A 135,338-nucleotide genomic window follows, 5' to 3' on the forward strand; every position below is an offset into this window, starting at 1 on the left:
CTCCATACCACTTAGGAGTTGGTCACTTTTCTTGGGCAGGGCAAAGAGGACACCAAGGGGAAGAGAAAGCTCTACCTTACCCTGTTGGCTCAGTCTGGCCTGACTAGTGCCATTTAAAGCAATTGCCTTATATTAGCCCAGGGGAAGTCCATTAAGGTCACCAGGAACTGGTGATTTCATGGTGTCATGGATTAGATCCACATTCATTAAGCTTCAGTGGTCTCCACTTTGTCCTCTCCAAGCAGTGTTTCCTCTCACCTTGCCCTGACCCCTTACAGACAAAAGGCAGTAGAAAGCCCCCTGTGGTTAACCATTTTTAAGATGATGTTACATTTCTCTCACTTCCTCTAGCAGCACAAAACATCTGGGAGGTTTTTGCACTAATATCACCATGGACAATGTGAATAAATTTTGTCAGCATCATAGGAACAAACTCTGACAAACAAACTCTGAACAAACTCTGCTTAATTTAAAGCCCATTAAAATATTTAAAATATTTTGCCCTTGGGTCTACAAACAGTTCTTCCCTGAGGACTTCGATATGCGTTATGTAGTATAGAGAATTAAATGTAAAAATACCTGTACTGGCACTACACAAGAATAGGCACTGATACTGTAAACAGCTGAGCAAGAAACAAACTCCCCTTGTAGAAGCAGACAGGGATGTGATTTTTCTTTCTATGTGATATCTGATTCTTTTTAGGATCCTATATATTCAATTCACTTGGAGCTGTTCCATTCCAGCAGTGGGTGTCGCACAACTCACCACACAGCTGCTGTCAATTAATAACAACAGAATATTATAAAAAAACCTAATATCCTATTAGTTCACATCCTGGCTTATTTTCACGCCTCGCTCTTGAGGAAGCCAACAGGCAGCTGCTCTATGACTTTAAACTGGTCCCTATTCATTTCCTGTGGGGTGAGCCTGGACCCCGAAATGTATTATGCATGCACACCAACACAAAGGAGCCTCGTTCTTGCTTCGAGCGTGTGAAAATAATACATTGGATCTGATGGTTATATAAATAGTAGTAATTATGCAGAAAACAACCCGTGTTCCCTTGGTAATGGCACTTCATTAATTTTGCTGAAACCTCCCTAAATTATAGCAATGAATTCTGCTGTCAGATTTTGGTTTGGGTTTTTTCGTTTGTTTGTTTTTCCCTTTCATGAGCAAATTGTGCCATAGAAGAGTAAGATGGGAACATTTCTGCTGGGTTGGAATAGACAAATTGCCCATCACATTAAAGAGCGATGGGAGAGAGGAAGAGCTGTGATGGATAGTACACACTAAAACTGTGCTTGCTAACAGCTGTAGAGAAAGCATTACTTTGACAAAAAATATTCAAGAAGTAGTTCCTGAAGTGGTGGAGACAGTTTCCAAAAGATTTACATCTTGTGGGTAGCTGAATTGCAATGAAGATTGCAGCATGAACTCACCATGTCAGTAGACATGAGAGAACCTTCTGAGGAGAAAGAAATAATATGGATTTTGAGAAAAACTGCAATTAACCAGGGTTGGGAGTTTTCTATTAGTAGTAAATGCCAGATAATCTCCTTAGGAGACAACCATTTATGGAGGAGATTGACCCTGTGCATTGTGCAGCTGAAAGTCACCCATGAAGCACAACTCACTGGAGGTCTTGAAGGCAGCCAGAGTATCCCTTTGGTCTCTGTATGGATCCTCTGGCAACTGGTACAATTTGAGCTCAGCGTGGAATAGCTTTCCCTCAGTAAGGAAATGAGTGGAAATGCAGTGTCTTTGAGGCCTTCAGCAGTCTGTCAAATCTAGTCAAAACTGAACCGCACATTTGAAAGTTATTGAGACGGGAGCTGACAATGGACATATCTATGCAGCACTGGAGAATGAGCTTAGTTTCTTCAGAAACCAGGCTAATAAACAGATATGTTTTCATTATTGTCACAGTTCTGGTTATCCGGGCTAGCTGATAATAGTGCTGCCAAGCTGATGGCCTCTACATAAAAGTCTACATGTATTCCTCTCAACCTCTCTGTCTTTGGAGGTCCCAGGCCTTTAATACTTGCATTTCTTTTCAATGGACAGACATTAGAGAAGTAGCGTTCTACTCTCTAAAATTAAGTATCACATAACTTCTCACATGGAAAACTGCTCCAACTCAATAGGTAAAAGGAGTGACCAAAATCAGGACAAGACACTGTTGGCAGGTACAATGTTAGTGATCGATTTGCTTGTCTGCTGAAATAGTCAATGAAAATGTAGTTCTGTATATGCAGCCAATGTTCACGGTGCAGCCTGGGAGCAGAAAGTCGCACAGACTCCTTTCTCCTCATGCATGGAGATGGAGCAAGCAGCTACTGCTCCAGCGATGTTGAACTCAAACAGCCTCAGCACTTTCCAAAACATAATTATTTCAAAACATAATTATTTCAGTCTTTATTCCCACTTTCAAAAGACTATGAAGAGGCTTCTTCGTAGACTCAAAGCTATTTTGATTCCATTTACAAAATATTGACTAGATAACTAACTGCTAATAAATAGTCCACAAATCCCAGGGGGGTGTGAAAAAAAAAGAAAAATTTGTCCCTTATTGCTCTTTGTGAAGTCCTAAAGACTTCCAAGTTTCCTTTAGTTTGCATTTGGAAGGAGGAGAATTGTTGTAGAGCCTCCTATACAAACTAACAGTTATTGTTAAGTAAAGTGTTTCTAATGCATTTCATTTTATTCTCTCTACTACTGGACGCAGTAATAGGAACAGCTAATTGGATTAACTCACCGTTGTTGCCCTGCTGCACATATAGAAGCATACATATTCAACTGCCGTTTCTCAAGTTTGCAACTTCAGGTAGTTATCAGTGTGTTTCTGATTATTTTTTTTTCCAATCCTTTCTTCATTTTACCTCATCTAACCTTGTAACTCCTGGTGAGGAAAGTTCCCAAAGAATCTCAAGATGCAGTCATTTCACGAGTTTCGCTCACTCCCGGCTATGTCACAGCTTTTACCCTGAATGGTTCTCATCACTGAAAGTGTTGATGAATGCTTTACCATTCATGTATGCTGTGCTTTTCCATCTCTTGTGGTCTGCAAGCTGCAGCTATACAATGTCACTGTTTTATTTCATTCTGGCTTATTCATTCCTTTCATAAATTGCTTGTCTGTGATTATATGTTTTCCCAAACACTTCTCAACAAATATGACTGTGCTAAAGAATCTTGGTACAGCAAATAGTTAATAAAAGTGTAAAAACAAGTATTAAAATACAATCTGAAAAAATGAAAACAAAATTTGTGTAGATGAAGTAATTGGTATGAGTGTGTGTTATTTCTAAAAAGGTCAGTGAGAAGGTTGGAGAACACTAGGGAAATCCCTGGGTCAGTTCTCCTTTCTATTGCACTGCTAAAAGTGTACTGTTTATTACAGCCAACGCACCTGTACAGCCAGGTCATCACTTTCACACTCAGTAGTCTGACATTTAGAAATATTGAGTATATACAGACTGTCGACTAGAGGTAGGATTTCTCAGTGACTGTAAAAAATACTGTTTTCTAAATTAAATCCCCAAGTGGGAAAAATACCAGTCAATGACTTTCCTACAAGCTGTTTCAAATTATTCTCCTATTTCATTGTATTGGGCTTACATGGCAAGGTTTTGGTAGCAAGTGTGCTGCAGGGGTGGCTCCTGTGAGAAGACACCAGAAGCTGGCCCCATGTTGCACAGAGGCAGTTCCAGATGGCTCCAAGACGGACCAACCACCAGCCAAAGCTGAGCCCATCAGCGATAATGGTGGTGCCTCTATGTTAACTTATTTAGGAAAGGGTAAAAAATGCTGTGCAGCAGCTGGGAGAGAGGAGTGGGAAAATGTGAGATAAACAGCCCTGCAGACACCAAGGTCAGTGAAGAAGGAGGGAGAGGAGGTGCTCCAGGCGCCGGAGCAGAGATTCCCCTGCAGCCCGTGGTGAAGACCACGGTGAGGCAGGCTGTCCTCCTGCAGCCCATGGAGGTCCACGGTGGAGCAGATATCCACCTGCAGCCCATGGACGACCCCACACCAGAGCAGCTGGATGTGCCCTGAAGGAAGCTGCAGCCTGTGGAGCCCATGCAGGAGCAGGTTTTCTGGCAGGATCTGTGAGCCTCTGGTGGCCATGGGTCACCCATGTTGGAGCAGTCCGTTCCTGAAGGACTGCACCCCACGGAAAGGATCCATGCTGGAGAAGTTCATGAAGGCCTGTATCCCATGGGAGGGACCCCACACTGGAGCCAGGGAAGAGCATCAGTTCATCACACATCATTGTCTCTGCTGCAACCCCCATTCCCAGTCCACCTGCACCACTCAGGAGGCAGAAGAGTGAGAAGTGAAGTTGATCCTGGGAAGAAGGTGGTGGGAGGTGAGAAGGTGGTTTTAGTTTTGGTTTATTTCTCACTATCCTAGTCTGTTACAATTAATTGGCAAGAAATTAAATTAATTTCCCCAAGTTGAGTCTGTTTTGCCCATGACGTCAATTGGCAAGTGATCTCCCCGTCCTTATCTCAACCCATGATTTTTCTTCATATCTTCACCCCCTGTCCTCTTGATGGAGGGGCTTGGTGGGCACCTGTTTACTCTTTTTCAAAAGTCTTTCTGTGTCTATTTACTCTGTTAGTCTCCCTATCTGATACACCTTACTTTCTCTCTCTTCTGTTGCAGTGTTTCTTATGTAAATACATAATCACCCATGTTTTTACTAAGCTTTAGTTACTAAAATTGCTTCATCTTTATTCACAAGTTGTGCTACTTAAAAATTTTATTTCATTTTGCTTGACCTTTCGAAGTCCATATTCAGTCTTTACTAGTGCAACACATTATTCATTCAGTTCCTGAGGTACGCATAGTACTTTTGACAAATGCAACAATAGTCTGTCCTCTAACAAGTTTACAGATGAAATAATAGATGACAGAAGAAGCCTGAGCTGGGGGCAATCAGGGAATGATACAATTTGCACAGTATACACTTGAGAATGAATTGACCACAGGATATATATAGATCATCACATCCCTGATGGCATGTAACCATGTAATCAAGGTCTGATAAAGGCTTCAAGACATCAAAGCAATGAGGTTTTAGAAGAACCTTCTTGTTAGAGTTGTGGGGTCAAAAAAATAAGTCATACTTTATCTGGAGCCTGGTGTGTTTCTGAAAAGGACTGCGTGATGCTGTTGCCTGCAGCAGTAGGAGACTGGATTTTTTTTTTTTTTTACTTTTTTTCACAGTATTTTCGTGTTTGCTTGTTGTGAACGAGGGAGGGAAAGGGTCTTGTTAGAGTGTAGGTTTGCAGAAGGTCAATGTCAAAGCTGCATGCACGAAGGACAGCAGTCAAGGAATAGCACCTCGTGAATGGATGCAGAGGTGTTAGAACAAGATCTAGTGAGAAAGCAGGCTCTTATTAAATGGCATTCCAGTGGCTTTCCCATCTGCTCCTGTGGTAGCTCCTGTCCATGCTCAAGAGGTGAAAGTATTGGGTTTATTACACAAGAGATGGACATTGTGCCTTAGGCAAAGCACTGCTGCGGACCAGCCGATTGTGGACTAACCCAACAACGGCTGCCAACATGCCATGCAGAGTTGTCGGCATGTGGTGCCAACCCTGCTAACTTGCTGAACCACGTTAAAATAAACCATAAACTACTTTCCAAATAAGCAGTTGCTCTAGCTTTTAGAGAGCTAATAAAGGCAGGAAGGAGAAGGAAGGTGGTCTGCTGGGTGAGGAAGAGAAGGGGGGCCATGGCCAGAAAACAATCTCACAATTGACTGTGCTGTTTTTCAAAAATAGTTTCTATTCCATCTGCAAACAGTATATTTCATAATAAATGGCACTGCTGGTAGAGTGGCTAGACGCTTTAAGAAAAAATTAAATGGTTTATTTGATTATACGGGGATAAAGCATTTGCACAGGCAAAGCATAATTAAATATCAAGGTCTCTACAGCCCTCAGAACATTGCTGCAAGGTTAAGGTACTGACTTTTTCTGTTGTGCACTGATTGCTTTTTGCTTACACACACACACACACACATATATTCCCCCAAATCTGTCAGCTTGCTGGATTTACAGTTTGTTTCCTGATTTGAAATAGTCTTTTCCTACTGGAGAAAATACTTTTATACCACTGCTGGTAGCTTCGCAAATACTGGTAGCATTCAGGAAGCAATGACAGGGAATGGCTTATTCAGCCTGTGTGTTTCTGTCGCCCATCATATGTAGTGACTGAATCCTGTTTAAAATGCAGCTTTATTTCCTAACTGACTGCTTGCCTAGAAAAACCATTCCTGCACAGCACCTGCTTGGCGGCTTCGGAGCCTCAGGTCCCAGGAACCACACTGGCATGCAGGCAGGCTGCTGACTTTCTCCCTGGTTTCTGCTGTGCCTTGATAGAAATTGGGCTGAGTCCACTGAATATTTCATTTTCTGTCTCTCCGCAGAAGCCAGGAAACACTGTTTTGCTGGAATTTTTCAGGCACCTCTAGGTGCTCTGGCACATAATTATTTCTACAGAAACCTTCTTCAGCTCCTTCATTCACTGCCTACTTCATGCTCCTCCACAAGTCCCCTTTTGCTGCGTGGCTGCTGAAACCTTGACACAGCAAAGGCACCTGTTTTTTCTGCAATTGCTCTCTACCACCCTGCCAGTACATCCGTGTTTACCCATGGAGGCTTGTCAGCTAATTATATTGTCCAGTGGGGGACAAGGGTGGGCTTTGGCCAGCACACAGCATGCTCAGATCCTGCTCTGTGCAAGCGCTCCTGAGCACAACAGCAACACAAAAATATCGACAAAATAGTACTTGAAATAGAAATGGGACTCTGCCACAAACGCTCTGAAGAGCTCCTTTCCCCTCTCTGTTGTTGTGAGACTAGGAGTCTGATCTCTCTCCGTGCACCGCCTTCACCAGATGTCTCTTGCAGCACACCCAGAGGGTCAGTGGGCCTGGGTTATTTCAAACCAAAGCAGCTGCCTTTAAGAGCATTCCTCTCTGAATGTGTATCTTGAATGCAGACACGAAAGTAACATCTCCCCCTTGATTTTCTAGAAGAGTTTTGTTATTGCATTTCGTACTGTTTTGACTTGCTGTCTGTTATTTATTCTTAGGTGTCTTTCTTGCAATAAAGATGTATTTTCCTCCATGAGAGAGCGGAGAGTGTTTATTCCTCAGCTCTATAGATCTGCTTCACCTTACTCCACCTCTTTCAGGATAAGCCATTGCTAACAGGGCTGGGGAAACATAGTGCATTGAACTTTCTGAAGGTAGGCAGGAGCAAAAAAATCTTGGGTGCAATGGTTCAAGAGCAGGGTGTCACATCATTTGTGCCATGGTCTTGGTGAGGGAAAGGAGAAGAATTCAGCAGTCCTCACTGCTGAGGCCTGCAGAGATACTTCTCCCTCAAATCCAGGGATGGCATCCACAACCTGTTCTCCTGAAAACCACTGATGGTTGCAGGCCTGGCGAACTATGGCATACGCCTCTTAATTCTTGAGGAAAAATACCCAAAAGCCCTTCTGTGGAGATATAACACATCAAACTCCCTGAAATGACGGAGAAATGGGGTAAAATGCAGGATGGGAGAGGAAGTGAGAGGACCGGATGGGACAGCCATCCTGCCAGCAAGAAGTATGGTCAGCAAAAGGATCTCCTGAACGTGAGGCTACGCCATTGCCCTGGACATCAGCCGTCACCTTGCTGTTGACTAGATTTTTTGGCAGTCAATTCTGTGGGGAGGTTTTGTCTGGAAAATATTTCTTCATTGCCCCACGTCTGGAACAAAAGCAGAGAGCCTGAAAGAAGTTTCAGGTTATCACATAATATCTTCAAAGGGCTTCCCAGAAAACATGATTGTAGGCCTCATTGAACAAAGTTCTTCTCGCCCAACCTGGAGATCCAGCTTCTCTCCTGACACTCCAGTAAATTTTATTTTTGTCACCTAAAACAGGCAATGCATTATTCCTTCATGTTTACATAGAGATAATGGCCCAGAAGGTGCAGGCACTGTAATAGCTTAGATTTGTTTCAAGCACAGCTTTGTTTCAAAAATAGGTGCAGTTTCAGATTAAGCCAAGCTTTGCTTTTGTCCTGAGTTGGGACTTCAGACCAACCGTGTTGGCTTATGTGTAGGTTATTCATACAGTCGCCTTTGAAATTTCCTATAAGAAAAAGGCCTGTTTGGGTACAGACGTGTCACTGTATCTACCTTGATATAAACAGAAATGAAACATATTTTATGCTTCCTGAATTTAAAAACAATGGAACAAACAAACGGTTTGTTGAGAGCTGCTGTTAGGCAAGAGGAGACCAAAACACATGCCACAACCGAGTTTCTTTAGCACTCTCCCAGTCTTTGAAGCTCTTTTCACTTAGTAAAAATTTGGGATATTAGGAAAAACTGATTCACACTGTTACTGTAGACAATTGAAGAAGTACTATCATGTTTTCACACTTGTAAAATTCCTGGCTTTCAGTTACTGAAGCATCTTAAACCACATGTCATTCACTGTAGTTCTAACAACATCTGTAGTTTCCTTGGGAATACTTCACTTGTCAAAAATTATAATTCATTATCGCTAATGAGATATTCTGATTTCAGATTATCATTTCCGATTCTAAATATAAAAGTAATTACCAGCACATACGACCCCCCTAACGGAACAATTTTATCATCATTCCCAGAAGTAACATCAATACTTTTGTTGTTTCTTGTAAATGAAAAGCCTTTACCATAACGACCCCCTGATAATCAGGTAGAAGCTATTACATAGATACAAAGGAATGAAATAATTGCATCAGCGATTTAGCAAAATTTTCTACTTACAAGAGCAAGAAATAAATACAAAAGGGCAGTTATTTAAGTTATTATGTATAGTTACGTAATGCAGCTTTTGGGGTTTTTTCCTAACCCATGGAAAAAATTACCCAAAATATGCAGTTGAGTCTCTGAAAACTGCAGCAACAGCAGGCAGCAAAGAGAAGTTTGCTACTTTTAAATCTCAATAAATAAAATGTCCTTTCCTTTTATTTCATCATGCCAATATCTCACTTTATAAACTATACAGCTATTCACAGGAGGTCTTTTAAAATACAAGCAGCAGATTCATGAACGAGCTGGATTTCAGGGATAATTTTGTCAAGTGCAAACCTGACATCTGTGTCCTGCAGCACCTCTCCTTTTTCAGCATGCCATTTCTAGTAGGCAAACGTTTCTGTTAGCATCACCATCCCTCTTACGATTTGGTCCTATCAACCCTGTATACTCCACATGGGATTTCCTCTGTTTGATATGGAGTATCACAAGATGTCTAAAAAGGGAGTCACACAAGTAAATAGACATTTATAGACCCTCCCTTTACCTAGCAATTAAGATTATCTAAATAATTGCTGCATTCGTATACAGCCTGTTCCTATTCTGTAATTGCATTGAATAACCCTGCACATGTCTATATATTATAACACATCGCTATACAGCCTCACCCATGCTTTTTTAGTAATATTGAACATATTAAGAACAGCGAATGATTATATAAGGATATAAAGAACATTTCTTCATTACTTACTACCTGTTACTGAGAAACTGTATTCTGTACACACTGTTCTGGTTTATTTTAATTGGAAAGTTCTTCAGAATAAAGCACCATACTGGATATCCAATGAGATCAATACTTAGACAGACAGTAACTATGTCCCCTTTTCCATTCCCATTTCACAGCCATTTGAAAGACATGAGAACTTGGTGGATTTTTACCCAAATTCTTCTCCCTCTCCTGAGGGAAAGGCCATGAGAGGAGATTGATGAAGAAAAGAAGACCAGAAAGATCTTCTTGGATCGTCAGATCTAGTCTTCTATCATCACTTTCAGCCATGCAATACACATTTTGTCATAAAGAGACAAGTACATAACATTTTTTTTTACTCCTATTGGAAATAGGCTACTGGTTAGGGGCATTGTGTTCACTTCCACTTTGAAATCATTCTTGTCCGTGTTTAGTTCCAGTCTTTCGTGTCTCAGCCTTTAGGTCAGTTAAATGCAGCAAGGTCCTTCAGTTAACTGCCAGAAAATGGGTTTTCCTTTCTTCTGATCCTCCTCTCCCTCTTGCACCCATTCTTACTCCTCTTCAGAAAGGATGGATTATCATAACTGTGTGCAGTGTTTTGGGTGGGAACATACCAGTGGTTCACACAGGGTAAATAAGACTTTTCTAGTCTCTGCTAGAAGTCCTCTCCCTGATCCAGCCCAAGGCCCCTTGTTGGCCTTCCCGCAGTTTCATCTCAATCTCTTCTCCCTGCAGCTGCTCAGTATAACAAGGTCTTTTTCCTTCTTCCTTTGTTTCCAGCTGATGTATTCCAGCTTACAGCAGGAATTTTTGCTACTTAGCAACCTTGCAATTTTGACTTTTACAATTTCATTATTCCTCTATTATGTCAAGGTTTAAGGTCATCCTGTTGTTCCTGTACTGTTCCTACCTCCCAGCTGTTACCATCAAGAGTTCATCAGCATGTTCCTACTTTTTCTGCCAAACCCTAAGACATTTCTAAGTCCCACATCCAATCCCCAAAGAATTCAGGTCTTCTCTTTCCTCCTATTGATTAGTGCCCCATCCGCAGCAAGCCTCTTGGCGTCTGCTTATTGGCCATTTCCTTAGCTATCATACATTAACTGACACAAAACTCCGGACCGATCAATCATTTCCAGTGAGGAAATGTTTTACTGAAGTCCAGACAGATTGGAGCTATTTCACTGCCCTTGTATCAAAAATTAATTGACTCATGAGAGATAAGTATTAGGTTAGGCTGGCACAATCTACTGTCAGGAGACTGTAAATCTATGTTCTGTTTTATCCCATTCCCCATCTAGTTCCTTGCTTTTAATTATTCTTTCAGACTTCTGGGATTAATATTACCTAACTTTTGACTACATTCAGCATTTTGAATTTGAATTTGGTTATGGGAGTCAGCATATTTTACCATCAAGCTCAGAATTACTGGGCTCAGCTGAAGATAAGGTAACAATTATTTGTAAGGCTATCTTTCAATTATATAATATGTCTATTTGGGCATCTATACTGCTGAAGAAACTTGTCTTATTTGTTTTAAAGTGCTTTACAAAGTCTAAATGAGTGCCATTTTTCTGCAGTTCTGACTTCAGTCATAGTTTTCTTGATTTCCAAATTGCCTTTTTTTTTGTTGATCTGCCCCTTCTTTTTTTGCTCATCAGTCTGACAAGTACCTGTCTCTCTATACAGATTCTGAAGAGACTCTCAGTGGCTCAAATGCAGCCTCCCCTGGCATTGCAGATGCCTGCAAGTCAGGAAAAATGAAAACCAGCCTGGGAGACTTTCAAAATAACTAATTCAGGACTTACGGACTTGACACATATAATATAAGGCTCTGAGGCCTGTGTCATGAAAATCACGTATAGGATGCTAATAGTCCCATTGGATTTTTTGTAGGTAATTAGTGAGGAAGCTTGTCACTGAACACATCCAGGAAAATTGTGCCCCACTGTTATTACCATGTTTCTTCATTCTACAGCTGAGAAGGTAGTTTCCTCATTCATATTGCAATTTTTAACATGTTTTTAATTTGAAGAAGTACGCAAATATTAATGTACTCAAATGCATTCACACAAGCAAGCACGGAGACAAACACTGAAAAAAAGTCAAAGATGTCTGTGAAATAATTCTGCAGCACACACTACAGTAGTACATTTGCTTTAGTAAAACTAGTAGTAAAAGCCCTTCTCATTGCCATTATTACTAACATCTCTATAGTCACCTGAAGCATTTAGCTTCACACTTATTTCTGGTGTAGTAAGAGAACAAGAGAATTTGACCTAGTTGCTATATTTAAGAGAAACAAAACAGACAAAGGAAGAAGCTGGAGGTTTTTAAGGCAGGATGTTGCCAGGGTTACAGGAATTTGCTCATGCAATGCTCTCCACCACACTCAAACCATCCCAGGGCTGTTTCCTGGGCCCACACACTGAAATAAGTGCATATGCACAGGTCTTGAGAATGTAATTTATAGACGATGGGAAATACAAGATGCTGTGTTCAACATTGTTTTCAGCTCATTTTGTTCCTTATTCCTTATCAAACCAAATACTCCATGTCAAAAAAGAAGAATGAGGTGACCTTGGTTTGAGGAAGTTAATTGGATTGTCAAGATGTTTCAGTACTATTCCCGGAATGGCATCATTTGAGTAGACTCTTAATATTTCATAATGGACTTCACGGTAGTGCTGAAGAGTTTCAGAAAAGCAAACCCACTTTTTAAGTCTGTATTGATGCATATTTCACCTTATCAGCATCTGACCAAAACCAAATGTTTGTTACAAAACAGTACACTGCAAAACCCCCTCAGAGAAAGCCAAATGTTAAGATTTGAAAGGTGTAAACCAGGAGCTTCCCTGGCCCCTGTCCCTGCCTGGGCTACACAGCAGGTCCCTGTCCCCTGGGGCATCCCTTACCAACGGGGCACCCTGGTCATCATTATGCCTTCAGTCCTGCTTGGCCCTGCTTCTTGCACGAACTGCAACCCCATGTTGCAGCAGTGTCTCCACTGCTGCCAGCTGGACTCCTGACCTGACTCGCTACCTTGCTTCGTCTAGGACTGTCGGTGGACCCTGCCGCTGTCACCAGCCTGGCCCTGACCAAACCCTGTGGGACAGTGCCCTGTCGAGGACGGCAAACTAAACCCAAGCTCCAAAGGCAATAGGGCTGACAAACTGGTGCAAAAAAAGTGCAAACCTTGTGGGAGCTGTGATGAGGATGAACCTTCCCGGCTTTTTGGTTCTTCTAGACTGCTCTGGCTTTCCAGGCTGAGAATCAGCCCAACCAGGCACAGCCTGGCTGAAGCCTGCCTATGCTTCTGCTACAGCTCTTCTTTTGGACTATCCTCTGTGCAAGAAGGATTATGCTAGGGTATGCGGTAGTTAGCTTTGCATGCCAGTGGAGAGTTTTCTTCTGCTGGGAAGTGCCTTCTCTTGCTGGATTACACCCACCATACCATAGCAGCTACCAACCGCACTTTCCAAGGTCTGCTGGGGATCCACGGGACCCAGGAGAAGCCACAACTGGATTTCATCTCAGAAATATCCAGGTAGCTCTCTCAATGCTGATTCTTACAGATTCTTGCCACACCACAAGGTGTTAGAAACTAATCTCGGTTTCCATGAGTGCTTTGTAAAGCACTCCTTTCCTTCTCAGATCGTGCCACTCATTCTAGTCCTTGCTTTGTTTTTCATGGCTAGTCACTAATTATCCCACTGATTGATGCAGAAAGCTGTGAGGACAGGTTGCTTTTGACATCAAACAACTTTTTAAAAAAAATCTTCATTAAGGGAAGTTGGAGATGTGGTTTGTCTGAGGCCCATACGGATAGAGCCAAAAGACCTGTTAGACCCATAAGTAAAGTTGAGACCAGAATGATCTCATGGGCTCTATTTTCATCAATAAAATGCACCTCAGCAAAGGGTTAATATTTCTTGAGCATGTCGTACCTAGGTTTTTGTGAGAACACTTAGTGCACTTCCCAGCACATCTTAGGCTTTGAAGTACTCTGCAGTCACACAGAATGGGGGCAGGAACAGGTTCAGCCTGCTAGTGGGCAGTCTGCCATCACAAGTGTATTAGGGTGTTACACAAACGTAATGCCAACAGTCCCAACGTTGTTCAGGCACGTATCCATAAATAAAATGCAGAGCGTTCAGAACAGATGCATTACGCCCTGCCTTACACCGCAGCACACAGCCCAGCCCAGCCCAGCTGCCTTTTGCGCAATCAGCCCTGACTCCGCAAGAAACTCCTAGTGCTTAGCAGCAGAGAAGAAGGGCAGAAGGTGAACTGTGCTTTCCCCACCTGCCCCTAAAGACAGCTCTCCTGGCTCCCAGCCTTGCCTTAGAGAGGAACAGCGTTCCTGTGGGGCGTAGAGGAGGGTCTCTGAATCCATGGAGGAGGAGGAGAGAACGGAAAAGATTATGCTGGATTGAGGAGCTAGGGCAGGAGAAGAGAATTCGTTGTATGACCTTGAATAGCCATATTTGCTGTGGAGACACATCCCAGGCTCGTCACCTCTCCTTTGTTCCTGTTCCAGCCGAGCACTCAATGTACCAATTCACTACTAATCAGCATCACCTTTTGTGAGCAACACAGGAAGTTTCGCATTTTCTAGATCCAGCAAAATAAGCCTTGACTGAATTTCCTCCCTGGAGAGAGGCAGAGGGAGAAAGACCTTTTTCCATCTCTGCCCCTACACTAAGAGCGCCTTAGTGCAGCATTATCTATAATGCTCAGAAACAAATTTAGATCGCTGCCTCTAGAACCGTAAAACAGGGCAATGAAGAATAGTATAAAATCTGTGCTGTCACTGCTTTAAAACACTCTTTGACCGACAGCTCTTAAACCCAGGATCAGAGCAGAGGCATCTCCAGGCAGTGAATGACTTAAGATGTGGTGTGACAAGGTTACAAAACCTAGACTCCTCCATTCCATTTGTTCTAAAGTTTATCTCCACAGTCTTTGACTGACTAAGTAACTGTAAACACCCACTGCAGCTAGTTTGTCTTTTTAAAGTGAGACCCTAGTACTGTGTGAGCCTCAGCGCTAGTAGTACCATGGCTAAAACACTGTAATTGGATAGGGGTAGTATACACCTGCAAGACAATAAATGTACCTTTGCAGGCAGTTCCTGTTGGGAGTATTGGAAATCATGCAACATGGTTATTTAAACATTTGGCTTAGTTACCACAGAGAGATAGCATTCAGATATAAAAAGACAATATCATTTTGTGGGAACTTTATTCCACGCTTTAATGGTCCTTGGGGCAGCATAAGTGAAGCTATGCACAAAAAAAGAAAACAGGCAAGTAGGCAGTGGTCCTGGCAAATGGCATAGTCATTTATTCTAATTAATTGAATTAAATTACAGGAGTCAGACAAACTGCCTTTCTACAACCAGCCAACAAAATCAATACCAAGGATTAGTCATAGCAAATTTAGTAGTATTGCCTGTTATGAAGGTGGCTGGACATTTCCTATTAGAAGACGCACTTTTGAGCTAATTATTCCTTGCAAAACTTCATCTGTCTGGACTGAAATTTTCTACATGCGATATCTAATTTTGACTGATCCTTCTGGAAAACTTTAGCAAGAAGAGTCCAACCATTTCCAAGAATGAAAATAGTGATTAGAATACTGCTTGGCCTTGTTACTTTCCAGGACTTTTCTTTCTACCTTCTTACCCTTTGCTCTGGAGGAGGGATTTGAAGTGCAGTGGAAAGTGGAAGCTAGCGTCAGGAACCTGACTTGTGCTTCCCCATAGGGTCTAGCCAAGCTCAGCTAAGCTTCACTGTCCTCAGACACTGCACAGATGCTCTGGAGAGTTCGATAGCTGCAATGCCCAGATGTCCAGCCCTCCCCGAGTGCACTGCGCCCAGCTCCCTCACTGACACAACCCAGAGGACCGCTGGAGATGCAGGAGTCGTGGGCAACTCCCCTAAACAGCTGCTCTGAGCCATTCCGGACCTACCTGGGATAAGCAAAGAATTTGTACTTAATTGTGCCTTTGGTGGCACCCAAGCAACCCGAGGGAGGGAGCAGTCCCACTTTGAATAAGGAAGGGATACCAATCAAAATAACAAGAATGGAAAAGACGGTCCAGGTACAGCAGATTCAGAGGACCTAGGCCTGGGACAGGAAGAAAAGGAGACTGTCACCAGAGGAGCAAGAGGACCACCTTAAGACAAGCACCCAGGCAATGGCCCAAGTCCATACTCTGTGGAGGCCCTGCATATATCAACATCCTCTCCGAGGTGGTTTCCGTGGGGAGAAAGCTCCCTGGGTGCAAGCCAGACAGAAACTTCACTGCAGTCCAAGAGGTGCTGACTCAGTGTGATAAGGAAAGCCAGGACAAGGGGAGGAAGGAGGACTTGAAGGAAGCAGAGAATATGGCACATCACCAGGCAGGAGAGAATACTGCTGTGAGTGACAGAAAAAAGATTAGTATTTCTTATAAAATCAAAGTTCTAATCAATAAGTACTAAAAAGACAGTAAGGAAAAATTAACACATTAATTGTTTTTAATCCTCTTGCTCTTCTAGCAGGAGTGCTGACTATTCCTGGCGCACAACACAAGAGGTAACCAAGCATTATCCAGCCATACAACGGAGCCATCAATAACTCCGTCGCCAGGATGCCTGAGGGAATTCTCTCCTAACATGTTTAAGTCCCCATGAGCTTGGGAGTAGCTGTCAGAGCAGACTTTGATGATCTGTTCTAATCATCTTTTCAGGCCACTGGGGAAGAAATAAAACTGAACATTTTATTACCTGACTTGTTGTGGGTTTGGGCTTGGGTTTTTTGTGTTTCTTATCTGAGAAATCCAACCTCCAAAAACTTCCTACTCACTTCCTTGGGTTGGGGCTTCAGAGGCTAATCTAACCATGGCCAGACGTGCTCTCCAGAAATTACTGTCGATCCATACATTATCACTTCCCTGCTGGAGGTGAAGGCTTCTCCATCTGAATCAGGAGTTAATCCGTCCTGCGCCAGCTGCTAGGTTGATTTAATATTCACTAGAAGGCAGTTTAACCTACCCTGGCTTACTTTGCCCTGAGGCGGACAAAGAGACCTCATGTTTCCTCCAGCTGGGGGAGCAATCACCTGTGAAATCATCACAGGTATTCCAGCAGGAATCATCTGTCTCCAACCTAAACTTAGATTGTGCAAATGCTTAGCGCGAAGTTTATGTCCCAGAGCATCTGTTTGCTGCCACAATTTAGCCCACACAACGCTGAAAAAAAGAAAAGTGAGGACGACACAGATGCTGCTGTATTTCAGCAGTTGACATATATTTGGGTTGGAGATGTTGGCAGGGTAGCATACAAACACCTGCAGATGAGCAAAGTATTGTCCACCCTTTATTCATATTAGGGTTTCCTATAGTGTCTATCTGTCATGGGAGAAGGCTGGCCTATTCCCTGTATCTCCCCTCCTGTGAATCTGAATTCTGAAAATGCACGAAGAAAAACAAAGGCAATTCAAATACGCATTAGGTCACGCTTTGTGAAAAAATGACATAAATTTGCACAGTTTTGACAAAAAAGGCCAGACACAGGGAAAGCATCTGAATGTGGCATACAGATGGGCAAATTTCTCTCTGATTTTCATCTCAAAATAATTTGGCTTCAGTATTCTTAACAAGCAGGTGTCATTGTACAAGACTGAATCAGACATGCAGAGTTGTGACTGATGAGATCAGCCAGCAGTCCAACCTGGCATTTCTATTATTTTGCTTCATCATACAGAGCCACCAATGTGACTGCTGCCTGTCTATAGTGACCATGGAGATGGGCAGGGTGGCCTTGTAAGTATTATGTCATCTCCGTTCAGCTTCCCTATCCGCACTGGTGGGAAAGGAGCTATGAAACAACTGGAAATACTCTCAACTCTTAGGATTCCAATTCTTTCTTCACAAAATAGGTTGAAAACCTGAAATCTTGTTTCAATCTATGAGAGCTATCAGGTATCCTGATTTTGTCAGGGCACGTTTTGAAGTGACTCATGTTTTGTGGGAAAACCATGGTGCAAGGACCATTCCCCAGTCATCTTTAGAAAGCTGTCGCTGTGGTTCCAGCCACAGCAGAGGACTAATCCCATTTCAGGCAAGTATAAGGAGAGGGAGAGAAGAACAGAAACCCAGTTTCCTCTCTTTATCTCAAGTCGCAGCATTTAATGGTGTCAGCAGTGTAGTGGTCAAGTCTGGCTGGGAACCCCTTCACATAAGTTGTTCCATGGAGAAGAAGGAAACTCAGGAGACAAAAGCCCAGGCAGGCACCTCACCTGTGATCCTCTTTTCTTGGCAGGCACATCTGGCTTTAGAGAGTGTGTAGGCCTTCTTAAGGAGACTACTGCAAGAAGTTTTAAGTATTAATAACTCTTCTTCCCCTGCACTAATTCATCAAAGACTTGCTGCCAATTTTTTATTTGGGACATTGTTATAATACTTTTATAAAAGAAAATAATCACTGATAGGAGCTGGCAATTACCTATTGCAGAGATGACAAGAAGAAAAGAAAGAAACGATAAAACGCTGGTGATGGTACAGTCCATTACCTTGATACCTTCGGGTGCTCAAATTCTCCTCAGTCTTCTTTTCTTTTTATTTTAGTTGCTGCAATTTATCTCTGCGTGGCCGTCTATGGTTCCTGCTCCCTTGCATCCAAAAGACATATATTAAACCTCAGAACTGTCTTAGGCTTTTTTCCCCATGAGCAATTGCCAAAAAAAGGAGAAATACAACAAATTGCCAACTTTTTAAAGTCAGTGCATAACCTTACCTTCTGGCCTGTCATACTTCCAGCCCCAGACTTCTCCTATTCATGTAAGGATCAAATAGATAATATTCTTGTTTTCATAAAATGTGTCTTCCTGATCTTATTCCAACATGCATATTTTGTCATCCTAGTAGAAATAAAACATGCAGCTGTTCATAACAACAAGAACATGACGTTTTAGCAGAAAAATACCTCATGGGGCTCATATTTCTCTGCTCCCTCCAGTCCTAGTCTCTTCCTTTCATCCTTGGGATGAGAATACAGACAATTTGGCCATTTGAAGGACATTACAACCTTAACTTTTTGAACCCCAGGTTGTTAAACTGCTTCCCAGTTGACACCTTAAGAAGTCCTTCCTTGCAGCTGTCTTGATGCTGACTCTCTCCATAGGACTGGTTTGCTGGCAACAAGACAGCCCTGTGCTCTTCACCACCCCCTGGAAGCCAGCAAATCAAACCAGTGTGAGTATTTGGATATTTAGGCAGCATACGCTCTCTAACCCTGAACCCTGTGAATAATGAGGAAGTTTAAATGCCAAAGCTCTCACAGCCTCACATCTATGGCACCATGAACTATTTCACTTTGATAAGCTGCATTAGTGCTTCTGTGTCTCTCACGGCCAAAGTCAGCTTTGATCTAAAGACCCAGCAACTGTTTTGGTGACACCCGTGCCCCGATTTTCACAGTGTGCTAAACTCTTTGAAATATCTGGTTCCATTTACATCAAAGAGGAGATCTAGCCTCTTAATGGGTGTATCATAGTGAGACTAGAGAAAATCTAATGAAATCCATGCTGGGATATTTCATTATCTTGCAGGCAATAAAGCCATCAAAACAAAGCCATTCATTATCTTTCCTATTAGGGAAGAAAACAAGTGATCTATATCATTTAGATTATCTCATTGTTCTCCCTGGTCAAAAATGATAGTGGCATAACGAACACTAAAGAAAGCAATGTATATTATTCACTTGTTTGTTTCCACAGTAAGAAAGCAGTGCTTTAGAAGCAAGAATAAGCTTGAGGGCTCAGCTGCATAAAAATCGTCTATTTTACAGCTCATTGCATTGTTAAGTAACATTACAGTGTAATTTGGGCTTTGGGATATAGTTTTACATAGGGTAGACTAGCACTTGCAGATTTTTTTTGAATGATGCCCCATTCCCCCAAATACATTACACATAACCAAATTCAATATTTAGATTTTTAAATCTGCACTAAATAGAAATGACTATGAGCATACACAACAGCAGGCAGCTTCTGGACTCCAATTCTGAAAACATGATTGTTTCTAAAGTGATACATTAAACACTTTGGAATTGCTTGTCTCTGTTGTCTATCTTGTTAAAAAAGATTATAAGGTCTTCATGGTAAGAACTCTGTCACATCAACATGCCATAAGGCTGTGATCATAATAAGAGATTTGGAATGTTAAAAAATACAATGATAATAATTTTTGTCCTGTTTCATAAGAAAAAGAGACTTCTGTGACTGCACTATTTTTTCCTCAACGCTTCCTCAGTCTGTCACGAGCTTCTCACTACTTTTGGGAAATTTTCAATCAAGTGCAACAAGGAAACAGGGGTGTCAGAAATGTTAAGTTCCACCAAACTTTGTGGAAACAGGCTAGAAATAACCAGGTAAAAGGCAGTTATTACTGCCAAAAAGCACCAGGGAGCCAGCAAGTGCATTGGCTAGGTGCAGGCTGGGCTACCAAGCCAAGTTGTAGCAGGAGCTCTTCTGGCCTGGAGTCACAGGCAGCTGCTCTGGGGCTTACCTCCTCATCTCTGATGGTAATGAGAATGCTCAAACAGGGCACACCGTGCTCCAAAATACACATCTTCCACAGCTGTCTAGAATACTTGGGACAAATAAAAATAGCACCTCAGCTGTTGCAATGTTCATTAGACATGTTCTGCTTAAGCAGCAGAAGAAAATACACTAGTGAGGTATTCTCCCAGGTTATAGCTTCCTGCTCCTCCTTTGCTTTCCCTTGTACTTACTGCAAGACAAATTATATATATGCAACTTTTATTCTTGCTTTATTCTTCCATATAAATATCTGATTAGATAACACTGTATTGTGCTAATAAGCCATACTAGCTTATAAGGACTAGTTTTTCAGGTCACCCTCTAAAAAAGGGCTAGCCATGTCCAAGGGAGTACCTGTAGCCAACCATCAGATCCTAACATGCAAAATGTGTCTGGTCTGAGGTGGATGGCTCTCAGCTTTCTAAGCTTAAAACAGAGGGGACAGGGGGATCTTTGCCATGGCAGAATCCCCATTGGTTGCATGTGGAAGACGTTCAGTATAGACACTGTATTTGATGATGATTACAGCAGAAGTAGACCAAGGCAAGAGTGGCATAGGTTTATATCATATTTGGATTCAACAGGCTAGGATTTTACATCTAGGAAATGCCTTTTCACAGTTTCCATGGCAGTTTTACTTCAAATAAGAATGAGATTCTAGCCTCCTTGGCTGTGGGAAGTATTCTGAAGCCAAAATATATGGCTTAGAGGCAGCAATTGAAATCAAAGGGAAGTTCAGAAGAATGTGTCATTATGATATTACCCATCTCTAGATGACTAAAGAAAACAGCATCTAAAAGAGCACCAGCATATATTTTACTTTCAGACTGGAGTCTCCTACAAATAAATGGCAAAAAACCCCTGTTGGTAGTAAAGACAGACTGTGTGAAAGCAAGAGTGTTCCAGGTTCCCCCTAATAAGGAATTTCCCTACAAAGAGTATGACTAGCACACATATTTTTTAAAAGCTCACATGTAATAAGATTTTTTTATTTATTAGAAGAAATTAAAATTAGGAAGAAAATAGTGATATTTCTTTTCATGAGGGGAGGGAAAATTCTGGATTATGTTCTGGAATTGGATTCTTAATAAACAAACTCATTATTAAATAACTGTTCGTTCAGGCAACTGAAATGATTGTCTTGTGGTAGTGCTTCAGTTCTGTATTATTAAATAGAAAGAATAAATAGATAGAAGATCGTTCTCCAAAGCTGGACTTTCATTTTCAGATTCACCGTAATGCACAAATCTTTAATTGTAGGTCGGCAGTAGAAGATCCTTTGTGGTAATTAGGCTTTAAAGCAATTAAGTTCTTAATGCCACTGTAACATAAATTTGCCCTACCATTTTCAGCTTAGCTGAAAGGAGAGGGCCAAATGTTGCCTTTGGGCACATTAATTTAAGTTACGTAGACAGATGAATGAACTTCATTTGGTATTTGAAGTTAGAGATTCTCATTCGAAACCAGAAGAGCTATATCTGACTCTGAAGCTATTATCTAAAACAGATCTCAGCTTAGGTCATAATGGATGAAACCATAATCCTTCTTAAATGAATTTTTCATCTCACCAAATACTTACATAGTAATTTTCAACCACAATGCTTTCCAAAGGACATCCATCTGAGGCATGCACTAACAAATTCATTCACCTAAGGTCGTGCTCTGAAGAATAAAATCCCATCTCTCAATCCTCACTTTTGGACTCTAGCAAGAAGGCATCTTCTCCAGATCCTAAACCAGATAGATATGATCATATATGATCATATATCTATCCTACAAACTACAATACAGGTCAGAGATACTAAATCTACCTTTAAAAAAGGTATCTCAGAAACTGCATAGTCATGGCAATAAGGAGTAGGACTTACAGTGATACCGGGAATGTATTAGCAGTTTCACAGAAACTATGGAGAAAAAGGTACCATTTTCTTCACGGTGGCTTGCAGTTTTACAAAGTAATACAACTAAGAAGAGATAAGGCCCATTTGAGAAACATGGAACAAAACATTCTAAAGATCAGAGTACTGAGGGAGCTGGCAGAACTGCTCACCAGGCCACTTTCCATCATCTGCCAGCAGTCCTGGCTATCCAGGGAGGTCCCACTGGACTGGAAGTTAGCAAATGTGACACCCATCTTCAAGAAGGGCTGGAAGGAGGATCCAGGGAACTACAGGCCATCATCCTGACGTTGGTGCTGGGGAAGGTTGTAGAGGAGACCATCTTGAGTGCCATCACACGGCATGTACAGGACAACCAGGTGATCAGTCCCAGCCAGCATGGGTTTATGAAAGGCAGGTCCTGCCTGACTGACCTGATCTCCTTCTCTGACAAGGTGACCCACTTAGTGGACGAGGGAAAGCCTGTGGATGTTGTCTACCTGGACTTTAGTAAAGCCTTTGACACAGTTTCCCACAGCATTCTCCTGGAGAAACTGACTGCTCATGGCTTGGATGGGTGCACTATTTGCTGGGTAAAAAAACTGGCTGGATGGCTGGGCCCAAAGGGTTGTGGTGAATGGAATTAAACTCAGTTGGTGGCCAGTCACAAGCGCTGTTCTCCAGGGCTCAGTATTGTTTAATATCTTGTTTAATATCTTTATCAATGATCTGGACGAGGGGATCGAGGGCACCCTCAGTAAATTTGCAGACAGCAATGAGTTGGGTGGGAGTGTTGGCCTGCTTGAGGGTAGGAAGTCTCTGCAGAGGGATCTGGACAGGCTGGATCGATGGGCCAAGGCCAAATTGTATAAGGCTCAACAAGGCCAAGTGCCGAGTCCTACGCTTGGGTCACAACAACCCCATGCAACGCTACAGGCTTGGGGACGAGTGGCTGGAAAGATGCCCCGCAGAAAAGGACCTGGGGGTGTTGATTGACAGCCGGCTGAAGATGAGCCAGCAGTGTGCCCAGGTGGCCAAGAAGGCCAACGGCATCCTGGCCTGTATCAGAAATGGTGTGGCCAGCAGGAGCAGGGAGGTGATCGTGTCCCTGTACTCGGCGCTGGTGAGGCCGCACCTCGAATCCTGTGTTCAGTTTTGGGCCCCTCACTACAAGAAGGACATTGAGGTGCTGGAGTGTGTCCAGAGAAGGGTGATGAAGCTGGTGAGGGGTCTGGAGCACAAGTCTTATGAGGAGCGGTTGAGAGAACTCAGATTGTTTAGCCTGGAGAAGAGGAGGCTGAGGGGAGACCTTATCGCTCTCTGCAATTATCTGAAAGGAGGTTGTAGAGAGGTGGGTGTTGGTCTCTTCTCCCAAACGACAAGTGACAGGACAAGAGGAAATGGCCTCAAGTTGCACCAGGAGAGGTTTAGACTGGATATTAGGAAAAACTTCTTCACTGAAAGGCTTGTCAGACTTCGGAACAGGCTGCTCAGGGATGTGGTTTTTAAAAGACATGTGGACGAGGTGCGTAGGGACATGGTTTAGTGGTGGACTTGGCAATGTTAGGTTAATGGTTGGACTTGATGATCTTAAAGGTCTTTTCCAACCTAAATGATTCTATGATTCTATGATCCAGTAGCTGATTCATCAAAGAGGACTTCACACTCATTTTAGAGGGAATTATAGCTAAAAGCCCCTGGGTAAGAGAAATTAGAAAAAACATATAAATAAGTAAGCCCTCAGACTGAGCTGGTCAAAAATCTGCAATGAGGTGTGAGGAAACCCAGCAAGACTATTTTGCCAAAAGCAATGTTTATCTGTCCAAACACAAAGACTTCTTCCTTTAAAGTTCTCCTTGGGACTCTCACTTATTCAGTGATGATGAGAGCTGAGATACCTGAAGTGCATGGCATGAGATAAAATAAGCAAAAGATGGCATAATATGCTATATTACAATGCAATCTTTTGAGAAGACCCTCTAAGTCAAATATTTGAAAACTCTATGGGGAAGAAATAAAGTAAAAGAATGTTTTCTGTATTGCTGGGATTTATTTAATGATCATAAAAGGTAGCCCAGGAGACTATGTAGGGTGTCATCCCCTGTTCTGTTGTTAGTCAAAAGACGAAGAAGAGCATGGCAAGACTCAGGATGAAAAAAGCACCCATAGGGTTGGACTTCACCTCACTGAGGCAGTTCTTAAAATATAACCTGAGCAACAGCAAAAAAATCAGTTTTATTACCAGGCAAAATTTCTCAGTTTCAGACATGAAAAATGTCTTTGCCTTTCAGTGTAAAGTATCATTTCGCCTTGTTGTCCCAAACCTAGATCATCCATTCTGTTGAGAACAATTATGGACAACATTTACTGGCAAACACTTAGCAGTCCACGAATTAAGGATTCACCTTCAGTGATTATTTTGTGACAATTATAAGTCAAATAATTTTCTGGCCAAAAAAATGTAATCTTCAACTGCAGTAACAGATGCAAATATTTAGCTTATTAAGGAAGTGTCACAGAAACATGAATGAGAAACTGATGATAGATCTATTTACATTTTTTATACTTAAGTACCCAAAAACCTTTAAAAATCTGATTACCTCTTTAAAGGATAAAAAACAGGTAACAGAGCATCACAGATCACCCTAGAGTAGAGAGAGAGAAATACAGTGGAAAAATACTGCTAAATTGTTACAGGATTGTTGTCACAGCAATGATCGACCAAGGGTAATGTGAGGCATGATTTGTGGGTAGAAGTAGTATTTTTATTAGATCAAGTTACATTGTTGGGAAAAACAAACTAAATTTCAGGTACACAAGCTCTCCTTCAGATGACCCAAAAACTTGTCAAAACTCTTCTAGATAATTCTTTCCATTTCATGAAGATTGTTACATTTGCCTTCAAGTTTGCTTCTCCTAACTTCACAGTCAAAGTGTTAACCAATGTGTCAAAGAGCCAGCAAAGCACAGGGTATTAGTTCAGACAGCAGTAGGCACCTGTTCTTTCATTAGGTTCATGCTGCTGAGCACTGCAGTAAATATTACCAGAATTTTTATAAGTGTGTATGGTAGAAACAAAAATGACATGAATAAGCACCCTTGTAAATTAGGGCTCCTTACTGTTAAAGAAGCAAGCAAGCAAGCAAGCAAGCAGACGGGGTAACAGTCATTTACCCCTTTCACACTCAGGTATTCCTGTGCCTCACAGGATGAGATGACCAACAGATGTTGAAGGTATCACCTTAGAAAAAGCAGTTTCAGAGAACTGCCACTTACACATTTTATTTTGTACCTAGATTTTGACTTTACACAGTCATATTTTAAGCTATGCATAGGCTCTTGGTTAAACTTTTACTTTTGCATCACTGCAACATTAAATAGAAAAGCACGTAAGCATGAACTTTGTGTGATTACTCTAACCTGCCCCAGTAAGCCTTCTGTCAAAAGTCTCAACTAAAACAATCCTGGGACTTCTTCTACACACTTCTCAATTTAACAAGCAATCATGTCTTTGTCCCCCAGTGAACTCAGAGCTGCATTACCCTGAGGAAAAAGGATCATTATATGTATAATCTCATCCCTAATTCACTTACTTATGCCCGTAGCAAGCCTCCTAATTCATGCCCCTCAGGAGGTCTGATTCTCTCCTGCTCACAATACTGTGCTGCTATCTAACTTCACATAGCCAGGAGAGCTTTCTGTTTTCAATTAGTTCGAGAGACATGTTTGTTGGTCAAAACCTTTCTTTCTTAAAGCTTGTGTAAAACTGACAGAAGATCGTCCCAAGAGCAGTATCCTTTTAAGTCTGTATACACAAGTCTGGCAATAATAATGATGTTAGCAGTAAGATAGTGTACACAGTACTAACTCTAAACTGGGAATCTGCTTTATACTCAACAATAAACTAGCACTGACCAAACTTCGTAAAAGATGTCACATTATGCTCCCAAGACTAAACACAGGAAAAGTACATTAGCCAGCCACAAGCTTTAGAAGTTAGTGTTTTGACTGTTCAAAATTTTGGATGCCTATTCAATTTCTCAAACCTTGAGACTCAACCAAGCCATATTATTAGGCAGGTGTGTTAACAGGAGTTCAAGCTCTTCCAGGTAGTGCTTGCCTTAGAACTATGCTGAGAACAGTTTTCTTTTATGTTTACAAGCTTCCTTCTATCCCTTTTAGAATAAACTAAATTAAAATCCTGCGTAGGACAGATGAATGAGTAGCACGTCCAGCAGAGGAAAAGATGATAATAATAAGCATTCCCCAGCCTGAGGCTGGCACTAGCAGAAGCAGAAGTTGGCACAGGCTGTTATGAACCAGCAGGGATAATAACTGGATGGACAAAGTAGTGATGCAGCAAGTTCCAGCCATTAGAGAGAAAAAAGAGATGCCCTCACTTCTTCCTGTTGAATCTGTGCCACCCCAGAGAAGAGGCTTCAAGACCTACTTGGCCAAAAAGAGGAAGCAAGAGGGGTTCTTTAACCTATTTATTATGGCACTGGTTTAGCAAATGGGAGTTCTGTGCTCTGGCTCCTTTGCCAATGATTGTTTCTGTCTTTTGTTCAGTAACTACTTGAAATACATACACAGTCTAAAGACTTGGGCTTGGGTGCCCTTCCTCCCTCCCTCCCTCCCAAGGAACCTCCTGTTCCCTAACATACAGAATCATACACTTGCTCTTTCTCCAACACAGGACCAGTGGTGTTTTTTGCAGATTGCCCCACCACTGTTAACGACAGCAATGAACACTGGCACTTTGACCTGATTTTAACCCTGTTGAGTGGGCAGTCCCCAAAGGAGAGGGTGTATGGCTGCCCCTGAAACTCAGGAGGAAAATGCCGATGTGTCCTTCATGCTGGGGAAGTGCTCTAGGAAAGGGATTATGATTTGGCAAGGAAGGGAGGCACGCTACATGATAACACATGATGGCAGAAGCTGATGTTGCATCTTGCATGGAGCTGGGCCCAGCAAGAGCATTCAGAGAATGCTTACCTGAGCACCCACACTGGGGAGACACTGGTACAGGATCTTGGCTGGGCTTAGGCAAGAAAGAGTTGCTAAATTTGAGGCCTTGACTAACATGGAGATGGTTTGAGGCCCACGGGAAGGATGAACATTGCACTCTAGGGAAGCTTAGGCTACCCAGGGGTGAGTCTGCTTACCTGATCCCCCAAAACAAGGGAGCCAGTTAAATCTAGCTGATTAGAAACGATGAGACGATGGTAGTGACTAATCCCCATTTCAGCACCTAGACATCAGTAGTAGAATCATCTGACCAAACACAGATATCTGAGCCATTCGGGCCAGGCTATTTTTTAAGGTTCATGACAAGAATGGAGCAATATCCATGGGTGATTCATCTGATCTGCTAAGGATGACTGAAAAACACCTGTTTTTTCTGCTGATTATAAAAGGTTCTGCGGGGAGTAGCTCACATACAGGCATCGACATTTAGTTAAACCGACACTGTGCAGGTGCTGAGATAAGCATGGTTTGCCTATTTTAAAACAAGGACTGTGGTGCTGCAATTTGCATTATGTCCCACCGTTCAAGCAGGACGCTTACCAAGCTCAGAGAGGACCCAGATCAGGCCATCCAGGGTGACTCGAGCACTGTGCTGCCTGGTTTCTGGTCTCACATAGGAATATAGCCCTAGCAACTCAGAGCAGGATGTCTGTATGGAGTTTGAGGAAGCTTTCAGCAAAAAAAATGGCCAATAGGAAGGTGAACACACCACCGATATAGGCTAGGAACCATTTTTGAGTGCCACAGGAACACTCGATGGTTTGAGAGCCTTCTATTGGCACACACTCATGAGATGCACATCGGACGCACCCACAGCAGTGCGCTTCCCCGGGGGGGTTCAGAACTGAATCATGCCAGCATTTGGAATGGATCTTCAGTTTTGTTTCCTCCAAAAGGAACTGAGGTCTGGTGCACAACAACTGTTGTGGGGAAACCAATCACATGTAGTAAATTGAGAGGGTTTGCTTCAAAACTGCACTATTTCTCCAAATTGCTAATTTAGACTTAGACAATGAGGAGCATGTTCCAAAGGTAGCAAAAGCGATATTCAAACTAAAAGACACCTGAGATTATATTTTTATTTCTCAGATTGACTCTGTGAAATCAGGAGTTTATTGAAGCTGTTATTGGGTGTGGTTACGTTATGCAGAAGCTCAGAGCAGACTATCCTAATTATTCCTTTAAGTGTATGGAGTTTTGGATTATGCTTTAATCCAAGACTTGAGTCAGTTCTTAGGTTATCCAAACTATGCTACTCTTAACTTGACTAGCAGCTTCCAACTGTAAGTTTCTTAAGCTATTAACAGAGAGCCCATAGAGGTAGAAAAGATAGACTTACCTTTCCAGGAGCACTCCTAATGTTGTCTACTCTTCAGGCAAAGCTGGTTTTCTAGGCTCTGATCCAAATCTGTGAGAGCATGTTACCAGGAATCCAGTAAGGCAACCAATTTCCTCAACTGAACTAAGATGTTACGACCAGAGAAAATATTTCATATACAAACAAACCATCAAAGTGTAAAGATTAAAGTACACAGTTTTTACAAGATGAAAGACAGTTTAACAGACATTATTCTAGCAGCAAGTCAGCTAGGTCAGACCAGGATGTTAGATCCTGCAATCCATAAGGAATCTTAAAGAGCAAGGAACCAGACAGTACTGAAGATGACTCACTTGTATACGAATAAAGAACAACAGAACTGGTCCACCTCTGTGCTCCATGAAAAGTTAAGCCACATTAAAAAACCACATAGTTTAAAAAAAAAAAAAAAAGAAAAGAAAAAAGCTTCCAGATAAAAGCAAAAGAATCAATCAGAGATTGGAAAATCAACAGTTCTGGAATTGCTATTCAGAATGAACTTCCAACTGAGGCAACATAAGACATTTTCTTTGGATATCTAATAGATGCTTATGTAAATATCCCGAGTCATTTTAGGGGAATTACACATTACGAACATCTTACATAGTAGAAAATAAGTAGATTCTTTTCATATCCTTATTTTAGATGAGTCCTTAATTCATTTCACCCTGTCAGCACACGGTGGTTAACAATTCAGATACAGCCGAACACCTGAAAAATCTAGACAGTACTGAGAAGCTGATACAGGGAGAAATATCTGAGACACTAAGTTCATTGCCATCAAAAATATAAAGGCTGCTAATTCGGAAAATGAGTGAAATCCTTGAACAAAGCATTGACCATGTCAACAGTGGGGACAGGGTGAAATGGTAAGAGGAAGAGTTTGTCTGGAAGTTATCACAGAGCTAACAGCTACCAACTCACTGTGCTAGCAGGGGAAAACTAAGCGCTATGTGGCATAAAATGCTGATGCACAGAAATATATCACAACTTTCATGCAGATGCCCAAGTGAAGGAGCCTCCTCCTGCTTGTGTGCAAGGATGAGGTGTTCCTCAGTACAGAAAGGATGATATTGTTTGGCTGCTTCCCTGTCATGTTGCAGTGAGTGAGGTTCCCCAGGATGCTGGCAGCGAACACATGCTCTCCCAAGGGCAACGTTATTCTGATTCCCTCCTTGATCCACCTCACTCCCTTTCTCAGCAAATTTTAGTCACCTCACTTATGCAAACAGTGAAGTTGGGGGAAATGAGCTTCAGCCTGTCCCACATAGGTTTCCACAGTCCCTGTTCACTGCTGTGCTGATCTGGCTTCACTGCCAGCTCTAGCCAAGCTGACTCAGAAGTCCTTTATGCTGTAATTACACTCCCTACTGTCATCAAGACACACACAGTTTGGGAAGAACCTTTCATTTGCATTGCTATGGTAACTGTAACATTGCTCCCATGAGGTGGTTAGCTCAGGTTGCTAAGTCACTTGTTGCTCTTACACTTGATCCTCCCTTAACCTCCTCCACACCCTTTTGGGCAGCAAGGCCCTGCCCTTGCAGTCATTGCCAATCTGCCTTTTCTTTCCTGAAAACTTCCTTTATCTTGGGGCTGCAATTCCTGCTTACACAGGTTCTCGCAGAGGACTCAGCTCTACTTTCAAGCCGTTGCTCAAAACCTCCAGTGTCTTCCTGGCAAGCTAGGGCTTAGATGCCTGCAAAGGAATTTAGGAGAAACATGTCTGAGTCCCATGAATCCCAGGTGACAGGAAGCCCTCTTTGGTACCACTCTGTAATCAACAAAGTCACACTTTGCAGGATACGAATATGGTACCACTTCAGTGGCTTCAGAAAAACAGCAAGCTAGTGCAGGATCCAGCCCACCCTTCACAACTGCCTAATGAGGAATAGTCTGGCTGTCCAAGCAAATCCTCCTCCGTGTCTCAGGAAAACTTAGATACATGCCTCTCCATTAGATTCAACCTCTGCAGGCATTACATTAGCACCTGAAGGTTATCTCTCTAAACTGCTAAATAAACTAGGAAAGAAACCTCAGCTTCAATGTAGTACATGTTAAAGTATGTCGAGAAGATGCTAAAGGACTTCACTTGTAAAGATTATAGTGAAATAGGAACCTAGGCTACTGAGATGCAATATTGGACTAGAGCTATTCAGTAAGATACAGCTCTGTCCACAGTATCAGTTAAGTGCAAAACCTACCCCACAGTCACATCCAAACTTGGATCCTGCTCCCCTTGTTTACAAATATGCACAGCTTCAGGTCAAACTCAACCAAGCTACCAAACTTCCTGGGAGGAAAACCTGGGTGTAGCTGGCATACCAGAACAGGACCACTTTCTGGATGACGTAGGCATAGATTTTAAGTGTCACCCTCCAACACACCCAACAGATCTTCAGCTCCCAACACGCACACCCAACAGATCTTCAGTCAGGTCTTCCCAGACATAGCAGTTTAGCTATCTCTAGGCTAGTAAACTATACAGGCTCACAGAACATGCCCAGAAGAGGTACATGGTCATCCACTCCGGCAAAATACAGCACAGCTTCGTCCCAGGGTATCTAGAACTCTCCCTTAGGCACCTTTCTGAGAGTTAGGATGCATTAGGGACCTTTCCCAGCAGTCAGCCTGAACATGGCCCCTGTCTTTGGAGGTAAGTGAGTTTCATAGAATCACAGGATAGTTGAGGTTGGCAGGGACCTCTGGAGATTGTGCAGTCCAACCCCTGGCTCAGAACAGGGTCAGCTACAGCAAGTTGTTCAGGGCTGTGTCCAGTTGGGTTTTGAGCATCTCCAGTGAAGGAGACTCCATCACCTCTCTGGGCAACCTGTTCCAGTGTTCAACCACCTGCACCATAAAAAAGTTATCTCTTATCTTTAAGCAGAATTTTCTGTGTTTCTGTTCCTATCCATTACCTCTTCTGTCACTGGCCATCACTGAGAAGAGTCTGGCTCTGTCTTCTTTATTCCCCTTGCATCAGGAATTTATAAACATTGATAAGATCCCCCTTGAGCCATCTCTTCTCCAGATTAAACAACATCAGCTCTCTCAGCCTCTCATCATATGATAGATGTTCCATCTCCATGGTCCTTCACTGGACTCACTCCAGTACATTCATAAAAGTTTAGCTGTACGGAAGCAAACTCAGGCACTGCAGTTGGGCAGTGAGAGAGACTACAAATACAGCCCTTGAGCCTAAGCAACAGTGAACTGAGCCAACATAAGATGGAAAATACAGATGTCAGATCTTGCTGTGCTCCAAGCATACGCTAAAGAGGAGTTCTAACCAGTGGTACTGACCTAGACAGTTTAGTACATTAGGTTACCTGCTCAACAGTTCATGCTTCCCAAGGAAGAATAATACATCCAAGTCCATCAAGACACGATCATGCAACATACAGATGCAGATCAATGCTCTCAGAATAAATATATTGTTCTTTCTACATGTCTTTCATTACATACCCCATTTTGGAATGAAAACACCAAAGCAAACTGCTTTATTTCATTGTTATCCCTTACAAGAATCCAAATTCTGTTATTCACATGCAAATGAAAAACATATAAGCAATCTTGCTTTGTTAAACTTTGGTGTGTATTTCTGTATTAGCAGGCTGTCTTTCTTGTCCTGCCACAGCACTAAGAAAATACTGCTCTCAGCTAGATTGCTGTATTAGATGTAAACATAAAAATGGAAATGAATACATTTCCACTGAAGGTCCTTACTGGAACAGGATGAGAGGTCTGAAATAATGCAAAAGCAGGCTTCACAAATGTTTGCTTCGGAAGAATAAGGATCAACTTTCAAACTTTGCCCTCTGTCCATGCTTGGGAATTATTTCTTCAGACTTTGGCTTGTGTGTGTAAGGTTTGACTTTTTCACATCCTCCTCTCTCTTTAGTGAGAGAAGCCCAGCTATAGGTTGCTTGTGACAATCATGCTTCATTTCATTGAATGGCTGAGGTTGGAATGGACCTCTAGAGGTCATCTGGTCCACCCCTGGTGCTCAAGCAGGGCCACCTAAAGCCAGTTGTCCAGGACCATGTCCAGGCAGCTTTTGAATATCTCCAAGGATGGAGACTCCACAACTTCCCTGGGCAACCTGTGCCAGTGCACAGTCACCCTCATAGTGGAAAAAGTGTTTCCTGATGTTCAGCTGGAGCCTCCTGTTTCAGTTTGTGCCCATGGACTCTGGTCCTGTCACTGGGCACCTCTGAGAAGAGCCTGGCTCTGTCCTCTTTGCACCCTCCCTTCAGGTGTTTATACACACGGATGAGATTTCCCTCCTCCTCCCTTCCCCCCGAACCTTCTCTTCTCTAGGCTGAGCAGTCCCAGCTCTGACAGGCAGGTATTTAGCCATCTCCAGAAAAGCAGGGCTTCATCACGAGTAACAGTGACTTGGGAAGAAAAACCCCATCACTCTGAAAGTCCCCCCTTCCTCCTTCTTCCCCTAGCTTTTATTGCTAAGCATGATGTCACAGGGCATGGGATATCCCTTTGGTCAGTTGCAGTCAGCTGTCCCGGCTGTGTCCCCTCCCAACTTCTTCACAGAATCATAGAATCATTTGGTTGGAAAAGACCCTTAAGATCATCAAGTCCAACTGTTAACCTAGCACTGCCAAGTCTACCACTAAACCATGTCTTTAAGTGCCACATCTAGATGTCCTTTAAATACCTCCAGAGATGGCGACTCAACCACTTCCCTGCTGTGCGGGTTTTGATTGGGGTAGAGTTAATTTTCTTCATAGTAGCTGGTGTGGGGCTGTGTTTTGGATTTGTGCTGAACAGTGTAGATAATACAGGGATGTTTTTGCTATTGCTGAGCAGTGCTTACAGAGTCAAGGCCTTTTCTGCTCCTCACACCACCCCACCAGCGAGTAGGCTGGGGGTGCACAAGAAGTTGGGAGGGGACACCCTCCTGCACCCCCAGTCTGCTTGTTGGCAGGGCAGTGTGAGAAGCAGAAAAGGCCTTGACTCTGTGTAAGCACTGCTCAGCAGTAACTAAAACATCCCTGTGTTATCAAGGCTGTTTTCAGCACAAATCCAAAACACAGCCCCATACTAGCTACTATGAAGAAAATTAACTCTACCCCAGCCAAAACCAGTACACTCTCAGCCTTTCCTCACAGGAGGGATGCTCCAGTCCTTTATCAACTTAGTGGCCCTTTGCTGGACTCCCTCCAGTATGCTTAGGTCTCTCTTGTACCAGGCAGCCCAGAACTGGACACAGCACTCCAGGTGTGGCCTCACCAGGGCTGAATAGAGGGGAGGGATCACCTCTCTCGACCTGCTGACAACACTCCTAATGCAGCCCAGGATTTGGCTGGAAAAGGCTCATTTGCCTTCTTCCATTTTGGAAATGGCACGCTTCTGCTTGTCAGCTCAAATAGGAGATGGATCCCTTGTGTTTGTCTCCAGGATACTGCCTTGTATAGCACAGTTAGCAGGAAGAGGATTGGTAAGGGCGCCATGAGATCAAGGTGCTGTTTTCCAGGTTGTATGTCTTTTTGTTCCCTCAGTTTTTTGGATAAATCACAGACAACACAACTGGGACATGACTAAATGAAAAATTCCCTCTTTGACACCACAGTTCACAATTGGCACCATGATTCTTAAACACAGTAGCTAAACACTTCTGAGTAACACAATTTAATATATTTGAAAATACATTTGCACATTACAGACAATCTCAGGAAATGCTTAACCTTTCACAAACCAGTGGCCAGTGTCTCTCATTGGGGAAGACATACAGTGACACCAGTTCTGTCAATACCTGCTATTTCTAAGGCACGCATTTGCAAACCACTTTAGAAAAACACTGCCATGGGAATACATTTTATATTTCATAACCATTAAAGCTTCATTTTAGTGAAGAGATAAATTGGCTGTGTAACCTGAGATTTTCTAAAGCAATGCAAAGCTCTCAAACTTACTGTTTTACAAAGCTGTAATAAGGGACATGGTGCTTTTTATTTATGTACAGATATTTACCTTTTGATCAATTAAAAAAGTCTCTTTGCCCAAAACCAAAATGAAACACAAAGCTCAAACTTCAGAAGTTTTCTTTATAGGAAAGGGTGCCCCAGGCATTTGGAGCCCGTCAGTTACATAGCTCAGATCCAGCCTCTGTGACAGGTCCAATGATGCCACATTGCTAATGGGATCCAGCTTTAAACACAGTACAGCACCTCTCGCCTTCCCCTTGTGTCTCAGTGATTCAGGCTGCAGTCCTGGCTTTACAGGGCTGCCTGCAATTGTCATGCAGTGGATTAACTTGTGATTTCTAAATTAAAGTACACTGTTCTATCCTATTGGGGAATGAGCACCATGACCATGGAGTGGCCACCGGATGAGAGAAAAAAAGGGAGAACCCTAGTTCACCTTTATACTCATTTAGTGAAATTAACTGAGTTTTGCATGGCTGAAGCCCAAATAATGCTCAAGGTTTATAACTGGTTCTTCTACAACTTTCATATGAGTGTTCAAATTAAATTTTAACATATGAGTATATTTACTTTTTCTCTTACAAAATGCAAATACAAAACCACCTTCTAATATAACTTCTGTAATTTTGTAAGTCCGAATTATGTTCAGTATTATCAGCCTTTCAGGAGAAACAGAGCAAATGAACTTGAACTTTTGTAAAGTGAAATCACTTATAAAAGCAAAGTGAAAAGCCGTGTATCCAACATCAATTATAATAATCACAAAGAGCTGAAATACAGCGACAATTTCTCATTTGTATATATTGAACAGCAAAAAAAGTAAAAAAAAAAATATATACACAACAAGCTTAATAGGGAAACAAAGCTGAAACAGCTCTCTACTGCTCATGGATAAGACAACTCCCCCTTAAATTTTTTAGTGCATTCCCTCTCATTCACAAGAACTAACGCATTTTTATCTTCCTGTTCTAAGGCGAACTGAAAACAATCAAATCTCCCTTCAAATCAAGAACATTTGTGAACTAGTGAATTAATACATATTCACCTGAGATCATTCTGAAATACAGGATGATTAACACCTAAGGTGCACAACCATTTTGTCATTTTTAAAGAGAAACAGCATTTATACAGAAGAGTTTTTGCTACATGACAGTAAAACTGTCATCTGTAAAGAGAATTTTTGAAAACAGTATAGGAGAAGACACTATGAGGACTGTAAGCAGCTTACTCTTCTACTCTCTTCTCTTCAATATTGTCTTGTTCCTAAATTTCTGTAACATAAAAAGAGGGAGGGGAAGGAAGAATAAACAGGAAAAAAATAATGATTAAAAATATTTATTTTGTAACTCAGTTTATTTCATGCTTATGTCAGTTTCTCTCAAATCCGTTAACTGAATTCTAAGTAGTCCTACGATAAATACTACAAGGAGATGCATTTCATCTAGGTCAAACAGCATAAAGCAAAACCACAAAACTAACTATAGTCTACATGTGTATCCAGCTCTGATTAATGGGTAGACTTAACCCTGAGATAAAAATAAATTAGTCAATGCTTCTATCCTTCTTTTGCATCTGGAATTAGTTATTTAATCCTTTCTAGAGTAATAGTATTGAATACAATTGGTATCCACTAGTGACATGTTCAAACAAAATTAGCTTGACTCTGATAACCACTTAAAAGCATCACAAAAGTACATTCATCCAAGCACTGAAAAAGTCACATCTGCAATGGTAAACAGATAATTACCATTCATCAATTCCATTGAGGAAGGCAAGTTCAAAGCTAAAGGGGCTGTCCTGTACTATGTGTTGGTCTCAAGAAACAGAACCATAGTGATGTTTGGACGTGGGAAGGATCCGGGCACAAAAGAAAAGGAATATTTTGTCTACTTATTTTTTAGTCATTCTAGGACATGCATCACTACTGTATCTGCATGCACCAGATCATGGAATCATTTAACATTCTGTTCTCCACTCTCATGATTTGGGGATGTATTGTTATCTTTAACATGTGGTATATGAGAGGGAAAAAGAAATAAATTAAAAATCGCAGAAGACACCCATGCTGCAGCTAAGGACTAAACTCCAATTTCTAGCATCTCACACCAGTATTTTAATCATGAGACCATCAGGCAGACATGCATCATTCATATGCAGCCTTAATCATCTGTTTGGCACAGCTGCTTAGTGACTACACCATGCAAGGGGAATAAAATCAGAGGGGAAAGTTGCGTCGTGCTTACAGAAGTGCTCAGAAATACTGAAAAGCATGAATGTACACATGTATCAGAGTACCACACCAGCCACAACTCTGATGAATCTGTGTAGGGAAAATAAAGTGAGACTAAGATTCAAGCCCAGATCCTGCAGAGGTCAGGTGGACCACAGGAAATATGATCTCCAAACTGAAAGGAAATCTATGGCTACCATATTTACAGGTGAAAAAACAACCAATCCAACATCACTTTGGCAAAGCCTATGGCAAACAAAGCCACAGTTTTATAAAACTTGTTTGTATCTCTATCACTCTGCAGGTTAAATCCAAGTATTTATCTTGGGATGTCTTTGTTGTATCAGTGCATCAAATGCAATTACGGGTGAATATTAATGGAAAATAAAAAGTCACGTCAACATGCTGTACTCAAAGTGATGCAAACTGAAGTAACAAAAAAAGGGAAACATAATTTTTAAATGTATTTTCATTGTATCTTCAAACTAACACAACTTGATTTTGTACAGCATCCTACATATAAGCTGTACCCAAAACACTTAGCAGACTTTAATAGCACAATTGCAGAGTTAAGCAGCAGAAGAGGAAAACAATTACGTGCTGCAGGCAAGAAAGGAAACATAAGCTCTCAGATGGGATTTGAAACAAAAGGGAGAATCAAGATAACTTTGTCTCCTGTTTTAAGTCTAGAAGAAATAAATGTCATAAAGCAGTATCAAAACAGTTCAGTTTACCTCAACAGCATCATCCACTTCTGTGATCTCATACAATCATTTCAGCTTTTTTCTGAATTAGGAAACTCTTTCTCTGGAGAGCTGTCATCACTGAGGTCACTGTAGCTGTCACTGTTAGAAGTAATACACAGTCAGAAGGATCTAAAACAAATATTTTATTTCAAACCCTCTAACCCAGATGATGCATATGACAAAACACTTTCCTCAAATGCAACCCATTTCCAGAAAACTACTTTAAGCTCATGCTCCATTTTGATATTTGTAGAACGTCTTCCTCTACAGGAATGGGCTTAAGTTTGGAGCCTAAGAACTGATGAGAAAAAAATATTCTACCATATAAACAGTATGTTCAATTTCTTTTTGCTTGGCTCCTGTACATTCATTCTATAGTTTGCTGGTGCTGTGTGCCTGCGACCATGATTAACAACATGGAGAATAACAGGTATTCAGATCAAGACTAAAAGGAATTTCTCCTTTATAATAAAGAAAATTATTGTTTTGACCAAAGAAAAAGTTAAGACTATTTTAACTTTATTTACCCAGAATACTTCAATTTATACGTAAATTACAATTCTCGCTCTTCCAGTCAGAACATGAATTATTTTCATTGCACCAAACAATATCCTGACAGTTTTTCCTGAGGTTTTATCCCCTTCTGCTGTTTCCTGAGAGAAGCAGACCAGTTTTCACAGAACAAACTGCCATGCAAGTGATCGTTTTGTAAGTGGCCAGAACAAGGAAACAGTGAAGAACAGGAATCACCACAGCAACTGAGAGAAAGAAGTGCCCACAAACCACATTTTCAGTCAGCTGTGATGTCTATTGGGCCTCCAGGTTTATCTTAACTCTAAGTGCACCTCTATAGAAGAACCTCCAGCTTCAAGCTCGCCCTACTACACTTCACTTCTACAGTCTTATTTTCCAGATACCTGAATTTTCTGAGATCAGAAGCCAGCAAAGGGAGCCCACGGAACTGACAAGTACATCTGAGCAGCAATAATTCTGGTCAGTTCTGTGATACTTCAGAGTCCAACTTATAGTTAACACAGTACAGGTGGGGATCTCAGACCTCGTTTGCGCGGGTATACCAGTGTCCACCTCAGGTACCAACTCTACTCCAGCCATTGCACACCTGTCTTGTCACATCCCACTCTTATCACATACACCCTCGTCCTCCAGCCAACAGTACCTCAGTCACAACATGCTCCCCACCTCTGGGCATTATCTCCCACTGAGACAGCAAGCACATAACCAGCCCATGACCCACCTAGACACAGCCTTATCAGTCGATCCACAGTGCCCACCTGCTGTGTAAGGTTTCAAGGGGAACTATGTAACCCTGCAGCTGGAGGTCTTCAAGCTAGACTGCAATGTGGAACAGTGAACAAACTGCGCTTAGCTATACTGGTGCCTGTTACTGAGCACTGCTTTGTAGCCTGAATTTCACCCTCTCTTCTTTGAAAAAAAAAAAAAATTAAAAAAAAAGAAATCAAAGATTAGGTAAAAACACAGCCATTTTAATAGAGTGGGACAGAAGGAGTGGCACCAACAGTCATCTCATTTAATTTTTACCTCTGACTGTTAGGAAAGCCTCCCACAGTTACAGCAAATCCCTGTACCATATTCTGTACAAGACAGCATAGATATTCCAACTGTTCTAACATTAAGACTTTGCCTACAGCATTTTGCCCTTTCTTCACATGACATGCATGTTGTTGATGCAGTTCTTATGAAGAGTGTGTCATATTGGGCTAGTGAGAAATGCTCAATTTCATCATTTCACCAGCTGGCAAATAATTACACAGTTCAGTTGAGGAAAGTGTTGTTAACAGTATGATCAAGCATGCCAGATACACACAGACAAACACAACATCACCGACATTGTACTTACTTCTTTCTGAAAATACCCATGGAAACATGGAATAAAAATTCAGTATTATTAAAACAGTTTTGCATTTTCACATCACAGCAAAATAGCAAAAATTGTCCACAAAACAGAGGGTAAAACTGTGATTGCAGAAAGTTGCGTAATCTTATGATAGCCCTGGTTTAAGCCCAAAGTCTTTACAGAACTTTTTTTTTTTTATTTTTTTAGCTGGCTCTGCTGCCCAGTGGCAGTCACATCCCGAAAACATATGCCAGAGCTCCATATAAAACACATTATGGGAGACAGATACTTAAGTAAAAATGCTCAGGGACCAATGAGGTGAGCAGAGAACTGCCCAGCTTTCTCTCTTGAAGCCAGTTAGGCTCTGACCCCCACCCAGCACTCTCATCATTGATCCTCCCCCACTCAATGACATAGGTTTTAGAGGCATTCGCCCATAGAAGCAGTCACACAACACTGGCTGCTTCCATCATTTCATTAACTTACCACCCTAACTTCTCAGGCCTGTTTGCAGAAGCTGAGGGTCACTTGGCTAGCCACTAGCCCAGAAGCTAAAACACTTACTCGGCCAATGACAATTTTGTTCCTGCTCCCACACTGCCCAATTCAGTACAAGGTTTGACTCCACATCCCAGAGTAGGGCTCTTGTTACTACATTCTTGACTGTTTTGCAGTAGCACCTCACAGTCTCCCCTACTTTAGGGCTGTCCTGCTGGGTTTAAGTCATTTTTGTTTCTACAGGCAGGCCACAGTGGCAAGAAAGATTGAGGAAATACCCAGGTAAGGGTCAGCCCTTGGGCTTCAGACTCACGTAACTGTCAGTCTCACAGTTTCAGCTGCTTGAATGATATCTCTAAGCACCTGCAGAAGCTGTGGCATCATGTTAACAAGAAGAACTTGGGCTCCAAGGAAACCTGAACTTCTTCAAAAGCTAAGCTGCTGGTGGACTTAAAGCAAGCAGGGACTCATGAATCTTGGCATATCTGCACCTGGGTGCTATAGCTTCAAACCAGTGCTGATGTGCAGTTTGTAAGATTTACTGTGATATGAACTGTGTTCAACTGATAAGTAATCTGAAGAAAAACTCCAGGTAGTATTAACCACAAATGAGTCATCACCTCTCTTAGGAATAAATGTGTACTTCCTTCCAAATTACACTGAGTTGCTACACAGATATTAAACACAAAACCCAAATGGATGTTTTGTGCTCACAGTTGCTAATATTATGTAATCTTACTTAAATGTACTGGCTATGAAAGTAGTGGTGGTGGTAAATTAAATAAGTCCAGCTTTTCCTTTATGAAATTCTTTTTCACGCTGCGCTCTCAACTGAAAAAATATGCTTACATTTCCTTCAGCAAGTTTTCTCTCAGTTTGCACACAAATTAATTAGCAATTATCTTGGGCAGGAACCTGACACCCACTTCATCTTGTTTGTAACCATTCCCACAACAGTGGACTCCAACAGAAAGGAGCTAGTGAGCACATCTAAGGCCATCACAGTGGTTCTATTCCGTCTTTTTTTTTCTTCATGGAAACCGGAGTGTAAAGATATGGCCAAGAGAAAACCAGAACAAAACTCAGAGTATGCAGTGTCACTGCATCTAGTCAGTCACTTCAGCCTTCAAGATGAAGAATTTTGGTCACTTTGATCCTTACACCTGATCTACCTATAGTTAATGGAAATACATTCACTGCAAAGTGAAATGTCAATCAGTACCTAGCTGGCATTTCACTCTGCAGTGAACCGCAACATATTACCTGACTGGAGTAAGGAAAACATCCTCTGTTGAGAAACTAACTACATTACGGGGTTTGGTTTTGTTTTAAAGTTCACTCATCCTCAGATCCCTGTCTTCTCAAGACGTAAGCAATAAAAACAGCTTCCCCCTGCATGTGTTCCATTATTACCGAATTTATGCCCATTTCAGATGTCTCTGTTCTACTGACAGAGGTATCATCATACCTCTGCTATGCATCAGTCTAAAGCACGGAAGGAGGCAAGATGAGAAGATTGCCTGTTGGCATGGTACAGAAGGCAGCCGATAGCTGAGGCCACACGGCATGAAGCTGGAATGCATCACCTCAGCAACCAATCTCAGCTGCAGAATCACTAGAATTAAGACTCAAGATCAGTTTTAAAACTGTATTTCTCAAACAGTTGCTCAAAAGCACCAAACTGCCTACTTTCAATGTTTTTAGTAAGAAACACAGGCAACTGTAAAATGGGTACTCCTTGAACATTCTGTTTGTTTCATTTGGAAAATCCAGATCAACATTCTTCACAGCAAAGTATCTGACACAATTTCAGAGTGGTTTTTTTCATCCTTTTTTAATGTATAATTGACAAAAAAGTATTTTCCAGAAATGTAAGCAATTTAAACAATTGTTACAGTAATGATATTCCCTGCAAAGGCAGGAGCCAAGCTAAGTGCATTTCTTCCTCAATGCAAATTAACAATAAAGGTTATTACATTTACTACAGACTGTGGGTGTTTAAAACAAACAACTGCAACAGCTGTTTGAGAACCTAGCAAAAAGAAATCTGGCAATTATTATTATTTATTCCCCCCACAAAAAGCTGAATTATTGAAATTATTATAGTCATTAAAAGATTATTTAAAATAAATGCATATTTGATTGTGCAATGGTTATAATTGCAGTCAGCCATATTTCTTGGTGCATATTTTTGTGATCATTATATGATCATAAAAATGATCATATATTATTCATTATTATTACCATCATTATATGATCCTACGCTTCCATGAAACATCATTTCATTAAAGAATCCCTCAGCACATACCTAAGACTCCCCAGTTCCAACCTGCCAGACATTTGCACTCGCATAACTGGACCTAGGATAATGGTTTTATTAGGACCCAGCATTACAAAAAGCACAACCAAGATGCCAGAACATACCTGGGTGTTATAAAAACTCTCAGCTGAGTCTCATGCATGGGATTCAATTCATTCAGCTTTAAACATCTTCATCTGAGGTAGTTACCACCAGCTTCTTATAATCAATGGAGAGAAACAGGCACTTGTAGGGTATAATGCTTCTGACCCACTTAACCATTATCATGAGCTATTTGGCTCCTTTAAAGTGCATATATTCACTTAGCAACTACAGGAAAAGACTTGGGCTCATAAGTGTCTTCACTGTAAACATCTAACATTAAAATGACAAAGTAACTGCCATAACTAACATTACCAAGTTCATCACTAAGTACCACTATGGTTGAGAAGGGATTTCCTTTAAAACTTTTTCTATAGTTTTCTGTAAGAGCTCTGAGGGTTCCAACAGGTTTTAGCTGCCCTGACCATCCTCACCTGGGGCCTCCACCAATGGGCCCTGAAGCCTTGGCTCCCAATCCTTGCCTGAGCTATGTCGCAGGCATGCCTGTACCCATCTCTGTAGTTCTGTAGTCACTTGTTGACTGGACTTCCTGGATTGACCTCATACCTAACTCATCACTTTGCACTTCTGCACTGGACTGTCTGTAGGACATGGTGACTGTCATTGGAGCCAGTTCGCTTGCCTTCTTTGGCAACTGTGGTACTGACTCCTGCTGGTGAGGACACTACCCTACCAGTACAGTTGCCACCCCTGGCTCCTGGATTGTCTTCTTTTGTGGAGCAGCCCCTCTCTTTCTGCTCTCTTGACAGTCTTCAAACCACAAGATTTCCTTCACTTTCCTCTGAAATGTCTGGATTTGGTCAATGGCAGAAATATGATGCTGAGCCAGATGTGTTCTTGGTTGGGGATAAAGTACAAGGGACATCAGAGATAGTCCTGCTCCCACCTTCCTTGCCCCTCATACGCCAGAACACATCACACAGGCTGTTTCCTGTTCTGTTTATAGGTCCTTGCCCAAACCTCACTACACAACTGATTTGGGAGATAGTTGGACCATGTTAGTGCAGTAAGCACCATACAGGCAAGTCTTCCGAGATTCTTTTATGCACCACTCCTTCTGTCCTCTGGCCACTTCTGCTCCTTGACTCTGAATGCAACTCATAAGTCATCTTTTATTAATAACCTGCCCAGAACTAACTCTGTGACTAGATGGCATTGGACTGGTACCTCACGTTAGCATATTCACTAATGACTTGCAAAAATTTCTTTTGGCGGTAGTCCTAGTTGCCCACACTTTCTCACCCAGAAACATCTCTCACTTCCTACATTTCCTCCCATCTACTCAACATCTGTGTTTAAATTATTTATCTTTAGCTTGTTACCCTCTTCCTCCAAAGAAACATAAGATTTCACTATTTTCAGCAGAGGTTTCTAAATTCCTTATATATTTTTTATGTTATTTCTTTGCTCTGAATAGTGCTTTCAGCTCTTATTTAAATGACATTATTAGCAAATATCATTAATGCACTGTGGCCTACTCTTGCAGGCCATTAATAAAGATGTTGGTTGAGGGGAAAGAAGAAAAAGTCTGCTAAACTTGCTATGGGGAAAAAACCCCAGCAACATGGCTTTATTGTACATCAGTGGTTTTGCAATCCATATGACACTGTTCCCAAAGATAAGCCAGTTTTTATTATTTTTTCCAAATGAAACTCTGCAAGACTCGGTAAAAGCCAACATTAGATGTGAAGTTCCCCTCTTCATCCACTAGTTTTCTCTTAAAACCTTTTGGTGTCTCTTAAAAAGCAGCTTATTTGTGGGTATTGTACACTTTCTGAGAGACTCTTGTGGTTCTGGTTTTCTCTGTCCTTTAAAATGAAACATGTAAACTAGCAGCCTCTCACCTTCCTCAGCTCCGTATGAAATGGTCACTTCAGTATTTCCATGGAAAGATTTGGAAAAGGTCACAATTTAAAAGCATTCACAGGAAATGCACAAACTTGATCATAAGAAGTTCCATCTAAACATGAGGAGGAGCTTCTTTACTTTGAGGGTTGTAGAGCACTGGAACAAGCTGCCCGGAGAAGGTTGTGGAGTCTCCTTCTCTAGAGGTATTCAAAACTTGCCTGGACGCATTTCTGTGCAATCTGCTCTAGGTGAACCTGCTCTGGAGGGGGGGTTGGACTAGATGATCTCCAGAGGTCCCTTCCAACCCCTGTCATTCTGTGTGACCTGTGTAATTCTGTGAAATGAAGTGCATGGCTTTGTCTGATGGTTAGGTACTCATGCCATAATGCACTAGAGGCTGAAACCACAAAGGCAACTTAGATGCCCAACTCCACTTCAGGTAACTAAGTAATAACTCATCACTGAGTTACTCTGATCCTTTGCTCAGTTCTTGACTGTTTTCGTACACACCAAAGCTCCTGGGAACTAAATTTACCCCAGAGGATCCATTCCAGTCTCAAACTAGGTATGCTCATGCCTATGTGTAAGCATTCTCAGACTGACTACCAGACTAGGCCTCACAAAAATTTAAGAGAAGGTTTATTCACTTTTATTTACTTAGGTCACTCTCCTGGGAGGTGTGATGCATCTTTAAATTTACTGTTTGCTTTGCTTAGAAGCTAGGGCTTCTGTCCAGGTGTCAGATCTAAAATTGCATCCTAATTATGGGGCTGTTAAATGTTCTGGGGTAATGATTTGCTGTTAAGAAACTAATGCTAAAAATATGTATTTCCTTTTGTCTCAGGACCTCATCATTAACCCTCTTTTTAGTGTTTTTAACAGCCTAGTTTAGGTAATCTGCTCACCTTGCTGGCCTCGACAAATTCTCTTTCAGGTTACATCTTTGCTCTAGTCAACAGCATGACTACAATTCATGCAGGCAGTGCAGGAGGGGGTATGCAGAAAATCCTCTCCTCAGATTTGTTTCAGTCTTGTTATGACATGCCTTAGCTTTACTGCTTAATGAAATTACTAGCATTCTGGGGTTTAAAGGTTTAAATTGGAAATCATTCCCACTCAGCAGGTGGGTATGTTAACATGATTGGATGTGCTGTAATTAGCACTGAAATTCCCTCGTGAATGTTCTTCCCTGCAAAATGCTCCTCTTTTAGCCCCAAAAATGTTTTTCTATTCTCAAGACAAAGGGGTTCTCTTGATTGCTGTGCATCTAGGTAAATGGTAAAATTTGTATTTTTGTATACAAAGTTTGGGGGTATGAATTTTTGTCTTTGATAAATGTTTAAGTGTTGGTTGGAGTTTATTGTATGAACATGAAGAAGAGTTGGCTATAATTTTTATTGATTAATTTAAATAAGTGTAAGTGCGGCAAATTCAGTAATTGCTGAAACTTAAAAGTCAAGGTTAGAAAACATCTTTGCTATAATACTAAGGGATTTAAATTTAAATTAGCAGGACACATGCAGGTCACTCATTCAAAAAAAGTAATTTTTCTTTATCTCAGAGAGACGAATAGGTATACTTATGGGAGGAAGCAGTAAAAGAAAGGATATTGGGACCTGTGAAACAAGATGAACTGTGAGGCGGAGGGTGCCCACAAGAAGAAAAGACTGAAGATCACTGTGCTTGAAGACTCCCTCCTGCCAAGCACCACAAAAATTTGACCTGTGTAATGCACTGGCACAAATTTTAAAAGGTAGATAATGTTATGACTGTTAATAACAATGAGATGCTAAGGTAATAGGAGTATTTCAATCAAGATGTAGTTTGCAGATCAGAAAGAAATTCTCTTTGTATGTACATCATTGCACAATTGGCCAGGGTGAACAAAGATGAAGAGCATTTATGAAAAACAACTGATACCCATAAGGAGCAGGGTACCAAAATAGATTGATCTGGTCTGGCTTGGCTATTTTCCATTACTACTGAAACCTGAATAAAATTCCTATTTCTCGCTTAAGAAAAGGACATCATTTTAATAGAAAGCAATGCTCAAAAAAAACCCCAAAACCCACAAAACTAGTGAGTTTGGTGCCTTGTTTAGAGGAAAATCCAGTAAGCCAGAGTTGGATCTGTTCTGTGTTATTATTCAGTCATTCTGTGATTTTTTTAATTTTTTTTTTTAAATTTTGTTATTGTACCCTAGACTTCCCTCTGACCTCTTTATTATTGTTATTGTAATGAAATTGTAACTGTTATTAATATCATTGAAATAAACAAGAATGAGTTAACACTGGCTAAAAGCTATTGCTACATTCAATAAACCAAAAACTCTGTGTCCAAGGGAACTGGGACAAAGGATTTTAGTTTCGCTGAACCATTCCATTTTGATCCTGATCCAAACCCTTCCATAAGTCTAAAGATATCCCAACTGTTTTGTTTCAGGCTTGTCTCTGCTAGATGGAATTATTTAGCTACTGCAAAATAAAATCAGTGTTTTCTTTTTTGTTACTGTCATCATTCAAATACAACTAGGCAAGAATTTCACTTCATTGCTTGATCCTCTAGCAAATCTCTTTCCCTGTGAAACTACTGTTAATAAAAGTTAACACAGGAGGCCACTAACTTCACATGAATTTACTAAAGGTTTTTTACTTCTTTCTGGTTATCATGTATGGATATGGCTTTAGCCCTAATAGCCTCTGAAAAGGAGGAAGTCGGGAACTGTGCTTAACTGCTTACAGATACTTTTTACATCAGGCTTTATGTCAGGTACACACAGGAACAAGTAAATCAATACAGGAAGAACTCCTTTTCCTTTTCTGGACTTCTGAACTGAAGGACAGGAGAATCCCTCCAAAAAGGTCACTATCAAACTGCAGGCAAGTGATTAAGAAAGATTACCTTGGAGACAATTTACATCCACGTTGCAGGTATGCATTGAGTGTCCCAGTTGCTGCTAGCAACAGTCCAAGGTATGGAGGTGAAGGTTTCATAGGTCTTGAGGAAAACTCTGGATGGAACTGAACTCCCACAAAATATGGGTGATCTACAAGATAAATGTCAAAGAAAATTACAAGATGTAAGAAGAAGATAGTAGAACAACTGTTAGGAAAAAAGTTTATTTAAGATTTCATGCAGGAGTCCAGAACCCAGATCAGCATGTGTGAATTTAAGGGCAAGGCAGCAGGAACCTTAATTTTTTCCACAAAAAGGCAGAAGGTTAGTAAGGTAAATTAAGGAAAAATCATCCTGTGATTCAATCTTAACATGCACAATGATGTAATTAAAAGCTGAATAATAAACCTGTACAGGCATGTAAGGGGGGGAACAACCACAACATCTACATTTATCATGTTATTTTCATAGTATTTTGGTTTCCAATATATATTTATGCATGTATATTCAGAACATGCACCCATACAGATCTGAGGGAAAAATAGAACAGTTCCTAAAAGACCAAGCATTACCATACAGCAACTATTTACACACTAAGAGATGGGTGTAAAAGCAACATATAGACAAAACTGGGGAAAACAAACGTCAAATAATTAGGCCTGGAACAGATCTCCTGGGACATTAGATCCAGTCTCCTGTTACTGAATGCAGATACATCATGTAGTCTCATGCACAAAGGGTCAAGGCTCTGCCATAACACCACCTAGCTTTTTTTGCTCCCACTAGAAAGCTCTTCCAATACTCTCTCCTTTTGCTTAGAAACCTTTTCCTAATTCATAGGCCATCTTTGTTACAGTCAACTTATATCTATTTCTTATGGTGCTCTTCCGTCCTGCTGTTTGGCCCATGTGATTAAGGATGACAATATCACCATCATTCAACTCTGCCTGCTAAGCTAAACAAGCCATGCTGCTTCATCTTCTCTTAAATCTTCAGCTCTGTTTCCCAATCAAAGCACCTCTTTACTACTGCTTCTGGTTCCCTTTTGTCTTCTTCAAAAGGATAAGGAAGGAAAAATGTTCCATGCTGTGCACCTATTCCTTCTTTGAATATTGTTTTAAAGGAACTAACATTAACCACTTCTACTGCCAGGACACTGGATGAAATTAACCTCAGATCTCTTCTTGTTCGACAATTTCCAGAATAATCCCAAACATGCAAGGAATTTCTCTGCAGTACAGAATAATTAATAACAAGAAAGCTGGTTTTTTCTTCTATGAAGATAAACTATATGAGCTAGTATACTGCTCTTCTCTCTGCTGCTACGTCTTAAAAAGAACCTGGATCCTAAATTTATCCCATAACTTCTTTCTCTCTACCATGCAATTTAGTTCTTTAAAGCTGTAAAACAAGACAATGACAAAGCATCAAATATTTCCTGTGGGATATTTTGCTTAAAAGCTTTGCCTAAGCTATCTGGTGTACTGTTATTTCTGTGCTTCCGCTTCAATCCACCCTCCTCCCTATGATGATTGTTTTTCTTTAGTAATCAGAGTCTCCTTGCAGCCCATTGTGAAATAATTCCAGATTTTACTGCTGCTTTTATTCTTTTCACAGTAACATGCAATTTAAAAATTCTGCTTCATTTCATGATGCTCTCTATAGAAGTTGTTTCATGCAGGGCAGACAAAATAGCCTTCCAACACCAGCTTGCGTAACAGAGGTAATGTATCAGGAAGAAACTAAGCAAAGAACACCATGACAATTAGTAGTTTATGAATTCATACGTATCCTTTGCTCTTAGATTACTCTCTATGGTGCAGTTGCTTGACATTATAAGTACGTGTCTACATTCAAATCCTGGTTCAAAATTACAGCACTGTTCTTCAACAAACCGTGGAGTATACAAAATGAATTCTCGGGAGCATCACGTCACAAATAGCACTCTATAGGATGATAATGTATTCTTATGATAAATTTATGTTTCTCTGCATGGAGTTTATCTTAACCAATGGCAATTAGGAGCCATATAAGAAAAGAGAAAAAAAATCTTGTAAGGTATCCTGCATCTTCAAGGGCCTGATACTCATCTAGCCAATAGTGACTTAACAGCACAGAGTTAACCAAAGAATCAAGCAAAATCAAAGGGATTGCTTCTAAGAGCTACCCTGTGTAGCATTGAACAAACATATGCAGTGTAGCTCCTTTTTATTTCACAACCTTTTAGAAAAAACATCAAGTTTTACTTGGTAAAGTAGTCCAAATCTACCAGATTTCCACAGTATCAAACTCTCATTTATCTGAATCACTTCTGTGAAAGAAAGGAGCTTGCTTTCTATCTGATTTTCATACTTTTTTCTATGATTCTAAACAGAGGGTAACCAAAGAAGACACAAACTGATTGGAAGGCACCCTGGGAGGTTTCTAGTCCCACCTCCTGCTCAAAGCAGGGTCAACTTCAAAGTTAAATCAGATTGCTGACAGCTTTGTCTCGTCAAGTTTTGAAGGTGTCTATCTGCGAGGATGGAGATTTCACAGCCTCTCTAGGTAATATATTCCAATGATGTTTCATACTTTGGCTATATTGCATGTATACATATTTCATATACTCAAGCAAACTGAACATATATTAGTTATTGGGACCTGACTAAGAATATTTGAGGGTGCTTAGGGAGCAGGCCAATGTCATCATGAAGCTGGTTTTTATCTTTAAAAGCCCAAGGCAATCATGAGACGTCCCTGATGACTGGAAAAAGGCAGTCACCATGCCCTTCTTCAATAAAGACAAAAAGAAGGATCCAAGGAACTACAGGACAGTCAGCCTAACCTCAGTTTATTGGCAAGATTATGAAACAAATCCTCCTCCAAGGCATTTCCAGACACATGAAGGACAGGAAGACAGTTGGGCACAACAAGCTTGGGAACAATCAGTCTTTGGATGCAGGGATTATGCTGACTTTAGCAAGGCTTTTGATATCATTTCCTAGCATCCAGGCTGGGAGCTATGGACTATGGGTAAACTACAAAGCGTGTTAAAAAATGGCTGGACTGCTGGGTTCAAAGAGTAGTGCTGAGTGGTTTGATGTCCAACCAATAGCATACTTGGAGATACTCAGACAACCTGATCTATATTTGAAGGTAGCCCTGTGTTGAAGCAGAGGGTTGGGCTAGATGACCTCCCAAATCACTCTACGATTCTACATAGCCAAATCCCACTGAGCTAGAATTATGACCTTCTGGAAAAGGAGCATGTCTCTCCCTGATAATCAAATACATGCACAATCCTTGAGAAATGCAAGACTTCTCCTAACATCCTCTGAATCTTCACCCATTGTAATACACAGGTGAAGTCAGCAGTATGCCCCAGCATGATCTTGGCTGTTATGACAGCTAAATATTGTGCCTACATGGCATTTAACAACCTATAGTTTACATGGTTTTAACAGATGCAGAAAGTACTACAGACAAGGAAGACACTCACTCTCCAGTTCAATAATTTCCATTCTGTTCCCTTCTGTATCATGGCCAACAAATTTCAAACCTTTCTCTTCGAAGCAGTGAGTCAATTCTGGGTTCACCTGAAATATTGAAAATAATAATTGTAGTTCTATTTATTTCTTCATTTAACAAACAGTAGTAGTTAATTGTAATGTTTTTAGTATGCATACAAGAATGAAAAGAATTGAGAAAAGAGTTGGGAACTTTTGCTTTCTTGTTTTAACAACTCTGGTATAAATTTGTAAAAGTGGGCATATTTATTTAATACGAGATGAATCAGTAATTTTAAAACTTACTACATAGCATTCAAAAGATTAAAGCCAGGGTCCCTTCTGCTTACTGTCCTCCTGATTCTGAGCAGCTTGCATTCCTCATTTTTTAAACGGCCCACTACAGTAGGCGTAAAGACTGACCTCCTCTTTTAACACCGCATTTCAGTGGTTATGACACAAACCGTGGTTCAGCTCCTTCAAACTGAGGAGCTCTGCAGTGAGCTGTTTAATTTCCTTGGTGATGTTCTGACCACTCTAGTTAATATTCAGACTCTGAGCACCTTTACCCACCAGTACAAGAAAGAGTTTGACAAAATGTTGCGAGTCCATAGGAGGTCCAACCAGGATGTCTAAGGGGCTGGACCACATGCAACATAGGAGGAGAGATTGGATGAGCTGAATTTGTTCAGCCTGGAGAACAGAGGCAAAGAGTGGATCTTGTTGATGACTTCAACTATCTAATGGGATGGTATAAAGAAGACTGAGACGGACTTTGCTCAGAGATGCACAGCACAAGACTGAGATATAAAAGACAAACTACCCAAGGAGATCTCCTATTAGATAGGAGGAAAAAAAGGAAAAAAAGGGTTCACAATGAAGCAGTTAAGTAATGGAACAGATTGTCAAATGATGTTGTGGAATCTCTCTCTTCAGAGAGATTCAAAACTAGATGGGACAAAATCCTGAGCAGCCTGATCTAATTCTGAAGTTGGGTCAGCTCCAAACAGGGAGTTGGACTAGAAGACTTACAGAGGTTCCTTTCAATCTAAATTATACTATCTAACCATTACTAAATTTTGGGTTATGGTCATGTAAGAAATCTCCCATTGGCTTTAAGGAGAATCACGCCTACCAAGAGAAACACAATTTGCTTAAGCTTTAGCTTTTGAGCATAAAGTACATTAGCAGTGCTTACCTCATATCGATGCCTGTGTCGCTCCTCTACAAACATTTCATCACCATAAAGTTTTCCTGAATATACAACAAGAAAGAAATGAATGTGTTGCTTTAATAGTTGTTACAACTATTTCTTGTAATTTAAACCTCAAAAAAATTTCATATGTAAAACATAACAGGACACTATTCATCTCACTCCAGCTTTCTGTTTTTCTCAGTGATGACTAGTTTCTTTTAATTTACTGTTACCTGAGTTTATTCAGGATTCATATTCAACATTCCTTGACCAGAAATAGCTTAGGTGGACTAGAGTCTGAAGGCCATGCTTAAATTAATTTAAATTGTAAAGCCCAAAATAAAATAAAAAATGTTTGAGTGAACAAGCAACATGAAATCCCTTCAGGGTTTTACAACAGTTGTACGCAAAAGGTGCAGTGAAGGAAGCCTTTTATAGTAGCATCTGTTCCATTTTAATAGATTATGCATGGCAGCTGGCATACTATCTCCGACGACAAACAGAGAATATTGTTTTTCTGTTTTCCTGACGTCATTACCCAAATACTCTTGCAGTCCTCTGAGCCTAATGTGGAACACTCTACATTCCAGAGCAACAAGGAGTAAGTTAGAGGTATGCAGTAAACGAGAATTTAATCATATCTCTCAGTCATGGCTCAAACTTTGCTCTCAATTTATCCTAGTATCATTAGGATTACTATCTCGCTTAGGGGTTGGTACAAGAACTAGACTGCCAAGATGATCTCTAAAAATTTTAGAGTGATAGTACTGCAATTATACAAAAAGTTGTATATGTGTTAATTTTAAGGAATCACCTTTTCAAACCATTACTCCCATCCAAGTTGTAAAGCATTAGAAACAGGAATCTGATTTCCTGAGTAAACTACCAGAGCTTTCTATGAATCTTTGATAAATATGGTCATCTAAACAACTCATAATACTGGTCAAGAGTTACAACAGACGTTAATTTTTATTTACTTTTCCAAGAAGCATTTAGGCCACAGAAAAACGTGTACATTGTGATATGCATATATATATATCTCACAGCTAGGCAAAGTATCACCCAGGTCAGTCAGATCACTAGCACAGGCATTCTCTAGAAAGGCAGATTTTTCATTAAATGTGCATATGTATTATACTTTGGTCTCACGATGAAGCAGATGTCATTTTTAAAAGCTCAGAAAGATACATTCCATAATTTTAACATATCTATATGTAGTAATAGCTCAGATCAATGTTGGGGGCAGGGCAATATAAGAAATATGCCCATATTTATCGATGGACAAGAAACCACCTTTTACACATTTTCAGCATCGCTTATATTACTACTGTATAATAGGCTGATTAATAGGAGACAAGTATTATTTCAATTTTAAAGTACATATAGATCAAATTTAATCATTTGTTCTATATTCTGGTTGCTTTTATTTTGGCTTTTGAAGCATCCTGTTATAGCAAATCATTTTCCTTTCCTACAACAAATAATTTGCTTTCCCAAAACAAGACTGTTTCCAGGGCTGGGCTAGGCCTAGGGCAGTGCTGGATCAGAGACTAGAGTTAAGCAGGGGCTGGCTATAATTAGGACACAAACTAGCAAACATTGTTAAGACAAGGTGAGGACTAAGACAGCAAGGCCAGATGACATTTAAGGCTGAGGTGTACTGGCAACTCTAGGGAATGACAAGCAATGCTCAGGTCTGGCAAGAGCATAAGGGGTAGGAGTTTCAGTTAGTTCTACCAAAAAGCTTCAGGGGTAGAACAAGAAGCCCTGGTTCACATGTCCTATCAACTTATAAAGAAAAAAAGGTAGAAAACACTCCGATCTTCCCAAGAAAATCATGAATTAAACTACCATAAAATGCATTTCAGTTATCTCAACAGTCTCCTCATTGTTTATTTAAAGCAGTGGACCCTAACTGACCTTTTCACTGGGACTTCCAGATGTCTCTCATTTCTTTCTTTACATTCTGATCCTAGGTAAATGTATACAGGAACAGGATCAGAGTAAATGAGCTCGGGGAAGCTGTCACCCAGCTGCTTGCTTGAGGTTGTAGTCTTTTAACAAAACGTGCTTTGGCATTTTTGCTTTGCCATGTTACAGAGTTCCTATCCAAAAGGCAAGTCATAAGAGCAGAAATGTAACTTACTTAAAATAGAATTCTGTGTTTTGAAAACAGTCCTCCTCTTCCCCAGTCTCATTGTTCCACCCATATCTCCAGGATTGTGTTCTGGCATGTCAATAACCTGTAGAGAAAAATTGTTTAAACACTGTTTCATCCAACAAAGACAAAAAATGCAACAATTGCATAACAGGCTGCATAGATATATAAATGGTAACATGATTTATTTTTCCTTCAAGCATTCCCAATTATGACTTCTCTCTGAGTTTCCTAATGCTTTGTTTTCAGTATTGGGACTGTAATAGACTGAGGATATTAACTAACTGGTGTGAAACTTTTCCATTTAATGTTAAGATCAACAAAAGCAATTTATTAATTCCCTAATTTAATTTTTTTGGGGTGGGAAAAAACCTTTTTTTTAAAAAAGATACCAAAATGTCAGCAATAGGATAGTTCTGCCAAAAGCTATTGTTGGTGCTACAAGTGTACATGGATTTTTAAAAACTGACACATTCATAGACAAAAAAAAATATCCACCAAGTGATAAAGACACCATCTCTGAAAAAGTGAGTCTGCGAACCACAGAGTGATAAAGGCTGAAAGATTATCCTGGGTAAGTATTACTGTATACTAGGCCCTTTCTTATACTGTTCTTTATACACAATGTTCTTTCTTACACTTACAAGCAGAAACAGCTGTCTTATGAAGGCAGCGGAAGTCCTCTTTTTTGTGAAGTGGGAAGAAGAGGAGGGCACAGAGCAGCAGAGTGAAGAGAAAAGAAGAGGGCACTTGTAACAGGACTATAATCTAATGTTGTAAAAGTGGAGTACTGAAAGAGGTGACTCCAACGTGTGTGTGCTAGTTCAGATTATATACGTAACTAATTTATCACAGGGAGAAAATGGAAAAACCTTCCCTGCTAATTCACCTTTACTAAAGGGTTTCTTAGATTGCCTAAGAATCCACAAAATACTGGGTTGCCTTGTATGAAGAATATGCTATTTAACATAACATTTAAAGAAGAGGATATATAAATACCGGTTTTTGAGAACCAAAGCAGATGGGTCAAATGGCTGCTACGTGGGTCATGTGGAATTCAGGATGGTGGGATTCAGGGGATGTGAGGAACAATAGCTTAGTGGAAGGAGTGCGTTTCGTTTTGCTCAGTTTGAAAAATCCTGCTGGGTCTCACAATCATGTTTAGAGGAAGTCTGTCTCAGAGAGGTAGAACAGTTCACAACTGTAGAAACACATAAGCTGAAACTATGATTTACATGCTTGTACTCGCATATACACAGTCAGTGAGGAATGTAATTGACAAAGAAAGGTTCTAAAAATACAAATATTCACACATCAGGGTTATCTGGAATTGGATTTTTATTAACCTTAATTTGCCCTCTGGGAGTAATGAAAACAATTTCTGATGATACACTTCATAAAGTGAAGTTATTCAATTTAGAAGAGATGGTGGAAAGTGCTTAGCCTTTGGCCTTGTGCCAATGCATTTCAGCTGTGCAATTATCTCTGTATAACCTTATACCTTCAAAATGCTATTTATAAGCTATGTACTCATTGTAAAATGTCATGAGCAGAAGTTGTGATCAAACAGTGCAATATTACAAATCCTTTAATTACCTCCCAAATCATGAAGGTGAGGACTATGCAGCACATTCAGCTAACAAAACCCCACAAACTAAAAAAAAATAATTAAAAAACTCATTCACTTAATCCTTATTACTTAAAAAAAGATGAGATTGTCTGCTTTTATTTTATTTCCTTCCATTTACTTTTACTTTTTTTCTAAAGTAGTGGCCACAAAACAACACAGGACATTAGAAGCGGTTAGAACGTATACAGCGAACTGTGTGTATATGTCAAACACTCTGACCCTCTGAAATCAAACACAAGTTTTCCGTGAGGTGTTATTTACTTGCCTATGCCCATACTACAGATAACCTTAGAGTTGTGCTTCTGACTCTTGTCAATGGAAATGAAGTGGTAACAAGCAGTTATGAAGTACTTCAAGTATATGCTTCTCTTCCAATTACAAAAATTTCACTTTAACAGCTTTTTAAATATTTGCAGTTGACAAGAAAAATGAGGGGGTTTGTTTGTGTTTTTTTAAGTTTGGAAGCTAAGGTAAAGATTAGAAATGCCTTCATTCTCAAAAGTGTATCAAGCACCTAAATACTGACCCCTAACCTCAGCTTGAGATTTTTCTTCCTAAAAATTTGGGGCGGGATGTTGTAGTCTAACTTTACCAACTGAATCATGGTAATACCCAGGTGTTTGGGGTTCCCCCCTCCCCCCCAGTTAATCTTGTCTTCTAAAAGGCCTGCTTCCTTGTCTCAACAGTTGCATTAGTGTGGTCAGGGCCACATATTCAGAAGAGGATTCAACCCTTAAAACTTTCACTAATGTCTGCTAAGTCTTAATTGAGGTGTCTTTTAAGAAACATTGCATGATACAACTGTTCAATCTTACTACTATCTGTGCCAGATTTTCTGCCAATATGACAGCTGCACTGAGCTTCAATATCAAGCAGCTTACTGTGTGTGTTCCTGTTTTGTTATTGATATGTGCGTTATAAACCAACTCTCCATCTTCCCCAAGACTTTTAGGTTTATGATAGTAGGAAAATAGTCAAGGCTTCAAATATTAATTTTTGTAGTCAGGTGAGGAAAGGGGCTACTTATGAAGTAATACCTCAGAGCTACTCTGACTCTGGATCTTCCTTTTTGATATGCTCTGTGGCTCTCATCAACTTCAGCAACTATCACAGCACAACCCTCAACATTTATATACTACATGAGCTTCTCTGCAACAAAGTCTGTGCAAGAAGCTTTCAAAAGCAAAGTGGCACTGCTGCCCTACAGGCCAAGGACAGTAATAAGCATCAGAAAAGCAACTCTCATTATGCAAAATTTTGCCATATTTTACAGAATGTATTTGATCAGATAAAAGACAAACCTTCAAGTGGTGGTTATTTTGAACAACTGTGCAACTGAATAGATTCTTCAAAGAGCTTATGCTTCCTACCACAGAATAAGTCAGCTCTTACTATGCATTAGTTCTCTGAAGAACAGAACAGCACAGAACAACAGGCACCACAAGCAACAAAAAAGCATCAGTAGGGAGGGTGCAAGAAAAGATAAGGCATTAATTAGGTCTTTCTTACCCAAATCTCTGAAAACTGCCAACACTACAGGGATTTTACAGAGATCATGTATTACACACCAGACAGCCAACGTGAAATAAATAATGAATCACTCTGGTACAACACAAAGCACATTCTAGATATAAAACAGTCTGATCAGTATTAAATCATGCTACTGATGAATAGTGACTTTAACTACCCATGAACTGCAATCTTCTTTCAGAAATATACTGCTTGGATAGTTTCATTGTTGTTAGGAAACATAAAAAAGCTAATGAGAAAACCTCTCAAGCCCGGACACTCAACATAGAGCAACCAAGGCCCTGAAAACACCTATCATTTTAGTAATCACCCCAGGACCATTAAGTTTTGTCTTTGTTTTGCCTCACGCCCTGCAATGCCATTTTGAAAAATACATCTAACCTTGGTTATCTTGGGGGCGGGGGGGGTTGTTGTTTGCATTTTGTTTGGGGGGTTGGGGTTTTTTTTTGGTGGGAGGCTTTTGGGGCGGAGGCAGGGCGGGAGGGGAGCATTACTTGACTTGAACAACTCATTGGTAAGTCAACTTTGGAAGTAGGTTTTTAGGTTTTTTGCCTACTCTGCCCTTGTCTGGTGAGCAAATGATTTGTCACTGCTGAAAGAAATTGCTATATATGTAAGCGCTGATCAAAGCATCAGGAGAACCCCCAACCCTAATGACTAATTGAACACTGAAAAGAGGCTCCAAGACACTCAGCCCACAAGAGATGTGCAGAGTGAAAGCTGACAGGAGGAGGGAATACAGTGACAGGTACTAATTAATATGAAACAAACCCAGCAACACAAACTGACAAGGACTCAACCCAAACTAGAGGAACCCATTCTTTCATGGACTCTTGCATCATTTCTCTGCAGGATTAGTCAGTACTTACTAGATTCGATCTGATCTGTTTCAATCACAAGTTCATCAGTAAACAGACCCAGCCACCCACAAATGGGATGTTTATACTAACATTTTAGAAACAATAGTACAAACTTTTTAAAGAAAAAATTGACAGATGCAACACTAAGAGTGGTACTGACAGCTTTCAACTTGGCAAGTAAACCAAAAAGACACTCTTCCCCTGTTCATTCAAAGCCAGGGATTTAACATTTTCAATTACTGAAAGAAGATGTAAGGATCACACATCTGCCAGAACGCCTTACTCCCTTGTCCTCTAAAGATATCACAGTTCCAAGCAAACCTCATCATTGCCCACCTTTCTAAAGCACTCAGCCCTCTAGAATGGAACTAGTTGCCATAAAGCCACTTGCAGATTTCAGACTACTCAGTGCTCTGTTACTCTGACTGGAGTAATGTTTGTTTTCAAAAAGACAACCACCATCACGTATAAGATCAAAGCAGAAATCATCAATAGCCGACTCATGCAGCTACCTAGTGATATGAGTAACCAGCCTGAAAAATCCTGTCCTCTACTCTCTTCACTAAACTACAGCACAGTATCCAAATATTCCAACAAGTATCAACTTAAATTTCTTAAACTCTTAAAATCCCATAGTATGTTACTGTCAACCATTTTCCAGTTTGAGCAATCCTCTTTTCCAGAGATTTGTTGTTTCCTATTTTAGAATTAAGTAATTGCCCTAGAGCATTTATTTCATTAAAGCATAAAAACTCTCTAAAAAGGATTCTGCCTGAATAAGCAGAAATTCTGGTACAGAATGTTTTGTAACATTTTCTTCAGAAAAAGTCATAAAGGGTGTAACTTCTTTTTCAAACAGTGCTTACTCACTCATAAGCATAGAGCAGTGAACTGACAAAGTTAATGGAGATGTTGATATGCAAAGCCCATATAGATATTGCTTAACAGCATTTTAGAACTCATTCTAGTTATTCCAACCACATGTCCCAGAGTCAGCTTAAAGACTTAATCAAGCAGAAATTTTCAGACTGTTAATGTTAGGAAAAGGAACAGGATAAGACAGTGCTGGCTATAGAAATACACCGGAGTGCCAGTCATATCATGCCAGGAAGTGCAGGATTTGCCACAGACTTGGATAACTAAAAGAAAGTGCAAGAGTGTTCACAGGCTTCAGAGTGGTCCAGCTTGCATTACGATTAATGACCAAATACGCACTAATTTAATTTCAGAAAGATCAACACGTCTGTAGCAAGGAGAAATCCTTCCCTTCCTACCACATACATCTATTAAAAAGATCAGAACTCTGTCACTGCCTTTGACAGGGACTTCTCCAATTGAAATTGCTAGTAGGTGAAATTTTGCCTTTATCAAATTCACTTAAATCCACATGAGATATATCAGAGGGAGGAAGGCATGAAGCAAGTCTATGTCTCTGAGCATTCTAAAGCAGAGGGAAGAACCCAGAGAAGAGACAGAGCCTGGTGCTCTCTTCATCAAACACCCTAGATGAGACAGGGATAATCAAAACACTTACAGCCCAAGATTGTAGTATGCTTGATGGTCTGACTCAGAGATTCAATTACATCTTACAGGCAACTGCCGTGGAAGACTCGGCCACAGACAAGCCCCCCCTAGCTAAGCTATGCAAAGTAGCCAAGGAGATGTGAGATTGTCCTTAGCAGGGACAAAGCACAGCACATGTTTTACACTCAAAACTGTCCACCGTATTCTGTACTTCCTCTACTCTGAGTTGTCACACATAAGCAAGCATCCATTCCACTTATTTCTCATTCATTAACAACACAGCATTAGTTAGGATCACTTCATTATCAGTTATCTCTGCCTTCAGCAAGCAAGGCAGAAGGAAAACTGCTTACTTCAAGGAAAGTAAGCAGGGAAATTGCTTACTTCACGTGCTCACTACTCCAGACCTTCACTGAGGAAAATTTCTGGTATCAGCTTCTAGGCAATGCTCAGTACCGTGACCTGCACTATCCTAGTATTTCTTGAAGAAATTCTGTTCATCTGCCATAAAAATCAATATCCTCATAGGGAATATGAGGAGAACTAGCAACTATTTTCCATCCCATTTCTCTAACGTAATCAGACCACTTCCAGACTTGCGAGTAAGAGAGATCGCCTAGATTCTAACCACTGATTGTTCCCACAGAACGGTGTCATCAATCATCCTGATATCCTGCCCATCTTCCAGATCTGCCCAGTGGTGATTTGGTACTTGATGATCAGAGATGCAGAAACTGAGTCATTTCTTTTAGAAAGGAAGTGAGTGGGCAGCAAGTAGAAAATTATAGATTGCCCTATTTTAATTTTTATTCTAGTCGGAAGGCACTTTTGTTGTGGTATAAAATTTTCCAGCTAACTTCAGAGCTGAGAAGAAATTCCTGGAAAGGTCCTGAATCAGTTGAAAGATTTCTTTTGAGTAATCTCTCTCAAATGCTAATCAGAACAGCAAGCCACAGCCATTTGTTTCTAATTATTTTTTGGAAGCCCTCTTCCTTTTTCAGGACTGCCAAGACAGGTGCAGAGGCATGTTTGCCACAATCATGTTGAAATTGTGTGTGCACATGCTAAAATAAAACAGTTGTTGCAAAGGAAATAAAACACATCTGTGGACTATTTCTTTTATTTATTGGAGGTGGAAAAGCATCATATTGAAAGGATAGCTATTTAAATAGAAAAAAAAAGGTAATGGTACAATATTGTACTTTGTTATTGAAAAAGACACTGGAAGTTTTCAAGTAAGAACTCTACTCCCAGAAGAAAGAAAGAAGTGCAAACGCTATCCAGAGCTTGAAATCCATGTCAGTTATAAGAGTACAAACCTAAACATATAGATATGTTTTGTGTTTTAACATCTGTTTTAAGAGAAATGGCTTTATTCTGTCCATGATTCAGCCCAATAAATCATTTTCACGTAGTCTGACAACACATGCTTGACTGAGACAAACTGCATGAAATTGTTAAAGATGATTTCACCAACTAGCTTTAGTTACTGTATATTTGATTAATATATCATTAAATTGAGGTTTTAAACTGAAGGAAAAAATATACTATCACATTGCTTGATACTGCCACAAGAAAATGCCTTATTTACAATTTGGAGTAAATGAATGAAACAAAATAAAGGATTCTCGCTCCATAAGGATTTCTGTGCTGCAGATATGTAGGAAGCAGCCCAGTACCACTCTTTCCAATTAGGATATCATGCTTCATATCATGCCCAAAGATCAGTGGCAGACCATGAGCTTTAATGGTTGATTGATCACCTTTCAAATTGGACATCAGAATTTAAAACCTGACATTTCTACATCAAAAGAGAATTCTCTACTGGCTCAGCTAAATAAGTATCTCTGATAGGTGAGCATTTTATGAAAGTCAGATGAATAGAAGGAAAAAGAATACACTTACTCAGAAAAAATTCCCTAATGCTTAACTCTTAACTTCTAAGAACAAAAACAACCATAATATGATCCAAGTTCCAAAGTAAAAGCAAAGTAGTGAAAAAATATCTTGAAATGTTTTAAAGACACTGCTGACCAAACGTTAAACTTCTACAAGGTTGTGTATCTTTGCAAAAAAAATCCCACTAAAGTTGTAGACAACTGCAGACAGCTGTGAAAGTAAATGTTACTCTACTCCCAGTGCCAAAATCCTGTGCCAATCTAATTCATTTAACAAGCAGCTCAGCTGAGACCACTCTGCAAAACCAAACAAAACAACCAGCTCATGCCAACCACTGTAACCTTTAATTGAAGCAATTTGTTCTGATGAGCAAGTCTATTTTCTTTTCAACTCTTCTTTTACACTTAAGCTGTAACTTTGTAGAAATGAAGACAGATGTAGATAATGAAGAAACGTAGATAATGAAGGCTAGACTAGTTCTCATACTAATTTACAGTATAGTCATGCTTCTTCCTACCTTCCACCCCCTTCTTCTTTTCTTTGTTTCTGTTTTTGCGTTTTGAAATGGCATCTCACAAAGGATCACAACCAAGAACAACACTGCAAGCTAAAGTAACTGGTTTTGGAAGGCAAGCAGGATCACTTCTACTGTTTAAACAGAGATTCATATCTACTACGTAGATATCTTGGAATATTTTATATGCATTTTTCTATTGCCCTCCTTCTCTCTTCCTCTTTGGAAGCTTCTGGTTTCATTTAACTCCTGTTTAAATGTCCTGCCAGTTCCCTCACCTCTACTGCCCAGTAACATCCTGTTCCCCATAACAAAAGCATACAAAATGAAAGTACCTCTAGAACTGAAGTTGACCACCCCATTACTTAGTGGTCCTCCCACTTAATTTACTAATTTGAGACATTCTAGTAATGATAATCTCATGGACTAATAGCAGAACAGACATACTATAACGGGATTTCTAGGCAGAAAGCCTCTGGCACAATCACTGTGATTTTAACTACTACTACTTGTCTTCCATGTCATGCCCAAGACAGTAAAAGTACTTTAGCTTATCTGGTATTTCATGTCTGTAACTTTTCCTAAATTACAGAGAACAATCTGAATGCTGGATATCTCACTAGTCATGTAGAATGGACATCTAGTCCTCTGGAAAGCTCTCCAATAATGGGATTTTCTTTCCCCAATGAGGTAAATAGCAGTAGTGGAGATCACTTCCATGAGTCGTTATCCTCCCTCCCACACATACATCATAACATTTCTCATTCCAGCTGGAGAACTGGAAGAACTAAAGCAAGTGCTGGATATCATACAATGGTAATCAAGGCATCGACTTTTCATTCTAGGATTTCCTAAGAACACTGTAAACTATATTAGAAAAAAAAAAAAAAGACGACAGCATAGGGAGATAATTACAATGATACAAATTTAACCAGTTAGATTGTCTTGCAAAAAAGTACCTCGGCATTTTCATTACTGTCTATCCAACAACAGTACACATCTCATCAGCTTCAGAAAACTGAAAGGAATGATATATATTAATATCATAGCAGAGACTAATTACCTTAATTACCTCTGCCAGCCACTTCAGGGATGCTTTGAATCACATGGTCTGTATTACATTTGATAGTTTCCTGCTTCCACTCAGAAAAGCTTCAGCTGGTCAAAGATGACCTTGTCTGGAAGAATCTTAATTCTGGTAAAAGATCTATGACCTACAATCCAAATCTTTTTTATTTGAAGTAGAAAACACGATGTCTTTCTCCTGAGCAGGATCCTTCCTGTCTCACTTTGTCTGTTCTGCCTCCTCCAAAAACCTGATAAACATCACTGTCTAGATCTTGATTTAATTCTGCACTCCCTGTGAGCCTCCCCCTAGCACATTAACCCTATCCCTCTCAACATCAAATGACAAGAATTCTTTGGAATTTGCTTTCCTTGTGTTTATACAGGTACCAGGGGTCAAGTTCAGACTGCGTTTAAAAAGAAAAGTGGCTTGACCAGTTGCATCCATGCCACCTACATCGGCAGAGCTCAAACGTGAATCACTTCCTCCCCCAACAAGGCACCAGTGAGCACTACTAGGATGCTCGTATTCAACTACAAGGTCCAGAGTTAACATGACAGTACAGACAGACCTGTGCAGTTCTTGTTTGCTAACAGATCATAAAACCAGAATTGCAAATCTACATTCTCATTTGTAGAGATGAATATGGTACACACTTTTAAATATAATCAGATAGGAAGAGATACGTACGAGGAAGTAAGAAGAAAGAAGCAGAGAGGACGTGTGAATGCATCTGGAGAACCATTAGCAAAAAGGCCAGAGAAGAGGAGAAAGGGATCTTCAGATCATTTAGCAACAAGACGGTGAAAGCCTATAGAAAATATTTTACCAATATTGTTTCTAAGAAAGTAACATCTATAGAATAATGTCACCTTTACACTACCACAAGTCAAGTAAGCATTTAATTAGCATGACATCAGATGAATACACCCAGCATAATTCAGACATCCTCTGTGAAAAGTGTGGGTGGCCGGGTACAGATCAATTCAAGAGATAATGCAGTGATCCACTCAAATGCTACAAAAGTTTACCAAGCAACCAGCAAGAGATATTGCCACATAGCAAAAGTTCTTGGCTGTGTCACCAACCGGCACAGTATCACACAACATGCAGCTAACACAGCAGCTAGCTCTCATACAAAGCAACACCGAACAGCTACAATCTCACAAAGGCAAAGTAATCAGTTATTTAATGGTGCCCATACAAAAATCATTTTTATCCTTCACCTGAACCTCTACTAGTTTGTGTCCAATGGCAGAATGAAGAGTCAGAGAGCATGAGAAATGATTTTTAGTTAAAAAGAACAGGTCTACAGTGAATCACTGTCAAATCCATTGCAAATGCAGTTCTGTTGTTCAGTGCCTAACTTCACAGTATGGAATATCTTATCATCACTTATAAGGCAAGGACGGGAGGCACATAAATACAGAATTAAGAAAACAGAAAACCTTATTTAATAAAAGAAAGTCTTCCTTTTGGGGGAACCTTTGTACTGTTCTTCTACCTCGCTTCCAACCGATAATTTGACAGGGAGGCAGAGTATTTATTAAAAATAAAACTTTGGCTAACAGTTTTTCTTTATTTTTAATTAAAATTACATAATTCAGAACATAATGAACAGACCAGTCACATATCATTAAATCCACCCTCCAATACAACCATGCAATTGATTTGAATCCCTCAGGTTTTTCTTGCCCATGCACTCTTAGGCACACGTTCAATTCCAGTTCTCACTCCTGGATGTCTGCAAGGCTGTTACGAAAAGAGTGGAAGTCCTCAGCTGCTGCACAGACCTTTTCTTTACAGGTATCAAGCCACTTTACAAAGGCAAGTGTGTTTCATTACCTCCATTTGGTATGAGAAAAATAAGGCAGATTAAGTGATTTGTTTAACCTAGCAGAACACCAGGACTTCTGTGACACCTAATCTTGCTCCTACACTTCATGAACAAGGCAGCTAACGATACAGAAACTCACACATTCCCAGGTGAGCTTCTAACAAGACCAGTGTCTTAATGTAACTTGGTCAGTTATCTAGGTAGGAGAAACTTCTATGGAAATGGCATTCATAATATTGGAGATGATTTCATGTTGTTTTCAACATATGAACTGCAGTATACAGGTAATCTATTTAATGTTTCCCAATTTATTTATTTTTTTAACACACAATTTCTGCAAGGTTATTTGCATGGGCAGTTTTTGGGGGCCAGGGGCAGGGAGGAGGTGTTTTGGAGGCATTATATTCAGCGATACAATCACGGTATTAAGGGATCTGGACAACCCCCTTCCACGTTTACTTTATTTCATTGATCAGTATTGCGTTCTTAACTTGCCAAACAGGACAGCTGTGAGGAACTAGTTTACCACAGTGCTTCTGAGTTAGCCCTTGTGTGGGGGAATCACCTCACACAACTTTGGCTGCATAACTTTCAGATAGATAATTTAAGGGAGCCACCTGAGTGCTCCTCTCTGTAGGGAGCAGAGCACATCCAGAGGCCAATACATTCCAGACAGAGAATCACACCAAAACATGTGGCAGCCTGAAATCCTCATCTAATCCATAAGGCAGGCAGTGCTGTTCTGCCCTAACACATGCAACCTGCTTGCAGAAAATGGTTTTGTGAACAGCCCTTCCATATCCACACTTTGTCAACATTATATGTACCACCCCTGGAGCATCTGTAGTTCATACTGAAGTGACACACTCTTCAAATACATTGTACCGTTACCAAGACAGACTTAGGCATACAGCCCTCCACAAAATAAATCTTTTCTGCTTGTTAAATCAGACACTGACAGATACTCACCTATGTCCATTTCATCCAGAAAATTGTTTTGTACATAGCATAAATTTCCCTATTTGATTTACTAGGTACACATAATTCCTTATGCAAGTACTGGAAAGGTCAAAGACTCTGAAAAAGTAACATGCAATTCTACTTAGAAAATTCCTTCCGATGAAGAAAACCTTAAGAAGGAAACAAGTGGGAGGCTATTAACAGGAAGAAGGCATCCTTCACAAAAACTAAACCTATGTCCAAATGAAGATAAAGAAACACAAATACTTTTAAGTTAAATGTATCAATATCAAATCATTATCCCCTCCAAAAATATTCAAGAAGCAACTTGTAAAAGGCATCAATAATTAAGAGTAAATTATTTTCATTCATTTTCATTTAAGGAGAAAAATTTGGCATGTAAAGCTAATCAATTATCAGGATTAAAAAAATAAAATAAAACTCATACTCAAAGAAGCTATGACCATGGCATAAAAAAAAATGACCATTTTGCTTGTGTGCACTGTCAAGGAGTTTGAAAAACATTCCCAAGCTAAAAAACCTTCTTCACAGGAGACTCTGATGCACCCATCTCAAACTGAAATGTTGAAAGAAGTGGTTACAAAACAAACAGACAAAATAGACAGTACGAAATCACTGGAAACGGATGGTAGTCACTCAATTTTGAAGCAACTGAAGGGTGAAATAGCTGATCTAGTAACTGTGCTGAATAACCTCTCATCAGCCTTGTCACCCAAAGGCTCTGAAGTGGCAAATGCTTCAAAGGAGATACAGAGACCTATAGTCTGAAACACCTGATGTCCATGCCAGGCAACCTATCAGAATGTTTAACAAAAATGTAGAAGTCGGTGGCACCTGGGCAGCTATAACAGGGTGGGACATTGTCAACAAGATTTTTGTAAAGGGAGGTTGTCTGTCTGTCACCTAGCTACTGAAGTTCTTCAGAAGAAAAGTACATGGATAAGTGAGATTTGGTTGATAATAAAGTCCACTTTGATTTCTAACAGACGTTAGAAAGGCATGTAAGGCATAACATCAAAGACTTACAGAAAACTAAACTTCTATGGGATTAACACACACAAAATACAGTTAAAAGATGAAGTACAAGGGTAGAAGAAAATGCAGTTTTTCCACAGTGACGAGAACTCACTAGTAGAGTCAAATAAGGCTCTAGGAATACTACATTCAACTTATTTGATAAAAAGAAAAAAAAAGAATGAACCGTAGAATCATAGAATCATTTAGGTTGAAAAAGACCTTTAAGATTATCAAGTCCAACCGTTAACCTGACACTGCTAAGTCCACCACTAAACCATGTCCCTAAGCACCTCATCCACACGTCTTTTAAATACCTCCAGGGATGGTAACTTCACCACCTCCCTGGGCAGCCTGTTCCAAAGTCTGACAACCCTTCCACAGTGAAGAAGTTTTTCCTAATTCCAGCCTGAACCTCCCCTGGTGCAACCTGAGGCCATTTTCTCTTGTCCTGTCACTAGTCACTTGGGAGAAGAGACCAACACCCACCTCTCTGCAACCTCCTTTCAGGTAGTTGTAAAGAGCGATAAGGTCTCCCCTCAGCCTCCTCTTCTGCAGACTAAACAATCTGAGTTCTCTCAACCGCTCCTCATAAGACTTGTGCTCCAGACCCCTCACCAGCTTCATCGCCCTTCTCTGGACACGCTCCAGCACCTCAGTGTCTTTCTTGTAGTGAGGGGCCCAAAACTGAACACAGGATTCGAGGTGCGGCCTCACCAGCGCCGAGTACAGGGGCACGATCACCTCCCTGCTCCTGCTGGCCACACCATTTCTGATACAGGCCAGGATGCTGTTGGCCTCCTTGGCCACCTGGGCACACTGCTGGCTCATATTCAGCCGGCTGTCAATCAATACACTCAGGTCCTTTTCCACCAGGCAGCTTTCCAGCCACTTGTCCCCAAGCCTGTAGTGGTGCATGGGGTTTTTGTGACCCAAGTCTTTCCTTTTAATTCATTATCTCAAGTAAAGGTCCTCCCAGTGCTACTTGTCACTGAAACTTCAGGATTTGCTAAGTTTGCAAGGATGTGGTTGAATGAAGACGAAATTAAATAAATTCACTGACAAAAGAATTTTTAGAAACTTTTTCAGTTGTTTTCTTAAGCACTGGCTCTCTCTAACGCCCCCGAGAAGATAGAGACGATTAAATGTGTCTTTTCACTTAAGTTCCAACTCAGAAAACACAGGTAAAAAGCAGTTGAGTGAGAAGGTGCTAATATAAATATATTCACCACATAGTGTTGCTAATGATACTGATTTTCAAAACCTGTAATTTATTTCGTGTTACAGAATTCATATAATTACTGTATACCATCACTTAAAATTCCACATTCACAGTGAGAGAAACAGCAAGACAACACAAACCTTGCAAGAACTCTAATTATCTCTAGTTAAAATGGATTATTTTGAGAAAGTGTAGAATATTTTTATTCCAAAAGACAAAAAAGTTTTGCACAAAGTCAATCTGTGCAAGAAAGCAATGGTTGCCAATCTGTGTTGTTTGCAGATCCAGCATGTCTGCTGTGATTTGTTAAAACTTATTTTTCAGTTTACAGATTGAGCAATACTGAGGCTTTGGTATTTTTGCCAGGCTCTCAGGCAACTGTTGGGCTTCCTTCTCATCAGTGAAGATCAGTGTTAACAGTTTCATGGCAAGTTATGTCTCTGATCCCTATGCAGGCTCTCTGCAATTAGCCAGGCCAAATGATAATCTCAATGGAAGCCACAGCTAATTAAACCTATATTATCTTTTAGCTGCAATGAAATAATCATCAAGTGTTTTTCTATATAAATTTTATTTTCAAATGTGTAATGCCAGATTCTTCACAGCTAGATTTTAAGGCTTTTTAATCCTAGGATGCAATGGACAATAGAAGGTGAGTGTGCAGAGGTGATGGGAAAAATCAACTTTAGTAATGTCTCAGAGGAAAACCAATGTTTCTCCTTTTTTGATGCTTTGGCAGTTCTGACATACAAAGGCCACATAGCATGCACAGGTATCTTGGAGTTACACAGGTCTGTGCCAAATTGATGCTAGCCTTAAGGCCGAGCTCCACATGGCACCTGGTGCACGCCCTTACAAGCTAAAGACACTTAAAACTTTCTTATAAAGTCCTCTCCACTCTTGGTTCTGAATCTGAAGTAACTTGTTAAAGCTGTAATTCGTTACAGCTTAGCTGTGAACTTCTGTATTACAGAAAAGAAAGAAAAGCAAAAAGCAAAGCCCTTCTGTGTTGAAGGCAAGACTAGTCACCAACCTAAAATAAATTAAACTGGCTCTAAGGTTGAATCTTAAATTCAACTTAATTGATAGTCAGTTTCCTCACTAGCACAACTGAGAAATGAGTTATGACTGACACGGATAGTTTATTAATCTCAGTTTATAACAAAATGCAAATCTACTTCTTTGAAGTTGTTTTACAGTTGTTTATAAACTGCTCATTTGATGCATTTGTGTAAATGGAGAAATTCCAAACTACTACTGCAGTTACTTACTGAATTTATTATAAATTGGCTTTGATTTAGTAATCACATTAAGTAATTAGAAAATCTGAAATTAAGCCAGGTACACAAGCACTATCCTTTCTTTACTACAGTTTTTGTTAAGTAGCAATAGGTTCATTACTTTCAATAGGCCACAATCACATATAAAATATTTAGACAACTGATTGCTCTATACTGTTACTTAGACAATGGCTGCTCTTCCCCTATGCCTGATCAGTTCCCTCTGATTTAATCTTTGGTTTTCCCTCATGTCCCGGAGTAACTCCTGACATGGTCAAAAGAAGGGGCGGTGGGAGGCAGAGAGCAGAGACTTCTCTAGCAGCCTTTTGCTTCCATTGTCCCAAATTCTCATGTATCAGCAAGAACTGAAACAAAGTTATTTATGATAATTTACTTAAAGAACATTTTGACAGTCTTCCTTTGGAAAGAATCTAGCAAATATCTATTATATCTACAAATCAACACATCAAAGTGCTAACAGATGAGGGATTTGTATGCCAAAGGTAAAGCCCTTACTTTGTAACATCATTTTTGTTATGTTTCACACTGAGAATTAAACATATCCCAGAATACCACTAATAATCTGATTTTACATGGCATAGCACACTTGCAGACTTCTGACTGAGAATTAGCAACTATTGGAGCTCAATCAGTGCATATAAGCACCACTTTCTCTGAATCTCAGAGAGAGCTCAAAGGTTCTTACCACCATGCTATTTATTTTTCTGCCTCCCCATTTTGTGCTGCTGAGTCTGACCAGGCCAGCAAGGGTGATCTAGTTGTTTTTACAGAGTGCTGAAGGTAAAGAAATTGATAGCAACCTCTGAATCTCTCTGTTCAAAGAAGCCTTGAAAAATGACCTCTGTTTCTTTCTCCCCAAGAGCACCTCTCATGGTTGCTGATGTTTTCCCCAAACTTACCTGTTCCTGGAGGAAAGCAGGTGGTCATTTCCTAGCACAAGCACCTTTACTCAATATTGTGGCAGTGTCTCAATAATTCCCTTCTACTTCAGCAGCAAGGCCAGCACAGCTGCAGCAGAGTCACAGTGACCGATAGGGTCATTGCAGCACAATTCTGATAATAGACGTCAGTGCCCAATTTCTAGGGGCTTGAGCATTGTAACTGTGTTGAGGGCCCACTGCCCCTACTCAGTGTACAAAGACATCCACACAAGAGCGCACACTGGCCCATGTGGTTAAAAATTCAGAATACTCATTCTCCCAGCTGCTGCTGCTGTTTAACGTAAAAGGCAAAATTGTTTTAGACAGAGAAGCCAGAACCTAGGATTCCCCATCTTACCCACATGCACACAAAGAAAATCAAGAGTATCCTATCACATCACCATACCATCTCAAGCTGCAGGCTTGCTTTAAAAGAAAGCGTCACTACCTGACATTGTATCAGGCCCCTTTCTATCAAATCATATTAAATAAATTCTAAGAATACATAATGGCTTAGGCCCTTCCAGGATCAAGACAACCATACGTGTCATTTCTGACTCACTAGTAGGATTGTGCTGGATTATTACATTGACAGACAATAGTCCTGGACTTGCATGAAAACAGATTATAGGTATTTCTAGGCAAGAATAAAGCTGGGCAAAGGGGTTTCTTACTAGTATTTTCACACTTTGGGATTTAGGCATCTCAGTACCAAGTAATTCCCACATTATGTCATTTATTAGGTGCACCTCTAGACCTCTTTTGAAGAGTCCATCAGGTGTGCATTGTCCAGAGCAGAACAGAATCGAGTTCTTTGAAAACAAACTACAGAACTCGATTCTCTCTCTCCTCATCAATTTCGTTTTCAGGATGAAGGGTTCTTAGATACAGCTGAAACATCTAGAGCATCCAGGCATCTCCAAGGTCAGGGGACAGCTGAAAGAAGATTTAATCTCACCTGGGAAATAACAAACTTGGTAGTGCCCCTTATACAGCATTACCTTACTTATACTTACTTTGCCCTACCTGAAACTCAGCAAAATGTCACTCCTCCATAAATCCATATGTGCCTTGCTGGAATAGAGATTTATGTACTCTTGAGCACTCTTAAGAACTTCAAAAATCAAATCTGAGTTTAGGAAGGAACAAAAAGTTTTAGGAATTTAGCAATTACACTAACTGTAAATTTCAGCTATGGCAGTAATGACCTTATTGCACTGCTGCATGAGCCAAGGTTCAGAAAGTGGAAGGATAAACCCTCTTCTTGAAATACATTCTCCCTCAAAACTGTCTCGTATAACATCGAATATCTACATCACAGGGAGTTTCAGCAATATAATAGTTTGTCTGCCAGATTTGCACATATGACAGCAAAAGCTGACACATACAGCTACAATGAATAACACATCACCCATTTAAAGCTGACTACAAACAACGCATCATATTAAATCGTTCACTCTTGTAGCAGCCGCACCCAATCCTGTTTAGGAAGACACCTTTAACGTCTCATTAGGTATATGTCATAGTATATAACAAGGAAGGGCCTGGAAGAAACTCTTGTCAGGATAACCCATATAGTTCAAGTTTAATTTGTTAGATGAGACAACCCTTTTACACATCACTACTGGAGGTTTTACAAACAATGGCAATTTTAACATACGGAATGCATCACCTGTGACACATAAAGGATTTTACAACCCATCCTCAATTTCCATCTAACAGTTCCATACCTCAAAGCAATGCCAGGTTCTCTACAATGGCTGTAATGCAGTTTGCTGAACTTCTCACCCATAATTATTTGATTTTTTCAGAAAATTTGTTAACTGGGTGTTCCTTCTCTCTGTCTGTTCTTTGTCTCCTCCTAGCCTGACAGTAAGAACCCATGGCACTGTCAACATTGAAAAGTTCTGCCACAACTTCCCTATTTGCACTAGAGAGTTAGTTCCCACATCTGCCAACATACACCTTGAAAAAAGTCCCATGTAGTAGACTGTATCCCAACTTTTTGCAGATGGTGCAAGAATATTTGAAGATGACTGCAGCTGCAGGACTGATTCTCTGCAGAACTCACCAAAGCCCTTATAGCCAAAATGAACACACATCGTGGTAGCAGCAGACATCTGCATTTCCATGTCTTTCCTTTTATTATTTGCAAATTATCTACATTACAACTATTTAAAAAAATTTATTCCTACTGATCTATTATTGTACGTATCCCATATTTAACTTCAGATGCAGCATGGGGATTGGTATTTTACAACAGGCATAGACACATGTACGTTCTTTATACTAGCATTAGTTCTATACAAACATTGCTCTTTATACTAGCATTAGTTCTATACAAACATTGCTTTGCTTCTTTACTCAATAAGAAATCAATCTTATTTGACACCTGTGCAAGATTTCTTTGCAAATCAGATAAGGAATCGTATGTTCCACAGAGTCCCTAATCCATCCCAACTCACTTAAACTGTCCCATCACCTTTCTCCATTTCCTTTCCAGAAAGTAACCAAAGTTAACAAAGGGCTTTGATCTAGTGACTGATGTCTGGAAGCTAGAGATGCTGCACAAGCAGTATACAAGTAGAAGTAAGTGAATACTAAGCACAAAACCACCTCCTGCTCTTTCTTTCCAAATGCACAACATCCACAAATATATATTCTCAATTACAGCCAACTTCACCTTGATAGTAGACATTTCTATACTGTAGTCAGGCTGTAACATAAGCCTCACAGAGATTCCTCAACTAGCTTTAAAGTAGTTGGGCTCACATACAAGTAACAGTGGTGCTGCTACAATAAAATACACCAAAGAAGGTGGAAAAATACTGGAGGGTTAGGGCGTTAACCCATCAGCAGAGAATTAAACAGGATGACAGAGATAGTTGCTGCCCTCAGGTGACAGCCCCACCCCTGTGGAAGGTGCTCTGTGTCAATGAATTGGGTTGGTTGTAGACCAACCCAATTGTATAGTCCAGCACGCTAAAGGTAAAAAAGGAGCACAGATTTACATACCATTCAGCCATCAATGGTGGCAGGAAGGATGTGACAGGGCAAAAGACATAGCATCTGAGTTACCTTCCCACTTAATCTATCACTGAATGTGCATGAAGACCATGTGACCATGATGCTATAAGCTTCACCACTCCTACCATGGCGCCCAAACTTCAGTCATCCCTGCAGCTTGTATTCTCCAATGTGATTGGAATTGCTTGCTCCAGATACGCCAGCAAACCAGTTTACTAGGGCAATACTCAGCAATAGCCAATTTTGAGTGAGTACTGAATCTGCAGACACCATCACTGAAAGAAAATGACACTTAAACATCACAGGGACATGTGTGTGATGTGCATCCCTAAACAGACTTACAATACATCATCAACTTAGTTCTTTTTTTGCTAATGGCTTTGTATCTAAGCTACAATAAAAATGTCAATTTCAAAAGGATACGGTGCTTACTAACGTGATTTCTCTAGCCCAGGGCAAACCTAATTGAATTATGTCATAAACTGCAGGAACGATATGTATTCATACATCTAAGAAAGAGCAGCAAAGCACTGTAACCAAATCCGTGCTGTTGCTTCTACACTGGGAGTCAGCTTGCACAGACATCAAAGCTTGATACCAGGTGCTGTTCTTCAGCGTAGATAAATGCTGCTGTCTGCTAGTCACACATCATCTAATAGTGGAAACAGTAATATATTATCTTCCCCTGCTTTTTTTTGAATTCTTGGTCAGTGACCAGAATTCCTTACCCCTGGATATCATTCTGCCATTGCTGGGTTGTGCTGGATAAACTGTACCTATTTCAGAATAGCACTTGTGTCTCACAAAGGGGTCTTCTAGCAAAGACAGTGTACTGGGGCCTGTCAAACTGAGTTCTGTTGCTGATTCCGACACCGAGTTCAGAGATGCCACACAAATCATTGGAGGAAGGCGCTGCAGTCTAAATGAGAGAGAAGAGGACAAAGAGTTGGGAGATCAAACTACAAATCCCAACTCTGCCACTCTCTCATTCAGATAGCCTCTTATAGTTTACAGTACCTTGTGAATAAAGCTGATCTGAGGAGACCAGATTCATCCCCAGATTTGGCATGCAACTCTTGAGCAGGTCACCTAAATTTCCAGACATTGGTCTCTCACTTCCATGGGAAGATGTTTCAGTAAAACTGGTAATGCTATTTTGCAATTAGGTGGTGCTCTTTAATGAACCCTTAACAAATCAACAAGGCTAATGTACTGAATTCCTTGAGTTGTGATCCCTCGAAATGCAATTCTTCTTCCATACTACTAAACATCTTACTACTACATCTTCAAGACAGGGAGGTGCCTTTGGTACAAGTAAACACAAGTCATTTGAATACTTGAAAAAAAGTTTTGCAAATACTGTAATGTCAACAATACACATCAGGCACACCAGCTTCCTGACACTGCTTCCAAATGGGATAAAGCAGTAAGTGTGGTGAGGCTACTGCAGGCAGGAGCTGGAGACAAGGACAATTAGAAGATGGGGAGCAAAAGCCTTAGCAGATCACCTGGTCATGCACTACTACTAAAATTTCACCATCTACCAAAGGTGGTAAACAGGATGGAAGGAGAAAGAGACAGATGTCTGTTTTTCATTTTGTTTGCAGAAAGAAGAGGAAGAGAAAAGGACTTATGATTATCTTATTGTCATGAACAACCATAGAGTTCATGCCCCAGTTTGGAGTATGGGACTTGCCCTGACCCATATACAATACATTCTAGACCAGGACTCCCAGACTTGCTTGCACTGCTACCACCATCTACCGTAGCAGCAGTAGAGGTTCTGCTAGTGATGACAGCAGCAGCTCCTGACTTTTTGTTGAGCCAGGAGAAAGCGCACTTCCAGCTTCATCCCTCAGTTGAATTGGACAAAGACTGGGGGATGCCTGACCCCAGTTCTCTGACCCTCAAGCTAATGCCAACCTTTTGCGCTGAACTTGAAATCAGTGTATTTGTCCTCCGTATAACAAGCCTGAAAAAAGTGTCAAGAAACTTGACAAAGTCTTCCACTTCCACTTCCAGACCTGTAGCCTGCCACCTCCCTGTAAAATGACATACAGGTAGGTTCTCCTCATCAACCCAGTGCTTCAGGCACTATTTAAATCTCAACACCATGAGTGCCCAGAGTGGTGAACAAGCTGTACAGCTTTGGACACAGCATCTCAGGCAGGATGGGAACCAACTGGAGAAAGTCAAGAAAAGATGAGGAGATCCAAGAAACAGGACTCCAAAAGGAAGGCTAAACTAGCAAGGACTTCTGAACCTAAAGAGGAGGACAGGGTATTTCCACAATATGTTAAAGGCCATTTTAAGAAGACGATAGGTCTGTCCTCCTTATCTGTGGAGACAGGAGAAGCAAAGGGCTTAACTGCAGCAAGGCATGTGGGCATTAGTAATACTGTCTAATATTAAGATAAGGAACCACAAGGAATGGATGAGATAAGGAGGTTGTGGAGTCACCATTATTTAAGGCACTTAAGAATATCTTAAGCAGACATCCAGCATAAATACAGATGATCCCACTCTAGGGCAAAGGGAAAAATGAATTATATGATCTCTGGAGGACTCCTGTAATACTCTTCTCTCTGACACTTTGGGAAGTGAGTATAAACACATGCAAGCAGGCTGCTAATGCAAGGTGTATACCTACATGATTCATCTAGCAAAGCTTGCTTAATCTTCTCAGGAAACCTCCTACTTACCTGTCATGGAACCCTAGACCCATACACCTGCAGTTCCAAAAACACCCCTTCCAATCCATCCACCTCCCGCAGACCCACAAAGCTCTTGGCTCAGAGTTATAAGTGATGCAATGATGACTGATTCTCAATAGATGATGCACAGGGTGAAAGATCTAGTAAGTGAGCCTGGAGCTAAGCACCAAAAAATGACAACAGCAGACAACAGGCAGATTAGAAAACACATGCAGAAACCACAGCCAGAGCCAGCAACTCAGCAGTTGCAAAACCAGCAGTGTTGCGTCATGAAGCATTAACCATGGGCTGATATCACTCAAAAATACCCCACAGACCACCAACGGAACATGATTTCAGAACCTGCAGAACACCATACTCAGTTAGGAAGGTGCTCCCAAGAAGGAACCGTTTTTCAGAATGCTTCCACCTTTTTCCATACACATCATGGAGTGGCTTGATTCTTAATAATAGCAACCAAAATTTTATCCCAGAGGAAATTCATCACCCTCCCGTGCTAAGAAATAGCACAAAATTCGGAGAACTGGCTTTGGCATTGGTGATTATCAACTCACACAAAGGGCGAGTAGCTTCTTCATATTTTATTTATTTGGATCTTTTTTAAACAAATGTATATTTACCATTTTCCAGAAGTCCATTATAATAACAAATGCTATACATATCCCCATAGGAGCCTTTTTCAGACTTCTTTGGGTGTGGTACATCTTGAAGTGTAAAATACACAAACTTAAGAGAGAAAACCTCTCCAGGATGGCCTATGAAGACCAAGTAAACCTACATCAAGTGCAGTGGTGGATGCTGATGCTGACACATTTCAGAGATAAAAAAAAATTACTCATTTCTACTGCTAAAGTATCTTATTCCTCTGACTATTGAAAACACAATAAAACTAGTGCACTGACTCAATGACAAATGCTAGTTTCATAATTAGGGTGGAGTATGCAAGCAACTATAAAGGTTGCCCCAATCTGAGACTCTCACTTCTGCTGGACACATTTGAAAGCTCTGGATTTTGAGTGAGGTAAGCATAACCTAAATATATTAGGTGTTTCAAATCTTTGAACCTAACTTAGATTATTTTTTTCCTTGGGAGAGTTGATCCAGTTTTACAGAAAAATTAAAAAAAACCCCACTGTTTTCACCTAGGTCAAGTATTAATCATTTCACATGGTTAGTAAACCACTGAACAGGGTGTCAAGATGTATTTCAAAATTCTGATGCACAGGATTGTTATTGCCTGCTTTGTTTGCAGTTATTCTTCAAGACAACGTCTGAGAAACATGGAACATTTACTCAATGATAACCTTCTGAAGTATTTTACCCAGTATGCTTTAATGGAGGGTAGCACCAGTGCACTGTCCATTGGTGGGCTGAAAAATCTACTGCAGAATCAATTTGCACAGTACCTGAAGGTAAGTTTCACTCTTATTATATTCACTGCGCTTCCTATGAAATGGATAGGAAAAAGGAAATACAGGCAATGATGTTGCAAGGCAGATTATTGTGCCCAAATGATTTCACTGACTCCATAAATCTTAAATAAAGGTCAGCTTATAAAACTTCATTCACATTAATGAACAGTAGCTCCAAACAGGTATCCGAGTAGGGAGTTTATAACAAAGCCCTATGAAATAAAATGCAAAAATCTAAGAAGCTGTTTTGTTCGGATTTTTTTATGGAAGCCAAATTTCACCTAGAATATTGCATCTGAGTCTTATAAAATATTTTTTGTTTCAGTCTAAATAATATAGAAATAATATAGAAAAATCTATAGACCAAGTAGATCAGTAGGACAAATTTAAAAGTAAGAGACATGAGCCAATTTCTATCTAAATTAAGTTCCCACCATCACAAAATAAAAGGAAGTTTGCCATTCCAGAAACATGCCGAGTAAAAAAAGAGACACCATCAAGTTAGAGAGAAATACCCATTTCCTGTAGCTGGAAAAAATCTAGGTTCTGATTTCATATATATTATCTGTCAGACCTTTCCTGATCTGGATTAGGACTCAGTTTAGATTCTTTTGCTAGACAAATCCTTAAATACGGTGCTTTGGATAGCTGACAAAAGCAATTTTTGCTTAAAACTCTGAAAGAAGTTGCACCTCAATAGAAAAATCAAGTATTTTGAGAACTACAGTAATCCATTTTAGTCATTTCATTAACATGAAGTGGCTACTTAAAAAAAAAAAAAAAAAAAACAAACTAATGAAACACAAAGGTTTTTTCCCTTAAAAAACATGTCAGAAATTAATTGCAAAAAATTAATAGGAAATGGGATGGCAAATTCAGAAATATAATGCTTTTTATATTAGCTGTAGACAATTTAGCACCATACCCATTTTCCCAGATATGTGGAAATGGAAGTGTTCAGGAACAGCAATACCGATGTTTTCTGTCTGGATATCACGCATTTTCAAGCATCTACTCTGTTTACAGAAATATATGGCACCGTAATAAATCAACATAAAAGCAGGACAGAACATTACAAAACATGCACAGACATAAAGTATGAAGAAAGAAAACATTTTAAAAATTTAAATTATAGATCAAAACTGGTTTTATATTATTTAACTAGCCTAAGCAGGGTTGTTAGCAGAATACTCACTGCATCAGGATGTTATATGCACTCTTACCAGACTTGACAAATAAAAGGAGCTAATAATCTAAACTAGATTTAATACATTAGCAAGAATTTTTCAACAGTGAATACAGTATTCCTAGTAAAGAGGGGAAAAGGGGAGGGAAAGAGATTCTCAGGTCCTGGTCCAAAGCCTAATGAAAGTAGTGACACATTTTCAAATAGTGTATGCAGGGCCCAAATTAGTATCTAGTAAAGCAGTAGGTGGTATGCATATTAATTTTTATTGGTGACTATGTACATGCTGCAGCTATTCCACCTGCTCCATTTCCTAAATTCCAAATATTACCCACAAGACTGAAGTAAACTGTCTGAGTAATACTTGATACTTCTCAAACGTTTATCATATCTTTGTTAACAATTTTGACAGGCGGTAGCAGGTACTGTGTTTTCTAGTTTAACCAGTAAAACTGGTAAATACAACACTATCAGTAACACCTTCAAGTAACACTGACTGTTATTGACTGCATCACGTCTTGGCAATATTCCTCACAGGAAAATAGTCGTGGCAATCAATTTATTTCTCTTTTTTTTTTTTTTTTTTAACTCTTTTCCTATAAAAACAGGATTCATTCTCACTTGATAACATAATTAAATCGTTGGACAAAAATAATGATGGAAGTGTCAGCTTTGATGAGTTTGTGATGCTTGTAAAAAAGATAACTGGTACAGGACAGTAAGGCATCTGCAAGAATGAATATCACTGCTTTGAAGGAGAAGAGCCTGGCGTTCATGTACATTATACGTACACCTAAACCCACAGATTTGTTATGATTTTAAAACATACAGAATAAAGATTTGACATATAACAAAGTATGTCTTGTACTGTGTTTCCTGCACATTCGCTAGCTACACTTTCCAGCTAAGCTGCCTCACAATTAGTTCAGAACAACCTGTTTCTATTCTACGTTACATTGGCGAAAAACTGTCGTTTAACAAACCCTGCTTTACCTGAGCTATTATTTTGACCTCTAGAGCAATTCAGATCAAATGGTTTCTAAAACACACAAAAGGAAAGGTGCATCATTCCATTTGAGGAGTGTCCCCTAGTGTGTACTATTCCAATACTCCTCCCAGTTCAGTTTCATCATTCACATAAGGCGACACTTCCATATGGTAAACAGTTCAAATTTTTAAAACTTAAAGTACTTATTTTCAATAACAATGTAAGAATGCTAAGTATGATCACTGTAACATTACATGTTCATTTTAAATTGTATTTACATAACTTTGTACTTTTTTTTGTTATGACTCTTGTAAATGGGAATGCATAAATAAATATAGGAACAGAGCAATTGCTCTTGCAATTAAAACATTCATTACATTTATTTGGTGACGTTTTAACCTTTTCATTGCATGATTCCCTGTGACATATGTATTTTCACATATGTAATTCATGGGCATTATTATTTACTTTAAGAGGAAATTAGTGAAAAAGGAGAGAAATTAGAAGAATGGAAATTTTGAAGACAAGTAATTCAGTGGATTAGGCACTAATCCTACTAGAGAACTTGGAATTTTGGACTGAATTTTAACACCAACATCATCCATTATCCTGATAAATCAGTTAGATCTCAGAGTTACTTAAGGATTTAAAGACTCAACTTAATTGCAAAGCCTATCAAGTGCATTCAGGATCCCATACTACAGTGGTTCCTATCCCTGAATTTCCCCTCCATGAAATGAGGAATAAATTACTCCACACCAGTGATGCATGAATAGAAGCCTCAAAAATTATGATATTTAAACATGATATGAATGTTCTAACAGGCTCCTGGGCCATTCTTTTATATGAACCCATCAGTTGTTAAAATGTGTTACATTTCTTGGAAGAAAAGAAAATCTTAACATTTATTACTTTTTTCTGGTTTATGAAAAAAAAAATATTCTAAATTAACAATATTCATTGATTTCAAAACTAAATATACCCCACACACATTTCCTTGCTAAGCTACGTTAGCTACATCACACACATAAGTAAAATCACAGAATTTTAAGAGGTGCTTTTGCATGAGTGGGACATACGTTCCTTTTCATCTCTTAGACAACCTTAGAAATTTTTTAATTCAGTCGGGTTACTGACATCCTGAATAGGAAAAGTGGGAATCAAGAAACAAACATGTTATAAGAGTGTCACCTACTGGGCAAAATCTATTTCTGCACAATTACTTGAGTTCATAGAAGATGCACTTATTTTACCCAGTGCAGTATCTGAAGTTTCATGAGCCTACACAAGATTCAGTAGGTCATGAAGAAGAACTGTCACAATTAAAATTAGATTTTTTATATTTAAAAAAAAAGTGAGTTAAAATTATTTCTGGAAAGAGTTTTGTTTTGTTTTGTTTTTTTAGAACAGTATTAGATGCAGTTGCAATAACATTGACAAACAACATAATTAAAAGGCTCATCCAAAAAAATAAATCTAAGTTTAATAGTAGAGGAAGACGAGGGATATGGAACAAAACAAATAACTTTTTTTGCCACCCAGTGAACCCAATTCATTAGCAGTTCACAGACTATACAGTTTCCCTTTAAAGGCATCAATTTTAAAATTTATCATTTGCAATAGAAAAATTCATACTAAGCACTACTCTCAAGCAAAGGCATTACTTTTCTGAACAGCTATCTTCCTGCAAAGAACAATAACAATTTACCTATCATTGTCATCCAAAGGCCAGAAAGTAAAGCAGAAAGCTTAAGAATGTATAATGGGAACATGACCTGCAAGTTATCAACCAAGATGAGATCAAGAGGGACTGTGATCAGTTCTCATGTACCTCCCTCATTTTCCCTATTGAAATCAATCCTGTGTTAAAGAGGAACTGAAGCCAAAACCTTAAGGTGGTATTTTGATAGTGTAAATGGTATGGTCTAGTGAATACAGAAAACTGCCATATCAGAGGTCTTTTTTTTTTTTTCTTCAGAGTACACATTTTTAATTTAAGCCTAAATGAAAATATTTAACAGCAACTTCAAATCTCTCAAACACAGCTTATAAATCTCAGCTTATTAATATTTTCAAATTCTAGGTCTCATTTCCTTTAAGTTTTCATCACATAGATATGCAGCTTTAGGATTTTTTTTTTCCCTACAGTATTTTAAAAACACAGTCTTGCTTGTTTCACATTATTAAGTCATTAACTTCCTTTTTTTTATGCAGACACTACTATTTTTTCCGAGGTATTTGAAATCTTAACTCTACAATACTTGGAGTCATTTACACACCAATATAATTGATATCAATATTCCCCAAAACAAGCAATACAGGGTTATACAGGGTTCCCCTCCTATATGAAGTTACTCATGGGTGTTTTTGCAGAACCCAGCTTGAGCAACATTGTTATAATAATAGTCAGTAGAAATAGATGAACAGCTAAAACGAATCAGATACTCAGCATTGCAGGCAACTCTCTACCTTTGCACGTTCAGTTGTGCATTAATTATTGTTCAAAACAGAACAAGTCACAATTTCCTCATCACATAAAAACCTTTTATGATCCTCAAAATTTTTACTAATACAGACAATGCTCTTTTGTAGTACAATAACTTGTGTTATTTTAATTGAGAGACAGTTGCCAGTAATATTATTTCTCATTATTTCAGCCACATGTTTTTCCTTTGGAAGCATAATTCTAAGTTACATGATTACCTGACAATCTCAGTTTTTATTTCTAATAAAAAAGGTTCAAATTTCCATAGATGTAGACAAAAGGAAAGCAAAGTAGACCAAGATATTTTGTATGTCCTTTAGAAGAAACTATCAACTTTGGTGAGTACAGTTCCGAGTATTTGAATGCTTAGCAAATTAAGAAGGAATATAAGTAGCTGCATATTTTATGGTTGCCCCTGAGTTCCCCTACCAAACTACATATTTGAACTTTTGTCTTTTGTCCTTTTTCTTAAAAATAAAAGGAAATAGAACTACTGCCTCACCAGTGCCTTTCTTCTCCCTCTTCAGTTTCCAAAGGAGCAGGAACCAAAAGAAAAGTACACTGCTTTGGTCCTAAGTTAGCACTCAGTTGAAAAACACAGTGTCATCACAAGGTATTATTAGTGCTGAAGCAGTGTTTCCAATTAACTTTTTTTGGATAATGAAACTTCTACATCAGTTCAGTAGTTCACATGCTTCACTAACCTGCTTCTCTTCCAATCATTTTTACTGGTTTGTTTTTATATAGGGTATCTAAACAGTTTTTAGCACTCAATGGACTCTGTTAAGACAGATTATTTAGCAGTTATAATTATCGATATGTGTAAATTTCCCCCTTGGAATGATTTATATCTGTTTCTCGCCCAGAACTGAGATGTCAAAGATCAGATTAAGATGCTGAAATATGACTGGTAATAACCAATTTCAGAACCTTAGTGTAGCTCAGAACAAAAGAATATCCATGTACTGCAAGGATACTGCTTCAATTGTAAACACTGTATTAATCTTCTATGACACGTACATTCACTCCATTATTGTCTTAATTTTATGGCCACATAATTTCCTCTTTAACATATATACCTTACTTGCCCTTGAATGCAAACTGCAAATCACTCAGTTAATTACTTGTGGAATAAAATTTTGTCCTAGATATATTGTACTAACACACACCACAATTTCTGTAACAGAAGAAACTGCCGGTAGGGCTGCACCAGACAAGCATCCATGTTCCTGACTTCAGCTAAGTGTGGAGCTCTGCATCAAAGCAAGCTACTGTGAACAACCCTTAGAATAATGGAGAGAAACTGGCAGTTCCCAAGGGTCATTCACCCCCTCCTGATGATCTGACTGCATCCTGAAAAGGTCACTGAGGTGACTAGCTGAAATGCAGTCATGAGAAGTTAAATAAAACTGGCACTAAAAAGCCCTAGAAACAAAGATGCCCCAGGATCAGCCTTCCACATTTTACAATATATTGCTATTACGAAGTTGACCGCTCCAGAGAAAGATGGATGTCTTCGCAGACATTCAAGAAGGGTCAAGGAAGAGACCTCTTACAATGGCAAACCCATGATGCCAAATGCAAAGTTTACCTTTGTTCACCTGAGGACGTTTCCAAATGCCACCAAGTTTTAGCAGCAAGTCTCACATTGAAACTCTGAAGGTCTCTAATTTATCTTCAAAAAAGTTCAGACTACATTATCTCTCCTATGCATATAAACAACCTTGACAAACAGGATATATGCCTTAAAAACCTCCTATTTGCATGTTTCAGACTAAGCAGATGTGGAAAAAATATATTTTACAAATCCCAGCAAAACTCTTTTGAAGGGAATAGATACAGAAACAGCAGGTCACTATGAGCAACCCACTTAATTTATCCCTAGAACAGATGTTTACTTTATTTCTCACATGTAGTTTTCTGTTCTTTTTCATTTTCTTAAAAACCCTCTCTTACTGATAATTTTTAAGCTTTACTATTGTGACAATGTGATACCATACTATCCTGAACTAGGAGATACCTGGAAGAACTCCAGTCTAAAATGCTACCATTGGCTTATGATACAGAGCGCCCTGTCATATCTACAGCATTGAAATTTTTCTCAAAAGAAGGACTGGGGAGATGCATGGGAGGTTATTTACACTATTTATATAAAGGAAAGACAATTTTTTTATAGCTTTCCATATAATCCTTATCCTTTTATATACATTAATATTTTGATAATAGCATTGTGCTACACTTTCCAGCCTCCCTTTATATTTTTTTCTCTAGTAAAGCCAACCTAATCATTATGGTCTACTCCCAGCATCAGTCTACAGCCAAAGAAACTATTAGAAAAATTACAGAAATAAAGCCAAGGCAAACCACAGAAGCAAGTACATGAAGGCAAGGGACTATTAAAAGAAAATACCTTTTTAAACAATACTAAATAAAAACAGCAGACACCTCTTCAAGTCCTACCATGTAAAAATATAGATAGACTTTAACTTACACAGAGTTAACTCCCTTTTTAACAAAAGACATACATTCGCAAAACATATGCAGAAAAAAAAAAATCAGTACTTACAACAGGGTTTTTTGTGTCTGGGTCAAATTCTGTAGAATTTGCATCTGAAACAGAAGTTCAAAACAAAGACAGTACATTTCCATCATTCTACATGCACTACAAACTCATCATAACAGTTCTGTGGCATTTTAGGGCTTTTCTGCATTTAAGCTACAATCTTGTACGTTGAAATACATACTGCACCACTTTTGAATCAACCACTGGAAGCATATGACCTCAGTCACACGTACTCCCTTTCCTGCTTCCCAAAGCCTTTTTCTCCCAGCTTTTAGTAGTAGAAATTCATTGGTGAGCTAAATCTCTTCTTACTACTACTGCAATGGCTATGGTTTGGCTACTCCAACTAATGAAAGGAAGTGAGAAAACCACTTATCATTTTTCACCCCTCACCACCTGCACACTCCAGAAAGAGACTACAGAGGTGAACTGTAAGCACACTTTCTCCTACACTCCTTAGATCAAGAAGCGGGTTTCAAGCAATCTCCATAATAACAGTACCTACTTCCTTGTACAGAAAGGTAGCACAGGGTGCTTAGCTGAGAATCATCATGTTGCAAGAGCTAAGTACCTAATGATCATACGTTCTATATAATAGTTCTAATAATAGCTATACATTTCACGTATAGAATACAATTTCTTCTAAGCAAATCATATTCACACTAGCATACTGAGCTCACCTTTCCAATTCAAACAGTTTCTTGCAAATTCCACAACTGCTAATTGCATTCCCAGGCAAACTCCTATAAGAGAAAACAAAACCCCCAGAATTTAACAGGACAAAGAGCAGGACTGACAAAGTACTTGCTGTTCTGTCTTAAACTTGACTGCTTAGAAAACTCGATACCCAGTATATATACACAGCCTTACCAAAAAGCTAAAATAAAAGTGGCTGCTCAATGTAAAACCCTCTTCAAACATGGCACACTGTAAATACATGTGACACAATTATGTGCTTTAAGCCCTTTCAGAAATATTTTTTTCCTCCCATCTATTTTACCAATAAAAAAATTAAGTAAATACAAACAGAAGCTGAAAGCCTGCGTATATCCAGATTCAAATTTTGCTTTGGCAACTAGTCAAGAGTAATCACTTAGAAAATTGTAAGAAATGCGCAGTAGGAACCAAAGCTTCAGACGCACTTACACAAACAGCACTTAACTTATAGGCCAGATGGCCTCTTTAGACTTTACCATAATAAAATATATGAGTAAATCAACAAAAATTATTTAATATAGCAGATGTGTCCAAAGACAGCTATGTTTTCTGCACACTGATTAATATCTATAATGATGCTGATTTAATTACAATGAGAAGCAAAGACTCTCCACATAAAATGTGAATATAGCAAATAAAACCTTTGGAGTAGGGATAGTCTTTTTCTTCCTTCCTTATAAAGGAGATGTAGTACATGACTATGACCCTGGGCATTATTTATAAGGCAAATATTCACAACAGCACACATAATTCCCTAAGACAGGATCCTTCCCTGGTGTTTGTTGGTTTTGGTTTTTTTAAATCAAATCAATTAGCTTGCTATACACCTCCAAAACCCAATAATTTCTGACTCTAACGATCTTACCAAGAAAAGGTTTTTTCTTTGTTCTTGCCCAGGAGATAGCTTGGAGTTTGCCTTCTGTTCCCCTAATTCCAAACCCTCCTGGGACCAGAATGCCACTGTAATGACAGCCATATGTAAAGCAACCAACATGTAGAATCAAGCCAGCAAAGGAAGTCCATAGAAATTGAAGAAAGACTTTTGAGGTTATAACAAAGCAAGCACAATGCACGAAAGACATGTGCTTGCTTTGTATGACCATTCAGAATACACAGAATTTAACTCTAAATTTGGAGATTTGTCTCATCTACCCACCCCAATTCTCATCTGACCAACCTCAAGCTTCACAGTGAAATTCCTACTACTTAAATACATATTGCTTAAATAAACTAGCTACATATTCACTACTCTAGGATCTTAACACCAAAACTTTATGTCTACTAAGTAATAGTGAAGAAATGAATGCATTTTGACAACAAACAACAACCCTTTACAAGTACAAATTGAAATCCCGGCAATGATTCTTAACAGAGACATTTGCAGAGTGTCACCAGCATTTACTAATCTTTTCTCTAACTACCTTTCACTATGATGCATGTTAACAAATAAAAATCTTTGACAACTGACCTGCACTGTTAAGAAAGTCTAGCTATCAAAAAAACCCCAAACCAACCAAACAAGTGCAACTTGTCTAAAGAGATTAAAGCAGAGTTTGAGCATATAGGTCAACACTATAATTTGCTATGTCTGAAGCTTGTCACCTATCATGCACATCTATCCCTTTACTTAAGTAACAGAAGTCTGGATGCACTGAGAAATGATTTACTGAAGCATTTTTCATTACATGAAATAAATATCACAGGCTGCGTTTGGGATACAGAATACCCAATGCCACTTACTCTGCTTTGCACAGTTTGTGCCATGCCTGGTGATATTTCACTGAGTTCTCTGCTTCCGTAGAACGTTCAAGTTCTGTTGAATCTATGTACTAATAAAGAAAAATATGCAATAAAATAGTCATTTCTTCCACAAAAAGATCAGCATACACTATGTAACTAATTTTCTAATAGCATTAAGACCAACCTATCAGAGTTTCAAGTGAATTTCCCAATAAACCCGTAACAACTTCACTGAAGACCCAGTATTTACTCTAGTGAAAGTAATCCATGCCCCTTTCTTTGCACATAGCTCTGCAAAGATCTGCCTGCCTCCAGTCCTCCAGGTAAGCAGACTTGGTAGAATGCTCCATAGCTGTGTATCCAGGTTTTCTTCCTATGGAAATCAAGGCACCAATCAAGGGACGGTGCTGACCGTATCCTGACATCCAAATGAGATGTGGCCAGGGTGTTCACTTTCCTAGCTTTTGAGTGCCACAGTTTATCTAATCTTACCACAGACTGGATAAACCTGCATTATCTAGCCTATGAGAAAGGCATGCCTGGGGACTGATGGGAAAGCATCAACTGTGGAGAGGAAGGCAGACTCATTATCTATGTCCTACTAGAAATACTGTATTAGAATCTCTACTGCCATTAATAAGCATGGCTCCTGAGGTACCACTAGAGCAAATCAGTGAGGCAGTTATGTACTGCACTGGGGACATCAAAGATCAGAGTCTGATTCTTGGTTTTATCAGTCTTTTTCTCAGAAAAACATCATTAATAGCACCCTGCTGTAGAGTCCATCCCCCATAAAAACATCATCATCTGAAATGACAGAACTCATTTGTGTGCGGAGAAATGAAACCGACAAGAAGATTGCTGAAAGTTTTCCAGATAGGATTGCCTTCTAGCAAACATTTTCTACTTTTTCGACACTCCAGAAGGCATCAAAAATACAACAGAAAAATAACTACTTATGAATGTTGTTATTCTATACTATTAGGATACTACAGGAAAAACTAAAAGAACACTTTATCATGCTGGGAGGTTGGAAAGAGAAACTAATTACAATTGAAGTTAATTGTGGTTTCTTGCCAAACATATTGAGCCAGCACATTTATCACTTCAAGCAGCATCAACATTTCATCATTCAGATATGCGGACGCTAGGTTATTAGCTGAATGCCTCATACAATATTAAGTAGTTCCTTCAGAACACAGGATTATACAGAGAGCCTTTGGACAAAAACACTAAAAAGGAGGTTAGCACACACCAGTGAGTATAGCAGGAGCCCTTGTCTGTTAAGATTCCAGCACTGAGCTGGAGCTCCAGCAATCGTCGATTCACATGAGCAAAAGCTCCACTGAACTTAAGACTAGCTGCACACAAAGTTAACCATGCATTTGCAGACTTGGCACCTTTCACTTTTTTTGCTAAATGCAAAGTTGTTTTACGTATTATAAAAATTTCCACTATGCAGCTGCCAGTGTAAAACACTATTTAGAGTGACAGAATCATGCAGGTCGGAAAGGGCCTTGGGAGGTCTCTAGCCCAACTCCCTGCTCAAAGCAGGTCAAATTAGAGCAGGTTGCTCAGGGCCATTTCCAGTCAGGATCTGAAAATCTCCAGGGATTATTTCTGGCTGTTCCCACTTTGTTTTTCATGCACACAGAAACAACTTCTTGGAGTATTTGCTCCATAATCTTCTCAGGGAATGAGGTGAGGCTGACCTGCCGTTTCCCCAGATCCTCCTTTTTACCTCTTTTTAAGATTGGTGTGACATTTTCCCTTTTGTAGTCATCAAGAACTTCTCCCAACTGCCATGACCCTTCAAAGATGACAGGACAGTGGCCTCACAATGACACCAGCCAGCTCCCTCAGCACTCTGGGATGCATTTTGTCTGGTCCCATGGACTTGTATATGTCCAACTGGTCTGAGTACTTCCCAACTATATGTGAATGTATATCGTGGAAGAAAACTTATTGTGGAGGAAAGCTTATCTATTTCCTATATATATATTTTTTTTTTTCCTCCATGATACCTCCTCCCCTTTCCCTTCAAGGGAAAGCAGACAGCTTAAGCCTTAAAACATAAGCTATTTCTTCCCTAAGAGTTTCTGGTGGTTGGTTTTTGGGGGGTTTTTTGTTTGGTTTGGTCTTGGTTTGGGTTTTTTTTTTTGTATTTTCCATTATACCTACCAGTTTGCTTCTTAGTCACATAAAAACATGAAGTTTACTTGAATTCTGCTTAGTCCTTAGAATTTCAGAGACACTTTTTAGCAGTGAACACAATGCATGAGTTCCTTAGTACGTAGAAAAATACTTTCTCTTACTGAACATTAAGTTATTTTGTCTTCTTGAGTGGTTCCCTAGCCGTTTTACATGACAGGTAGCAACGAGTTCTCTACCTCTATACTATTCAACAGTCGGCATACCTTACAGAGGGCAAGAGTCAAAGGACACTAAGATAAGCAGTTTCTGGGTTTTTTTTCCTTTTCTCTTTATAGGAAGGGCCTCTTCTCTCTCCCCAGAGAATAAATCAACCCACTTCTCTCAGTAAAGAAGTCCTACAGAAAAAATAGTTCAGAAGAGGAAATGGCCTCAACTTGCACCAAGGGAGGTTTAGGCTGGACATTAGGAAACATTTCTTCACTGAGAGAGCAGCGAAGCATTGGAACAGGCTGCCCAGAGAGGTGGTGGAGTCACCATCACTGGAGGTGTTCAAGGAACGTGTGGACGAGGCATTGTGGGACATGGTTTAATGGGCATGGTGGTGTTGGGTTGATGGTTAGACTTGATGATCTTACAGGTCTTTTCCAACCTTAATGATTCTGTGATTCGCTTTTGTTTCTGCACGTCTGCATGCCTCCTCTACTTGAAAAGTTTCTGGGATGACATCAACAACGAGAAGCAAAAGATGAAGGACTTGCAGCTGACTGATGTGCCCAACAAGTGGCAGAATGATACTGTGAGAAAACAACAGGGTGATTTCAGAGCTCACAACAGCACAAGCCACAGTGAAAAGTACATTCTAAATCATCACAAGCTGCTGCAACTACTTCACCAACACTCCATCAGAACCAAGCCGTGATGGGAGGGTACAAAACATAGTTGGTTATCTTGGTGCAGGGCTAGACACCTTCTCCCCCAAGTCACTAAAAAGAAAACACCTGAGGCGATACATTCCTGGCAACCTGTGTTCTCAAGCAAACAGAAGTATGTTATCAGGTTTCTGATATGAGAAATTCCTTCTTTAGTACGCAGTGTTCATGGTTTAGGGAACTTATCTTCTCCCAAAAGATACTGGAAATATCCCTGTAAACAAGACTCCCATATATTCACTACTCTGTGCTTCATTAAAGAAGTACCTATGCACCCCTGGTTGTTCTAGGTGCTCGCATTGCTTCTTTCTGGGGTAGATGGACTGACAGAACAGAATGGTGGCTATGTCTTTGGCCTGTTGCCTTTAGCGACCTGTTAAGCCATCCTGGATATTAATGACCTTCCTCATCAAAAAGTGGTTAGTTCCAGTGAGAAAGTTTCTAGAGCTGAGTGGAAACAGCCTTGCACAAGCATTATCTAAGCAACCCATGCATAGTTTTTGATACACTGAAATTTTCACCCTAATATCTTCTATTTTTTTATATCACGAAAAAGGAAATTATCAACAAAGATCACAGGGTCCAGCAGTTTTCAGCAGTTACCAAAGTGCATAAACACATGAAATTGCCTCGATCTGAGACAGGCAGAGACCAAAACTTACTGAGTGTAGTACAGCCTGCAACTGCCCACTTTGATCAATTTATCTTATATCATTTAATGAATCACTCTAAAGCAGTGTGTTGTTGGTGATACTTTGCGACCATTTATTGCTGTTTTGCTACTATAAGTTGCTAAAATGTCCTCTGTACCCATTAAGGGATAATAATACACACTTCCACACTGCTTCTCTGCCCAAAACTTACCATCCCTTAGCAACAAAATTCAGCAATGGAAACTGATAGTTCCAGCAGCGAGAAAGCTGGTAACAGTATTTCCCTGTGTAGTTCAACTTTCTGTTCTCATTAAAATGAGACAAATTAGATCCCTAAATAGTCCTTTATTCAAGAAACTACTACCTTGGAGAAACTAACTTTATGGCCCAATTCTGATATCATTAGAATCCTGCTGAAGATAAAATGGATGGCTCTCAGAATGTTAACTGAAATGAAAAGCAACAGCTTCTGGCACTGGATTTTAAAAAGAAACTAAAATGCTTTCCAATTTACCTATTGTCTCCTGTCTTTAAGCTAATCTCATTAACAAGATAAGCAGTCTCATAAGAACAAGTGAAACCTACCTTTGATAGTAAATATAAATTTGCAGATGAAGTGTGCTTTTTCATCAGATCCAGTTTTGGGTAATTGCAGCGTTCCTTTCAGGTAGGTTTAGTTCCAAATAAAATAACTAAATCTCTAAACACTTCTTTAAAAAAATGAGATGCTTGGCCAGTCTATATTTATCTGCATGATTCATTTTCTAATTTCCACATGAATTAAAACTACCTCACATGATGGGAACTAGTAGAGTATATTCAAAGTATACCTGAAAGCAAAATGCAGAAATATCCTCACCATTAAATCCAGTTTGTGATTAATTGCCAGCGCAGAGTGTTCCAGAGCCTTGAAAACAGATGCATAGCAATCACTTAGTTTTGTGTACTTGCCAACGAGAGCTATGGAACACACCTTCAGCAACCTTTCGTATCTGACAAGAACAAATTTTTCAGTTATTACAACAATTTTCACAAAGAAAACATTTTAACAGTGTTTGCTTTCTCTTTAACTTCACAAAACATCTTCTAAAATCTAAAAACTGACAATGTTTTTAAACCCAGACCATTCATAAGTGTTGATCAGCAGCAAGCTACTGACCCCAGTCCAGTTTCGTGACTTCACAGCAACTAAAAACCTAACTTGAATTAAAACACTTATAGAAAAAAACAGCAGGAGTTAGAATACCTGTCAGCCATTTTCTTCCATTTCATTAGAAGATCACTTGGCTGGTCATCAATAGGTAAATTTAACCTCTGTTTAAAATACTTAATGATGCCTTGCTCCTCCAACAGGATTGGTACTCGATAAGTGGAAGAAACATCATGGATAAATATCACCTAACAAAAAAAAAAAAAGCATAACATAAGGCTTACCTAAAAATTTTTCATAGGAAACATACGTTCCATTTTTTGTACACTACATGCGTTTTGTATTTTACATACATTCTAATTTTTAAATACTTTTCTTTTGAATGAGCAGGGCAGCACAGCCAATATTTAAGGTTCCACTAAATCTACAAAGAAAAAGCTATCCAAAAGGTAAAAATGTGTTTCACTTCTTCATCGCACCATCGTATAAGAATAGCTTGTCGAGCCTATGAACACATCACTTTTAATACAAACATCTGGCCCCACAAACAGTCATGCTTGCTGACACTTCTTTCTCCCTCTCTCAAAACTTGATGAATATTAACTGGGAAAGAAAGAACACAAATGGAGCCTAACAAAATAGACCAAATTAGGTTGTGATAAAGTCTCCTAAAAGAATTTTGTTAGTGAATTAGGTTATGTAATTAATTAATGATTATAGTCCATTCAAGGACCATTTAGTTAAGAACAAATTTATAAACCATGTCCAAGCTGCTGGCAGTTAAGTTCATTGCACTTGGCTTACACGAGACCGCAAAGTTCAGAATCCTGAGCACGAGTCATTCTCTTCCCTGATACACATGAGAAGTAAAGGATACTCGCTTAGTTATCCTTGAGTTACTTCTGTTCATCACATAAGTATGTACACATGCATGCTGCCCCATGCCTCTCTACGTGCCCATTCAACAGCAAAAAGAATAGGGTAACCACAGCCCTCCTACAGTAGGAATAAGGCTTATCCAACTGTTCTTACAAACTTGGCAGCTACGATCCTAAGGATATAACATTAAGAAAGAATCACTACCTGCTCTAGGTTACAGATGTGCGGACTATGGAGACTGTTATAATCCTGAAACAAACTGAAGACACTGTTCTTGTTTTGGTGGTACATACATTGAAGTGAGGAGGGAGGACTCACTTGATAAATGCAAATTTAAAAAAAAAAAAAATCCACTTACAAGAAGTCTGTGGACAAAACAGCACGTGGTCTTCATGGACTAGTTATGACAGTCCTGGAAACCAATTCCAGGCACACAAAAGATAAGAAAACCACCAGGAGTAGTCAACATGGATTCACCAAGGGGAGGTCATACTTGACCAACTTGATAAACTTCTATGATGAAGTGACTGGTCTGGCAGGTAAGAGGAAAGCAGTGGATATTGTCTATCTAGACTTCAGGAAGGCTGTAAGATACTCATAGACAACCTGTTCATGTACAGGCAGGATGAGCAGACAGTGAGTAAAACTGGTGGAATGGCTGGGCCCAGAGGATGATGATCAGCAGCACAAAGTCTAGTTGAAAGCCAGTAACTAGGGGTTACTGATCCCCAGGGATCAGTGCTGGGTAAGTGGCAGGAGTGGCTGATACACCAGAAGGTCATGCTGCCATCCTGCCAACAGGCAGGAGAAACGGGCTGACAGGATCCTCATGAAGTTCAACAAGGGGAAGTGGAAAGTCCTGCACCTGGGGAAGAACAACCCCAGGCACAAATATATGCTGGAGGCCACCCAGCTAGAGAGCAGCTTGGCAGAAAAGGACCTGGGTGTGCTGGTGGACACCAAGTTGAACACAAGCCAATCAAAGGTATCTTGAACTGCATTAGGAGGACTGTTGCCAGCAGGTCGAGGGATGAGATCATTCCCCTCTACCCAGCACTGGTGAGGCCACACCTGAAGTACTGGGTCCAGTTCTGGGCTCCCCAGTACAAAAGAGACATGGGCGTACTGGAAAGAGTCCATGTCCCACAAAGGGCCATTAAGGTGATCTAAGCATCTCTCAAAGGAGGGAAGGCTGAGAGAGCTGGGACCGTTCAGCCTGGAGAAGAGAAGGCTTGGGGGTGTGGGGTAGAAAATTTCATCAATGTACAAAAAAACCCAAGAGAAGGGTGCAAAGAAGATGGTGCCAGGCTCTCTTCAGTGGTGTCCAGTGACAGGACAAGAGGCAATGGGCACAAACTGAAACACAGGAGGCTCCCTCTGAACATCAGGAAACACTGCTTCATTGTGAGGGTGACAGAGCACTGGCACAGGTTGTCCAGGGAGGCTGTGGAGTCTCCCTCCTTGGAGATATTCAAAAGCTGCCTGAATAATGGTCCTGGGCAACTGGCTCTAGGTGGCCCTGCTTGAGCACCAGGGGTGGACCAGATGACCTCCCTTCCAACCTCAACTATTCTGTGATTCTACAACAGCAAATAAATGGGAAAGGTGGACTGAAAAGATTGATCCCCTTGAGATTGTAAACCACCATTCTAGACACAAAATAAACTGTAGCTTATTCTCTACTGGCATTGCACATAGCTCCAGGAAGAAGACTGACGATGCATCTAATCCTTCATTTCACAAGAAATCCAGGATCATCCTAGGGAATATATAGACATGCGGCCAGTGTCTTCTGAAATCCAGAAGTGGTTCATTAATTTTAAGACACACAGGGGACTTAAGAATGGCTTTGCAGAATTCTGATGAATACAGTTATGAAAAGGAAAAAAAAAAAAAAAAAAAGGCTGCAACACAGTATGGCACCTAGCAGCATCCCAGTTGTTCAGTCCACTGGGTCCAACTGCCAGGGACACACAATATTACACAATGCAGTGCGGTGGATAGACATTTGAGCTCGCCAGAACAGCACATGCAGAGTGCAGCACTCTGCCTGGCATCATACACTCAGCTGCTTATGAAAGCTGTGACTGGTACAACTATTGAGCTTCTACCCTAAAAGGCAGAACTTTGGGGGGAAAAAAGAAAAAAAAACAAAACAGTGCCATGAAGACAGCTCCCTCCCTGCCAGGGAGCTCTTAGGGAAGTTCAATTACACATGGGACTCTTGGTCCAGTTCGACTAGTGTAATAACTGCAGTTGGAATCTGAGTATATACATGCTTACACATGGCCTGATACCGCCAGAAAAGCACACACCATTTTTATTTGATTGAACTTCAGTTGTCTCTCTCTGGCTGGATAGGAACCACAAAGGCATTTCTGAAGGATTTTCCAGAAGCTAGCTCAAGGTGGTTGTCTTCCACAAACAGTAAGATGGAAGCAAGGGGGGGAAGTAATGGCCACACTGCCCTCTATGTCCTCATCTGGAATCTTACTATAAAAAGCTTTTTCTTACACACCTGCACAGAGAGAGGTCAACACTGATACATATTTGAAATACAGCATAACTGTTGGCATGTATTATCCCTTTAATATCATCCATTACATTGAAAAGTAAAATGCTCTCACTTGCAAAAATATTAAAAAGCATTTGATTTATCAAAATTAATCTTTGAATAGCAATTAATCACAGAAACTATTAAGGCCAAAATCACACATGAATTATAGAAGGATATATAACTACACAGTAGATGTTCTAAGCATGGTAAAGGGTATGAATAGCCTATTACATATTATCACAGTAAGAGTGTTCATGTGGCAGTGATGGTCTATGGACATAAGCAAAATCCCTAGCTTTAACCACACTTTGTTCATACATTATTATAACCACCTGAGATGATTTATGGACAATAACCAACCATAGCTTGAAACTGCACAGTTTTCATAACTATGTATAGCAATTAACATGCACTCAAAATCTATTCCTTTTATTAACTTTTTACACAACATGCATTTAAATTGTTAATGACCATTTGACATAAAATTTAACATATAAACTCCCAATATTTTTAAAGTGTTATAGCGTACATGACAGCAAGATAAAAATTGTAAAAACAATTACATATTAATGAAACAGTCTGATGTTGAAAACAGAAATGCACAGAAATATTTGTATGCTTAAGTAATAATGAATAAAATACTAAAGTACTGACCTGCTCAGGCTCCACATGGCAAAACATGGAAATCTTTTCCTTCACTGCCATTTCTATAGGTTTTGCACTTCTGCAGACAATCTGTCATAACAGAAGGAAAAATCTTAAATATTTACTGGGCAAACCAATAGAAGATCCTCAATACTGTTCATGGAGAAATTAATCTCCTTTGGAAGCACAGCACAAACATGCCTTTTTTTCTCTTCCCCTCTTTTGGAGTTCTACAGTATATTATAGCTCACAAATACCTGCTAGCAAGGCAGAAGTAAATCAGTCACCTGCCCAAACTGATCCACTTTTATTAATCTTTCTTTGGCATTCTCTGTAATACTGCTTCCTCATGTTCTCCTTTCTTGTAGCTACTATTGTAATACTCTTTAGGTAAAGTCTAACAGCTCTGTAAGTATGAATAATATGATGAATCAAAAGAAATATTGTCATCTTAACAGCTAAAATTAGAGCAATAATACTTAGCTTATATGCATGTTTTCTATTATTTCAGTACTTCAGCATCTTTTCAGAATTCTTAATTTTTACATCATGATAAAAAGAAGGAGGCTGAAGATGAGAAAACTGCTTCACAATTTTGTGGGTTTTTTTCCTGGTGTGATTATTCTGCTATTATTTTGCTGGTACATGTAAAACTCTTAATTTTAGAAAACATTGACATTTTTTACCAACAAAGAAAATAAGCACGTGTTTTGATGTTTGTTGGAAGAGGTTTTTTTGCATTACATAACTTCAGGCAACTAACTCGAAATGCAGAACTGCTCTCTCAGTGTGCCTATTGATTACTTCGTCTACTACCTTCAGTTATTTTGAATGCTGAAAGTATAACAGAAAGTAGCATGATCCTGTTAAAAGACTAAGTCATTATGTTCCCCATCTTTCTAGAAATTGCAACTACTTAATGCATTAAGCCCTTTTTTGTTCAGAAACTTGTAGCTGATCTTTGATCACCTTGCTAAAATGCAGCCTAGCTACACTGATATTAAGTCTAATTAACTTACCCTACCCTTGCATGAAATTCTAGAAACACAAAAACAATGCCAAGTACAAGGGAAAATTAGCGCACATTCTAATAATTAAAAAGAATTATGAAACAATTTGTACTTTCTATTCAATTAAGCACAACTTATACATAAAAATTGGGTACTGTTTGAAGACGTAATTCATAAACCTTCATACTGTGAACACATGGTAAGATCCACTTTGAAATCTATCATCCATCTTGCTGAGACGAATTTGAAGTTAATGGAGTCACAGAAATAAAAAACATCAGAATCAGCATGAAAATACAAAACTACAGTAACAGTGGTGGAGATGCATCTCAAAGAAACATAATACAAAGAAGATGGGGAACAATTCAATTGAATATGGCAGCTCTGACAAGCATATAATCAGTTTTCAAAATGCTGTAACAGAGTCCATTAAATCTACAGATATAGTGTATTCATTAAGTGCTTAGAACACCCCATGGAGAACATAAAGCCCCCTGTACATACACAGCTGAAACTGTCCCAGCATGCCACCTCAGGGAAGCCTGGGACCAGACAGCAAGGCAGCAGGTATTAAGAACAGGTCTAGCCAAGTTTAGATCAGGCAGCGTGGCAGCACAGCTTATGAAGGAAGCCCTCCTGACTGCTGTTCTAGGAGCTTCCCCATGTGCTGTCTTGGCCTTGGGCCCTGTCCTTGAGAGCAACCATTTAAAGATTTTCTTGAAGCAGTGCCCAAGCAACTTTACAACAGCGCCAAGAGGCTTTGCTCAGAGTGTAATCTCTCTATGCTTTAGTGGTCAACAGCAGCAGTTTAAAAAAAGAAAAAATACTGAGCTTCTGGCAGTCCCACAACTGCCCCAGGCAAGAACTCAAGATGTGAGAAAGCGACTAGATTAGTCTGTTTTCCTTTTATTACACAGACACACATACACTTAACAGGCTTTTAAAAATTAATTTGGAAAAAAAAAAAAGTCAGGCACTGGCAATTATCTTAAAGGCCTTCAAAAATCACATGCAACCTTCCATATGCAATTAGCACCTCAAGAAGGATTTTGAAATTTAGGCCCTGAAGCTTGAAATATAGAGCAGCATTGCGTTAATAAGAGTATTTCCCTCCACAGGCTGATTACAGTTACCAGGTCACAACAATTTGAAGCTACCTAACATATCGTTCACCTATCCTATCTATAAAGCCATTGGTTTTGTAGCTATAAACATGCTTTTTGATAAATGTAAAATGCAAGAGCTAAAAAATACACATCAGAAAGAAGCACAACACAAATTTAGTTGTGTGATGACCCTTTAAAGAATCATTTTTCCTTTTTGAGTATATAAATATTATACAGAAGCAGTGACTATTGTCACTACTCTTTCATTTCTGAGAAGGGCTAGGAAGCTTTTTCTCCCAGTGGACTTCATGGGAAGTCCAGAATCAAGTATGAATGAACTTCCAGAATCAAGTACGGAAAATATCCTTTGACTTAATAAGCAGTCTCACACAAAAGAGCAAAACTGCCCTTTTCTGTTCCTAAAGCAGACCTAGAAACAGAGTGTGTCTTCAGCTGCGCCAGCTGCAGCTCAGGAAGATACAAGTATAAGTTTGAACTGGGGTTGTACTGGCATTTGAAGCTGTGCTGCCCTGGTTTCAGTGCTATCAACGCTTGACCAAGCAGATTAACATAGAATCATAGAATCGTTTAGGTCGGAAAAGACCTTTAAGATTATCAAGTCCAACCGTTAACCTAACACTGCTAAGTCCACCACTAAACCATATCCCTAAGCGCCTCATCCACATGTCTTTTGAAAACCTCCAGGGATGGTGACTCAACCACCTCCCTGGGCAGCCTGTTCCAATGTCTGACAACCCTTTCAGTGAAGAAATTTTTCCTAATATCCATCACAACAGGATGACCATGACCATGACCTTGGTCCTTGCGGCCAAGAAGGCCAATGGCATCCTGGGGTGCATCAAAAAGAGTGTGGCTAGCAGGTCAAGGGAGGTTATCCTCGCCCTCTACTCTGCCCTCCTAAGGCTGCATCTGGAGTACTGTGTCCAGTTCTGGGCTCCCCAGTTCAAGGACAGGGAGCTGCTGGAGAGAGTACAGCAAAGGGCTACAAAGATGATTAGGGAACTGGAACATCTTTCTTATGAGGAAAGGCTGAGGGACTTGGGTCTTTTTAGTCTGAGGAAGAGAAGACTGAGGGGGGATCTTATTAATGCTTATAAATACTTAATACTTCTCTGGACACGCTCCAGCACCTCAATGTCCTTCTTGTAGTGAGGAGCCCAAAACTGAACACAGGATTCGAGGTGCAGCCTCACCAGTGCCGAGTACAGGGGCATGATCACTTCCTTCCTCCTGCTGGCCACACTGTTTCTGATACAGGCCAGGATGCTGTTGGCCTTCTTGGCCACCTGGGCACACTGCTGGCTCATCTTCAGCCGGCTGTCGATCAACACCCCCAGGTCCTTTTCCACCAGGCATCTTTCCAGCCACTCTTCCCCAAGCCTGTAGCATTGCATGGGATTGTTGTGAGCAAAGTGTAGGACTCGGCACTTGGCCTTGTTGAACGTCATACAATTTGGCCTCGGCCCATCAATCCAGCCTGTCCAGATCCCTCTGCAGAGCCTTCCTACCCTCGAGCAGGCCAACATACCCGCCCAACTCGTTGCTGTCTGCAAACTTGCTGAGGGTGCACTCAATTCCCTCGTCCAGATCATTGATAAAGATATTAAACCAGACCGGCCCCAATACCGAGCCCTGGGGAACACTGCTTGTGACTGGCCACCAACTGAGTTTAACTCCATTCACCACAACCCTTTGGGCCCAGCCATCCAGCCAGTTTTTTACCGAGCAAAGAGTGCACCTGTCTAAGCCACGATTTGCCAGCCTCTCCAGGAGAACGCTGCGGGAAACTTTGTCAAAGGCTTTACTAAAGTCCAGGTAGACAACATCCACAGCCTTTCCCTCGTCCACTAAGTCGGTCACTTTGTCATAGAAGGAGATCAGGTCAGTCAGGCAGGACCTGCCTTTCATAAACCCATGCTGGCTGGGCCTGATCACCTGGTTGTCCTGTACATGCCGTGTGATGGCACTCAAGATGATCTGCTCCATAATCTTCCCCAGCACCGAGGTCAGGTTGACAGGCCTGTAGTTCCCCGGATCCTCCTTCCGGCCCTTCTTGAAGATGGGCATCACATTTGCTAACTTGCAGTCCAGTGGGACCTCCCTGGATAGCCAGGACTGCTGGCAGATGATGGAAAGTGGCCTGGTGAGCACTTCCACCAGCTCCCTCAGTACCCCTGGGTGGAACCCATCCGGTCCCATTGACTTGTGGGTGTCTAAGTGGTGTAGCAGGTCGCTAACCATTTCCCCCTTGGATTGTGGGGGCTTCATTCTGCTCCCCGTCCCTATCTTCCAGCTCAGGGGGCTGGGTACCCAGAGAACAACCGGCCTTACTATTAAAGACTGAGGCAAAGAAGGCATTAAGTACCTCAGCCTTTTCCTCATCCTTTGTCACTATGTTTCCCCCTGCGTCCAGTAAGAGATGAAGATTCTCCTTAGCCCTCCTTTTGTCGCTAACATATTTATAGAAACATTTTTTGTTGTCTTTCACAGCCGCCACCAGGTTAAGATCTAGTTGGGCTTTGACCCCTCTAATTTTCTCCCTGCAAAACCTCACAGCATCACAGCATATCCCGTGACAGACAGGTATCACAACAGGGAGCAGCAATCTACTTATGTCTCCTCTCTGCTCCCAAGGAAAAGTGCCAGGAAGGCAAACGCTGCATCCAGGGAATAAGCACATACTCATTACTAGAGCACCGGGAGAAAGAATGGAAGGAGTTGAGCATTTGTCATAATTTGCCAACTGGCATGAGGTGAAACGTGCTGGCTAGGTTCACTATACTATGTGGTGCAAGAAGGGATAGAGCAGCCCTGAGGAGAAGGACTTGGGGGTACTGGTGGATGAAAAGCTTAACATGAGCCAGCAACATGCACTCACAACTCAGAAAGCCAACCGTATCCTGGGCTGCATCAAAAGAAGCGTGGCCAGCAGGCCGAGGGAGGTGGTTCTGCCCCTCTACTCCGCTCTGGTGAGACCCCACCTGGAGTACTGCGTTCAGCTCTGGAGTCCTCAGCACAGGAAAGATGTGGACCTATTGGAGCGTGTTCAGAGGAGGGCCACAAAAATGATCAGAGGGCTAGAACACCTCTCCTGTGAGGAAAGACTGAGACAGTTGGGGTTGTTCAGCCTGGAGAAGAGAAGGCTCCAGGGAGACCTTATTACGGCCTTTCAGTACTTAAAGGGGGCTTATAAGAAAGATGGGGATAGACTTTTTAGTAGGGCCTGTTGCAATAGGACAAGGGGTAATGGTTTTAAAATAAAAGAGGGTAGATTCAGACTAGATATAAGGAGAAAATTTTTTATTACAAGGGTGGTAAAAACACTGGAACAGGTTACCCAGAGAGGTGGTAGATGCCCCATCCCTGGAAACATTCAAGGTCAGGTTGGACAGGGCTCTGAGCAACCCGACCTAGTTGAAGATGTCCCTGCTTATTGCAGGAGGGTTGAACTAGATGACCTTTAAAGGTCCCTTCCAGCCCAAACTATTCTATGAATCTACGAAAGAAATTGAGGAACCTTACTTTGAAAATTCACCCACACATTTTATATTTCCAAACAGAAATATTTTTAAAGACTGTACTTCAAAGGTAGGATTGCTTCTTCTTAATCATGCATAAAAAGAAATTTGTGAGAGAATGTTCAAAGCCAGAAGCATTCTAGGTCTTCCCACAAAGTGAACTGAGACTTAAGATTATTTTTAGCAGTACAGAATGATTTTTCTGCAAAGATCCCTTTAGAAGAACATAGCTACAGTCCCAAGATATTACAAGGAGTTAGTTGAATAAAGTTAACTTAGAGTGAATTTGAGTAATTTGATTTCCTGTGGCTTTAGTGAAGCAGTGCAGCATATATGTTGCATTTCTTCTAAAATTCTTGTCTCTCATGGGAGATTAAGGCTTATTCTTTGAACTCAGTTTATGCAAGGACACTTCTAGATGACCTATAAATAAAAATCTGTATTTATTGACTCACCAAATCTGGAGACAAGCCTAGACCCCTCAGTGCTCGAACACTGTTCTGTGTTGGTTTTGTCTTCTGTTCGCCAGTGGCATTAGGCTGGAAAGACATTTTTGAGAGCTCAAATAGCAACTAACATCTACTAACAGAGCAGTTAGAGGTTAAAAGAGAAAATTCATTGCAAGTAATAATACTTGCAGGAAGTAACAGTACATCCAAACAGAGCCACAGAACGCCAGAAACAGAAATGGCACCACTGTTATTACTTGTATAAGAAATTCTGTGAAGAAACCACATGTGCTAATTCAGGTCAGCTTTATTTTGTTTTTTTCTTTCAGAGAAAGAGTTTCAATATAATTGACTCAGGTAGAAGAAGAAGAATATTCAAAAAGTTGGATTTTGCTAAAAAATGGAGAATGTCCAACATAGCACAAAGCCTTCAGTGATTGTCCTTGGAAATAATCAAATGTAGTAAATAATTCTGTTCTCAAATACACAGAATCAATCCTACCAATTGCTTATCAATCCTCTAATCCACAGCTGCAGTGGTTAATAATTCTCTTTTTATCTGTACAAGGTGCCATCATATCATCATTACCAACCTTTTCTTACAAAAATCTGCCCAGTGAATACTTACCTCTTAAAATAAAAAGAAAACCTATTTGTGAAGTAAAATGTAGAGTTCGAATGGAAAAATACTTTCAGGCCTGTACAAAAACTTGTAGTGGTCTTGACTGGAAGACCATTGTACATCGATGAGCTAGTGGCCCACACCAGAGCTCACCCGAGGCGGGCCAGCCCTCTGCACCACAAATCCCTCGGCCGCAGGAGGAACTCAGCCCGCTCGTTGTAACAGAGGAGCCTGCAGGCAGCACCCACTCAGCACCGGCAATGACATCGCCTGCATGGCCTTGCCTGTATCTAGGGATGCGGCAAGAAGTTCTCCTGACAACATCCTTTCTGTTTGACAGTAAAAATGATACAGCTGTTTTCCTTGTAAGAACATTATCTATTAGCTCAAATGACCGAAAGGGGGGAATCTCTTCTACAGATGTGGTCTGCCAGCGTCCTGCCCCTCAGGGCCATTCAATGCTACACCAGCTGGGGTTCCCACCACCAAGAGGGACCTAAGGTCATTTATACTGTTGCCTCCTTGTAATGTTAGCTCTAACAAATAGAATTTTAAACGATACCTTAGAGAGTCTGAGTGCCTTTCTTACTGGGTCCATAACGTACTGGCACCTTCCAGTGCAAAGCACAACTACATTTAGCCTTCTAGATAAATCAGTGTTGATAGGGGGTTTTTATTGGTAACTTAGAACATTAAAACAAATTCTCACATCAATAAAGTCATTATCGAGGCCTTTATTTACCCCAGTGTGGCTGGGTTTCATATCTCTGTCCCTAAAACCCTACAGCATGGAAGGGTTAATGGGAGAAATAAACAAATATAAAGCCCAATACAGAGTAAAATCTGTTGTATTAATTTGAATAACTTACCTGTGGTACTAGACTAACATGGATATTACAGAAGTTCTCTCTTCGTGCTTTGAACTGAAACTGTCTAAATGCTTCAACAAATGGCATTCCTTCAATATCTCCAATGGTTCCACCCAGCTGAAAAAGAAAGCTTGGATATGTCAGAGTGGCAGAAAGCAAAAACAAAAGGGGGGGGGGGGAAAGTCTACCTCTTACATACTCAACAAGTTTTCTGAAATTTTTATCTTAAAAAACACTGACAATTGAAATTTGCAGGCATACTCTGCAAAGAATCCTCATCTATTTTGCGCATTTTGTTTCCTGTGGAAAACATAAGACAATTTTCCAGTTTTGTTATATTCATTTTACACCAAACACATAAGCTTCCCATGGGGAGATGTGTGGTGCTACTGAATAACACACGCTTTTACGCTGCCTTCGAAGTGGTGAAGAAGTAATCAATAGTTAAGCTGATGTGAAGGTTTTTGTACAGAAAAACTTTATTTTTCTGTCTGTCAGATTAAGGAACAGTTGTGACCAACAAGATACAGACATTTAGCAATATTACCGTAGCTTTCCAACATCAACAAATGCCATATGGACAACATGAAGTAATATTTCACATTATAAAAGACTTTATTTATTACCAACCAAAACCCAAGACTAAGTCCATGATAAAACTTATTTATAAAGACAAAAATTAGATGTCTTTCAAAGACACAAAGAGCTGTAGTAGACTAAGCACCGAATAAAGCAGTGTTTAGCACTTAAGTCTTATGAAGCAGCTGTATTTCAGAATGATCTTTCTGTGCCACCAAGTGGCTTTTGACAGAAGTGCAGTACCAGCAAAACTTCTGGCAACTGTATTTGTATGACACATATATTCAGTCTAACTCCTGCAGGATTTTGCCATGGAAAAACATTACAATTATCCTTAAAGTCCTGAAGAAAAAGATTTTTATAAGGCTGAAGCTATAACCAAAAAAACCCTTAGATGGAGGAAACAGAAAATTAAGTTTGAAATTACAGAACTAACAAGCCCATCACTTATTAATGTTCTTCTGCAACTTCTGTATTTACTGTTTTAACATTTGTTTTAAATGAAATTTTTGACTCTCACTGTGCACATCATAAAAAAGATCTACAGCTATACCAAGAATATTTTAATCAAGGCAGATTCTTCTGCATGAGAAATACTGACCAGCTCTGTGACCTGGGTCACGAAGTTTATCACAGTATTGATTACAGTGGTCACTTTCAGCATTAAATCTATGACATATTCTTCTGTCAAATTCTCAGGTATAACCTTTTTCTGTATTTTCCACTGTAATAATAATACTAGCAATTACTGACTGCCTCTCCTCCAGTTGTCTCCGTGCCCTACTAAGGATGGGTAAAACTCATTATTTCCGTTGTGTAGAACATCAGCAGCTTAAGTGATTAACAAAGTTGCCTCCAAAGATCTTAAAAATAACACCAGGAAGTGGGAAACTAACTTATACAGTGTTGAAATATATTCCTTTAAACATCACCATGAGCAACAAGATGGACATTTGAAGCCATATGGAAAGCTGGAATGTTATAGACTCTCCTACTGACCATAGGAGATTTCAGGTATTACACAAGTTTTCTCAATACTATTAACAGTGTAAAGTTTCAGTCATATGTCTGTATCTTGGAATAGATACTTCACATTACAGTAACTGGCTGCTTTAATTTTATACATTAATGCATGCTTAAGCAGCTCAGTTTCAGCAGTATTCTAGAAGGGATTTAGTCCAGTAAACAGAAGATGTAGGGATAAGACAATGCCTATCATTCTCAGAACAAATCAAAGAATATAAAATGTGTCTTTGCATTGCTGCTCTCCATAAAACTTCAGTCTGACCTTTTTACAGCAAGTAGCAAAGAGAAAGCAAGCCAGTTCTTTGTGTTCACTGCGGATATATATCCTAAAAGGTTCCATACTTGCCTCAATTACACATATTTGTGGCTCTTTTCTGTCATCATCCACCGGAACTTTTGCCTGATTCATTACCCATTCCTGAACTGCATCAGTGATGTGCGGAACAACTACAAGACAAAGCCAAAGAAGGCAAGCATATCTTATTTCAGGCCCATATACCAGTTTTTGCATGCAAAAGGGGGGAAATGAGCAGAAAGTCAAAAGGAAACGACTAGTTCCTTTTTCTGTTCCTCCTTTCCTTGAATCCAGAGGCCAAACATTACAGGAATATGCCCATATCTCTTGAGAAGGAGAAAGGAGTAAGATGATGCAGCAAGGAACAGCTTGTTCTAGCTAATCACTCTTTTGTGAAGACTGAATGGACTGGTATCCCACAGAATTAAAAATATCACCTTGAACAGTTTTGCCCAGGTAATCACCATGCCTTTCTTTATTAATCACATGCTGATATATCTTTCCAGTGGTGATGTTGTTATCTTTATAGAGATTGATGTCCAAAAATCTCTCATAATTTCCCAAATCTAAGTCAACTTCTCCACCATCATTCAATACAAAAACTTCACCTGAAAAAAGAAAAGACAGAAAAGCAATAAAATAATCAGAAATTATTAAACAGACAGCAGAAATACCACAAACTTATCTTAAAATCAAATAAATGTTTTTTAAAATGGCATATCACAATGACATATCAATAAAGCACATGCTGCAAGTCAATCTGCATTGTCATTCTGTGTGCCTTAATATCCAAGTCATTACTTTTACATCAAATGGTCATCCCTCAGTCACGTATAGTTTTGCAAATAAATTTAAGTTATATTGCCAAAATACTTAAGTGATTTAAAAATATTTAACCAGCTTTTCAACAGCATGCTACAGTCCTTGATTGGAAGAAAACAATCTCCAGGAATCATAAATCAGCAACAAATAAAACATTAATTTACCTGTGGCAGCCAAAAACTGGGCTTTTAAAAGCATGAATTATTACGCATGTTCAAAGTGTTTCACTACAAATTCATGTTGTTTGGATCTTAATGATTATGGCTTGGATGAGGAGTAAAATTATGATGAACATAAATGCTTCTTCAAACCTGATCACTGTTTCTCATTCAGTTTTTTCATCTTGTGTATTTGGTTCACTATGTCCACACCGAGGGTTATTTCTGACCCTGAAAAATCTAATGAAAATATCCTTCAGGTTCAGACTTTTCTTAGACCTCCAAAGAGTATCTAAATTCTGAATCTAGTCAACCCGTGAAGGAACTAAAGCTGCCAGACCTTGAGGTAAGGCTGGAAAGCTCTTCAGAAAAAAACATAAAATATTTTGCCATGATGCAATAAATCAATGGCTAAACAAGTTACAGGACTAATGCACAAAGAAAAAAAAAAAGAAACAATCCTTCTGAAGGTATAGTGTGGACTACTGTCCTGGTTTCAACTGAGATAGAGTTAATTTTCTTCCTAGTAGATGGTATAGTACTGTGTTTTGGAATTAGGATGAGAATAATGCTGATAACACACTAATGTTTTAGTTGCTGCTGAGCAGTGCTTACACTAAGTCAAGGACTTTTCAGCTTCTCACACTGCTCTGCCAGGTGCACAAGAAGCTGGGAGGGAACACAGCCAAGGACAGCTGATCCAAACTGGCCAAAGAGATATTCGACGCCATACGTCACCAGGCTGAACAAAAAAAATAACTGGGGGGAGTTGACCAGGGGGGGCACAGCTGCTGCCTAGGAGCTGGCTGGGCATTGGTCAGTGGGTGGTGAGCAATTGCATTGTGCATTACTTGTTCTGTATATTCTTTTATCATTATTATTATTTTCTTCCTTTTCTGTCCTATTAAATTGTTTTTATCTCAACCCATGAGTTTCACCTTCTCTCCGATTCTTTCCCCCATCCCACTGCAGGGGAGTGAGCGAGCAGCTGTGTGGTGCTTAGTTGCTGGCTAGGGTTAAACCACGGCAACTACAGAAATATATATCCCACCAAGAAACAACACTCCACTTCAATGAACAATTTAACAAAAACACCACAATGTGTACAACACAGTGGAAGATTTATGCCTGATCCTGTGAGTACAGAGGAGGTACTCAGTGCCTAAGTTATCATTTAAGCCAACAGACACAGAGTGGAACCAACATTTCTCATAAGCAGGCCTTGGAAGAATAAAAAAATACATTATTAAATAAACCTCTTAAGTTAACTGGAAATCAACAAATTAAAATCCTTTGACTGAATCATATTTCTGCCAAAACATTAACAAAAGAGGCTTGCTATTCTGGCTTGCGTGAATTTCTACTTACTACCCAGCAAGCCAGTGTTTCTTCACAAGCAGTAAGAAACTCTTAAGGGAACAGAGGGGGGGGAAAAAAAAAAAATCATGTGGGAATTACATGCTATAGTATCCCCTCTCCCCTGTACCTGATCCAGGGGAGGAACACATCCTCTCAATCACAAGCCATTGCAGAAGTCTTACCACCAAAGGTAAAGGTATAACTTGCCCGGTCAACTGCCGAAGTGGCAACCAGATGCACTTCTGAAAGTGCAAGACTACCGGATTAGTTAACTTTGGCTTTTTGAGAGAAGTCTGATGTGCTGTGCTCTTCCTCCACTTAAAAAGCAAAGTGGTCTTTTTTCATTTCAGGAGATAAACACATTTATCTCCAGTTCCAAAAATTTTGGTCTCAACTAAAAGTAAGCAGAAAAAATCCAACAAGTAAAAAGAATTAGAAATGTCTATTGGCTGAAGGTACTTTGGAACTTTGAAAACCATTGTTTTCAATAAATGTACAAGACAGGCAGCTGAAGGAACATTCAAATTATAAATGCATGTCAGACTGTCTTGTAGCTCATCAGCAATAAAGTCAATACAACCAACATAGCTTACAGAACTAACCAACCAACCTAAGCATCTACCTTAAAATGATATCACTAGTTGGCTCTCTAAGCTTCACTGATAATTTTGACTAGATCCTCATTGTCTAAAATGGGAACTTAATCTAACTCTCGTGAAGACACACTAGAGGCACTGACAAGTGACATCCAGGTAACAGCATTCATAAGTAACCGTTGAGGAGTTAAGTTTCAAAACAGTTTTATAGTACTATTCCTTTTTTTTTTTTTTTAAATCAAGTTGAACTGAAGATAGCATTGCCTGAACAAGGCCTAGAGCTAGGATTTTCCCAACAAAGTGGTACTTTATAGGAAGGAAGCATCTACTCATAAAAGTATCTTCACCAAACAGGCTTCTCCTCTCTTTACTTAGAGCAGACAATGCCGTTGAGAACACATCGTAAGGAACAAACTTGCATTGCCAAATAGATTATAAAATGACTAATAACTACTATACTATTGTTTTTTAAAAAAAAACAAACAACAAACAAAAAAACCCACCACATTACTGTGAATACAAATATTTATGCAAAAGGGAACAGCACTGCCCTTCATACCATGTTCATATGGTGAAAAGGTTCCAGCATCTATGTTTATGTAAGGATCAATTTTGATTGCAGTGACACGTAGACCACATGATTTCAGTATGGTGCCAATGCTGCTTGCAATGATCCCTTTGCCAATGCCTGAGATGACACCACCAGTTACCAGGATGTACTTCATCGGAAAATCAGCACAAGCACACTGATCTCAAGCTGGAAATCTAAAATGACAAAGATGTACGTCTGATGAATGCAAATTCATGCCAGTGAAGAACACAGCCTCAGTATGCAAAGAATCTAAGCTGAAACGACCTTCAGAAGCAGAAAACAAAAACACCATTTTGGAATCTGCGAGTAGGATTCTTCTCTCCCAGCTTATACACTAATAGGTAAGCTGAGTGCTTAAGTCCGCTATGCAGTCAGTGGAAAAAAAGGTACCATTTTGATACTCCTTGGCTCTGTGGAGATGCCAACGAAAGGCACAGTTCACCCAGCCTATTCCTCTCCTGTGACAGGAAAAACCAGCTATCTTTTAGAACCACAAGTTAGGCAAGATGAATCTCACCCTGGATTCTTTCTAAATTAGAGAAGTTAATAATTTCACATGTTTTGGGAAGTTAGCTCAAAGATTGTTCATTGCTACGTTAGCCTGAACACTCACATTCTCCATCCAGTAGCTTTGCCTTCAAAAATAGTGACTGTAGCTTCAAATATCTATTAAAATCAAAATGTTATACCATCCACTCCATTTTTCAGCACCTTTTGCTTCTCCAACTCACAGTGTGTCAAGTATTTCACCAAGTCTTACAATATCCTACAGATCAATAGAACATAAGACCAGGAAAGAAAAACTGAACCAAAATGTCCGTATTTATACTACAGCACATCACTGCTCAAGAGTCTGGAGTCCTTTCTTCACATGCCTACATGTTCTCCCTCTCCAGGTAGTTACTGTGAGAGAAAAAAAAAAAATCAGAAAAAGAATCACCTAGCATCTCTGGACTATGATGTAGAGTAAGAGTTGATGCTGTTCTAGAAAACAACATTGTATCTGGTTAAAGTTTCAGATTTAGAGAAACATCTGATGTTATGACACACATCAACATCATGAATTCATAACGGCAACCCTGTATGGAGCGGCTCTGAGAGCTAGGGCATGTGGCCTTCAACATAGCCAACTTGTCAAAGTCTCTGCTACCCTGTCTAGACCGTGAAATAAACAATTCTTCACAAGAATGAACCGCAACTATGAGTACTCACAAACACTATAGCCTGAAGAGATAAACATGATAGTTAATGCATATTATGGTGCTCAAGCCTCGATCAGATACATCATCTTTCACAGTGCTCTGCAATAGTACTAACATAAGCAACAATGTCTCTTCAGATACAGAAACTTCCTCTCCTGAAAATTTTATTGTTTATAAGAAGCCTGGATAATTAAAACTGAAAAACAGGACCTGCTATGAACCAAGAAATTCAAATATCACACTAAGCAAATCATATGGTTGGGGGGGAAATAATCTAATACGTGCTAATACACCTATGCCACCTTGCACTGGGTATGAGTATGAATGGTAAGGGATCCAGAACTATCAAAACAGATGATGAGGAGATATTCCCACCCCCTAAAAATTCTGATAATTACTATCCTAATTAAAAATCCTTCATCACCCCTCTTGTTGCTATAATCTGCTGTTCTCGCTGACTGCTGTTGATGCTGTCCCTGCAATTCTCCCACTTCACCTGGCTTTCACACAAGCATAGCTTTTGCCACCATTTCTCCACCCCGTCTGAAACAGGATGATGTTGCGTGTATCTCATCCATAATTGCATTCACATTACATTCAGGCAGCTGTGGAGGCTAATCACTAGAGTAATGACGGCGTGGCTCACCACAGAGCAAAAATTCTAGGGTCAAGAAAATAATCTTTCCTTACTTAAGTACCTAATTCGTTCAAAACAACATACAACAGCACATGATCTAACAGCGTTCAGGATAAATCAAAGCAGTATGGTTCTTCAAACACTGGTCGTAAGCAGTAGCTGGTGGACAAACATTGTAGCTCTTCCTCTTACTATACTGAAGTAACATAAATAAGGCCTGGATCTTCAGGAGGCAAAGTTCGGGAATGTAACAATGCTTGTTATCAATGTTCTTGTGACTGATAATAGGAATTAATAAACTATTATTTTCTTGTCAGTATAGACAAAAGGAAGACCACAACCATCAAAAGTATTTAAAATCAGGAGAAAAGGATCATCAGGAATTAACTTTTCCCTGCTATTTAACGCTAACTTTCTTTTAATAGCATAGATTTTAAGATTTGAAGTCTACCTCCTCTGTTTCAGACTCTTCCTTCATAAATGTAATTTATACATTTGTTGACAACTGTAGTTGACATAATGTAGTTGTCAACATTAACATTTCATAATCATCTAAGCCATTTTCAAAGCTACTTCCAGAAAAAGAAGGCGGGGGGAAGGAGAAATTAATTCAACAGCTGTAAGTTTTGAATACGTGCTACGTCACAACTTTGAAACTCTATCACCTTGCTTACAGGAACCACAATGAAAACCTTGCTGTGATTTTAGCAAGAACAGCGATTTCCCAGCAGCTTACAGTTTACTTGCAATAGAAACAAGGAACTCCGGGTGGTTTGGGAAGTCGCTTGTAAAAGGAGAGGAAATAGGGAAGGGAAAGCAAAAAGAGAATACTGGAAGCAAACATTTCGCTGGAAACGGGAAATCAGCACAAGCAAAGAGGAACACGAGTTACTCCGTTAGGCTCATCAGCAGGCGCTTGCCATCTTCAGCAGGGATTTCGGAGCGCTCCGCCGCAAATGTGCTGCCCTACGGTAAGTAGCAGCCGGGCCTAGGAGAGGGGCTCCCCCTGCCCCGCCCCAGCAGCCGGCCGGCCGTCACCTCAGGGCGGCGGCGGGTGGCTCCGCCGCGGCCCAGGTGCGGGGCGGGAAGAGCCGTCGGAGGGCGGCCGCTGAGCGGAGGCCGGGCCGGGCGGCAGGACGGCGGAGCAGAGACGGAGGGCGGCCGGGGCGGCTGCCCCCTCCCGAGCGACCGCAAGCCGCCGGCCTTTGACTTACCGCCCCGCGCCGCCTTTTTGCCTTTAAAGGCGGATGCTCCAACCAGCAGCCGGAGCGCGAAGGTGAGGTGCGCCCGCTGCCCGGTAACCGCCGCGGGGATTGCCAAACTGACGCGAACCCCCGGGGGAGGAGGCGGCACCGCCCTGAGGAAGGCGAAGCCCCGCGGCAGCGCCCCGAGCCGCAGGTAAAACGCCTACGAGGCCAGCCCGCTGCTTCTCCCTCAGGGAGGAACCAGCCAGCGCACAGCGCCGGCAGCCGCGGGGAGTCCCCCTCCGTGCGCCTCCCACACAGGCAGAGAAGCCGGGTGGGGCGCGGCGGCCGTCCCGTGGGACAGGTCCCGTGGGACAGGTGGGACAGGTGCCCCGCGGCGGCCCCGCGCGCCTCCCTCTTCCCTGCCGGCAGCGCTCTGCCCACCTCGCGCGCCAGCTCCGCCGCCCCGCCTATTGCCCACCCCCTGCGGCGCCGCGAGAGGGAAGCTAGAGCGCCGCCCTTCCCCGCGACAGGCGGAAGTGGCGTATGCGGAAGGAGCGGGTGGCCCGGGCTTCCGCATACGGAGCTGCTCGCCCCTCGGCGTTAGGAGTGCCCGTTAACGGCCGAGTGCGGCGGCCGCCGCCGCTCCTGCACCATGTTGCGCGGCCTGGGCAGCTGGTTGGGGCTGGAGCGGGCAGGCGAGGAGAAGCTGCTGTCGGCCGAGGAGAGGAGCAGCTCCGCGGAGGAGGAGGAGGAGGCGGCGGCGGCGGCAGCTGCAGGTGCGGTGGCGGCCGTGCAGAGCTCGGAGCAGACGGAGCTGCAGGTGGACTCGGAGGCGCTCCTCAGCCAGGCCAAGGGACTCGGCAGTGAGTGTCCTGCTCTCGCACGCCGGTGCTGGCGGGGAGAGGGAGGCGGAGGCGGCCCGGGCACCGCCAGCCCCGGGGAACACCCGCAGCTAACCAGAAAGCGCCCTTCGCGCTGCCCCTGCGGCTCCCCGCAGCCGAAGTGCCCCCTCCGCTCCGCTCTGCTCCCCCGCGGTACCTTGGGCCGCCCCGGAGAGGTGTGGAGCTCCTCCCCCTCCCACACACATCGCCGCTGTGGCCCTTTATGCAACGAGAAGGCTTGAGTAAAACAATAGCCTCATTTGTTGGAGTGTATCGTGCCCAGGCATCTTCACGCGGGAAGTGCTGTTATGGGTCTGGTTTAAAACAGTAGTCTTGGCAGCAAAATTCCCTTAGTATGGTGACTGCAGGGTAGCAACTGGAGAAGGGAAGGTAGGCCAGTTTAATGTACGTTTAGGGGTTGGAGAAGTACTTATCATTGGCACATAAAGCAAAGCTTTAGTTGAACTAAACAGTTATAGATAGGTTTTAAGATGAGTTAAGCATGTTTGTTCTCAGTTCAACAAATGTAAAAGAAAAATCACTTTTCATCTAGATAGCTACAACTCCAATGTAGCTTGCATAGTGATGCAAAATGGGGAACACAAGTTTGAGGTGACCAGAATACTCTTTCAAAAAAACCAAACAGCTCTGAAGCATATCTTTCCAGATGTAAACAGTAGTTCAGGTCAGTTTAGCTAGTATGGAACATGTTCTCAGTGAAGAAGTGTTAAAAGTCATTCTTCCCTACCGTTTTTTATTTTGTTTTCACATATGTTTGTTTTGCATCTCTTTTAAATGATGTTTGTTAACTGCAGTCTATGGCATGCATCACTACCGTGTAGTTTTTCATGCACCTTGTCCAGTGTCTTCCACAGTTCTGAAACAATCCTATGCAATTGCTAAAACTGGAAGTTTGGAAGTGACCTAATTCTCTAATTTCCTCTTCATTTTTCTGCATTTCTGAGATTCTTTTTAAATAGCGGTTACTGACAATGAGAAATATTTGATTACGTTGCTAACAGTTCTGTGCACTGTTAAAGGATGTTGCCTCACTGGAGGTAAAACATTTGAAAAAAACTTGGCTGTTTAAAATATGAACTAAGTAAATGTCTGCAAATGTTCTTTTCAGTTATCATCTTTTTCAGAACTTCTACTAAATGAACAGCATTTCTTTAAGTATCTGTTCTGTTGTCATTGTGGGAGAAGTGATGTATACATATAGAATAACATACTTCATGAATTGGTGTGGGGTTTCTGTTTTTTTGATAGGAAAGTAATGGGTTTTGATTATTTTGTTGAACTCATCTGTAATGAGGCAAGGCTGTAATTTGCTATAGGTAAGAATTCTGCTTTACTATAGTAGATTCTCAGATAAAATTAATCCGAAGTACAGCTCTCCATACTCATTGCTAAAGTGTTTTCTTACTGGTGCTCTGAAACGCTGGATCAATAACAACTGAAAGGTTAGTCGGAGATTGTTCTTTACTGTGCTTTGCCTTGGGCTATCTGAGCTGCAGCAGATTATCTGTGTAGTTTGGTCAAATACTCGTCTGTTTGTTGTAAATTGATCCTAATCTGGTAGTCACTCTGATTGTTCAGGAAGGAAAAAAGACTGAATTTTCAGGGGAAGAATAAGTGTTGACTGTTACAGATATAATTTGCACTGGAAGTGAGAATTTGCTTTAGTAATCCATGAGTTCATTGTCTGTGATACCAGAGAAGATTGTAGTGGAAAGGCTTTTTTGTAAAGATTTGGATGTCACTGTTTTAACACATGATTACTCTAGAAACATCTGCATGGCTAATAACCAGGGTAGCTGTGTGGAAAGACTCCCCTAGCACATAAGAATTTTAATGGTAAAACTGAAGCCTTACATACATTATTTTTTTCTCATTTTCACATCATTACAAAGGTTAGGAGAGTTTGTCAGTGTGAACTAATAATAGAAATATTGCTAGATACATATTCTTAATACAGGCATAAATTTGTAAGAGGGAGGGAAAGTTTCTTGGTCATTTGAAAGTGCATATGTTACTTTTCCACCACTAATTCTATTTTTCTAAGGCAAAGCACCACCTCTCACTGAGGTTTTACAAGTACCTCAGTTCAGAAGAATATTTGCCCTTAATGGAGATAAGAGGCATTTTGCTCTTCAGACTGGTTCCAGGACTGGCCAAAACCACTCTGCCCAACAATACCAAAATGTTGCTGGACAGCAAATGTTTCGACACCTTTTGCACCTAAAACAATTGCATGTGAGAAAGTTTCCAGGGATACATAAAACGACCAATAAAAGCTGGTAGGGAGGAAACAATCCAGTAGGCTGCTGCTTCCTCTACCATCATAAGGGGGACAATGTCTATGTCTAAAGTGTAGAAGATAGTATTTTTTATACAATGTGAAGCATGTGATGGGTTGTAAAGCCTGATAACAGATATGAAAGATACTAGCAAGTACTTGAAGAAAGTTTGGTGGCCACCATTCTGTGGCTTATAAATGGAAGTTACATATAAAGAAACTGGCTTGCTTGAGGGCTGGCTAGACTTCTACATTTGTCAGTATTGATTTGGTGATACCACTGAAGAAAGAATATTTTATATGCCACAAAGAACCATCAGCTTTCCAAAAGGTGACCTGAATGTTCCAAAGTAACTCATTCTACCGGTGGCTAACAACAGTGTGTTAAAACAACTCACGTGGTTTTTTTGCATGGTAAGGTTATTTCTTAGATTTCTAACCTATAAGGAAACTGGAATTTTTGTGATGTCCTGAGAAGGAAGGTGGTTTTCTGTTTGAAACGGAAGTGCTGGGTTTATTTTAAATCACTTCTATAAAAGTCAAAGTTGATTTTCTGAAATAACTAAAATATTTTTGTCCATGTGCTTTGCATTCTTACTAATGCCTCAAATATAACTTTGGTAGGTACTATGCAGTTTAGAGCCACCATTACTGCTTCTAACCCTAGAATTAGAATAGAATAGTTCAGTTGGAAGGGACCTATAACGATCATCTAGTCCCACTGCCTGACCACTTCAGGGCCGACTGAAAGTTAAAAGCATGTTTTTAAGGGCATTGTCCGAATGCCTCTTAAACACTGACAGGCTTGGGGCATTGACCACCTCTCTAGGAAGCCTGTTCCAGTGTTTGACTACACTCTCGCTAAAGAAATGTTTCATAATGTCAAGTCTGAGCCTTCCCTGACTGATGCAGCTTTGAGCCGTTCCCATGAGTCCTGTGGCTGGATACAATATGAGGGAGAGGAGATCAGTGCCTCCCTCTCCCCTTCCCCTCCTCAGGAAGCTGTAGAGAGCAATGAGGTCACCCCTCAGCCTCCTTTTCTCCAAACTAGACAAACCCCAAATCCTTAGCCGCTCCTCATAGGACATTCCTTCCAGCCCTTTCACCAGCTTTGTTGCCCCCCTCTGGACACAGTCGAGGACTTTGACATCCTTCTTAAATGGTGGGGCCCAGAACTGCACACAGTACTCAAGGTGAGGCTGCACCAATGTTAAATACAGTGGGATAATCACCTCTTTTGACCGGCTGGTTATGCTGTGTTTGATGCACCCCAGGATGTGGTTTGCCCTCTTGGCTGCCGGGGCACACTACTGACTCGTATTGAGCCTGCTGCCAAGCAGCACCCCCAGATCCTTTTCCGCAAAGCTGCTCTCCAGCCAATCCTCTCCCCATTTATACTTGTTCCCAGCACTACTCCATCTCAGGTGCACAATCTGGCATTAGTTCTTGTTAAATTTCATGCCATTGATGATTGCCCAATGCTCCAATCCATCTAGATCCCTCTGCAATTATTATATTATTATATTTACTATGGTGCTTACTGGCATTCATTGTATATACTGTAACTGTGATCTTACAATCATAATACAACTGTTCAAATGTAATAAAATGCTTGTGACATCATGTCATTATCTGAGAAATAAACAATGCCAATGTTGTTTCAGATCCTTTGTCAATAAACTGATATTTAATGTTTCTGAAGGTTTGTGATACACATCTTGCTGCTTGCAAGTTTGTTCTCCTTAATTAAAAACGAACAATACAAGGCAACTGTCCATGCTACATAGTTCTTTCCCTGTCACCTTTCTTCACTTCAGCACTGCTAATATAAAAAATGCTAGTTAGTCTTTGAAAATATTTGTTAATGCTCTTCTGACATGGAACATATTCAGAAAAAAAGGTAAGCAGGGCTACAGTGTTTCTCATGGAGCTAAAAAGAAGACAGTGCAAAATAGAAAAGGGCAAACATAAGAGCAAGCTTCTATCTTAAGACTTTTGAAGGAATCTCAAGTGTTATTTGCCTAAAATTTTTTATGTATTTGCTGCCTTAGTTCATGACACTTTATTGTGCATATTGATTTTCTTAAAAAATTATAATTCTCTTTTAATACTCTTGCTAAAGTTACTTTATTGCTTAATGTCTCTGAAATACTTAAATTAAATTAGGAAAGACACGTTGCTTCAGAAAATTCATTGGAAAGCAATATTTCAAGGACCATTAGGAATGTTTGATTTAGTAAACAAGGTTCATGTATTAAAGTTTGATTTACAGAAAGTTGTGATCAAACATACAGTTTGATCATCATCACTAAAGAATATGAACTAGAAAAGGATAAATAGGATTTTAGGAGTTCTTCATAGGCCAGAAGCTGGGTTAAATGAATTTGAAAGAAGATTTCAAGTAGGTATCCAAATGTTTAAAGAGAAAGGAAAATCTAGTCAGAGAACTGGATATCAAGAGATCTTTTTTCAGCCCTTTCTCTTCTCATCTGTGAAAGGTTACCTCTTCAATTTTGCCACTGCTGCTACAAAAAAGATATCTGAATCCGTTGCCGAAACAGCACATACAATAAAGAAGTCTGTAGAAGAAGGAAAAATCGACAGTATCATTGATAAGGTATTTTATTTCTAGATAATTGATCTGAAAGATCTGCTTGCTTACTGTTGATGTAATGTGTAACATATCTGGCATGTGATAACATTTCTTTAAGCTGGCTTTAGGAATTACATATTTCAAGAGCAGATGTCTCCTGTTACGATAAATGATGTGACTGAAATACTTATTCAAGGTAGACATGCCAAAAAATGGTCACTCTGCTTTACTCAGTACTGCACCTGTGTTCCTTCAGGATGTAGATACACTGGAAAAAGACCAGAAGAAATACAAAAAATACTGGCATAGGAGGAAAGACTGGAAGAGTTAGTAGAGGCAGGCAGTTGGGGGATGTCTGGGGGATGTGTGGGTTGGTGTTTTTTCCCCAGTTTATCTAGGTGGAAAGAGAAATGCTATAGCCTGTGTCTTAAATGCATCTCTGAAGCAAGATTCAGCATTAGGTCAGCTTTGTGGATATTGTATACTAAGACCCTAGGGCTATACAGGTATGGTTTCGTAAAACCCAGTGAGTTAGTGAAACAGCTTACTATTGTCCTTTCTCCTCCCCAACCCTGCCACTTATCTCTTGCCCTCCCTGTTCCTGTCTGCCAGCTCCAGTTGCTTGACTTCTGCCAGCAAGTGTTTTCCCAGTGCTTTAAGTCATGAACTTGGTGGAAAGGAAAAAAAGCAGCAATAAGTGCTATGTAGCGTTCTGTGGTTTTTAGCCAGGGTAGCTTGGAAGAGAAAGGGAAAGGGAACTGGCCAAAACCAACCCAGCTGTAGAGGGACTGTGCATCCGGGAGTGTCAGACATGGGAGATGCAGCCAGACCCCTCCTCCTGCTTCTGTCTCTCAAACACTCCTTCAGGGGAACTAAAGCGTTTCCTTTTTTTTCTGTTATAATCAAATTTTGTCTCCAGATTTCACTGACTTTTTAGTGACAGCTGTCTATATATAATAGCAGAGTTATATTTCCTACTACAGTATATTAGAGTCTAACGTAATTTTGATCCACATCAAAATGGAAAAATCGAGTAAGAAGGTTATTTGGTAATTTAACACACAAATAATAATGCTCATAAGAATCTGTAGCTAAGTACCTACAGCATATTTTATGCCTAAAAAACCATTTTCTTTTTTCTGTGAATGCCTTACAGTAATATGAGTAATATTAGTTTTGACTAATAAGTTTATGTATGGGAGAAACAGGATTATAACTATATAATCGTAAAGCTTTTTTATTACACCATATAAATTATTTTATTCCATAAATACCAATAATTCATATAACTTACAGCCAGGAGGAACCACAGTGATCTAGTTGTGTAACAGGCACTACAGTAGTTCTCTCACTGATGAGAGATGTTCATCTTAAACTGAAATGCTGGGTTGTTGAAGGAAAAAAATACAGGAATTTATCAGGATTTAGCTTGAAGACTTGCATGCTTTTTGGCAACTTGTTAAGCCATAGACTTCACTGCATAAAATTTGTATTTTGTGAGTGATTTAAGTATTCATTTCTAGCTTCATGGTTTTTTGCCTCTGCTTTCAACTACAGAATATTTGCATTGTTACTTCTAAATTATGGCATGCTGACTTCTGAGACCATTCTCCATTTTTTAATTCTAAATTCAATTTAATTCTAAATGAAAATTTGTCAATAACATAAATGGAGAACTAATTTTATTTCAGCTGAGCAGACATTCTGAAAATCATACTTAACAATTTTACAAGGATATATTTCTTAAGCAACTCTTGAAATTTATTGTAAGGCCAAGGGTATCTTTAAGTGTTGAATGCTTTAAAAACGTGTTTAAACAAGTCTAAACAGTCTGTGTTGTCTGTATTTGATATGGTAAGGTGCTAAGTGTATATGCGTAGTATGCTGACGTTCAAATTATCAGCTGGGATTTTTCATTCTTTTTTGTTGTTGTCCCCTGAACTTGGTAAAACTATAAATAAAATTTTGAAAGCGTGCACAATATTTTAAATTTTTAAAGGCAAAATCGAATGTTTTGTTAAAGGGGAATGTATGAGTTACATGAAATACCTTAAACTAACTTACAGAAAGGACCACCAGGGATATAAGAATATGATCCTGCAGTGGATTTGAAAGCATTTTCTGAGTGAACATGAAAAAAGAGTGAATTTTTTTTTATTGTGGTTCCCTAATTTTTATTTTAGACAATTATTGGAGATTTTCAGAAGGAACAGAAGAAATTTGTCCAAGAGCAACAAACAAAAAAATCAGGTAATGTATTTTTTTATATATATAATGCATAACATTGCATAAGCTAAAACTTGCTGGAAGCTGGATAATTGAGCTATATCAAAACCTAAACTATCAAAACTCTGTTTAATGAAACACATTATGGCAGAACTTAACATATATTGTGGAATAGGAAGATGACATTTTTAAGTGAGGTTAGTGTTACATTATCGAGTTGGTTTAGATTTGCTTTTTTAACCAAATTCAGCATTATGAAATTAACTCAAAGATCACTGTGCTAGCAAAGCTGATCTCTTATTGTTGTTTTGAATCTTAAGCCTGTGTATACATTGAAAACAGGCATGCTGATTACTTTTCTTTTGAGCTTTAGCAATCAGGTCACATTTTCATAATGAAATGAAAAACATGGGGTAGGGTTTGCATTATAGTATTTAATTAGTTTTGCTGTAGGAGTTGCTCTGCTTACATTAAAGGCATAATTGCTCTTTTGCTTTCCCATAAACCATTTGCTTTATAATTATCTGTGATGTAAAGCTTTGAGTTATCCACCCAGGTACTATTGACATCAGTGGATCTACTTGAGACTTTAAAAGAAGCACAGTATTTTTTTTTTTACATTGCATTTCATCATTGGCTTTTATCTCTCTTAAAGTGTTACTTGAATGCAATAATTTCTGACAGTTTGAATAAGTAGTGGCTCTGTTGTTAATCCTGAAAATGAGCTGGTTTTAAATGGGTTGTGATAAGATTTTTCATACTGTCTGTAGGTAGTATGTTAGTCTGGTTTCTTCTTGCAAGACTGCTTATGTGATCGTGTTGTCTGTATTTCTGTCTTTTTGCCTCTGTTAGTAAACTTTGTCATCTGTTAATATATACCTACAAGTTTCATGAAAATAGGTAGCTAGATTGGTGAAGAAGGAATAACAGATGGCCTAACTGAAAGAAGCATTAGCCTCAGATATGAATCCGTGTGGGTGGAAGATCTTGCTGATGTCAGGTGCATAGGCAAATAAGCATTGTTAGTTTAGGTACACAAGAATTATTTAACTATTACAGATGCATCATAATGTCTCTGTAGGCTGAATTTGCATTGACAGTAAAGAGATTAATAGATTTCTATACATCCACAATAGTTTATTTTCCTCTATGTACAGCCTACAGAATTATTTTGGAAGTATCTGTGTAAATATATAAATCAGCTGAACTCGAGTATGCTTATTCAGTGTGTAACATGTAATTTATAACAAATTTATAACTTATTTTTCTCCATCATTAAAGAATTGGTGTCTTCTGGGTGTTAGGAAATTAATACAATAGTAAATGACTTTGAAAACGTAGACAAAGTTTACACGTTTAAAGTGACTCTAGAAATTTCTATTTGCAGGCAGCTTAACCAGTCATACAGCACTACTTCAGTAACTAAACCAAGAGGCACCAAGTTCTGACTGGTGCACACTGCAAAGAAATCCCCACAGTTTTAGTTTTACAATAAAAGAAATCAGCAACTGTTTAATTTCTTTTTTTTTACCTCTGATAAGCAAAGATCCATTCCTAGAGTTTCTCTCTTTTGCCATGAGCGTAGTTTAGGAAAAAGGAACAATGAATTGGCTTACTGACGTAAGTCTGCTTATTTTTGTGACATTGTATGTTACTTTATGTAAGGTGTTTTTTGGTTTTTTTAAAAAAGTAATACACTTGCAATTGTTTTCATCCTTTCAATAACAGAAGTAGCAGTGCCTCCCTGGGTAGATAGCAATGAAGAAGAGACAATTCAACAACAAATACTGGCCTTATCAGCAGTAAGTATTTAGTTTCCTGTAAGATTTGAAATTTTTCTGTTGGAGAGGTTAAAACTTCCCTTTTTTTTTTCTTTTCAAAGTAAGTTTGGCTGGCATTATTAAATTATGTATTTTCAATATACTACTTTTAACGTGTTTGTCACTGTACTGATCATGTGCAAGAGTAAATAGTTCTTTCAGTATCAACTTGAGCCAAAGTAGATTGCCAATATAATTTTTTATTTTTATAAAGGCTTTACAGCTTTGTAGTAGGACAGAATTGTGTAGGAAGTGGGATTGCTTTACTGGTCTTGTGTGTGAAATATGATATCCTTTTTCTGATATCACTTAATGACCATAAATATGTTCTTTAAAGGATAAACGAAATTTCCTCCGGGATCCTCCAGCAGGTGTGCAGTTTAATTTTGACTTTGATCAAATGTACCCTGTTGCAATGGTGATGTTACAAGAAGATGAACTTCTCAATAGGATGAGGTTTGATCTCGTTCCCAAACAGTAAGTAATTTCTGATGGTAACTATGTATCTTTGTACTTTTAATGCATCTCTAAGTATTCATAAATTACTCCTTTTTCTTTTAATTTCCTTCAGTTCTTTCTTTATGTACTTCCTCTGTATTTTGTATCTGCTGATTTCAAACACATGGAATATTGCACGTGCATTATGGTTTAGCAATTGGAGGAAGGAACAGAAGTAGATCTGTTAGGCATTCTGAACTAATAAGGACCTCTTGACTTAAGTATGGTAGAGGCCTTAAATTTTTCCATGCCCAGTGTGCTAAGTTAATTGAGAATCTTTTTCCCAAACAAAGGAAAATACAGCAACAAAAATGTTCAGATCTGTTGGTGTAACTGACACCCCAAAAAGGTTATTAGAGAGAGTCAGAGGCTCTCTGGAGAAATGGTAAAAGAATGCTTCACAAAACAGCAGCAATGCAAGCAAGAAAAACTGGTTTTGAATAGGCAATGGGAAAAGCTCTGTGTTGTGATTGCCTTCCTTCTAGTGGACGTAACTAAAAGATCCATAAGGTCTTTGTCCCAGCAGTTATGGTCTGTCCCAGTATGGCTTCTTGATCCCAGCTATATTCCAGTGCTGTTATCCTTCCTTGTCCAGTCCCAGACTCTGCTCCTAAAACTTGTTTCACAGGTCAACATTCTTGTTAAGTAGGAATTCCCAACATTAGTCTCCTTGTCTAAGGATAGAAACAGGAAAGAAAACATCTTTCTTTGAGCTTTTCTGTCTTAAATCTCATCCTTTTATAAATCTTCCCAGCTCCTCATTTTATTTACCCCCTTCCCTGCTGTTCTTTGCTGCCGTCAGTCCTAAAGCTCTGCCCATATTCTAGGTCTTCATCAGATCTGTCTCTGATGCTCTGTCTTAGCCTCTGGTCATGCTATCCTTGCCTGTTCTACCACATTGCTTAATAGGGTTTTTTCCCCTGTTGTTAGTCTCAGTAGTCACTGTTTCCCTGAATTGGGTGGGAAGGTAACTTCACTCTCTTCTTTCTTTCTTAACCTACACACCTTCCTCCCCACGGATCTTGCCATTTCTGTCTTCTGTTCCCTCTGGGTTAAAGTTGGGTCTTTTCTTGATTACTGGAGGATTATCAGAGGAACGCGTTACATAAGAAATGGGATAGTCTCCCACTTACCAGAGCTGGTTGTTCCTGAGATGGTAGTTTCTAGTTACTGAAGGTCCTGCAGACAGCTGAAAGATGTGCAGATAGTGAAATAGTTCTGCTGCAACCTAGGAATGGCTTCTGCCTATAGATCAAAGATGTTCCAGTTCCACCTGAGGTCTAGGGAAGAAGTAGATAAATATAGTTTGATAATGATAGAATGTTCATTTTAGAGAGGAAGTGAAGAGAACAGGGTTATTTGGCTTGTTGAGTGAGTTTACATAATTTGGCAAGAGAGATGGAACTGCATAACATTTTTCCAAATTATGTATTGCTGCATGCTGTTAAGCTTTTTCTAAAGACATTATGTTGTTGTTATTTTTTATTATTATATGTTCAAGTCCATTGTAACTGTCTTATAAGAGATCAAGAACTTCTACAATGAAGGATTTTTTTAAACTGTGTTAATATCACTAATATCTTTTTTACGTTTTTACTTAAGTGGCAGCTATGTCTACTCCTTCCCTCTACATATTTAATTTTATTTCATTGCTAGATGGTAAAAGGAACTGTATTTCCCAATGTAGTAATCAAAATCTGTTTGTTCTCTCTAGCGTAAAGGAGGAGGTGTTCTGGAGAAATTATTTCTACAGGGTGTCACTAATTAAACAGTCTGCACAACTCACTGCACTTGCAGCTCAACAGCAAGCAGTAGGAAAAGAAGAGAACAAAGGCAGAGAAGAGGATAGTCAACTGAAAGGTATGGAAAGGATTTGTTTTAGCACAGCTCATTAAGTTAGTGTCAGGCGTACTGACTGTATACATCAGGTGACATGGAATTTTTATCCTGGATTTCCTATTAAATCATGGCTTCTCTCACCATACTTCGTCTGTTTGTTCAGATGGGGAAAGAGGAGGCTACTAGCGCTTTTAAGCTGTTTTCCAATTTCAGCCAGATTTGTCAGAAGAGTGGAAATCTCAAGAGATGAAATTTTGTACTTGTCTTATAGCAGCTCAAGACCACTAGTGGTCTCTGGTGTGCTTTTTTGACTTGTCAGAAAGAAGTAGGAGGTACCTTTGTTTCACCTGATAAGACAACAGGTACTAGCCAACCCAGCCAGCTGGCATATGGTTTGCTCTTGGCTTTTCCTTAGGTCTCAGGCCAAACAGAAGTTAGCGAGTGATACGGGGGTAGAATTACTGTGGTGGTGGAGGCAGAGATGCATGCAGGATGTGGAAAGGCCCACAATGTATCACAGAAATGGAGGAAGATGGGGACCAGGAGGCTACCTGGGATTCAACCTTGAGATGAAAAACACACTTCAATGTAGGCATCTTCAGTTACATTGATCAGTTTATGCAGATGATTCTTACTGACCAAACAAATTCTGCAAGCAGGAATATATGCAGCTTAAAGAGTATAAAGGAGTTACTAGCAAAGACACAAAAGATAACTAGTAGCTCATTAAATCTTAGCTTACGCTAGGTGCGCTCACCACCCCTGGTAAGACACCTGAAGAATCTTGGCAGGCTGGGTAGGCATTAGGCAGAAGGAGAAAGCCTTTACTGCCCCTTGGAACACATTCTCATATCTCCAACATCAATAAATTGTCATCATCCATGAAATCCATTAATGCTCATGTCCTGTTGACACTGCTGGCCTGATTGACAACCAACTGATCACTGCCAAGTTGACTTCCTTTTCCCCCTTTTCGAATATAATATCTTTCCATACTGGTATTTTTCCTCTTGAGTCCTTGCACTGCTAATGATCCCATCTTTCTAATCCTACCTCAGTTTCTAATTTCACCTTTCTTATCTTTTTACAGACTTTCTCACAGCTCTTTTGCACAACTTGGTAATTTTCTGCATAGTCTGAGCTAAGGTTACTCATCTGGGCCTTGGCTGCTTGGACACAGGCAGCTGAACCTTGGGGTGAAGGGGAGGTTACAAAGGGAATTTCAGATCTGGGCTTGCATGTTGCATAGAAGATACTTTTTCAAAAAGGACTGTAGTAATTTCCTCAAGCTTTTTTGTGTGTGCCTTTGCTGTCAGTTTGTCTCAGAAATTCTCATAGGTTCTATTCAGGGTGTGCATGTGTTAGCACAGGCAAGGTTCCCATCTAGAATGAACAAAGTAGTTTTCTCTGAATTAAAATCCAAGTAATGTTGACAGAACAGGTCACTCCAGAATCTACTGCAGACCAAGAGGCACAAATTCTGATTTGTTTTATCCGGGACAGTTGTCTGCTGTCCCACTGGGCTATATATATAATCAAACATTACAGCATGTCCTCATGTTGAACAGCATACTGTAAATCACAGAGACACTATTCATGCTATATCAGGCTTTGTAAGCTTAAAAAAAATCTTGGCCTCACTTGAGTGTATTACACAGAGCACAGAGGAGATTTTGGCCAAATCTATGCAAAGTGACCCCAGGCCATGTGTCCTCCAGAGGATGCTAGCCTTTGAGGAGTGTAACTGTTGCCAGCACACACCAGTGGGCTGTAGGGAGCAGGGTTCCCTCCCTGGGAAGATGAACAAAGACAGTATAGAAATAGCCCAACATGATATATATGTTTACTCTAATAACAATTCTTTTACTCAGTATAGTTCAAAAGACTGCTTTAAGCAAAGGAGTACAGAACTTGTGTTTGGTTTGGTTTTTTTCTGTACCTTTTAATTTAAAATACGTGCATGTTAAAAAATGAAGTTGAGAACTACATGATAGTGAATCTTCCTGCTGTTTTTGTCATTTTGTAAGCATGTTCTTTTTGTAGAAACAGAAGAGCAATAGAGGAAATGTGATTGTATGGAGAAACAACTGATTGATCAGTTTCGTGGAAGCTGAGACTTAATTATTTTTCCTCATGTGAAAAAGCTACTCTTAAATGTCCTCCATTAACTCTTTCATCATAACAGAAAGCTTTTGTCTTTACCTTTCAGTGCAGACTGTATTTAGGCTCATTTCCTACTTACCTTTTCATGTTATGTCACTTCCACACTCCCACCATATTCGGCTCCCATTTTTGTCATTTTCTATGAGCAAGTTGTGTTTACTGTTACCCTGTACAGGTGCCATCAACTCAGGAAATCATTGGGATTCTCGCAATTTCATAAACTTTTGCACCTAACTGGCATCTAAATGCATTTATCTAATTTTCTTTCTTTCTTGTATTTCTTTATTGTTGTGATTTTTTTAATCTTTTTTGGATTTCTGTTCCTCTGGATTTTTTATTACAGCAGCTGATAGGATTATATTATAGACTATTAAGAGTAGTGACTGTCTTCTCTGGTTTATGTAGTGCCTCACAATATATCTTTGAGTATTTTGGATCCTTCCATTTAGTCCTTAGTATAGAGGAAAAGGTTGTGTTTGGAAGGATTAGAAACATAAATTCTGCCAGAAGATATTTTCTTCACTGTTGTTTATAAGCATGTTGTCTGTGAAGTCTGTTTACTATCAGTATGCTTCCCCTTTCCACTGAGCTTTTTATTTGATTTCTGTTTCTGCATATCATTGCTTCAGTAAACCAAGTTCAGAAAAAGGGAAGCTGCTACTGTTGTGGCTGACTGGCTAGTCAAATAGAAGTTACTCTATCGTTAATGACGGTGGTGAAGGTTTCCTTTATGCAGTCTAAATATGTAGTTAAATGGGTAGTCTTAAACTGTAAGTGCTTAGGGATAACGTCCTTTTTTTTTTTTAACAGTACAGTATTCACATTTGCCAAACTATGGCTGTTTTAATTGAAGTGTCTCAAGTCTACAGGAGAGGTGGCAGCTGACCCTATTGAACAACAAAGCTGTTATCTTTGAGTCATCAAAACCCCTGGGAATTGCTAGTCAAAGAGCAAGTTGCTGGATAATACCCAAGGAGTTATTCTAGTAAAATTACTGTTGTGACTGAAAACAAAACATATCTTCATTTAAAAAAAACCCACAAAAACGACGCAAAACAAAAAAAAAAACCACCATCTTTTGGCCTGTTAAGGTTCTTATACAGTTCAGAAGACCAGTATAGGATATGCAGCTACATTTACTGTCCTAATGACTGTATATTCTGTAATGGCAAAGGTATGTTTACCAGACCATAGTAAATACATGTTTTGTTTAATTTGAAAATTGCATGGATTTGGGAAGCTCTGAATCATCTGTGTTATTTTGATTTAAATAACCTTTTTGAAGGTTGGATTGCCTAATTGGAGGCTAAAACTGGAAGTAATTGCCTGTTGGTAACTTCATAATGTTCAGAGTTTCTTCTTAAAGCTGACTGATGTCTATAAAATAGAATTTATTGCCTTCCATTTTTATCTGTCTGTCTCCTCTTTACCTGCTGTTTCCACACAGTTAAATTAGCATGGTTGATGTGAAAGGAAAAAAGAAGGGACAAATAGAAGACATTCCACGTTCTAGTGTAGAGACTATATAAGATCTATAACAAAATGCCAAGTTCTAGTCCTTCTCCAAGTATTAGTAACTATTTACTTGGGAATTAAGTTACCTCAGGGGCAGAGAGCACATCAGCAGTGGAGGAGATGATGCCAGGCCAGTAGATCCAGAACAGTGCTAATGGTATGTTAGTCACATCAGACTGTTGCATGGCCCAGTGCAGAGCTGCTGTGCCGCTTCTGCATGAGAGCAGCAGATGGAGCTTGAGGCATCTCTCTTGCGTGGTGCTTTGCGCACTCGGCGCTGAGCAGCAAAGAGTTAGTGCCGTGTTCTACGGGCTTCCGGAGCAGGGGGTGCTGGAGCCTCTTTGGCTGTGGTGTTGGGTGCAATAACAGATCCTCTGAAGGCTGGGAAGGGGAAGGAAGAGAGATGATGGGACAGAGCAGTGGGCATTGAGTAGATGAGCTGTATAAGCAGTGACAGCTACCAATTAGGGAATTATTGTAATTACAGCTGATCTTTATTTTAAAAATCAAACCTGAAAAAAAAAAATCCCCCTTCCGAAATTGCTGAGTAAGCAGGAAGGGTCCACCTGGGCACACTGCAGAAAGCAGAGCTGCAAGCTCAGAGCTGCTTTGCATGTTTAAACAAATAGAACTGCTAAGCAAGCACTCCATCACTACCACAACCTGCCCAGTATGTTAATTATTCTTGCAGCCACCTGGCTCTTTATTGTGACTCCTCTACCCTGCTAGCTGCACAAGGAAGAAAGCTGGGGTGTTCCTTTACCTGCCAGGAAAAAAGATCTGTCCTTGCTTGTAAACAATCGTTGTCCTCCTAGCACCATGCTACTAAATACAGAATGCACAGTGAGTTTTCTTAGGAAATTGGGAATAGCTTCTAGGGTTTATGTTTTTCAGTGACTTCCTTTGCCTGCGTGAAAGAAGGTCAGGCTGCGGAGCACTCTTCTCATGTGCATTTAGGGGTGTACGTACAGATGTAGCCTGGTATACCTAAGAGCTAACTAGTGCCCATGTCAGTAGTAGCACCCAACCAGGGGAGTTTGGGAACTTCTGTGATAGCCAGTAACTGGAATTCATGACCAAGTCTACACCTTTGTAACTTCAAAGATCTTGTGACATGTATTGCAATCTGTGTTTTATAGAAGACATTCTTTCAGATTTCCAACTGTTCCTATTTATGTAGCTCTTTGGATTGTTTTGAGGGGCAGAAGGAGTCCTGTGATTTAACTTTGGAGTCATAATGAAGAAATTATTTGCTAAATTTGCCTTAATTAAGGAATAGAAAATTGCTTCTCTTCTGTTTTGTTGTTGTAAATGCTTCATCTATGGCTGAATTCAGCCTTTAACCACCAGAATTCCTTAAAACTTGAAATACAGTATTTCCTTGTACAGTTAATAGCCATGCAGATTAAATGACATCTTTATATATTTAAATGTAACCTAGCTTTTTTTTTTTCACCTCTTGATAGAAACAGTACGGCCAAAAACACCGCCTGTTACAATAAAGCCTCAAATAAAATCTCAAGAGGTAAAAATGCTGTTATATTTTATCTGGTATTTAGTATGTGAAACTGTTACTTAATAGGTAATTATGTATCCTTTTGAGTAAGTTGTGCTATGAAAGCATTATAATATAGTATCTGACAGTCCTAACCTGCTGCTGTTCTGCTGTGATATTAATTTTTAGTGCATACACTTTAAACTCATTTTTCAGTAGAAAAAACAGTAGTTTATGTGAAGAATACTTTCATTAGTATCCTGCACATTATAATAAAACATGTTTTTACTCTCAACAGTGACATTTCCAAAATGTTTGGGGTAGAAGGTTTGCATTGTCTTTAGACATCAGGGATACCTTCATAAAAAAAATATATTTGTGTGCCATGTTCTGTCCAACTCTTCAGCAGTTGTCAGGTTTAAGTATCAGAAATCTAAATTATGCATTGCAATAGCAACATTATTTTTTTTGCAACAGCAAGTAGAGTTTTGCTTGATACTGCAAAAACCTATTAACTTAGACGTGTAATGACCCTTGTTCATTTCTGGATTGTAAAATCAGTGCCAGAGAACACTCTTGGCAAAAGCAGAGTTGTGCATTCACTTGCCAATAATATGCAGTGGACTAAATTAAGCTAGAAAGATTTCCAAAGAACAGTCCTCTCTATTATTATCTGTGTGTAGAAAACTGTTACTGAATTGTGGTCAAAATTTAGTATTAGTCTTAGGTACTGTTCTAAGCTACTCGTGAGTTTATTATTGTTTCTGAAAATTACAAAAACAGAATTAAAGTTGTTAAGAAACACACAAAAAGGAGCCTAGGATGAAAAGGAGATAATTTTCAGTATAACTATCTAACATTTTTGTCTGTACAAAAATACTCTTGAAGAAAAATAGCCCATAAAGAAAAATAGTTGTCAGAGTAATGCATTTGGTTTGGTTTTTTGCTGACTCTATCTAAAAGCCAGTCAGTCACATGAGTGGAAGTATATATTGGTGACATTTTTTTCCCCCTTTTTGGATAAGCTTATACAAAACTATCTTACTGCAGGATGAGGAAGAGATTTCCACAAGTCCAGGTGTATCAGAATTTGTAAGCGATGCTTTTGATGCCTGTAATCTGAATCAGGAAGACCTAAGAAAAGAAATGGAACAACTGGTGCTAGACAAAAAGAGAGAAGAGACTTCAGTAGTAGAAGGTAAAGCTATTATTACCTTCTGTGTCTTAAATACAGTAATTCTAAGATAGGTTGATTTAAAAAAAAAAAAAAAATTATAATTCAATTTAAGGAAGTAGATGTGTGACCATTTTTCAAAGTGTATGAAATGACTTGCAGTGAAATATTGCAGAAATTAATGATAATTCTTACCACAGCCGAACCACATCTTATACAGAATGTTAGCTGTGAGCTGTTTAAATCCAAAGAACCTAACAATTTTTAGGTGGCTCTTTTATGAAAGTGACAATGGAGTATTTTTTTTCTGTCTACCTCCTCCTTTCCCTTCCTTCTCCTTCATAGGTGAATTTTTCTTTCTTTAATTGACAACCTTATAGGTCAAGTACAGTATTTGGAAGTGAGGCTATGTTTTCTTCTTGTGACACCAGCTAAAAAGGCAGTATTAGCACCAGACTGTGAGCTTGCAGATGCCTCTGCTGTAAAAGGTTTTACATGCATTTGGAACAGTTAAAATTTAACAAATAGCTTTGATAATGATGAGAAGAAATAAAGTGGGGCTTATACTTAATTCAGAAGAACTAGTATCAGTGTAAAGAGCATAAAAAACAATCTGTGATGATGTGACTCCGGCCATACACAATGAAGACACTTATATATGTAGATGCTTATCATAATACAATTTTCAGAATTCATCTTACAATGTGTGTTTGATGTTGCTGAATCCTTCTTTTCTGAGATTGGGTTTTTTTCCAATACATAGCCAAGCTTGAGGAATTCTTAAAAGTAATATTGGTTCCTTGTGCCTAGCTTTTTGATGGAAGTGTTTCAGTAAGTCATTAATGTGTAATTTATTCAGAGAAATCTCAGCTGGCATTACTGACTTGGACTATGGAATTACGTACCTTCATATCTAGGCTGAAGTACTAACCAACATGTAACACATCAAACACCCATCTCCTCCCCCATACTCTTGCATATGATAGGTAGACCTAATTAAAACAGAGATTAACAATACAGGAATGCTTTCTGACTCATTTTTTTGCCCTGAAGTATGAAATATGATTACCTTTAACCCTGATTAAATGAGCTTGCCTAGCTACAAATGTCAGGGAGGAGAATACGTGCTTCTTTTTTCACATGATCCACAGTATTTAATCTTGATATTTTTTTTCCGTAACAGTGTATTCAACAAATTTACAAACTTTATTAATTTTTTCCAGAGATTTAAAAGTACAAAGAGAAAGTCAGTTGATAGTAGACTGAAAGAGTGTAGGAAATGAGCTTGCAAAGGGATGCTTGTTACAACTAAGCTGCATATTTGCTTTTTGTATCTTTATTATAGTATGCACATAGGAATATAGACTTGTATATTAATTAATTCCTATCCATGGTCAATAAGAAGATGAAATTTCTGATCTTGAAGTTTCTTTAGTTTTTAAGGAGAATTGTCCATGAAGTTCGGGGGCTGTAAGAGAGAGTAAATGCAAATTAATCTAGTTTTATATAAATATGCAACATTCTGTATTATCAATTTAATTCTTACACATAATTTGTCTCTTGCAGAAGAAACTGCTGATTGGGAAAAGGAATTACAACAAGAGCTTCAAGAGTATGAGGTGGTGACGGAATCAGAAAAGCGTGATGAAAACTGGGATAAAGAAATAGAAGAAATGCTGCAAGAAGAAAATTAAGCATTTTCACAAAATCACTATAACCCTAAGCTTTTTCTGAGGACTGACATGGATTTCTGCTTTCATATTTTGCTTACGAAAGATCTTCAAAAGACATAAAAGAATCTGAAATCATTATAATTCCATATGGGGATACAGCCATTATTTCTGTTCTTTATATGAGCAGTTTCTGAACTTCAGCATTCTTCAAAAGAAAAAAAAAAAAGACAGACACTGCAGGTTATATGTTATAATTAAAAGTGGTAACATTATTACACGAAGAAACAGTTTAGTTTGAATCATTTTTAGGTGGTCAGGAAGCTCTGCAAAGAGATTTCTAAATCTAAGAATCTCAATTTGTCTACAGCCTTCTGTTTGGGATGTAAAAATGGATGTTGTAAGTAACATAGTCCTTGAAAGTAACTCTCTCATCACGTTTGCACTCTGATCCCTGTATAATCTGTAAATGTGTACTATTTTTAAGGTACTTGTAGCTAGTAGCTTTCATGTGTATTTAACTTCCTTAATGTATGTAGCCAAAGAATTTATAGAAAACCCTATCGAGTAACTTCCAATAATTTGTTATTAAAAAATACTAATTCAGACTCCAAAAGAAGTACTGATTAATTATTGATCAGATGTGATTAACTGGCAAACATTTAAGCATTAAAATAAGAACAGAGTCATTAACTTGTTAAATCATCATATTAAGATACTGCCTTTCCCCACAGAGAGAAATGGTTTAATGCATTCTTTCTTCAGAAGACTGTTATGTTTCCATTTAATCTTGCTGTCTGAGTGACAGCAAATTAAATGCTTATCTTTATTTTAAGTGCTGAAACATCTATGTAAAAACTTTGGCTGGTTTGGACATCTTTATTAAATACTGTAGATATGTATAAAATTGGTTCATTTATTTGGAGAGAGGGCAGAGTGAGGCGCAAACATATTTCAGACTTACACAGATTTCAAAAATATACTTCGTCACAGTGCTGAAGACATGGAATTTAAATTAAAAAAAAAGTTTTCTTTAAAAGATTTTTTGATTCTTCTTAGGCATCTGGATCTTTCCTGTAGTTTTACCATTAAGTCAGTATCTTTATGTATATAAATGAAAATTTGATGTTCAACTTGTCGTCTATTTCATAAACTTCTGTGACAAAACATTCATGAAGGAAAAAAGGGTAAAATTAAGTAGGTAGAAGCCATTAAGCACAACTGAATTATAGGTATGTTACATACAGTAAGCTCTGTCTTAATGACATAATTCTGCAGAAAACTTTTGTAAAGAGACTGAAAAGATTATAGCTGTAATTATTCAGTCAATATTCGTCCCATGGGAATTGAAGAGAGGTAAGTAGTTTTAACTGCTGTTAACTGCAAGAAAGGACTATTTAAAATTGTTTCTATTAGAAACTTGGACAGAAAGCCCTCCTGTATTTCTCATAATGAAAAATGAATTGTTTTAAACCTGCATACCTCTGACTTCTCAAATAGCTTCTTTATTACCATACACTTTCTCAACTACCAATCATCTTAAGTACGTTTTGTATTTTTATAGTGTTTTTCACTTTTAGTTAACAGATGCAAGATAAGTCATGGTAAATAAGAGGTACTTTAGGAGCTTTTTATCTCTGGAATTAATTGAAGGCCACAAAAGTTAAATCTGTTACACTCATAAAAATCAGGCTATTCAAAGCTTAATGTTCACTCGTGACAAATACAACTGCTCACAGATTTAAGCTGGAGACATTAGGATCATTCTACGGTACAGTTTGACACGACGCTTTCTAAAAAAGACAGGTAGTTCTATTCTGATAGTGGCAAATTTTCCCCAGATGACTCGGAGCTCAACATCACTGCTCCAAATGTCCACTTTCTTAAAAACCAGCCTGATCATTCCTAGTGTTTTCAGATACATGGCGGGCTTATTTGCATGGGGTTCGTACATCAAGCCTCATTTTTCTTTTCATGTAAGCATAGCCTATATAATGGTTACAGATATTAAGCTCCATCTTTCATAAAAGATGGCTCCTACATATAAAACCTTAGTTTTCCAAGTCTCATGAAAAGCAAGTATGTCTGGAAAAAAAACCAAACCGCTATTCAAATTTGCATTTAAAAAGGCAATAATGTAGCAAGGCTTAATCTGACTTGAGGTCTGATATTTAAAGTCACTTATCAAATATTATATTAACATTTTCAAATCTGCAACTCTGGTTTTAACCTGGAATAAGTTTTCTGGAATCCTGCAGTTTTCAGGACTGGCCCATGCCTTTCATTTAGGTTAGTGCTACAAGTGCTTAGCAGTTTTTATTGTGCATGGTAAAAGGGAAGCTGTCTGCATTCCACTTGTCACACAAGATGAAGGTAGGTAGACCTCTTCATGTTCACAGTGAATTTTGTAGGCCTTTATAGCCCAAATGTGTCTTAATAATATATTTCATAAGCAAGTATGCTGGCATTTTCTTAACAAGATCATTCCAAGCACTGGGATGGTAGAGATGCTAAAATCCAGCAAAACAATAGTATGAAATGAAGAACAAAAGCAAAAGAAACCAAGAATGGATCTAAATAATACCAATCTGTGGAGACAATGTAACAGAAAATGCAGTTGTTGAAAAATTTGAGGAAAAGCAAACAACCAAACAAAAAGATTGTTAAGTTTTCTTAGAAGCAGCTAAACTTGCAGATTTTTGAATTAACCTTTGAGAAACAGGGAAAAGACTGCCCAGGAATCATTTAGGCTAGCTTAGAACAGTGATATAGCTTTCTTCTGAGATACCAACATCTCCAGTTATTCTGTACACCGAAGCATCCTCCTCAACTATTAGTTTACTAGTCCAGTTGCTATTAGTTAATATGTGTATGGAATTTTTTGATTCAGTAATTTGTTTGGAGGAGGAGGAAGAGGAAAGATCATAAAATCCTGGAATAAAAGAAGTGTAGTAAAATGTTCCCCTACATTTTTATTCTATCCTTTACAGTTGTTCTCTAAACAAAGTTAACTAAAGTTTTCAATTTCCTGAATTGTTTCAGTAAACTTGGAATTTCTTTAGTTTGTCACTTCGGTTGGGTCATAAAAGTGATTTTTTCCTCCGTGCTGTTTGGTTATCTTGGTGTTTGTTCGGTGGTGTTAGGTACGTAGTACTGAAGCGCAGGATGTCAATTTTAACCTCGTGCATTAAAAGAATAACCCGATGTACAGGAGCATATCACCTGACCATGAGATGCATCCTTGAACTCTTGGTCACTCGCGTATTATTGACTTTCGCTTTGCAAATAGCTGATACATAAAAGGGAAT

At 39.7% G+C, this 135,338-nt stretch overlaps 2 protein-coding genes across 2 annotated transcripts; one reads left to right on the forward strand and one right to left on the reverse strand.

Moving 5' to 3' along the window:
- Nucleotides 1-34,574: 34,574 nt before the first annotated feature.
- CTPS2 (CTP synthase 2) lies at nucleotides 34,575-108,964 on the reverse strand. Its single transcript, XM_059817073.1, has 18 exons — nucleotides 108,799-108,964; nucleotides 105,742-105,912; nucleotides 105,356-105,456; nucleotides 103,405-103,521; nucleotides 101,920-102,003; nucleotides 95,819-95,899; nucleotides 91,825-91,976; nucleotides 91,438-91,570; nucleotides 86,843-86,931; nucleotides 85,968-86,062; nucleotides 85,066-85,128; nucleotides 84,389-84,432; nucleotides 53,701-53,797; nucleotides 51,558-51,613; nucleotides 50,353-50,449; nucleotides 46,878-47,022; nucleotides 37,321-37,431; nucleotides 34,575-35,627 (listed from the first exon to the last, which is right to left on the reverse strand). Exons 1-17 carry the CDS (start codon nucleotides 108,962-108,964, stop codon nucleotides 37,362-37,364), a joined length of 1,761 nt encoding a protein of 586 aa, XP_059673056.1. The 3' UTR covers nucleotides 34,575-35,627; nucleotides 37,321-37,361.
- Nucleotides 108,965-112,509: 3,545 nt separating this feature from the next.
- Nucleotides 112,510-132,636, forward strand: SYAP1 (synapse associated protein 1). Its single transcript, XM_059821748.1, has 9 exons — nucleotides 112,510-112,720; nucleotides 117,536-117,654; nucleotides 119,814-119,880; nucleotides 121,585-121,658; nucleotides 122,014-122,153; nucleotides 123,889-124,034; nucleotides 129,158-129,216; nucleotides 130,237-130,384; nucleotides 131,927-132,636. Exons 1-9 carry the CDS (start codon nucleotides 112,510-112,512, stop codon nucleotides 132,052-132,054), a joined length of 1,092 nt encoding a protein of 363 aa, XP_059677731.1. The 3' UTR covers nucleotides 132,055-132,636.
- Nucleotides 132,637-135,338: the final 2,702 nt, after the last annotated feature.

The sequence above is a fragment of the Gavia stellata genome, chromosome 1 (assembly GCF_030936135.1).
Source record: "Gavia stellata isolate bGavSte3 chromosome 1, bGavSte3.hap2, whole genome shotgun sequence".
In the NCBI taxonomy this organism is placed as follows: Eukaryota; Metazoa; Chordata; class Aves; order Gaviiformes; family Gaviidae; genus Gavia; species Gavia stellata.

Excerpts from the sequence above, each read along its gene's own strand:
- SYAP1 (XM_059821748.1), top strand. The coding sequence starts at position 112,510 with ATGTTGCGCGGCCTGGGCAGCTGGTTGGGGCTGGAGCGGGCAGGCGAG. Across the intron at positions 112,721-117,535 it reads CCAGGCCAAGGGACTCGGCA|GTTACCTCTTCAATTTTGCC; the intron begins GTGAGTGTCCTG and ends CATCTGTGAAAG. Across the intron at positions 121,659-122,013 it reads AAATACTGGCCTTATCAGCA|GATAAACGAAATTTCCTCCG; the intron begins GTAAGTATTTAG and ends TGTTCTTTAAAG.
- CTPS2 (XM_059817073.1), bottom strand. The coding sequence starts at position 108,964 with ATGAAGTACATCCTGGTAACTGGTGGTGTCATCTCAGGCATTGGCAAA. Across the intron at positions 51,614-53,700 it reads AACACAGAATTCTATTTTAA|GAAAACTTTATGGTGATGAA; the intron begins GTAAGTTACATT and ends TTGTATATTCAG. Across the intron at positions 37,432-46,877 it reads GGATGTAAATTGTCTCCAAG|TGACAGCTACAGTGACCTCA; the intron begins GTAATCTTTCTT and ends TACTTCTAACAG.